General features: G+C 40.1%; 2 protein-coding genes across 3 annotated transcripts; one reads left to right on the forward strand and one right to left on the reverse strand.

Annotated features, from left to right (window-relative positions):
* Window positions 1-491: 491 nt before the first annotated feature.
* On the forward strand, window positions 492-9,622 carry LOC121642422 (acidic amino acid decarboxylase GADL1-like). The gene is made up of 16 exons (XM_041989161.1): window positions 492-603; window positions 1,727-1,765; window positions 2,673-2,818; window positions 2,913-3,039; window positions 4,075-4,165; window positions 4,250-4,359; window positions 4,465-4,580; window positions 5,065-5,144; window positions 5,282-5,336; window positions 5,431-5,547; window positions 5,638-5,702; window positions 5,804-5,885; window positions 8,172-8,371; window positions 8,623-8,674; window positions 8,776-8,865; window positions 8,948-9,622. The coding sequence occupies exons 1-16, from the start codon at window positions 573-575 to the stop codon at window positions 9,119-9,121; spliced, it is 1,575 nt and encodes a 524-aa protein (XP_041845095.1). The 5' UTR covers window positions 492-572; the 3' UTR covers window positions 9,122-9,622.
* Window positions 9,623-28,944: 19,322 nt separating this feature from the next.
* Window positions 28,945-73,520, reverse strand: tgfbr2b (transforming growth factor beta receptor 2b). 2 transcript variants are annotated; one of them, XM_041989159.1, is made up of 10 exons: window positions 73,286-73,520; window positions 60,369-60,510; window positions 57,055-57,254; window positions 44,713-45,002; window positions 44,377-44,625; window positions 44,179-44,292; window positions 43,628-43,765; window positions 39,319-39,460; window positions 31,920-32,047; window positions 28,945-30,107 (listed from the first exon to the last, which is right to left on the reverse strand). In XM_041989159.1, the coding sequence occupies exons 1-10, from the start codon at window positions 73,407-73,409 to the stop codon at window positions 29,847-29,849; spliced, it is 1,788 nt and encodes a 595-aa protein (XP_041845093.1). In that variant the 5' UTR covers window positions 73,410-73,520; the 3' UTR covers window positions 28,945-29,846. The 2 variants fall into 2 exon arrangements, with proteins under 2 accessions (XP_041845093.1, XP_041845094.1); XM_041989160.1 differs by having other exon boundaries at window positions 57,064-57,254; window positions 73,286-73,519.
* Window positions 73,521-101,578: the final 28,058 nt, after the last annotated feature.

The following is a 101,578-nucleotide window of genomic DNA, read 5'->3' on the forward strand; positions in this document are numbered from 1 at the left end:
AAGGGCACTTTGGAGTCAAAGGGCTAAAGGGGCCGGAGCACCTGCCCCTTTAGCCCCCACCTCTGCACGTGCCTGCAGCTCAGGTTACATTAAGTTCATCAGGTTTCTAATGAGCAGAGTCGCATAACTCAAAACTAATTTACAAACTGTAAAAAACAGCTGACATTCAGCTCCACAGACACATGCACATTATACATGTTATTACTCCTCGTTGCCGTTGCCATGACAAATAACTTGAATCTGCTGAAGTGAAATTAATTTGGTGTTTTAATGAAGTGATTTTCAATAAAAAAAAAAAAGGAGTAACAGTTGTGTGCGCACAGAAATCAGAAAAGAAAGAAATAAAAAGTAAAGAACATTATTGTATGAGGAGAGGTTCGGCCTCTTGTTGTCGAAGAGCATTATCGGAATTTTTTTCCGTGCTGAGACACGTTTGAGCTGAAGTGGAAATTTACTGGAATTGAGTCTGTGGCTGGTGGACGCATGACCGAGGCGTCAGTAGCAGGCAGTGAGATGTATAAATACAGGGATCCCACATAACTCATCACTCACTTACAGACACATCACAGAAAATGGCAGCAAGCACGGAAAAACGCCTCATAGGTAAGAATACGGAAATAATTTCTTTTAGTTTTGCATGTTTTTGAGCGCAGTAAACTTCCAAATTAATAATCTGTAATTGGGGAACATTTCAACATCATACTGACTCCTAAATGATCTAAATTCAATAATAAATATTACCAACCAGCTCGAGGAAAACAGATGTGATTATTAATGGACCAACAAACTTATTGATTGGTATCCAGAACCCTAAAAATTCACTGTGTCTCATATTATCCATCACAGGGTGGTTCGGATCTTCTTATTTTCACCCGATCAGAAACTCGTGGTAATCAAATTATTCTCTCTCACTTCATGATATAATCACTAATTCTGAAAAAATATTCTGAAAAAATATTTGACTGCCGCTAAACGTGGAAAAATGCGAATTTATCAGAGGATGTGGACGTTTTCTGGTTAAAACTACAACAACAACAACAACAACAATAATAATAATAATAATAATAATAATAATAATAATAATAATAATAATAATACCACAAAATGCATGGAGGAAGCCTGGGACCCTCAAAAATATGACTACTGCCCAAGCCCCACTACTACTGTCCGCAGCTCCTTTAGTCAGAAACAGAGACGGAAAATTCCAAACATCAAGTGTTTGTTGTTTGGACGCTCACAGCACACAAACAAACAATGCTGCTGTCCACGGTGCTGAACACACCGCAGCGGATCACCTGCGTCGTTTGGAAGATTTAATATATATAAAGAAAAAGAAAAAAAAAGGGGTGGATAAACACACAATGCGACAAATTAATACGGTTTTATTTACGAACATCAGGAACCTTATTGAAAAATAAAGAAAGTGGACTATTTTCAGGGCTTCCCTTTAAGCCTCGGCTGCATGTGTTCAGGGAGCTCCTCTTTCTTTCAGGCGAGCCGCTCTGAGCCCTGAAACCAGTCTGAACTTGACTTCTGATGTTAGCGAACCTCCAGGCTTCTGCATCTCTCTGCTGCGAGAACTAGTTTAACTGGCATACATAGAAGAGTTTTAATCGAGTTTTTGCGTCTTACCATTTCATTTAAATGATTCTGTGATATACTTGTTTTTTGTTTTTCTAAACATGTTTCTCCATCCATTTTTTAATACCTTCTTATTCCATTGCAGGCTCATGGGGGAACTGGAGTCTGTCCCAGCAGCTACTAGGTGAGACGCACAAGAATAGACAATTCATCCAGGGCCTATTTATTGATTCATTTATTTTAAAATCAAGCTATTTCAAGTCATTTCAAGCACACTTTGGGGACCCCTGGTGGTATGGGGGGGCACCAGCGACTGCTTATGCCTTGGGCCGGTGTTCTGTCAGTTTAGCACATTGTCAGATCAGCATAGGCATAGTGCAAACTGACGACTGCACCTAACCCTTACCTTAACCTTAACCTTAACCCCATGCACATTAATGTAATGTATGCTACTCTGATGCATATGCTAAAATGACAGAACACCGGCTCCAGACCTTGTGTTTCCCAAATTGAATCAGGATTTATTTGAGGTTTTAAAAACAATTCAGAAATCAAATTTTGCTTAAAAACTCTAATAAATATGATCTCTAATTCAAGTCTAAACAATCAAGACAACATAAAATGTATGGTTAATGTGTTAGAGCCATTCTTAGACATATTTGAGGGACTCTTCCAGCAGCCTTCTGTGGTGCTCCTTATGGTTTTTTTTTTTTTCCTCTCGTTTTGTAAAGTTTACGGTGAAGATCAAATCATTTAATCAAAACCTTTAATCCTATAACCCTGTTCATGTCATATTTAATAGGCAGACTCAGAACGCTGAAATGTGTGGACTAACTGCTTTACTGCTGGTAGAGAGGGTGGACACTCGTAGCTTTAAGTTGCATTGCTGCAAGATGCGTATCACACCGTAATGTGGACAAAAATAATACTGAGCTCTTAAGAAACCGAATGAGTCCAAATCTGGTAAAAACTTTAGTCTTTAGTCTGGGCGATTTTGTATATGAGGTAACTTAGCTTTTTGTGGAAAATGTGACATTTTTTTTAAGTAACTGGGGTAAGAGTTTATAGTATTTTTTTCATGTTTGAAACAGAGGAGAATCTAAAACAGAGCCCTGTGAAACATCCAGAAAAATGTTCTCCGGTTGTCATGGACAATGGTGCAGCCAACTTCATCCAGCAGGCCATGGCGATTATTTTAGAGGATGGAGTTAAAAAGGCAACTGATGTCAGAGAAAAGGTAAAACATGGCTTCTTTACTCTTGCATTACAAGTAAGACAAAGTTACATTTTCTAAAGACTTTGACAGTGAGATGCTCGTCCCTGCCGTGCAGGTTTGTGAGTGGCGGTCTCCTGAGCAGCTGAAAATGCTGCTGGATCTGGAACTGAGAGATGAAGGAGAGTCTGAGCCTGAGGTCCTACAGCGATGCAGAGATGCCATCAAATACAGCGTCAAGACCGGTGGGTGCAACTTTTAATGAAAGCAGATTAAAATGCAAAGGCATCAGCTATAGCTAGTAGGACTAGCTGAGCAAACTGTTGCACACGAGTATGGAGGTTTTTTTAATGAAGCATGGCTCCATCATTTATGGACCAAATTCCACAGACAGTCACGTAAACTCGTCCAACCGTGACGTTGTCGAGCTGTTGGGCTGTGACACGGCAGTTTTTACACTGCAAGAGGACAATCAGACATTTTGTAGGGGGTTAGTGAGATTTTACATCTTTTATAATGATAAACAAACATCTCTTTGCTGCTATTTTAGTTACTTTGAGTGTTTTCAAAGCTGATCAGAGATGGTGATAAGACTCTCTTGGAACTATTTTGTTTCTTTGTTTAGATGTTCTTTATTGTTTTACGACTCTGCAGTTGTTTATTGTTATTTATTTTCTACCTTTATGTGATTTAGTTATTTGTAATTTAACTCTAGGTTGCCTCTTTTTGAGGCTGTGAAACCTTGTAGTGTTTGGTAAAAGTTTTGCATTTGCTTGTACACATTTAATTTTTACCATTTTTGTTTTCTTTTTTTTCAGTAACTGTGCATGTGCACTCTTATCAAACTCTCAGCTCTCATCAAACTTGTTTAAATCTCTGCAGTTTCTACGCATTTCTTTGTTGTTACTTTAAGGTCACTTTTTTTATTTATGAATGTGTTTTTTTATCACTTGCAGTGATTTTAAGTGATTATGAGGCCCAGGATCTACAGGTTATACACTTACAACCTTTGGAACATGAAATTGTACTTTTGCAAATTAAAATCAGAAGCAATAACAGAAAGACTGTTTTTCATTAATACATAGGGTTTTTCCAGATGTTGCAGCCTTGCGTTTCAAACATCAACACATAATATTGTTGATGAATCTGACAGTAAAAGTTATGTAGTGTTATCTTTAAATCGTGGGGAAAAATTAATGCATGAGGCCACATGAATATTTCAGGAGTCTGACATGAATCTGACTACCAGCTGCTGTAATTCATCTATGTTGTATTTCCAGGCCATCCTAGGTTCTTCAACCAGCTGTATGCTGGGATGGAGCCCAACTCCATGGTGGCGAGCTTCATCACGGAGGCCATCAAAACAAGTCTGTGAGTAGCATTAGTTGTAGTAACAGTTCAATTTTTTGTCTGCATTATGCTGATATAGGGTTGCTTCTGTGTGGATTTCATCAGGTATACGTATGAAGTGGCTCCGGTCTTCACCCTGATAGAGGATGTTGTGCTGAGGAAGATGATAGAGATTATTGGATGGGAAGAAGGAGGAGATGGCATCTTCAATGCAGGTACAATAAAATAAAGATTCTGGTTTCTATGAAAGTAGTAAATAATTTTCCTCATTGTTGACATTTCAACAATAAGGAGTCTTCACTTGTGTGTTTTTCTTTAAGGTGGCTCAATGTCCAACATGTATGCTGTGAACTTGGCCAGGTACCATCATTATCCCAACATCAAAGAGCTCGGTCACTCTGCAGCTCCTCGACTGGTCATCTTCACGTCACAGGAGGTCAGTTGTTCACTGCACAAGGTTCCACTGCAAAATCTACTAAATTCAGTTTAGTTCTATTCGTATAGCTTCACCGCAACGGCCATCTCAAGTCCCTTTTACATATAGAGTCCAGTTCATTGTAGTCCAATTATAATACAATTAAAACAAATCCATTAGTCCAAATTATAACAACTGTTCATATAAGTCAATTCATAAAGAATTATTACCTAGGTGAGGAAGCATAACTAAATGGATGGCTAAGGATTTTAAGGCTAATCTTAAGATAGAGAGGGTATCTGCTTCCTGAAGCCAAACTGGGAAGCCAAACAGTCTTGAAGGTTTGTTCCTTCTCTCCAAGCAGAATATTGTTTTCCAGACCAGAAATAAGGGTCATGATGAAGGATAAATGTGCAGTCAGACTCGACTCTTATTAAACACAAAGATCAGACCGACTGTGAGAATATATGCTGTAGTTAATGAAAGATTGTTTGATCGCTTTCAGGGTCATTACTCCATTTCCAAATCAGCAGCTTTACTGGGAATCGGTACAAAGAATGTTCTGGTGGTGCCGTCTGATAAGAGGTAAACTACTATGTACAAGTTATAACTCTATCCTTAGTAGTCCAGGTTTAAAATTAGGGCCACTCCAGTGGTGAATACAGTTCATTTATATACTATTTTACCCCGAACTGAATGCTGAATTATTTTGTGTTAATTAGTGGAAAGATGATCCCTTCTGTTCTTGAGGAGAAAATCCAGTCAGCAAAAAGTGAGGTGAGAAATTATATTTGGTTCCAGGTTTCTGCTATTGTGATATAATAATCAGAATTTTCCAGAAAAATGGCTTGAATTGCGTGTTTGTGTTCAGGGTGCAGTTCCCTTCATAGTAAACGCGACAGCAGGAACCACAGTACTTGGAGCTTTTGATCCCATCGAGGATATTGCAGACATATGTGAGAAGCACAACATGTGGCTTCATGTGGACGTGAGTTCAATAATTAATCACTTCACCAATTCACCAGAAACAGATCTCACCATCAGCATACATCATCAATATTTCCTCTTCTGTCTCCAGGCGTGTTGGGGAGGAGCAGCTCTCGTGTCTAAGAAGCATAGACATTTGTTAAAGGGGATCCAGAGGTAAGCAGGGTGATCAACGATCATGGTGACTGGAGTAAAGCATAATGCTGCATGTTTCCAGTGATAGTAAACTCTCTGCTGCGTTTCCTCTCTCTGATAAGAGCCAACTCTGTTGCCTGGAACCCTCACAAGATGCTGATGGCATGTCTGCAGTGCTCAGCTTTCCTGGTCAGAGACAAAACGGTAAGAAAAGCTCACTCCCTACATCACAGAGAACAGCAACTTCCAAACTCCAGCAAACCTTCTCAGACCTGAATGAGTCCTCTGCTATGTCTCATTAGCTGGGAACAATATCCTTATTTGAATATCAGGGAAAGGTTATGAGCCCAAAAACCAAACAAACAAACAAAAAAATAAATAAACACAATAATTAAACAGAATTTTCTCCCACTAAAGCACATTTGACATGTCTGAATTTTCTTTCAGTTCTTATTTACATCAACATGTCTTGATGTAAGTCTGTTAACACCACATTAACACACCACAGAGCTCATCCAATGCCCAGAAATTTTCCAAAGGCTAATTGGTGTATAAGCCTTACACATGCAAAAGAGGTGATGCTGCCATGTGCAGTATAAGGAATTTATTTATTTGTTTATTTATTTACTTATGCGACCTGCAAAATTAGACTTAAAACTCAGACTTTATAGCGTATCATGGACTCTTTGTTTAAGCTGATTTCTTTGGTTGTATGGCTGTCTTATTTTAAATTACTGTGCAATATGTCGTTGCATGTGTGTTTTCTAAGTCAACCAGATTAAAAAACATCCTAAAAGAAAAAGAAAACCCACATAATTGTCTCCTTATTGGTTTAACGTGTTAAACCCTGGTCATACTTTTAAAAAAAATGCTTAAAAAACCCCAAAATAACAGCTTCTGTTTCCACCACATCAGAGCCAAACATGTAGCTGTATCAGATCCTAGCGGTATTGGGTTGACCACCTTTCTATCAGAACTTTTAACACAATCTTTCGCATCTGACCGCGCAACATTTCTCCCAGTTGTTTTTATACAAGTGCATAATGTCCTACGTTGAACCCACAATGGCCTTTGCATTGAATTTAGCTCACTTGAAGTGGATGAGACCTACGATTTTAGGCACAGCAGGGTTACTTTCTCTAATCCACATCAGGGTTTAGTTGTGCATTCACACCGCCCCAAATGAACTGGACAGTTCAAGCAAATGAAGTAGGATTCACATCAGAAGGGCTGGTGTGAATGGTGCTGTTGGGCCAACTTTAAATTAACCCTGGTACAGCATCACATGTAAAACAATTAGTTCGAATGCACATTCTCCCTTTGGTATGGACCAAGGAAGCAAACCTCTGGTCTGCTTGAAACCAGAGGAATTGGTTTACTTGCAAGTGAACCCTGGTGTGGTCCATTTACAGTGTGAAAGCAGACAGACCAGAGCCAAAGTGAGGAGGTGACATAAAGCAACATGCTGGGTAGCTTGCTGCCTCTCCTGCTGCTCATACTGGACAGACTCTGGTGAAAAACACATTGGGTTTGAACAGCAAAGTAAAAAATAAAAACACCAAAATTGCCTAAATTTGTTGTTGTGTTGTGACATGTTCAAATCTCTTTTAATAAAGTTATGTAATTACGTATTGAACAAGAGAGACAAAGTAATACAGACCAGAGGTTTATCCTGGGAGTCTGAGAGCAAAAACAAATCCAGGCCAGAGCACTGGACATATTTTATAGATTTAAAAGATAAACACAGAGTCTTTACAAAAGCAGAAAGTTTGTATATTACAGAAATAAAGGTAGTTAAAGAGCAGAGTCTCCCGCCTCTCTGCTCTTTTCAGAAGAATCAGAAAAAGCCTTAGACTACAGAACATATTTAAATAAGGCTCTGATTGTCCAGCCCTGCACTGATGACAAACATGGTCTCATTCAATCCCACAAACGCAATAAAAAAACAAACAAAAAAAAACTTTTTCCCAATATGCCAAAAGAGTTCTGACTGTAAATCTGTCCATCATGAAAACACACAACGGATCATTGTATTTCATCCAGCGTCTGCAGGTAAACATGTCAGCTGGAATGAAGATGTCATATTCAGGTTTCTTTGTGCGAGCGCAGCACACAGCTGTGATGCCTTTAACACAAACACCTTCAGAGGACGACACGTAGCCCCTTGTCAAGGGTTTGAAAACTGTGCCATAACTGTGCTTTATGTACAAACTGGTTAACTTAACGCTGTTGCTGTTGTCTTAACTTACTTATTATAAGGGCAGATGGCAGAAAACAGAATCCAGACTCACAGATCCAGACCGACTGCTTTCCATTTTTTCCAGTGTTTTTTTTTTTCTTTTTTCTACTGTGGCTTACGTAAAACATTACAATCTTTTTAGTTTTTTTATCTCCTGTTTTTATTTTTACATCATTTGAAGGCAACAAGTGTGTTAATAAAGGTAGATGAATCAAACTTTTAAATGAATTTCTGCTGTTCTGCTTCCTCAGAGTCTCCTGCAGCGCTGCCACTCTGCTCGGGCCTCCTACCTCTTCCAGCAGGATAAGTTCTACGACACGAGCTATGACACCGGGGACAAGTCGATCCAGTGCAGCAGGAAGCCAGATGCCTTCAAGTTCTGGCTCATGTGGAAGGCTTTGGGAACCAGAGAACTGGAGCAGAGGGTGGACAGAGCCTTGGCCATGGCCAGGTCAGTCTGAGGAGACAGCTGTTAAACCCCAGAGAAGATGGCAAACTTAGTTAAAGTTGTTTAGGCTACTGATGCTGATGGATACTGAGGAGGCTGTCCTTGCTGGCTTGGTCCTGCTTCTGAAGGTTTTCCTTCCTGTTAAAAGGGAGTTTTTCTTCTCCACTGTCACCTCGTACAGCTCAGGATGGAGCGATTGAATTGAAGATTGTGGTTTGTCATCATTCTGACTATCAGTGTTCTTTTATTAACAGGTATCTTGCTCAAGAAATAAAACAAAGGGAAGGTTTCCGGCTGTTGATGGAGGTAACATCATCCTCATCCTGCCTTCTTCATAACAAGAGATAAAAATGTATTTAATGGACTTTAAATTGATCTGAAATGATGTGTTTTCCTCTCCTCTACAGCCTGAATATGCAAACATTTGTTTCTGGTACATCCCACCAAGTCTAAGAAATCTTCCAGATGGGCCTGAGTTCTGGAAAAAGCTGCATGCTGTAAGTTATTGACTATTAAAGAAAGATATGTCCAACCTGAATTAGATGAAGCAGGTATAGTGTATCTTCTGTCTGCCGGCAGGTCGCCCCTGTTGTCAAAGAGCGCATGATGAAGGCTGGCAGCATGATGGTGGGCTACCAGCCTCATGGGGACAAGTCCAACTTCTTCAGAATGGTCATCATCAACCCTCAGGTCAGCCGGCAGGACATGGTCTTTGTCCTGGATGAGATACACAACCTGGGGAAGGACTTGTGAGGAATCATATGAGCAGCTTCAAGAATATGTGATAAAGATGAAAGATTTCCTCCCCCAACCATCATTCCCTTTTTACTCTGTGGCATTCTTATGATGTTATTGAGTTTTTCTTTTTTATTTGGTGGGGGTGAGGAGTTAAACTTTGGCTCTGATTTACAGCATATGTGCTCATAATTTCCCATCATTCACTTGTCTTGAATGACACACTGCACCTTATTTGAAATGTTTTAAAATCTGTGAAATGTACAAGTGGCTGCATATATGACCAAGAGGAAAAACTGACCACATAATTCCTCTGAAAGTATTTGTGGATAATATTAGAGGAGAATCTGAAAATTGGGAAGTGATTTGCAGAATATTTTGAGAAAGATGTTTGCAATGTGCAGTGAAACATTCTGACACTGCAGTGATTTATCTCAAAAAATGTAAAAAAAAAAACACAAAACAAAACTGATTCATATTGTTTTTGTTGAAATATCTTTTTATACCCCATGAATAAAAGCAAAACCCCCTGGTTCAGGTGAGACATGCGTGTGTTTTATTGAAGACATTAATTGTTGTCATGGATATAAGTTACACAGTGACTATTAAGTATGTTTCCCAGCAACAGCAGAGGTTACAATCAGATCAATGTTGATCGGAACCCAGCAGGTCCAGAAAAACCTGTTATGCTCAGTCTCTCAACCAGTCATAACACGCATGTTCATCCAGCAGTCTACATCTTATACATGACAGCAACTTTAAGTGTGTTTTCTTTTCCTGCATAAGTAAAGAAGTGAAGCAGAAGAAAGAAGGTGAGTGAGTTGATTTAATTTGTTTGTTTAGAATGACAATTCCTATATAACCCTTGTTAAAATAAAGAGTTTGTACACTGTGTAAAATATAAATAAAAACAAAATTCAATTAACAAATCTCATCGAACCATATTTTATTGCCGCTAGGACATAAACAACACATCAGATGATGAAACTGAGACATTTTTTACTACTTCATGGAAAATATGAGCTGATAGTGAATCTGATGGCAGCAACACGTCTGTAAAAAGTAGTTTCAGGGTGATGTTAACATCGTGTAGCATCCCCTCTTCTTTTAACAACTATATGTAAACATCTGGGAAGTGAGGAGACCAGTTGCTGGAGTTTTAGGAGAGGAATGTTGTCCCATTCTGGTCTGATGCAGGATTCTAGCTGCTCTACAGTTCTGGACCTTGGTTGCTGGGTTTCTGCTTCCATGATGCTCCAGATGTTGTTGTACTGGTGAAAGGTCTGAACTGCAGGCAGGCCAGTTCAGCAGCCAGACTCTTCTCCTGTGAAGTCATGCTGCTGTGATGGATGAAGGATGTGGTTCAGCATTGTCTTGCTGAAATCTGCAAGGCCTTCCCTGAAAGAGACGTTGTCTGGATGGGAGCAGATGTTGCTCTAAAGCCTCCATGTACTTTGGAAGCTGCCCATGCACTAATGCAACCCCATACCATCAGAGATACTCCTTTTATACCCAGTCATGACCTGTTACCAGTTAACATAATTAATTGTGAAATGTTTCTCCAGTTGTTTTCATTTGTGCAAATGACTTTTCCAGCTCCTCCTTTTGTTGCTTCTGTTCCAACTTTTTACAGATGTGCTGCTGCCATCAGACTTAACATTTTCCATCAAATGGGAAAAAGTCTCAGTTTCAACATCTGATATGTTATCTGATTGGGAATAAAATATGGGTTTATGAAATTTGGAAATCATTGCATCCTGTTTTATGTACATTTTGCACAAAATTCCAACGTTTTGGAATTAAGGTTAATTAATAATTAATGAATTAATTTTGACTGTGGAGAAAGAAGATGAAGTTCCCCCAGAACTAAATGGATGTAAACTTAATTATTTTTGTGACAAAGTTACTCCTACCGCCTGGTTTTGATCCTTCAGTCCCTGTCACCTGCTCTGCTGTCTTTAATCAATTTGAGCCTGTGACTCTGTGCTTTTTAGATGAGATTGTTTGTCTTTTGAATCCCTCAGGTTCTTTAAACAATGCCACCCCTCCTCGACGTCTTAAAGAGGTCTTCCCAACTGTAGGCCCATCTGTTCTCACTGTCATCAACGGCAGTCTGGCTTCTGGTATAGTCCCAAGAAATTTTAAATGTGGTAGTTCAACCACTGTTCGGAAAACTTTATCTAGAGCCCTCTGTCTGTACAAATTACAGACTCATTTTGAAACTGCCTTTTCTCTTAAAAGTGCTGAAAAGATAGTGTATACTTAAATACTGGCCTTTCTGAAGAAGCACAATATTCTAGAGATGTTTCAGTCAAGTTTTAGGTCTCAACATAGGACAGGATCAGCTGTTCTGAGAGTTTAATGATATTTTATTAGCTACTGACTCTGGGAACTGCGCTGTTCTTTTTCTTCTTAATTTATCTGCAGCTTTTGATACTGTAGATGATGAAATTTTGATAGATCATCTTGGGCATTGGGTGGGTATTAAAGGCACAGCTCTACAGTGGTTTACGTCCTACCTTGCTGATAGAACATTTTGTGTCAGCCTTGGTGAAGCTGTGTCCTCTTCTGCCGCCTTCCTATATGGGGTCCCACAAGGTTCAGTTTTAGGCCTTCTACTCTTTTCTCTATACCTGCTCCCACTAGGTTCCATACTCAGAAAACCCAGTATTTCATTTCATTGTTATGCAGATGATAGCCAGCTTTATATGCCCTTAAAAATGTACAACCCTTCACTGCTTCAGTGTCTCCATGACATAAAAGCATGGATGGCCTGTAACTTTTTAAATTTCAATGAAGACAAAACTGAAGTTATGGTTTTTGGTGGTACAACTGGGTCCTGTCAAGCAGGATTCTGTCTGCTTGACAGTCAGGTACAGGCAATCGTAAAGTCAAGCTTTTTTTCACTTATCTTTTATCACGTTATCCATGACTTTATAACCACTCGGACTACTGTAATGGATTGTATTTGGGGGTTTCTATTGCTCATCTTTAAATGGTACAAAATGCTGCTGAACATCTTTTAACTGGCACATGTAAACATGAACACGTTTCTCAGGTTTTACCGTCACTTCACTGGCTGCCTGTTCATTTTAGAATCTACTTTAAAATAATTTTGTTTGATTTTAAATCTCTCCATGGTCTTGCATGAGCTCCTTCACCCTTACCCACCATCACGCTCTTTAAGATCAGTTGGTCGACTGCTCTTGATGGTGCCGAGAACAAAGCGTAAGCTCTGAGGAGATCCGGCCTTTGCTGCCTCTGGTCCCAGATTATGAAACGATCTGTCTCTGCATGCCAAACAGGCCTGCCCGTGGCCTGATTTTAAGTCTCTTCCGAAACTCACATTTTTTCATTGGCTTTTTTACACTCTTGAGATTTTGACATTCTGTTTCTGTTTATATATTTTAACTTGTCTTATTTATTTGATTTTATTGTTTTGACTAATTTTATTCTTTGTGCTTTCAGGCTTCTGTACAGCACTTTGGTCCACTGTGGTTGTTTTTAAAGGGCTTTATCAATAAAGTTGGATTGGATTATAATTTATAAATATATTTATAATATATTATAAAAATTTATAAATTATAATTATTTATGATCAATAATAATAATTGTTATTGTTATATATTGTTATTAATTTATCAGAAATTAATCACACAGATGAACTGATAATTTCAAAGTAAAGTCTGACGCTTTGCTCTGCTTCGTCCACCAGGGAGCAGACATGTTCTTTTTTTCAGCAAACCACTCATCAGGGGAAAACCACTGTGAATAATGGCTTTCTTTCCATGCAGACAGCAGTAAAATTATGCCATGGCAGGAATAGGTTCAGTATTTACATCCTAAAACAGGATGTAAAACATTTAAACATGTCTTTATATGTCTTTACATTTCTTTACAGCGTTTACCCAGAGTGGAAAATGAAGCCTTGACCCCATAAACACTGTCTGTGCCAAGCAGGTGCATCACAACTGGAAAATTTCTGCAGAAATACTGATTGTGGGAGACCAGCGGTTCCAGTCTGGTGATTTCTGTGCAGAAAGAGGCCTCTAGAATATACACAAAACACCCCACTGCTACCAAGGCCTATAAAAGAATGGAACAGAGGTCAGGAGTTAATTCTAGACACAGGGTGTTTGGCCTTGATGAGTCATTGATGCCAGTACTCCAAAGGAAGACTTCCATAAGGAAAGAACAGGACAAACTAAGAAGGAAGGAGGGGAACAAGAGAGGAAGAAGAGAGCAATGAACTGTAGAGTTTAGACAAAATACATGTTTTGTTCATTTTCTTAATTGAAAGTGACACAAAGGCAGATTAAGACATCTGTAGCACTCAACAAGAACAGTTTAACAGTACAGTTAATTTTAGTGTTTGTGTTTGTATACTTTCAACACCTTCAGAAATAAGCAATTTTCAGTTTAAACGACATGTAACTATGTGATATTTCATATGGCACTATAATCTAAATAATGTTATTGTGTTCTGTTGGGGGGGGGGCTTTCCATTCATCCAACAACCTTTGTATTAAAAACATTGGCTGAAGGGTTTTTTCATGATTGATCACATAAAAAATAGACAAAAATCTAGACCTTAAAGGGGCAAAAAGTTTCACCGCACAGTTTTGTGTTGCACACTGCCTGTACACCAAATCAAACAGTCTCATGAGCCACGCATATTTAATAGAGTTTCTGAGCTGAATCCAGAGAGTAGTTTTATCCATGAGCAGGATCCAGGAATCACGGTGGTTTGCAGCTGACAGAACGGATGGCAGGCAGAGCGTTGTGTGGAGCTGGCTTGAGCTGGAGATGGGAGTGAATCAGAGCAGGAGGGAAACAATCCAGGAGGTTGGTGTGGTAGGCAGAGCTGACAGAATCCGGAGAACCAGGAATCTAGACACAAGACAGGGTTATGAGACATGGGTTGGATAAAGGTAGAGAACTAGAGAGGCCACGATATACCAGTTAAGTAACTGGACGATCCGGCGAGGAACGAAGAAAGGCCCGGTGTTTAAGTATTGTGGTGGTTGATTGGTGGATGAGGTCCTGGTGTGAAGATCAGCCCTGGTGAGGTGATTGCTGCTGTTGTAATTCTCCTGGCTGGGAACAGACGTGACGCACAAAACAGACAGAGGGAGCCAGACGCACACACTAGGGCAATCCAGGAAAACACACACAGGGGAGACAGAGAGGAACCCTTATAGAGTCTGCTGGACGATGTCCCACAATGCACTGGGCTCCTCTCTGCTCGCTCGACTCTCCACGTATAAATATCTGAAATTGTTGTTGTCGTTAATTTGCCTTTTTCTTTTTTAGCAGGTACCTCCGGCTCAGATTTATGGTGCATTTTTCCTCTGTTCTGTCCTCAGGTACATTATTATTATGGACAGATGTGCTGTTATGAAGCACCACTTCCACTGCTGTTATATGACCAGTTGTCTGCAGGAAAATCAAATTTTAATTATAAAGCACTTTTCATACATAAATAGCACAAAGTGCTTTACATAATAAAATGCACATAAAAACTATGTTTGCAAACAGAAAAGAATATAAAACAGCAATTAAAAAGCCACACCTATCAGATATCATTCTGTTAAACTACTACAAGCCCTGTGTTTTATTTGAGACCACCACACCTCATTCCCTCTCTCTCTCTCTCTCTCTCTCTCTCTCTCTCTCTCTCTCTCTCTCTCTCTCTCTCTCTCTCGCTCTCTCTCTCTCACACACACTGATCCTGTTTCAATTCCAAAGAAGTAAACCATATCAGAGACTGTAATCAGGCTACAGAAAACAGAGGTGGCAGATATTAGATGAAAATACTAACATTGATTTTTGCTGCAGTGGAATGTTTACCGGAGTTTAGAAATGCTTAATTTTCTTCATTTCATTTGCTTAGCTAAAGTGACCTTTACCAATCCTTATTTTTCTTTTGTTTTTGAACAAATATTTATAAACCATCAAATCTAAGACATTGCTTTATTTGCAACCTCTGACTTATCCATGTAAAAAAGGAAAGAGAAAGTCTTTTTCCTGACATGGTTTTGTCTGCTGGGTTTTGTTTTGCAGTTTTGCTCAGAAGGAGACACTTGTGTGTCTGACAGCAAGGTTATTTTCTTAAACACTGAGCTTCCTCCATTTATGCCAAAACTGCCTGTCCTTACCCCACCATGCCTGTTTTACATAGTCAACAGTGTAAATTCCAAACTCCATGCTTGTTTTGATCAAATCTTCATCCAACAATTTCAAAACTCATGATAACTGGAAGACCTCTCCCACAAGTCTTGTCTTGTATCAACTGCCCCTTAATGAATAAATACACATGCAGGATTCCAGTCAGGAATTTGCAGCCACCACAGCTCAAAAGCAGATATTTCCAAATAGATACCAATAACATCCATCTGCAGGAAGCATATTGGTTGTTGGTCATGGGCTGCACGAGGAAAGTACCAATGAGTTTGTATGTTTGGGGGGAACAGACTCCAAGAAGGACCAGGAAGTTTGTTAATAAGGGTCCTGTTCAGACCAGGGTTTAACTGGTGTCCTTGATGACCCATTCACTCATGGACAGTTTTAAATTGTGATTCCATAGGTGGTCTGGAAAACTTTTGTTCCACTTAACATTACTGTTTGCACACCACATCTCCAGGTTGTACTTTGTGGCTGCCAGCTATCATAAAAATATGAGATGAGCTTTATTCTGTTCTTCTTGTTGATCCTTTGGTTCTCATTCAAAGAAGACAAAAGTAATCTGTGACAAGGGAGAGCTTTGAGGTAGTCAAATTAAGGTTTGAAAATAGTTAAAAATATCTTTACTGTGATAAATTTCCTATCAAGTTAACTTTAAAAGATCATGCAGCTTGTACATTATATTGTCTCTGAGGACTAGACCCAACCTGTCTGAGTTGGTTAAACACCCCAAATTCTGAAAATGACACATTTCTTAAATATTTTTTGTCAGTTTCTGCAGAAATACAAACCAAACCAACTGAAAACAAAGTGCTAAAGCTGTGGGTCTGCCTTTTTAGTCTCCAGAATTGCCTTTTAAGGTACTTAAATAATCCAATCTCCATTTTGTACTCCTCAATGCTGAGCTTTAATGTTACACAACAGAGCTGAGTGTTGTTGTGTGTTGTAGCGAGAGAGGAATGTATTGTTATGCAAGGCACACACAGCCCACGGATGTATTACAGAGAGTAAATTTGCTTTTTATTTGTGAACATCTGTTGAGCCATTTTTCAGCCTTATTAGGAAACTGGTTCAAAATGAAAACTGCAGGTTTTAAATACGCATTTTAACTTTGCAACCTTAAAATTCCAAGCTCCTAACTTGTTTGATGGCATAATGATATCTATTAATTACATTTCTGGAGCTGTCTATGCCCAGCAGCATCCAGAAGCTGAGAAACCATCACACTTCACAACTTTTGCTTCTGGAAAGCGCCATGTCAGATGCTTGGAAGCTGATATCAACACACTGACTGATTTGAACGTGCACAGTGACTAATTTAGCAAGGAAACGTAAGAAGATATTATCGGAGAAAGACAGAAAAAGAAAGACAGAAAGAAAGAGACAGAGCAAGATTGTGACAAAGTGGATGAGTCCACACCATTACTGTTTCACATAATTTCAACAGTCATGACGTAACCATTCCTGTTTGTTCTGATTTTGACAATGTTGGCTTCATCTTAGCTCAGTGGTCAGCAGACACCAACTATTCCGGGTTTGTGTTTTGCTTTCTATTTGAGTACGGCAAATATACATAAACATCTCAGACCAGTATTAATATATTTAGTTCTGTGTATTTGATTAAAACTGTTTTATTTGTTAAATATTTATCATGTGTACCAGCGAAAGGAGGAAAAGCACATCACTTCCTGTATTTATAAGGTTTTTCCTGATTAATGATGTCACTGGAGGAGATCAAGTATGGGGGAATATTGATTGCTGTTAATGTAGCTGGGTGCATATATGATTAATTTTGTTTTGATTTCAGCCATGTTTAGTTGACATGTTGCACACTTGAAAAAAAATAAAAATAAAATCACAGAAAAAAGTTAACTGTTAAGTTACATTATGTTCCTTTACTTTTTCCCTTATTTTGTTGCAACATGCACCTTGTAAAATAAATACTTTCCATTATGGAAGACCTCTTCCGACTGCCGTTTTCTCCTTCACTTTTTGCTAGTTTTATCGAACCCGTAGCTGCTGCCATAAGACAAAACAAAGAAATTAAAGGAATCCATACCAAAAATATAAAACATAAGAAAAGTCTTTATGCAGATGATGTATTATTTTTCCTCCAGAACTCACCAACATCTCTCCCCCAGCCAATCACACTCATTAACACCATCCATCCATCCATCCATCCATCCATGCATCCATCCATCCATCCATCCATCCATCCATCCATCCATTGTCTGCCGCTTATCCAGAGTCGGGTCGCGGGGAGCTGCCAAAGCAAGGAAACCCAGACTTCCCTTGCCACATTCACCAGCTCATCCAGGGGATCCCGAGGTGTTCCCAAGCCAGCCAAGAGATGTAGTCCATCCAGCATGTCCTGGGTCTTACCCGGGGCCTCTTTCCGGTGGGAAATGCCTGGAACACCTCACCAGGGAGGTATCCTGACCAGATGCCCGAGCCACCTCATCTGGCTCCTCTCGATGCGGAGGAGCAGCAACTCAACTCTGAGCCCCTCCTTGATCACAGAGCTTCTCACCCTATCTCTAAGGGAGAGCCCGGCCACCCTGCGGAGAAAACTCATTTAGGTCGCTTGTATTTGCGATCTTGTTCTTTCAGTCACTACCCACAGCTTGTGACCATAGGTGAGGGTAGGAACATTGATCGACTGGTAAATCGAGAGCTTTGCCTTTGGCTCAGCTCCCTCTTCCACACAACAGACCAATGCAGAGTCTGCATCACTGAGGACACTGCCTGTCGATCTCCTGCTCCATCCTTTTTCACTCCACTTGGGGTTGGCCCTCATTGCCGACCCAGAGAAGGCACTCCATTCTTTTCTGGCTGAGGACAATGGTCTTGGATTTGGAGGTGGTGATTCTCATCCCAGCTGCTTCACACTCGGCTGCGAATCGCTCCAGTGAGAGCTGAAGATCATGGCCCGATGAAGCCAACAGAACTACATCATCCACGAAAAGCAGAGACCCAATCCTGAGGCCACCAAACCGAATCACCTCAACACCTCAGCTGCACCTAGAAATTCTGTCTATAAAAGTTATGAACAGAATTGGTGAGAAAGGGCACCCTTGCGGAGTCCAACCCTCACCGGAAACAATTCTGATTTACTGCCGGCAATGCGGACCAAGCTTTGCCACTGGTCGTACAGGGACCGGACAGCTCGTACAAGGGGGTCCGGCACTTCATACTCCCGGAGTACCCCCCACAGGAGTCCCCGGGGGACACGGTCGAACGCCTTCTCCAAGTCCACAAAGCACATGTAGACTGGTTGAGCGAACTCCCATGCCCCCTTCAAGACCCGGAGGACAGTGTAGAGCTGGTCCACTTTTCCACAACCGGGACGAAAACCACACTACTCCTCCCCAATCCGAGGTTTGACTATCCGATGGACCCTCCTCTCCAGCACCCCTGAATAGCCCTTACTGGGGAGGCTGAGGAGTGTGATCCCCCTGTAGTTGGAGCACACCGTCCAGTCTCCCTTTTTATAGAGGGGGACCACCACCCCAGTCTGCCAGTTCAGGGGAACTGTCCCAGATGTCCACGCGATGCTGCAGCTGCATGTCAGCCATTAAGGAAGGCCTTAAGGAACTCTGGACGGACCTCATCCACCCCCGGAGCCCTGCCACTGAGGAGCTTTTTAACCAGCTCAGCGACCTCAGCCCTAGAGATGGGAGAGCCAACACCAGGGTCCCCAGACTCTGCTTAGTCATCGGAAGACGTGTTAATGGGATTGAGAAGGTCTTCGAAGTATTCCCTCCACCACCTCACAACGTTCCGAGTCGAGGTCAGCTGTCTCCCATCCCCACTGTACACAGTGTTGATGGAGCACTGCTTTCCCCTCCTGAGCTGCCGGATGGTGGACCAGAATCTCCTCGAAGCCATCTGGATATCATTCTCCATAGCATCTCCAAACTCCTACCATGCCCATGTTTTTGCCTTAGCGACCGCTGAAGCTGGGTTCCGCTTAGCCTGCCGATACACATCAGCTGCCTCTGGAGTCCCACAGGCCAAAAAGGTCTGATAGGACTCCTTCTTCAGCTTGACGGCATCCCTTACTGCTGGTGTCCACCAATGAGTTTGGGGGTTAAACCCAACAACAGGTACCGACGACCTTGCAGGAGAAGGGGTGTTGAAACTCTTTCTGACAGGGGACTCCGCTAGACATTCCCAACAGACCCTCCCATGAGCCAACGCACCACCAGGTGGTGATCAGTTGACAGCTCTGCCCCTCTCTTCACCCGAGTGTGTAAGAGATGTGTCCACAAGTCCGACGATATGACTACAAAGTCGATCATCGAACTGTAGCCTAGAATGTCCTGGTGCCAAGTGCACATGTTGAAAATCTTATACCTTAACTTAATCTTATGCGGTCCTTAACTCTAGATGCCTCTATAATGAAAAACTATAGACCTGTCTCTAACCTCGCTTTTATTTCCAACATTATTGAGAAAGCTGTATTTCAACAGCTTAATGACTTTTTAAATGAAAGTGGAAATCTTGATAAATTTCAGTCCAGCTTCCGACTTCATCACAGCACTGAAACAGCTCTGGTCAAAGTGTTAAATGACATTAGGTTGAATACTGATTCTGGTCAAGTATCAGTTCTGGTTCTGTTGGATCCCAGTGCTGCGTTTGATTCTGTAGATCAAAGAATCCTGTTGCACAGGCTAGAAAACTGGGCTGGACTTTCTGGAGCGGTTCTTAACTGGTTCAGGTCCTATTTAGAAGGCCGGAATTATTTTGTTACGGTCGGCAGTTATGAATCTGAGTGGTCATGACTTGTGAAGTCCCCCAGGGGTCAGTCCTTGGACCTCTTCTGTTCAACTTGTATCTGCTCCCTTTGAGTCAGATATTACAGAACTATAGCATTAATTATCAAAGTTATGCTGATGATACACAACTTTATGTGTCTCTGTCACCAGATGACTGCAGTCCAATAGACTTATTGTGTCAGTGTCTGGAGCAAATAAACACCTGGATGAAGGATAATGTTCTACAATAAAATGAAGACAAAACTGAGTTTATTCTGTTTGGTAGCAAAGAGAAGAGGGTCAGCATTGGCAAACACCTGGAGACTCAGGCTCTTAAAATCACTGACCAAGTTCGTAACCTTGGAGTGTTAATATACTCAGACCTGAGTTTCAGTAGCTACATCAAAGCTGTCACTAAGACAGCTTTTTACCAGCTCAGAAACATCAACAGAATTAAAAGTTTAGTCTCCCAGAAAGACCAAGAGAAACTCATCCATGCATTCATCGCTAGTAGGCTGGATTACTGTAATGGTAATCCTGTAATGTAACAGGACTTCCTCAAAAGAGCACTAAACAACTGCAGCACATCCAAAACGCTGCTGCTAGAGTTTTAACCAGGACTAAGAGATCTGAACACATCACACCAGTTTTGAAATCTTTACACAGAATAGATTTTAAAACCCTTCTGATTGTTTACAAATCCTAGAATGGTTTAGGCCCAGAATACATCTGTGATATGTTCAGAAAATATAAACCTAGCAGAGCTCTTAGATCCAAAGACTCTGGTCAACTAGTCCAGACCAGAGTCCAGACTAAACATAGAGAAGCAGCATTTAGCTGTTATGCTGCAAACAAGTGGAACAGACTGCCAGTGGAGACTTTCACCAAATGTAGACATTTTTAAATCCAGGTTAAAAACATTTCTTTTCTCATGCGCCTATGCATGAAATCTGCATGTTAACTTTTTTTTTTTAAACTTATCTTGCTTTTAATCATTTTAATGTAATTTATTATTTTGTTGTGATTATGTGTTGATGCCTTTTACTATTTCTAAATATCTGCAATAGATTTGTTTTATGTAAAGCACTTTGAATTGTCCTGTACATGAAATGTGCTATACAAATAAACTGCCTTGCCTTGCCATGCCTTGCCTGAACAAGGTGTTCGTTACGGACAATAAATGACGAGCACAGAAGTCTAACAACAAAACACCACTCGGATTTAAATCAGGGGGGCCATTCCTCCCAATCACGCCCCTCCAAGTCTCGCTGTCATTGCCCATGTGAGCATTGAAATCCCCCAGCAGAACGGGGGAGTCCCCGGAAGGAGTGCTCTCCAACACCCCCTCCAAGAACTCCAAAAAGGGTGGGTACTCTGAACTGCCATTTGGTGCATAAGCACAAACAACAGTCAGGACCCATTGCCCCACCTTAAGGCGGAGAGAGGCTATCCTTTCGTCCACCGTGGTAAACCCCAACAAATAGGCACCAAGTCGGGGGACAATGTGCATATCCACATCTGCTCAGTGCCTTTGACCAGGAGCAAAACTAGAATGGAAGAGGGTCCAGCCCCTCTCAAAGACAGTGGTTCCAGAGCTCAAGCTGTGCGTCGAGGTGAGGCCAACTATATCTAGCCAGAACCGCTCAAACTCATGCACCAGCTCAGGCTCCTGACATTCCACATCCCTAGAGCTAGTGTCTGCAGTCGAGGATCAGACCGCCAGGGTCCCCGTCTCTGGCAACCACCCAGCTCACACTGCACCTGACCCCTATGGCCCCTCCTGCAGGTGGTGAGCCCACAGGAGGGGGAGCCCATGTCACCCTTTCGCACTGATCCCATCCGAACCCCATGGGCAAAGGCTTGGCCACCAAGCGCTTGCCTCCGTGCCCCACCTCCAGGCCTGGCTCCAGTGGGGGGCCTCGGTGACTCACGTCCGGACAAGGGCAACCTGGGTCCATGATTTGTCATCATCATAGGGGTGTTTTGAGCTGCGCTTTGTCTGGTCCCTCTCCTAGACACCTTTTGCCATGGGTGACCCTACCAGGGGCATGAAGACCCTGACAACATAGCCACTAGGATCTTCAGGACATGCAAACTCCTCCACCACGGTAAGGTGGTGGCTCAGGGAGGAGACTCATTAACACATTCTCATCAATATCTGACTACTCTATTAACTGGTCTAAGACTATAGTCATGTCCATCAACTGTGACTTACAAAACACACCCAATACTACAATACAGTCCGGAAACATTAGATATTTAGGCATCAACATTTCTCCCAGATCATGAGAACTAACAAAGCTAAATTATGTCCAGCTACTTAAAACAAAAGAGGACAATCTCTCATGGTGGAGGCGCATACCCATATCACTCATGGGGACGGTTACCACAATTAAAATTATGGTTCTATCTAAAGTCAACTACCTGTTTTCAGCGATACCCTCTAAACCATTCTCCAGTTGGTTTAAGACAGTGGACTCATATAAATTTCTATGCAAAAACAAGCCATCATGAATCAGTCTAAAAAGTCCCTTTGCAAAGCTACCTATTCAAGTTGAGTGAGTTGACCAACTTTTCCCACTTTCAGCAGCAGTGCTGGAACAACTCAAGTCAAGTTGTGTTAGGCTGTGATCTCCCCATTCTTACCTAGTTGACAGCCAAGAATTCTTATCAAGCTGAAGCTGATGAAAGTTTGATAGCTATCACTAGGTCCAAGGCTAAGCAGGCTAACTCAGTGGGATGGGGAGGAGCTGACGTTTGCCATTGAGGATGTGTCTATGGCTGAGTACTGCACACAAAAGCAGGAGACAAAGACAGGAAAGAGGGAGGGGTACTAAGGTACTAAGTACTTTTCTTTGGAGTTCATTAGTGATATTGTTGGCCTGCAGAGAGAAGATCCCACATTGAAACCTTTGCTTGATTAACGTGCACCAGAAACAACTCAATTGAAGGGAGAGATGAAGTGTTTGGTCAAAGGAAACATGCTTCATCGCCATAGCCAGATTGGTGATCAGCTTGTCATTCCTCAGAGTTTGAGGCCCACAATTCTGAAAGTGAGCCATTCTATGTGTAACCGAGCCCAATGGCTTAGGACCCATGTGAATGTATAGCTGCAGATGGTGGTCAAAGAGAGACAGAGACTAAAAAAATTAAGTTTAACCAAATTTATTTACAACAACCAAATATATAGACAGGCAACACTATTAAAATCAATAAAAGAATGAGTTTCATTCTAAAAAAATTTATGCAAAGAAAAAAAGAACTATTAGGACAAGGTGCTCACCAAATTAGCAAATGCCAGGGGGGCTGACCGGCCGCGGGTGCACGCGGTGAGAGGCCGCAGTTGTCTATGGAACAGAGTACTCACTACGCTCCGTGTAAGACACATACACATCCACAGCAAACAATAGGACAACAAAAGCATGCAAAATAAGTGAGGGGTGTGCAAAAATACCACGTCACGCAAGGAGTGATGGGGCTGAAGTGAGAGACTCTATCACCAAAACCCTCCACCTTCCCGGGCGGCCACGCTCGGACCAGACCCTGCGGCAAAAAGGAGCACAATATTAAAATAATATCATAGTGTTTTAAAGGAGAGAAGGGCTCTAAAAATAAAAGAAGACTAAGTGAAAAAAATAAATGCAGCATACAGCGCTAGGTGCTAGACCTACAAAAAAAAAACACAACGTAACATAAATTGAACCAAAAATAGACCCAAATAGAAACAGCAGTGGCCTACGGCTTCTAAAGAAGAAACAAAAATGCTGTTAATAACCAAAGCACAGAAACACTCTCAAATATATTGAAACTACTAAATAAAGAAATATATAATACCTAAAAAACAAATAAAACTCGGCGTGGTCCTTCCACCAGTAGACACCACCCAAGCGGCAACAGAGGCTGTATCAGACAGCGACAAAAAAAACGTAAATGACATTAGCACAGCTGATATACATGAGCATGTAGACAGAAAAAAACAGAAACCTACCAGGTTAACAGCAGCAACAATGACAAAGCCGACAAAATGAAGCAGCAGGAGCACAGCTTACCTGTACCGGGTTATTGCGGAGCTTAAATGCTACGGTGCGTTAATGGGGAATGCGGAAGTACAACGGGGAAGCAGGGGCTCAGCCTCGTACGGTGGCTGGCAGAGGACAAACAACTGCTGGCCACATATGCCTTGGGCAGGACATTTAGACCAAACGAAAACATTTTCTAGAATGGTTGCCCGGTTTTATTGGCCCTGTCAGTATGCTAATACAGTTAAATATTGTCAAGCTTATCCACAGTGCTAGTTAACAGCTCCAGGCAAGAAAGGAGATAGAGCTCCTCTAACATGTCCGTCAATGATACTCTTCTCCCATATTTCTATGGATATTGTCAGCCCATTAGAAAAGAGCAGGTTAGATATATCATTGTAGTCTGTAATTATGCTACAAGACACTTTGAAGTCTTTCTTTTGAAGAAGATAAAAGCTTGTCAGGTTGTTAACTGGCTTATCCAGTTGTTCTCAAGAGTTGGGATCCCAAAAGAAATCATTACTGACGGAGTATGGCAAGTGCAAGACAATTAAGGATTGTTTTAACTTAGGGTGACAACGCTAACTAGAGGGGGCAAGCTGCCCTCTGGTAACCTTCAAGAAAAGAAAAAGATCACAGGTTCTAATAATGCACCTGAACAGAGGGAGTCACAAATAAAACCATATTTTCCTAAACAAATAAACTGACAAATCACTTCCAAATATAACCAAGACACAATGGCTGGGTTTTCACTTGGAAATACAATCCTGGAAACAAAAAGGGTTAATGCATGCAACAAAAGCAAACTAAGAAAAAAAATCCTTTAAAAGAAAAACCAGGCTGCATCCACAGGTGACAATCAAACCTTACCACACTGCACTTGGATATTATTGGGGTGGACAGTCAGTGTAATAAAAGGAGGGGGCCGATGCCATTTGCCGACGGATCAGGACAACTGTAGGGCAGGGTCCAAACTCCTATCTGCCACACATCTGCTATACAGATGATCCGGGACAGAACAGCAGTGTGTCCTTCAGCACCAGAGTGTGATGCACCAATGAAATTGCCCTGTGTTCGGCTTGATCAGCCACTATGGTTCAAGTGGCTGACCTGCAAAAGGTGAAGCCACTTGCGTCAGGTAACTCCAACCTGATCGCAGTGATCAGCGGTCCACCATGATGCAAAAAAGTTGGAGCCAGTGTGAGCATCTAAAGACCACCAAAATCTGGCAGGGGTGAAAGGGGTGTGGTACAATCAGCTGAACTGCTCAACCACTGCCACCACAGCAGCTAAAAATCGGCCACAGGGACACCCAGGAAGTGTGAATGCACCCTGACTGGCGAGCACCTGCCCAAATATACTGGGTTTCAGCCCCATCCCCACAGTCAGCGCTGATGGATCGCACCTGGTATGTGCAACTGAGGAGTAGGAGGTGTAGCGAATTCCAGCTTCTTCAAAATAAAGACTGAAACTTTTTGTTTAATCCTGACTGAATTAAACATTTGATAGATCTTCCTCCTCACAAACAGGACATTTTCTCCCCCTAGCAAAAGTGGGGGTCTGACGGGTAAAACCCAGGAAGCTATATGAAAGATCTTTCTGAAATTTAATCTTCTGCAACCACAAATCTGTCAGGATTTGCCTTACAACGAACTACAAATTTTATTGATTTCAGATGGAACTCATCACCAGGACCTCCGTCCTTCAAAACTTGTGTTTTTCTTCAACTGATAAACAAACCCCTTCCTACAGGTTTCAACTCCTAATGGAGACCAGGACACCGGGAAACATACCAGAGTGTTGTGTTTGCACATTCCAAAGGGTAATAAAATAATTTAAGGTTTTCAGCCTATTTCTGTTATCTGAGCTAACCACCAAAGTTTGTTCAAAAAAATGGTCCCACATCCTTCCGTGGAGAAAGAGTGTGAGTCTGTCTTCGACGTCCCCTGGAGTTGTACCTGAATCTTCTTCAGAAATGGCTTCTTTATTTTAGAGGTCCTAGAGACACTTCTTCGAAACGCTAGAGAGAGAGAGATGAGGCACGAAGAATTAAGTTTGCCGTGATGTAAGAACATCATGAGATACCAAGTCTGGGCCCGCATCCAGTATGCATAATCTATTTTGCTTCTTCTTTTGGACTGATTAACTCCGTTTTTCAGTTGAAGCTTCTATTTTTAGTTATGTTCTTATCTTTTGAATTTTTTACATTGATTCAAAATTTTAAACTTTAATTTGGATAACTGGTTAACTCAGACTGACAAGGGCTTCAGAACCAGTTCTACAGAGTTTTCCTCTTCGGACTGATCCAAAGCTGGACTCTTGATCTTGTTCCATACCACCGCAAGTCACTGTCCACTATCTGCGACACCACCAATACAGCGGCAAAACAAGACCGCCCCAGCAGACAGAGCCTTCAGACCCAAGTCTACGAACCATCACGTGGGACAAATCTCTTTTCTTCCTGGAAGCTGCAAGTCGGAGCTATCACCTACTCAGGCCTCCCCTGGAGCTGAGAGTCACCACAACGGTCATAAGTTGCCTCTGGTCTGAACAGAACTGGACTGGTCCTGCCGGGTCCGCCTCTGCTTTTCTGCCAAGGAACTGTTGGTCATCTGACAGTGATCTTAGTAGATTTTACATCTTAGTTAAACCTCCAGCTTAAACAGATGAGTTTAATTTTTCTTTTCTTTTTAGGATTCAGAGATCCTTTTTATTAGTTCTTGAACATTAGCTTAATTTACACCACAGGTTAATTAACTTTTGTTTAATTTCTTACACACATTTTATTCATTTTGACACATTACATTGGCCTTGAAATAAGCATCTGGTTTGAACACTATATTCTGCATTTCACAATGTTTGATTCATTTTCCCATTCAAAGTCCTCTGTAAATATTTCCTTTGACATTTATGCATTAATTAGACTAGTAATAAATATTTCATATTTATCCTAAACTGGTCTGATTTGTGAATCTCCTCCTTTGAGTCCTGTTATGGGTCCTTTCAAATTAAGAATTCCCATTATTAGCATCTAGAAACTGATTGATTGATGACTGATTTGATTTGACTAGCTTGAATTAATTAATTTAGTACTCTAATGGTGTCCACACGGCCATTAGGTTTGTATCAAAGCTCTAGTGTGGTGGTGCTCCGTCAGATTTAATGATTAATTTAAGGATTTTATGTAATTATTAAAATTAATAATTTTATTAAGCATTTTTAATGTTTAATGACGCTGAATCATTACAGAGGGGACAAGGGAGGTACTAACTTCACTTCAAAACTGCTGAAAGAAATATGCGTACAACCTGATTGGTGTAAAGACCAGTCCTCACTCTCTACAAATGGGTGGTCGTGTTGAGAGGTTTAACAAGATAATGAAATCCATGCTGGGGAGGTTTGTGAATGATTCAGGGCCTGACTGGGACCAGTGGCTTCTATTCTTGCTTTTTGCCTTCATAAAAGTTCCACAATGATTCACTGGGTTTTCACCTTTTCAGTTGTGGTATTGACATTCAGTTAGAGGTCTCATGGACATTTTGCAAGAGGTTTGGAAGAGTCCCATGCCACAACAGAGGTGCAGTGAACTTATGTTCTGAAAATGAGGGACAAATTAGAAGAGTTTCAAGAACTTGATAATAGGAATCTGGCCCAGGTACAAAGCCACAGAAGCAAGCCTCAAAAAGGAGAGTTTTTCAGGAAAGTCTGAAAGTCTTGTTGCTGTTACCCACTTCTGAAAGCAGTTTTCTTGCTAAGTGGCAGGGGCTATAAAAGATCGTGAGGAAAAACGGCACTATTCTACTATTCTTCAGTCATTTGGCAGATGCTTTTCTCCAAACTTGTGCTGCCAGACTGCTAGAAAAAATGTCAAGTTTTCCATGTAAACATTTTAATGAATGGATCGATCAACCACAGCAAGGCACGTGTTGTTGGGCTTGCTCTATTGAGGATGAGGAAGGTCAGGACCGGTTCTTCCCTACTTCAGCTGATGTGTTTCCCGACATTAGTCATTTAACTCCAGACAACAATCAGGAACTTCAAAATCGTAAGATTAAAAAAACATTGAACATCACATAACTTTGCATTCTCCAGAGCAGAAACCAATCAGAGACACTACATGCTCCATTCCAGCTAAACTTTTTTTCTGATTTAAAGCAGGAAGTAGAGAAGATACTAAGTTCTGGAATCACTGAACCTTCTAATAGTGTGTGGTGTAGTCCTGTAGTGTTACCTCCAAAGAAAGATGATCCAAACCTGAGATTCTGTGTCAGCTTTTCAAAAATGAACACTGTGGCATATTTTGATCCCTATCCAATGCCAAAGGCTAATAAGTTGATTGATTAATTGGGAAATGCTAACTTCCTCATGGCCCTTTGTAAACTACAACTATCAGGGTGCCAAACGGCCTGTACAGATTCACAGTGATGCTCTTTGGTTTGCATGCAGCACCTGCAGCGTTTCAAAGTGTTGAGAGGAGCAGAGCATACATCGATGACATCGTCATCCTCGGCCAGAAATGGGAGGAACATGTGTGACATATATATATACATATATATATATACATATATATATATATATATACACTTTTGGTTGGGCAGTTTATTTCATACATACTGTATCTTTGACCTCTGACCCAAATTCATTTATTTTGCCTCTTCAAGAATGTTGGAAGTAAGTGAAGCACAAACATTTCCGTTGGTTCTTCTTTAGACTTTGAACCTATCCTTTTTCTACTTTTCTATGAGAAGAGACACCAGATACCTAATTCTGAATGAGAGTATGAGGATCTAATCCTGCAAATGAGTTTTAAGATTGCATCTTATGTAACTCTGTCCAAAATATCATGCAGATTTCTTGGAATAAAGAATAAGTGAGAGCAGCATCAGTATACAGAAATATCTTTAATTCATAAAAGATTTACAATATCTTACATATGACACATACTGTATTGTAAGGCAAGGTAAAACATATTTGGCAAACGGCTTATTGATACAGACAAAACAAACACTTTAAAGATATACATCCCTATGAAGTTTTTTTTTTTTTATCTCTGTGTCCAACAAGCACTTTAGTAGGATTACTTTCCCTTTTTGGCTGATTTATTTCATATGTACACTGACTGTCCATATGTACAATGTGCTTATCTGGCAAAAAAAAAAGTTAACGTGTGGGAGAATACAAACAACATAAGCATCAATTATCTCATACATACACAAACACACACACACACACACACACACACACACACACACACACTCATATTCTAAATAACCTGCTGGTAAGGATGGAGTCTGCTGCATAGTTAGTGTTAAGGTAACTTATTTGCTTAACCTTGAAGACACAGAGGCACTTGTTAGATTCATGTTATAATACAGAAACATGGAAATAAGGCATCTGTAACAGATAATTTTGTCATATTAAAGTGCAAATCCAACATCTTTAGTTTGACACATATTGCATTATTTATTTCTCATGCAGAGACCTTTTGGTTTAGAGGAAAACGCTGACTGATTCTGCAAATCTGTAGAAGTTTCCAGTTCATTTTGGAATTTTTGCTTTTGAGCTGATTATAACTTTTAGTTACATGTTGAAAGTGGCATGACCCAGACTTTATTTTTGCTGGGCATCAATTAAGATATGATGTGTTACTGACACTTGCAATTGGCTCAAAGTCTGGCAAGAGCTCAGCTCTTCAACATTACCATACTTAATCCCATCAAATCAGAATAAACATGCCTGCAGGGAGGCATTTGCTGCGAGTCCACAAAGACATAGAGCTTCCCCTCACTTCTTGTCACTCACAGAACAGTCAACAGCGATGATGTTCTGTATCTCACTTATTTTCACCTCCTGCTCTGGGATCTCCACAGTGATTGGGATCTTCAGCTCCTCTAGGATCTTCTCTGCTGAGGAGCTGCGGCTTGACAGTTTGTCCACCTCATCCTCAAATTCAGAGATGCGTTCGAGGACACAGTGGGCGGTAAGCCGGGCCTCCGGGTCATGGTCCCAGCATTCCTTGATGGTGGCACAGATCACCGCCACACCCTGCGGAGGGAGAAGAAACCAGAGATTTTATTGGGGTATTACAGCTTACATCATCTAGAGTTCACAGTTTCCGTTTAGGATCACTTTATAAATGTCAGCGGTTTAATAATAAACTAAATATTTCTATTATATTGCATTTATTTAACAGACACTTTTTTTTCAAAATAACTCATAAGTGTCAGACACTTCGTGGACAGTGTGGAATTCATTGTCTTGCAGCCCAATATTCGGCTAAAGCTGCTTAGTGTGGTCCATGCACTTTAAGTAACACAAACATAATTTACTGAACTTAAACCTCTGGACTTCTGACTTATTTTGATGAAACACTGACATTAATTATGTACATTCCTGGTGCTTTACTTGCCCTGCGATGTCTTGAGGCCACACTAAACATCTCCAACCCAAAACATCATGTTACAGCTGCATTTTGCTTGTGCTAGCAACTGGTTATCAACATACTGGCCGTTTTGGATGCACACCATGTCTGATTAAGGGAAGAACCGACAGGGGACATTATTGGATGAAGTGAGGAAAAGAAAGAAGGAAAGTAGCAGAGCAAGAAATAAAACAAGGGTCAACATCAGACTGACCTTTTCTGAGCTAAGAGTAGACTGGATGCAAGACAGATGCTGAATTAAAGGCAGATATAGGGTGCTTTGGTGCAAAAATCACACAGCCTCGTGAAAACTGGACAATAGAAGATAGAAAAACACTGCCTGGTCTGATGAGTCTCCATTTTAGATTCATATTCAGATGGCAGAGTCAGAATTTGGTGGAAAAAACATGAAAAGTGTGAATCCATCCTGCCTTGGATCAACAGTTCAGACTACTGGTACTGTATGAGTGGCACACTTTTGGCCCCTTTGTACCAACTGAACATTGTTTAAAGCCTACCTTAGTATTGTTGCTGACCATGTCCATCACTTTATGACCACAGTGTAGCATCTTCTGATGCTACTTCCAGCAGGATAATGCATCATGTCACAAAGCTCAGATCATCTCCACCTGCTTTCTAGAACATGACGATGAGTTCACTGGACTCCAACGACCTCCACAGCCACCAGATCTCAGTCCAGTAGTGCAGCTTTGGGATGTGGTGGAACGGGAGATTCTCATCATGGATGCAGCCGACAAACCTGCAGCAACTGTTTGATGCTGTCATGTTGATATGGAGCAAAACCTCTGAGGAAGGTTTCCACCACCTTGTTCAATCTATGCCACTGAGAATTAAAAATGCACTATAGAACCTTTGCAATTTTCCCATCGACGTGCCACCTATCGTTTGCTAATTTTGCATCCATCTTGTATCTTACCTATACTCTGAGCTCTTTCTAGCTAACAAAAGAAACATGAACAAAATTATTTGCTAAATCAGTCGCGGTGCACATTCAAAACAGCCGCTACATTTATATCTGTATGCTAGCGTGTGAAGCGAAACTCAGCTGCTATGTCATGTAGCGTCCTGGATAAAAAAGTTGTAAAGTGCAGCTTCTCAGCCTCGGGTGCTGCTGGGGAGTGACGGCTCCAGAAATGCAGTGATAAATGTCACTTTCCATCAAATAGTCCAGAACACGGAGTTTTAAGGTCGGAAAGTTGCGTAATGTGTCTTTAAGGCAGTTCCGAGGGAAAAAGGGGCTCCAACCCAGTAGTAGCAAGGTGGACCTGATAAGGTGTTTGTTGCCTGTACAATCTACACCCAGGCATGCAAGTAAAATGACATTTCATTGAATTTATAACCCCACACTACATATATGACAATATATCTTGAATCTATTGAATGTAAAATAAAGAAACATTTATTTGATTACTGACCTGATGCTTTAGCCAGCTGTCGGGGATCTCAGGTCTCCCTCTGTCTCTCAGTACGTTGTCCTTCATGCTCTCCACACAGGGGTGCTCTCGCACTTTAGACCCAAATGCTGGTTCATAGTCTTTCACCTCTGAAAAACACAAGCAGCCCAGAAATGCCCACAGGGTTGAAGGTTAAAAAAAAGCCCATCAAACCACATTAACTGTTGATCAAATGATGCAAATGAATAACATACTTTGGATGGTGATAACAATAAAGAAAAGATGTGTATAATAGGTGGCCAGTTGAATTGGTGCAATTATAAGAAGCATAATGGTACAATGTAATTTCATCCTAAAAGTACTGAGTTGTTAGTTCCACCTGAACTTTATAAACTGGCACTAACAATGCTGACAAGCAGGATATAAAATGTTTATTCCCACCATAACAGGAAAAAAAATCTTGCTAAAACCAACATTTCCACTTCCACTGGCGAGCATTTCAGTCCAACCGCAGACTGCAGAGCACCAAACTCACAGTCTTAATTTTTTCTGTTGTGTGTTGAAAAATTAGACAGGCCTTTAAAAAAAAGCTTGAAACTGAAACCATGAAAAATTTAAAACAAAGTCATGGGACTGAGTCCAGGCATCATGAAACCAGACTCACAACAGCTGCAGCCTTTCCTCAGCACTGAAGCAAAGACTCCCAGGACTTTAGAATTGAATTCAATTATTGTTTTAAATCAATCCCCAAAGGGAAATCATAAGTTTGTTGTCGTGCTGCAATCCTAAGTAGACAAATCATGTACTCTAATTCACCCCATCACCACCACAGAAGCTCTCTGTGAATATTTTTGGTGAACCATGATCCATGCTTGCTTGGGAACACTAAGACAGATTTAAGTTTTTCTTGTATTTTGGAAAAGGTTGCAACTTTTCTTTAAAACTGATTTTGTGAACGCAATCAGTAACATGTGAGGTAAACTAAAGGCCTTTCTAAACAAAAAAAAAAAACAAAAAACAAAAAAAAAGGGAAAGTGTTAATGACTATCAATCTCTTGTCAAATGACTCTGCAACTCTGTAGTTTTTAATCAGCTCCAGATTACAGAACTGATGGAAACACAGTTCATGAATGCACACACTAATTTTCACAGAACATGCTGCAGTCACGACACAAAAAATGGAGCCAACTCACTTTTTCTTTACAAAAGCAAGTCCTGTCTGATCATAACATCTCACTTGGACGCTCTGAAACTTACAGAAGCGACTGATGGACAAAAGGAAATGAGAAACCCTGATGTTTGCCTCTCTCTTAGACACAGTTAAATTAGCTTGTTTTACCAGGTGTGCCTGCTTTTAAAAACTTGTTTAAACACGTTTCTTTTTAAGAAATGCACAACACGTTAAAAATCATAACTGAGCATCAGCAGTGCAGTTACGTTCAAAACCAAGACTCTAATAACTAACTTCTAATTTCAAAATTTATGCCTGGAACATACTGTGTTGTCTTTGAGCATTATATCATGTATATTGCTAACATGAATGAAGGTCCATTTGCTCCTCCAAGCTCCAAACAATCTGCAGAAGACTCATAAAGAATAAGTTAGCTTAATTACCTAGCTAGTTAACAGTCATTTTAGCTTGGTAGCTAACCTATGACATCATCAATGTCATATTAATATAGTGACAGGACATAAATCTTAAACATGAGTCAAGCAAGTCAGGAGATTAACAAACACTCATGTCATCAGTATTGTATCGTAAAATGTAGGAGCTACATAAATGTTGGATTTCCTCTGTGTCTCTTTGCTGCTGTGTCCTCAAATCCAGGAAGTAGGGAGGCTGGAGCAGAGCTTTCAGTCAGGAAGTCGAAGGCCTGGATTTGGGACTCTGTGCAGAAAAGCTGACTCTACAGGTCCGCACTTCCTGTTTTGACATGTGGAACTTCCCTCGTTTTGAGCATTTTAAAACGAGGTCCAGCCCATTCCCCTGGAGGTTATTTATGCCAGAGCTGGCATTGTCCTCAGGTCTCTGCGATTTAGATCTCCTGCTGTGTTGCTGGTATAAATACCACACATTTTCCTGGAGTGCAGGCAGCTGAAACAGAGCGCAGCAAGAGAGCAGACCTAAACTGAGAAAGTTGAAAACAGAAATAAAAAGAGGTGGGCCACGTTTTAAACATCACGACAGAGTAGCAAAAGGTCTAATTCCGTGCTCCATTGCTAATTCGGCTCCTATTCTTGTCCTCATGTTTCTATGAGACCTAAAGACTTTCTCTACAGTCTACACAAGTTGCAGTCTGCTTTCCTTCGCTGGACATTTCAAAGCTATGAGAAGAATTTCATCCGTGGTTTGAGAACAGATTCGCAAGAGACTGCAACTAGAGTCTCAGTCTCACTTTCCCTTTGCTGTCTGGGGCCAGCAGTTAAAATCCTAGTATATTCAATCCAAGGGGCGGAAAGCGGTTTACAACAGTTTCCTTTTCAGATTATCTGTCTGAAACCTTTGTGGCCTGGAGGTTAGCAAAAAACCCTCTAGCTGCCTGCACTGTCTGGGATCTACTATCTTCAGACAAACACAGCGTCATGTTTGCAGTTCAACAGACCTTCGATTCTTAAGAGAGGTATAACATGAAAACACATCACAGTAAATGAAACTGCATAAACTCACTGAAACCAAATCTCTCTCCATTCAAACAAAGCGTCCAGAGAAAGTTGTGGTCTGAATTCCTGTGGCAGGTTTGTGGGCTACACATTAGGGCCCTGTAAAGTTAAATGTCAGTACAGTCAGAGAGTTTTTGATGACGGCTTTGAAAAGTCAAAGAAAGGATGGATGACATCCTTTTGCCTGAAAGCAAGGGAATTTGACTACATTCAAATACAGATCTGAAACTTAAAAGAAACTTCTCTGAATAAATAATCTAATTATGTTTATATATGTATTTTCTATTTTTTGTGTTTCATCATACCAAAGTTTAAGAACCGTAATTTCAATTCTCTGTTTGTCCTTTACATGCTGCAGAATTGACAATAAAGCTGACTTTGAGTTTGATTAAAATCTGGTGTGATTAACAATATATATGACCCTTAATACGTGTATGAACTATATCAGTGCCACTGTTCCCATACTTGCCGACAGACAGTGTAGCATCGTATAATCAGCTGACAGTTTAGTAGATGCATCACAAATCACAATTTCTTTCACGATACAGTTTTGAGGCAGTTCGACTGGCTTCAGCATCTAGTGATTGATATCAGATGAAATCGCGTGATTTAACCCAATAACTTCCATTCATATCTAATAACAAAAATCAACTAAAATAACAAAATATAATCTAATTTAATTAGTCAGTTTAAGCTAAAGATCAGTGCTGTTCCAAAATGCTGGCAGATGAAGGGTGATAAAGGTGAATGGGGTACAGCTTTTACATTTCTTGGATATTATAATGCATCCTCTAAGCAGACCAAACAGCAAGTGTCACATGGCAGATTACTCATTACGGCGTTTTGCTTTATGGCATCACATCACATGTCAGAAACTGGATATGAACACATTGTCTGTTTTGGAAGTAGACCATGGCTGATTCAGCAAAAAGCCCAGGAGGACATTATTGGAGGAATTGAGAAAAATAAAGAGAGAAAGTGACCAAAAAGTGAGACAAGTCAACATTGGACTGACTTTTACTGGCTGGAAAGAGCTCAGAGAAGAGATAGGATGTAAGATGGATGTTGAATTAACCTTTTATAAAGGGGCACTACAGTGAGAAAATCTTTCTTAATTTGAATTCAAACTCAATAAAAGAGTTAAGTGTATAGTTTGAACTGGAGTTAGATAAAACCATCCCCTACTGGTTTTTGTACTACCTTTTTAAAGTCTTGAGTTCATCATTTTGATCATTCCTGTAAAGGAAGATCACTGGTGAGTGGCAACTATTCATATTCACTGAAAAAAAAGCCTTAGTATTTATTGCTATACTCTAAATGGCACTATTATCTGTTAAACTCAATGTGAAATTAGCTACTGAAAGCCTAAATTCATTAAAGAGACATTTAGTGTGTTTTCAGATCAACTGCGAATAAAACTTCTGAATGAACAGGGTCATCCCCTGCTGGCAGTTAGATGGCAATGATGAGGTTTAAGGCATTGGGGCAAAACCCTCCACCCATCACTGACAGTATCTTTCTGTGGACTATAAGGCTTTTTGGATAGCACAGTGTGAACTCTTAACCATTCTCCATTTACACTGCATACCCTAAGCTCAGATAGAACATGCATTCTCTGCCACGCCTTGCAGGCTAATTCAGGATATGTAAATATAATGCCCGGAGACACATTGAGAATGTATTATAACTGTCAACAACAACAATGCCAACACAGGATAGTATTTCCACCATTCTGACCAGGTTGTTGCGGTGCAGACGAAGCTCAAACACACACACACACACACACACACACACACACACACACACACACACACACACACACACACACACACACACACACGCCTGGTTTGTCTTGACTTAGAGAACTCTCCATTAACACAGTGTATTCCCTAGCTCCTTATCTTATCTTAACCTTGACCAAAACAAAAAAAGGCTAATGCTAATTCTTACTATAATCTAATTCTAATTCTAAAACCAAGTCCCTATAAGTTGGTCGTCCCTATAATATAGGAAAAAAAAAGTTCACTTATCACATCCACACACAAACAAGTCTAGATTGACTTGAGGAAGAACATAAAAAAAACATAGACACAAGTAAGGACATGACCATCTCATTTCTCAGACTGTTAAGAAAAGGTGACTCCTCAGAGGGATTGAGGCAGACTGCAGACTCCATCTCTTCTCTCTGGAGAATAAAGTCAAAACAAGCAGATATCTGCATGCATACACTTCTATCTTTGGAAGATCTTGTTTGAGATTTCACTTCTAAGAAATAACATTTGCTAAAGTAGAAACAACAACTAGACTGAAAACATTCCTCTTTTCCTGTCAGGAGATAGCTTTGCAACTAGACAGGACAAAAATTCACAATTTATTTAGTGAAATAAAAAGACATCTCCATTTAGTGGTTACCTCTGTCATCTAATTCTGTGTATGGTTCTAATAAGATCTAGCACCTCTAACTACATCTGGTGGTGAAGAAAGTACCTTAGCTCAGAAATGCCTTTTTTGCTGTTTGTCAACCTTGACATTCACTGGGTTGAAAGTAGGTACCTCCCAAATCTCACAGTGGCCATCATTCTGTTCTAGAGCGATTTGTTACCCAGCTAAAGGATTTTGAGCATCTTGGGGGTCTTGATTACCCTTTAAGTAAGTAGGTCTAATCAAAATTAAGCTGCTGAGGTGAAAAAATATCAGTTTTCATTCCTTGTCTTAAAGAATCACAATGTTTGTCTCTGATTTACAGACACACACGAGCACAGCCAGCTAAAACTGTAAGTGTTTAACAGCACTGCAACGCTCTCTCCCTGATTTTCTGCCCAAAGAAGGACAAGAGATCAGCTCAGATTGTGTCTCTCACACATCAGACATTCCTAAGATTCCTGCTGCAGACCTGAAGCTGAAGTTGAGGTGCAGTCTGACAAAAGAGATCATCAGCTTCCCTAGCTGACACACTAACCCTCATCCAATGCATAACAAGAAACAGACCAAAATCTTTACTATTTAGCTCACACAGTCCAATAAGTTCATGTTCTTTACAACCACTACTGGTTCTGCAAGTTCCTTTTAGTACAATCACATGACAGGTGCATATCTTTCAGAAAAGATTACCTGAAAATGTTTGAAGCATCTTCCATTTGAATTGGTCATTCATAGTGCCATGATCTATTGGAGACAGTCTTTGGCCCTGACTTTGGGCATGCCAGCGCAACATAGGTATAAACATTTCTGCTACTGAAAGCCTAATTTCTGCTCTACGTTAAACATGCATGTGGACAGAGCCAGGGTCATACAACACAAGGTAAGAGGACTGTGTTTAAGGCTACGTCCACAAGAGCACGAGTATTTCCTAGATTTCCCTCTCAAAAATCACATCCACATGGCGTCATTCACAAAAACATTTGTCAAGACGATTGTACTGTTGTAATGAGCACGCACAACCAATAGATGGCAATTAAGCCATAATCTTCATGTTTTCTATTAGTTATTCTGTTAAGTTTCTTTTTCAGTCTTTAGTCAGATTTGATATTCGGTTTTATTGTAAATAATTGAACATGCAGTTGAATTTAAAATTATGTTAAAGACAACATGTAGAACATGATTTTACCAGCTAAACATTAGACGTCTGCTGGACGTGCACATCACATCTATATTGTGTCTGTCGGTCCATGACCAATTCTGGTCGTCTGCAGGACATGAAAAACAGGTCTTCTGTTTTGACGTCTAACCATGACCCCACTTAGACGTCAATATGCAGTTTAACATGTGAAGGTCAGACTCGGTAACTTTTTGGAGGTCATATGTACGTCTAACACAGGTGCAGGAAAATGACATGAATGCCGCGTTTTATAATCTTAAACTTGTTATCAACACCATTAATTGATTAAAAATTATTTAATTGCTTTTTTTCATTGAGAACATGATATTTTATTTTACATTGTCACTTTTTTCTGTACTGCTTTATGTTGGGATTTCGGACTGCAGGTTGTGGTAACCATCTGGCTTCAACTGACATCAATATGCTCTGCACCCTCTTTTTAAAGACAGTCTGCGCCACAGTCTTATGCTATTTTGTTTCCACAACCAGGCCCCCGGCTGAAGTTTAATATGTGCGAAACTAGCGCTGAGTGCAGCACTTATTCATAACTCAACCAGAGCCTTCTGAACTCAACCAGTCAACGCAGGTCGGTCACTGTTTCCAACTTGGTGACTTTGTCAGTGTATTTAGTGAGTTTTCAGACCCCTCTAGCAACTTTAAAAAAAAATCCAAAAATACTTACTTTTATAAAGCTGTAACTCCATTACTAACAATTACTTACTCTTTTGGGTGAAGTAACAAATAAGTATAATGAATTACTAACTATACTTACTATAATTAAAGTAACATTCCTGCTGATGAATCCAATACATTTACATAGCAGTGTCATGTTGTGGGCTTAACGACACATATTGTGATACAAGCCAAACAGATTGTGATACACACCGGTTATTACATAAATGGCACAGTTAGATTATCCAGGAATCTTCTTCCTAAAACATTATTTTCACTGCTGAGAAACTGAGTTTTCATTTGAACAAAAGGCAAGACGCACTGAAAAGTCTATTTCATGTAAGAACTAGATAACTTTTCATTATGCAATAAAAACAAAGACTCTTCATGGTGACATTATTTACAAGTCTCTTACATGACATGTTTTCAGCAGCCTAAAATAAGCAATACGTGTGTTTGTGGCGTGTGTGTACGTGTGCACAGGCTGACCTCCAATGGCTTCACATCTCGATGTCATTTCCCACAAAACCAGGGCCATGGAGTAAATGTCGGTCTGTTTGAAGGACTCAATGTTCTTCAGGTTCAGTCGGGCCTCCAACACCTCTGGGGCCATGTAACGTGCAGTACCCACCTACAAAAACAGAGGCAGGAGAAAAGGCTCACACACAAGCACACACAGATAATAATCGTGATAGATAAGACATTAACAAGAAACGAGGAGATGATGTGCACTACAAGACTGTGGTGACAAGTTTCCTGCTTTTCTTATTGATGTGTTAAATGTGCAGAAACAAATAAACGTTTGATACTTTCACTGAACTCTACGTGTTAACATGATGCTATAAGCTCAAACGTCTGAGTTTTCCACATGCAAAATTAAGGAAAAGTTATTTTATTAACCCTTTTAATGCCCGCTTTGCTGTGTGATGGAGCTACTTTTATCACAAACATTTTTAAAAAAAAAAAAAAAAAAAAAAAAAAAAGAAAAAAGAAAGAAACATTGATTATTGTCAAAACTAAAAGAAAATATGCAAATAAGCTCTTTTCTTTAAAAGGTTAAAAATCAAAGCCCTCATCAGGACAACTAAGGAGCCTGGATGCAGTGCAAGTAAGGGAAGATATTTTTGCTTGACTCAGTAATAAATAGGTTAAAAGTAGATGCAGCTGCTCTCCACCAACATTTTTTATACCAGAAAAGTTTGATCTAATAAAAGCATCATTTCACCTCCTTTAACAATTTTTATCAAATAGTTTATAGCTTGCACAACTCTAAATCTACCAAAATACCTTTAAAACAGTTTGGAACAGGCCTGCTTGTTCTGCAAGTTACTGACGTTATATCTGCAGCACACATTCTGCAGCAAAGAATCACCAGAGTACATCAACACACACACCAGCTGAGGTTATGGCTAAAGCTGGGAATTTCCAGGTTCCAGTAGTGAGTGGAACACTGAGTGACAGCCAAGAATAAGAGTTTGGACATGTGGGTGGATAAAATGATCACAAATGAACAGAAGTGCTTCATTATGAAGAAACAAACCAAACAGCAGCAGGTGAACATGTGCAGGAAGGAAGAGGAGTGCATTCTATTTTTTTTTTTTTAATAATTCTAGATTTTGTGATGTTTGTGTGTGCTGCACTCCACAAGTATGCATGTTTCAACAGGGCCTCTCCAGTTCCTTGATAAGCAGATTTCTCCTATCAGCAAAACAAGGCCTGTCCCATCTAAGACTTTGTTAGAAAAAGACTAAACAAACACAGCATGGTCATACCTCACCAAAATCAAAACCAAAGCCGCTTTGATGGAAATTTCACAACACCTCTTCACATGTCTTTCAAATCCGATCTGCCACACTTGAGTGGGTTTCTTGTATGAAGGTACAGATGATGCAAGTAGATCTGAGGCTGATGCGCCTCTGAGCCAGCTAGGGAGGTCCTAACAACTGCTAAAACACAAATTCTGAAATATGCTCTCATTTTCTCACATATTTCAACACTAAACCCATAATTCAAACTGCTTTCACGAAACCTCTGACAGTTGCTGCAAAAATAAACTATCACCTCAAAACAGCTTTATCTGTGCTCAGAACCAAACACTGTTTTCAATTCATGCTCTGAGTATGTTGAAATGTAGAACACTACTGAGCAGTGAGTAGACATTACACAGAAAAATGCAAAACACAGTGCTCAGAGGCGGTAGAAATAAGCTTTAATGTTCGGCAGAATGGCGTACGCACGAAATTATAGTAACACAGACTAAAAATAAATACTCTAAAAGATATATATATTTATAACATGGTCTGGGTGAATACTCGATTCTGATTGGCTGGAGGGTGTCCATTAAAACGTGATAATGGACACCTATGAAAGAAGTTCCAGCCAAAAAGACTTATTGTTGTAAATTATTGCGCTGACTAAACGGTAGTTGGTAACCGTGGCAACAGAAACTTAGATGCCGGGCTGGAGATGCTCCAGATCATGTCTGTGACGCGCATTACTGTGAAAGCAGCTTGCAGGCTTATTGGGCTCCTTCAGTCCAGAAGAGACGAGAATGGAGCAACAATTTGTCATCCCGTAACGTCCCAACCAGCAGTGGTCAGGGTCCACAAACGTTAAATCTCCGTACTTCAAACACCACTACGGACATGCCAGGGTCTTTATGAGATGTCGCGATCAACGGTAATGTTGCATTTAATTTTAAATAGGTCGTTGCCTGTCTTTCTGTCTTGATTACCTTATGTCGTGGGTTGGTGTTGGTAAGGAGAAAAAAGCAATAATTTCTATACAAAAAAGAAATGCAAAAAAATGCATAAAAAAAATGCAAAAATGCATAAAATGCAGCTTGACAGGTGGATTCCCATAAAAATGACATTTTATTTAAACAATTTCTTTTAAAACAATTAAAGATAAAATATAAAAACTGACAATTTCTCAAAACAACTCTATATGCCGGGGTTTAGATCGTACGGACGGCCGATGAACTGGAGGAACTGACGGAAATCCAAGCAGAGACAAAACAGCAACCTCTCATGCACAGTATAGCGTAGGGCACGCTACTTCACATGTCTAAAACAAGAGGAAAACACACCAATCATATGATGCAAATTAATGTCCCGCTCCATCTGACGAGCGAAAGCAGTCTTACCAGTACATCCCAAAATGGGGAGGGAGAGAGAAGAGACCAGGAATACCGTGACAGGTCCCAATGAGCTGCCCCACCACCAAACTCAGTCACAACCCAGCAGTGCACCACAAAGGTGAAACAGCCCGTCATGCGGCTTTCCGCACAGCTGCAACAATCACACCGCAACGCTGCAAAGAAACATGCGGGTGTAAATACCCAAGGACCGCCACAGCCCCAGCGGAGAAGGAAAGAGATTATGGCACTTAAGATCGCAGGCGAGGTAATGTTGACACTTTGGCACGCTAACTACACAACTGTCAGCGTACAGCATATACTAAAAGGACAAACACTTGCCCGGATATAAAGACGCTCTACTCCGCTCCGCAATCACTGCCATATTCGCTACACCTTGCGCCTTCAATGAGGGAGCGAGGAGATTGGAGTAAAAAAAACCTACTCCACCACACTTACTTACATACTTGATACAGAGTGAATGGTGGATAACATTATAAAAACGATTTGGGATAGACTTACTTGCTTGATACACATTTAATGATCAGAGTGAATGGTGGATAATATTTCATTTCGATAAAAACAATTTAGAAAACTATCTGTGGAGTTTGACTGTTTGAAACAAAATGTCGCATCATCCTCTGGATACACACAAGCTGTAAGAGCTTCACCCGCCCTCTGAAATGTTTGTGTCACGTAACATAACCGCGGCCGACCGAGCTGCAGGCTCTGTGTCAGAGCCGGTTACCTTGGCAACGCGTTACAACGAAATAGTCCACTCAGCCGCTTCTTGTGAAAAACGTATGATTTTAACGGTAAAAACCAACATTAACACATTAATAATTTCTTTAATATTTTTTTCTTTTGTAAGTGACCATGGTATAAGCAGGATAATGCTCTTCTAGGTGTCCATTATCATAAACTAATGGACAGTTTATTAATTTATGATAATGGACACCTCGTCGGGCATTATCCCTTACTTATTACCGCAGCCATTAGCCTGAACAAGTGGCATTTTTACTCGCAATACTGTGAGCTTATTTTGCTCTGAATAGCTCTTTAATTTACTGAACCCACTGAGACGTGCAAATACTTTAGGCCTCTGCTAGAAAATGACATGCCATTAATAAAATGAGTATACATCTGCAACCACAAGGTCTGTTTAAATAATTTTGTAGTCATAATAAAGGAAATGCTTGTGAAATTTGTTAAGATGTGTAAATATTGATATATGTGTTACTGGCCAAGAATAAATGAAGATGGCACATAGCAAAAAATAAAAAAAGAAGACTATGATAAACCTCTATCAGATCAATATGTGAACATTCTCTCTGAAAAAGACAAGTCTGATATAGTAAAGCAGAACTAAATTAGAAAGAGTTTAGTACAGAAATTTCAAGCAAAGTCTCCAAAAATGGCACGATTTGGCACCATCTGTTCTCAAAGTTTCCAGTTGGGAGACTTAAAAGTTTAAATAATGTTTAATTAAGTAGAGATTTTGCTAATAAATAATTATTTTAACAGTGTTTTTTTTTTTTTATTTTTATCACATTTATTCAGCTTTCATAGTGCCTTGATTAGCCACAAGGAACAGTTCCGTTTTATATAAAATAATAAATGATAAAAATAAAATGAATGTTGAGACAGATAATCTGGACTTACTTGTCCACTATTGGCCAGATCATCCACTGATAGGCAGCTGTCCAGACAGAGAGCCAGACCAAAGTCACACACACAGCAGGTCAGGTCGTTCTTCACCAGGATGTTGGAGCTCTTCAGGTCACGATGGACGATGGGAACCTTCAGGTGCAAGAGTTTAAGGCAAAATTTATGATTTCATCCATCAAAGCAGAGAATAAATTTGTAAAAGATCAAGCAGAAACTATATGGGTTGAGTTAATAAAGAGTTTATCACCCAGTATTAATTGGGTTAGTGACACAACATGTTATAAAATAGAAATGATTTTCATTGAATTTGCAGTATATTCTGTAAATATGATGACATATTGATGGCCTATTAGTTTTTCATTACTATAAGCAACATTATAAGTGAAAAGAAACTATTTCAACTCACTTAAAATATTTATGTTTTCCTGCAGCATCAACCTTGCAAATCATCTTTAATATATATTTCTGATATGCCTCTTTTATTGGAAGACATTTGTCACCAAAGAAGGTGAAATATTCAGTGGAAGAAAGGCTGGACATCCTACCTTTGGGCGTCCACAGGGTAGGTGGTCGCTGTGGAGGTGTGAGACACCCATGGCTAGAGAGCTGCTCAACAACTGCAGTTCCTCCCAACTGATCACGTGTCGTGTCAGGTACTCCTGTGGTGTAGAGGTATAATGAGCTGAAAGTTATTTACAATATGAATTCTCTGATAACAGGAAAGCAGTTCATGATGCCCTCACCTGAAGGTTTCCTCTGGGGTGGAATGCAGTTATGAGCCAGTACTGTTTCTCCACCTTCCTCTCCTCAGCTGTCAGGAAGTGGAGGATGTTCTCATGTCTGAGCTCTGTGTTAGAGAAGATGTCCTTCTCGTTTTTCCAGGAAGCATACTCCTCATAGGGGAAAATCTTCACAGCCACCGTTTCAAACTGATGCGAGGTTGTCTGCTTTAGTTTGGCCTTGTACACCTGAGCAAAGCGTCCCTTTCCGACCTGCAACATGACCAGATGATAGATAATTTGTGTTAAAAACAGAGTAGCTCCTTAGAACAACTCTGACATAATAATATTCATGCCTACCAGCAGATCGAGCTCTATAGGCAGTGGCTCGTTGTTATGGTTCAGGTTGTTGGCGTGAGTCGAGCTGCTGTCCGACCCATTGTCATCCACCATAATGGCACAGGCGTCACTGCAGTCCAGCCCACTGGCTATTGGCTTGCACTTCTTAATGCCGCTCTCCCATTCTTGATTGAGCTGGTGTCGCCGATGCCTTCGACACCAGAAGAACATTCCAACAACTATAATCCCCATCACCAGCAGGGGCAGCATGCTGATCAGGATCACAGACACCAGAGGAGATGGATCCACAACTGGGACAATGACAGAAATACAAACATGAAAAGCTATTAGAAGTTGAACCGCGTAACACTAAAAATCTTTACTAATGGTACATGTAACATTTATGGGCTAAGTAATCTGTTAAAGCAACAACATTTTGACACATTGGTGACTTACAGGAATCCCTATAATATCATTTGAGCCCCTAAAAAGTCAAATTTTTGTTACAGTATGTTGCCAAAACAATTTATATATTTCCACAGTGGTTTTTTTTTATAACGGGGAGGCTGGACGCACCCGAAAGTGACTCCTTTTCTAGAGTCTAAAGCTTGTTGAACATGAAAATTTGGGGGTTTAATGAAATTACAAAAACAAATCGTTGAATCACTGCTATTTGTCAGAAGCCGCATCACATAAAACTATGGGAGTGCCTATAGAGTTTCAGTGTGCAATAAGAATCAATATCAAGCGACATGGAACGATGTATTCAACAAAATAACGCTGAGTGGGGGGAACAACTAAAATGTCATAACTTTCAGTTACTTCTTGATTTGGCCAGATCCAGAGCGGGTACTGCAGCACTTTAGAAGATGGATTTCTCTGAATAGCTGATTTAATGTGAAATTAACCACCACTGACAGCAGCAGAAAACCACACCACTCCTGTCAGCTAAGAACAGCAAACTGAGGCTACAATCCACACAGACTCAACAACACTGGACAATAGAAGATGGAAAAACATTGGTGGCCTGATTAATCTCATTTCAGCTCCACATTCAGATGGCAGGCTCAGAAATAGGAGGAAACATCATGAAAACATGAATCAGTGGTTTAGCTGTTGCTGGTGGTGTAATGGTGTGGGGGATGTTTTCTTGTCATACTTTGGGCCTCTTAGTACCACATGGCCTGGTTTAACCACCACAGCCTACCTCAGTATTGTTGCTGACAATGTCCATTCCTTTATGACCACAGTGGAGCATCTTCTGATGCTACTTCCAGCAGGATAATGCACCATGTCACAAAGCTCAGATCATCTCCACCTGCTTTCTAGAACATGACCATGAGTTCACTGGACTCCAGCGGCCTCCACAGCCACCAGATCTCAGTCCAGTAGATCAGCTTTGGGATGTGGTGGAACGGGAGATTCTCATCACGGATGTGCAGCAACATGTCCATATAGAGCAAAATCTCTGAGGAATGTTTGCAACACCTTGTTGAATCTTTGACACCAAGAATTAAGACATTTCTGAAGCAAAAAGGGGGTCCAACCTGGTAGTAGCAAGGTGGACCCAGTCAGATTTCTGTCTTTAAAGTGTACAGAAAAGCACCAGAGGAGATTATTTAGCCATGACTATCACCAGTCAGTTACCACCAGCCCAACAGAAACCAGTGCAAATGTGGAAGAAGGTTAGCACATTCAACAACAGTGTATTCAAAGTGTAAGGACAGCATCTCCCTTTTTAAGAGCTAAACTTCTTGTGGGTAGAACATCACATCATACCCCGTCAAATGGCTTTACTGGGAGCAGCTGCAGGAAATGCAAAATTGTTCAGAGGAAATAACACATTATGTTGATTAGTGTTTTCTGTTTTTGTATAAATATAAACTGGAACATCTTTTTCTTGTTGTTGGTTATCTCAGAAACTGTCAGGGTGCTATAAGGTGAAAAATGCACAAAATGTCTGAAGATTTAACTATTTAAAACTATGTGATTAGGTGCCTCATTAACATTACTGTAACATCTTCTGAGAGGACCAACAACACAGCATTTCAGAAAGGTTAATAAAAGCAACGGTTGTGATATAAAGACAGCTTCCAGGTCCATGCTGCCATATTTCCTTCCAGTACTTCTACAATACCAGTCCAACACAACAAAGTCCACTGCAAGGAAGCCATTCTTTAACCCTGTGCTATGAAAACATTTTTCCCCACTTCACAGCGTAATATAAATCCTGCAATAATGTACATAAAGTACATTTATACATATCAGCATGCATGTTTATATTTGTGATCCCAGAAAAGAACTGCCTCTATGAACTTAGTCAATATATCTGCAGTGGATGCTACCAACAAAGTTAGCATTTAAAGCCTCATGAGCTAGAGCAATAACTCCACCCTTTGACTCTTACTGGTAGCCAACCCTCAGAGCTGCAGCGGCGGAGAGAGAACAGTTGAAAGTCTGTTTGCTTCAGCTTGGCCTGGTCTGGTCTGGGCTGCGCCGGCTGGGCATCTTTTCAAAGAGTGTCTCACTCAGTCTCTCAGGGAAATGTTACCCGTCTGAACAAAACTACCATATTGGCTGCATGGAGATAAACCAAGGACTGACCAGTGAAAAACTTGTACCATCTTACATCTATTTTGCAGGAAGATTTTCCAACCGCATGGTGCCACGAAGGCTCAAACAAAAATATTTTCCAATAAGATAAAAATGGAATCGAACGATCAGTTTATTATATGTAATTGCAATGTCACGCAAATGTAAACCTTATTAAATATTTTAAAATTGCAGATCATCATTATTATTTTTTCACACAATAAAAAAAAGTGTTTTTCTGTGAGCATTACTAAAGATTACCCAGCAGTTTAATTTGGTTTATTTATAAAGTGGAAATTATATGACATCTCAAGGTATACCATGAACAACTATATGTTTTAATCTCTGCAATATAAAAAAAATCTAAAACTCTGAGCTCAATACATAAAAAATCCCAAATAACCTAAATATGCATGTCTTGTAAGCAATTTGCTTTGTTAATTACACACTTGTGTTTCTAAGTGAGATAAGTGTAACCTAAATATCAGGCCTCTTGGGGCATGAGGTATCTTTTTTTCTAGTTGGAAAAGCGCAGGAATCTAATTAATTATTACCACTTTTGAGATTTAATTCATTTACTCCTATAGTGTTCAACGTCTGAGCTACAGAGGCCTCCAAAGTAATCAATACCAGCCAACCAGACTGAGCTACCACCACATGTCCTCTTTAGGTGGGTCTGCAGTAGCTTAATCATTAACCTGGAATCCAGTTCTCCTATGATCTATAACTAAACATCAATTGAGCCAAAACTCTTTAAATTCATGCTAAAGAGCTGGTTCAAAAGAGTTAGCTCCAACTACAGTAGCAGGTAGTTGGATGTACTAATGGTTATTGTGAATATTCTTTTTAGTTTAGCTAACTAGAGAACAGTGAATTTGAACAGTCTCCTATTGTTGTCTTGGATTATGCCACTTGCAAAGATCCATTGAAACAAAAAGAACATAAGATTACTCTTCCTTTGGTTTATTTGAGACCAGAATAGTACACAAGTGCTAAGGATATTTGTCAAGCTACCGCTAAGCTAACCTGTGTAATAGCATGTTAGATTATAGTTGTGGCTGGTTTGAACTGCAGTGCCAAGATATCTGTTATCCAATCTCATTAAAGACTTGATTCACAAGGTTTTAACTGTCTTATCAGCAAGCTTTACTACTCCCGTCACTTCAAATAAATCTAAAACAGTTGGATAAAGAACATCCTCTGTTTGTGTGGCAGTCGATTTGCAAGAGGACAGAGCCATAAATCTTTCTGAGATTGCTCTGGGCAAATCCACAAATGCAATGAATCAAAAGCATTAAACACAACTCCCCCCCCACACACACACACACATGCACACACTTTAAGGACAACTTCAGAGGTCCATCTGCAAAATGTGTTGCAAAAAAGACTGCCAGACATCCAGACTCAATGTCTCTGTATATGAAAGTTTTTTTAAGGCTTTTAAGATTGTTTGGAAGTTTTTTTGGGTTCTAAATTTAATTCCTTGCTGTCTTGCTGCCACGTTGAGTGTGTAAGTGTAAGTGCAGTTTAAGTGTGAGTAGTTGAGATATAAACGCAGCCAATCATTCTGTGCCAGTATAAACTGGTTGTGGGATTAATGTGGCCTTTTCCAATCAGCATGCCAGAGTGTTTTCTTAAGCTTTCCTCAGAGAGACTTGACGCATAAACTCAGACAAATTGAAAGATCCTCACTTCAGACAATCACTACTGTGTTACTTTTTAAAATATGTAAATGCTAGGATTTTGAATCCTGCCATCTCTGACTCATACTCTTTATCCTCAAACCAGTTGTTAGTTGCAGGCTGGATGTTTAAGAGGAACATTTTGCCTTGGAAAATGTCAGAGCCAGAAATGATTTCATGGTTGAAACAGGTGATGGGTGAATAGATGCAAGCTATTTTAAACAGGCTTTTAAATGACCGATTTAGTGCCAGTTTATTCATCAGTTCATATGTTTGCCTTTTCTTAAATGTTTTAAAAAGATTAGTTTCTATTGGTTCTCCTTTAACATTTAGAATATAGTTGTCTCAATCAACAGATACAAGCATAATGGATATTATTACAAGTGTGGGGTGAAGTGATACATTCGTATATGTAGCACTTATGTGCTGATGGGATGCTGTTTGACTGGCCCAATAACTAATCCTCTAGCTCTTTGAAATTCTAAAAAAAAAAAAATCAAATCCTTCTGTCTCTGTCTGTACAGCAATAATTCAGCCTGAATTCTGCTGGTTTATTGCTAAATTCTTATTACCAACACTTAAAATGACTGTCATGGAGAAGTAGTCATCTATTTTTATTAACCCAGATGCCCTGCAGATTCAGGTCTCTCTCATATTTTCATTTAGTTTTATTTGTCTCTTCATTTTGATTCATAACTGAGAGTTCACTGTTTTGGTTCTCTCTCAGGACTCTCATCATGGTTTGGTTAATCCCCCTGGGACAAACATGTGTAAACAGGAAATCAGAATTAAAGAAAGGAACAAATATATAAATGGAATTATAAAAAGCACACAATATTTACAGTCCCATGGCTCTTAAAATACATGCAGTGAAAAGGGGCTGCCCCAAGTTGTTTATTGTGGTATAGGAATATTCAGTCAAAGTCAACTGACTGGAAATATACCACAACAGCATCCAACCACCATTAAATCAATCCTTTTTGACTGGGTGGTGGCTGAATAGGCCTGTGCTTAAATGATGACAAAATAAAAAACTAAAGGTAGTGGAGTGTGGCCAGTTGTACAGATATAAGGATGAGATCTTTCTCTTAATTTGTAAATTCCACAGCTGAGACCTATGCTGTAAATTGACCTTTCATAAGTAGTGTATGCAATGCAGTTATGAACCAGTATTTGGATATTTTTGCTCTTGGAATCCTCTAAACCTCTAAAATCCTTTTATGAACACAAACTGTATTACAAAATTGTTTACATATTCTAAAAGCAAGTTGCATTTTTATATACTGTCGATAAATAAAGCATCCACGTGTGACCCCACGTGATGCGTTATGTTAGTGTACTAACTCTTTAATGTGACTGCAACAAAATTTACTTTTTTAGCTGTTAAATCATTTCCTAATCCAGTTATATAATCTAATATGTATTCTAATTATTACATATAGTCAGCATTACTATACTGGTAACCAGAGTTAAGACCAAAACAGAAAAAGGAAAATAGATATTGGACTGGCAGGTGGCTGGTAAAATAATTCATGGCTACATCCAACTGCAACCTTAGACGGTGAAAAGGTTTAATAAAGTTTATTTAGCCTTAAATGAAATAATGCAGCTTTAATATAACCAGTAATATGTTTAGCAGGCTGTTGTAGCTTCATTAAGTACTTCTACTGAAAAGTCTGCATCATGACAGCTTTTTGTTCAGTATATTAACATAATAAATAAAGTGACATCACCTTTCCAATTGGATGTTGAACCCAACTAAAAGTATATAAATAACTTGCTTTCATCCAGGCTGGTATCATATTATGGCATCGTGTGGAGGAATCCAGCCACAGATAGGCTGGTAACACTTGCCAGAAGTGAATGTCATGCTCACTATTTACTTGTTATGGTAACAACACAGTCTTTACAACCCAGACTGCTTCATAAACATCCTATTAAATCTCTCCAGCTCAACATCACATTCCTCCAATATCTCTTTAGTACTTTGTTTCTTTATCTAGTCCCTCTTCTACTTCTTTTATGCATCTGAAGGAAGGTCTGCAGGAGCCATCTCCCTATAAAGCAGTCCGTTGCGTTACTGAATGACTGATGTACTCAGTGATGAGTAGTCCAGACTCCATGACTGACTGTAAAAATATGAACAAAAAATCCCATCTTGGAACAAATCCGTTTTTATAGTTCTTCTCTATCTCTTCCTCTTTGTGGTCTGAATTAAGAAGTTGATCTAATTATTTTTCCCCAGTTCTCATCTTTTGTTCTCCTTATTTGTCATTTAAATAGAAACATCCCACTTGCATTAAAAATTCCTTTTTCATGCCACGAGGAAGATGATATTCATCATGAGCAAAGCCAAAATAACTCATGAAATGACTTGGAAGAGTTTAGGCAACATCTGTGTGGAAAAAAAAACCAAAAAACAAAAACAACAGCAACAACAACAAAAAAAAGAACCCCCCAAAAAAACGCTGACTATAGGAGTGGAATAAAAGAAAAATCTGAAAGTCAGAAATAAATCGGCTCTACCTTCATCTCTTCATAACAGGCCTGCAAACATAGAGCTGATTTTCACAAGAACACATCTGAAACACAGCAGTAAAACAGATTAGTTACTGTGACAAGACAGTATTTACTATCTGCCTCCCTTCCTGCTGCAGCCAGATCACAAGGTTCGAAACACATGTAACCAGTGGTGTCTGAAAGGAGGGATGAGTCCTCTCTGAATAATCAGAAACAACTGCTGGTTCAGAGATGATGAGATGTTCTGGTCTCTTAGACGATGAGAGATTATCTCTGACCATTACCTCAGACGTTGCTACTTGTGTACATAATGGAGCATAAAAGGGCCTTAAGTGATAATATTTATTCGCAAAATTGACAATAATCTCATTATAGATGGTAATTTTATAAATGATCATGATGAAATCTTTTATTAATAGAGTTGTAAAGCTTATTTTGGTGTCATGTCAACCCCATTAGCTCTGTATGATGGATTAGCTGGGCTTAAGCCTGGTGGAAACATCTCTTAAATGGAGATGGCTAAGCATCCTGCTTTAATCAGCTTTAACAAAAAAGCAAAAGAAATATAGTCATCTTATCTGTCAAACATCACACTTTCCCCTGTCTGATTAACTTCACTCAGGTTACCAATTCAATTCTCCATCTATCACCATACATGTCAGACTCTCACCGCTGAGAATCAGTATGGGGGGACTCTCTGAAGCAATAAAACACATGTCACATACAAACACTATTGCAAGCACGTCCCAGGAATGTAATGCAGGGGAAGAACAATGTGAGGCATTTGTGGAGGAACAGGCTGGGGCAGCAGTCCAACAGCCAAACAAGCACTTCCTGCTGCATGTGTCTTCTATAGGCGGAAGGAACCACAACCCTTACCCTCAGGGGTCCAGAGAGTTTAGACTGACAGAATAGACACATAGATTTTGATTTACACCAACTGCTGCTCACATCCTGGACAGAACTATCGAACTAGATAATTTAAGTTTGAATAGGTCCACAGATCTCCATGCTTCATACATATTTATCTATATTTATATTATTCTTACTTGTTTAGAAAATTGTTTGTGAATGTGCCGGTCCTGGTTATGCAGCCTAGTAAAAGTGATGATTCACAGCCCAGGGCCTTTTTATTAAGGCATAATATTTTGATGTTTTTTAAAAGAAGCTTAAGACCTACCTTTTTAGCTAAGCTTTTAACTAAATTTTATTTGATCTTAATTTATTTTACACTATTTTATTTCACGTAATTTGATTTTCGTTTTATTTAACTGTATTCCTTTCATTCATTCATTCATTCTGCTGCTCAGTCTGGGGGCTGTTACCGCAATGATCACCCTTGTCTGGGTGGCTGGAACCCTGCACTGAAGCCTTATGGCTGGGGTTTAGAGACAGAAATCAGGGAGTCATGTTTTTGCAGAATGGGGGGGCTGCTTTGCTTGTGTGTATACATTTGGTTGCGTGCAACTGTGTGAAAGATTTTAATGAATGTTTTTATTAACTGTTATGTAATTTATTTTGACAGCAGCACTGTTTGTTGTGTGCTGTGACCGTCCATACAACGGCCACCTATGTTTCTTTTTGTGGTTGTCAAAAGAAATTTCTGCCCCTGTTTCTATTTAAACAAGCTGCATGCAGTGGTTAGCTGAAGGTTTTTGGCAGTAACCATATTGCTACATGCACTAATATGTGTATGTGTGCACACGACTTGCAAAGTCGTGATGCACGACTGAAAATGAGAGTCCCCCCCTAAGCCCCGGTGTAATCCGAGCCCTTGTTAAATGGCTGATAAGTCATGTGATATATGTTTTAGGTCAGCTGTAAAAAGGAGCATATGAATGGGGGGGAATAAATGGTTCCAAGATAACTTTTGCACCCGACAGGCATGTAATGAACCTCATGTTCTATATAAATCTCATTCTCTTCAATTTAATGTTGTTATTGAAGAACCCACATAATGAACCCAACAGTTCACTGGATGACCTGTTTACATTCACATTGTAAGCAAACCACACTAGGGTTTAATTGCAACTGAACCAAGTTCCCTGGTTTTTAATGTTCCAAAAGTCACTTATTTGGTCCACACCAGAGTGCAAGTGAGCATTCACGCGACTCCAAACGGATCATACTATCCATGGAAGCGGACCAGGGTTTGTTTAATCCTGTAGCAAACAGTGCCAGTGTAAAAGCGCCCTTAGTGATAAAAAGCATCTGCTGGTGTTTTGGGGATGTATGAAGACTAATAGCTAAAGGATCAACCCACCTAATTAATTTTCTGACTGTACTTCAATCTTATTTGGACCTGACGACATAAAGAAAATGACAGTGAAGGTCACACCAATCTCCAGAATCAGATAAAAGAACTATATTTTTGGTGAAAAACAGGCATTCCTCTAAACACTGTTCACAGTAGATGGGCTGAAAGCTTTAACCAAGTTAAGTCTGATTTCCATTCACAAACATTATTTGAGTGTAAAGGGTTAACAATGAAGGAAGTACACATCTGAATCAGTGTGCAAGCCAACTCTCAGCACAGAGAACATAAAGCTGATGTCACGCCATGTAGAATTCAGGGCAACTGTTCACATGTCTGGAACATACGGTCATAATTACTGGGTGTTTGCAAACATACATGCCAAAGAAACATCAGAACCTATTACAGACAACAGTAACAATGTACACTATATTGCCAAAAGTATTGAGATATCTGCATTTAATGACATCCCTTTTTTAATCCATAAGGTTTAATATAGTGTTGGCCCACCCTATGCAGCTGTAATGGCTTCAGCTCTTCTGGGAAGGCTTTCCACAAGGTTCAGGAGGGTGCTTATGGGAATTTCTAACCATTCCTCCAGAGTCAGGTACTGATGTTGAACAAACAGGCCTGGCTCAGAGTCTCAGCTCTAATTCATCCAAAGGTCAGGACAGTCAGTCAAGTTCCTCCACACCAAACTCATTCATCCATCTCTTCATGGATTTTTGTTGGAACACCTGAATCTAATCATTTGGAGAGGCGTCCCAAATTATACACTTGTCAATATAGTGTTATATCTTAATGGTCAGACATGAAGCACCAGGGAAGGAGAAGCTAAATTCATGCAGGAAGGTGGTTGGGTAGTGTTAGGGAATTCAATGATACTGTCATGTAGTTGTGAAACTTTAGAAGTGGTCATCGAAAACTGTAAATGATTGAATAACGAGACTGTTAAACGACAAGTTTGATTACAAATGTTTGCTGTTTCCATGTTTGATATTTTAAGTTTGGATTGATGCTACTGCAACATGTAAAGGACAAAGCGTATTATTTTGGGGTACTAAGTCTCACTACAAACACAGTAAATGAAGCTCCCTAGTTTTGTTTTTGTTGGGTGGAGTCTTGAAAAGAGGTGTGATTCATCGCTTGGCCATCCTTCTGCACATCGGCTGCAGCTTGTGTGTGAAATGCTTTAAACTTGTAGTTCAGTCAGAGGGATGGGAACAAGAAAAGTCTAATCTGTTGTAATAACACTGTAACTTAGGAAGAATTAAATCGAGATTACCTCACCACAGAGGTGTTGTGCGTCTATTGGGCCTGTTCACCATGTGTTGGAGATGTTTCTGATTTGAGTTATACACAGACAGGAAACCATATGTCTGAGCTCTCCAGTGTGGCTGGCCTACACAACCACACACACACACACATTTGGAGGCTAAGACAGAGACCTTGTTATTCCTCTCAGTGCTGTTAGAGTTACCCAGAACCCAGCTGCACGTCTATTACCACAATGAGGATTCCCCCAAAACGTTGTTTACACATCATTGAAACACTATTTCCATTTCCTGTTTGTGATAACGGGGACTTCTTTATTAATTCCACAATCCAGCAGCAATAAAAAAAAACCCTGAAAAAATTATGAGCCACAGAAACACCAGTCTGTGTGGTTCCGATATAGGTGTCACACAGAATTTCCATGTCAGAGGTTTAAAGGAAGGACAAAGAAAGTGGAGGAGGAAGAAGAGGGTGAGATGAAGACAGTACAAAGGATTGGTGAGTTACTATTATAAATAAAAAAATTACAGATAAAAAGAACTAATATATTTACAGTGAAATATGAGGAAGAAGAGCAGATGTTCTGCTCCAGTTGAGTTTACAGTTGGTACCAGATATGTAGCAACAGCTGTGTAAACATCGCCCCGCTTATCTTTTCCTTAACGGTTAGGATGGTTTGTATGTTTGCTTGTGAAGTGGAATACAACCCAGAGAGAAAAGACACATTTTATCAAAGAATGAAGCCACTTTCGTATCAACAAATAATAGCAAAAGTTGCTGAAAATACTTGAGTTTCAAGTTTTAATTTTACACTGAAAACAGTAACCGCACACCTGCTGCTCCATTATGAATGTGCTATTGTATCTATAGCAGTATAAGCAAGCTTATAAGTTTAAAAAAAAAACGTTTTTATTGTAAGAAGTTTTAAAAATCTTTAGTAGGAATGAATATCCTTGTGGTCTGTGGTGAAACACCACAGATAAGAGCATGTATTCATGTTCATTTTACCCTTTGAGGCCTGTGCTTATTTTCTAGGTCTACATTTCATACCCATAATGAAATGAGTATATCTCTGCAACCACAAGATCTATTTGAATACTGTTGGAGTCACAGTAAAGGATACACTTGTGAGTTTTGTTAATATGTGTAAATATCAATATGTGTTTTACTGGTGAGGAATAAATAAAAATGGCACACAGCATAAATAAAAGAAAATCTGGATGGCCTAAACAAAACTCTCAGGGTAAATATAAATATCTCTTTGAAATGATGCAACTGTAGTACTAAATACAATATGATATATATCTGCAAAGGCCAACTCTGAAAAAAGTGAAGCAGAACAAAACTAGAAAGGTTTTAGTTCAGGCGAGGTCTCTGAAACGGCCATTTTGGCACAGTTTGGCACTAGAACCCCCAACTGGGGATCTTTGGATTTTAAAAGGTTAAAAGTAATTGCAGTTTTTAGTCTTTTAAGCCTGCACAGCTTTTAAAAAAGCTTAAAAAATAGACACATTTAATCACCATTATCAAATAATAAAACAGGACTATGTTGTTAAGACACCTGTTTAAAAAAACAAGACTGAAAGTGTATTTCAGAGTAGCAATAGTGTTTAGAAATAATTTTTTTTGCTGACCAGTACCATCTGCATGCATGTGCATGGTATCATTGTTGGCATATTGTATGCTCTGTTGAGTAGGGGATAGAAATGTAAGTTTTATTGGATTTATTGCAATTTACTCAAGCATATTAACATTTTTTTACACCGGAAATACATTCTTTAAGGTCTTTTCGATGTCCCAAGATGCCAAGAACATGAATATGAACCTGCATTGGTTGGGCATATCTTTATATGTATTTTTTCTGAGAACATGCCCATTGATTAATAGATTAAAAGGCACTTATTTAGTTTTCTTTAATATAGCAACTGAATGACAATCATATTGTTGTCCACTGTATTAATACATCATATTGTGATCACACTTGTAATTAAAACCTCTATTAAGAATGTACATGAGAGCATGTTGATTTTATGTACTCACTGTACTCACGGGGGGAGAAGATCAGGTTTTCATTACACACTTCATTTGAGCACGAGCAGAAGTATGCCATCCCAGTTGTTGAGTTCCTCTCCTTCATTACACAAGTGGAGCTGTTGTAGTCATCTAGCATAACACCGTACAGTGGTGTGAACGGGTTGTGGCACAGAGTTTCAATTGTGAAGCCTGTTTCATTCTTTCTCCTGAAAGACAAGACAGAGTTGAGTAGAACATCAACATTTTAACAATGTGTTCCATAAAGTGTATCTACACACACTGGCCACTTTATCAGGTCCACCAGTTCAACTGCTTGTTAACGTTAACACAAGTAGTTAATCAACCAATCGTATGGCAGCAACTTAACACATTTAGTCATGTAGACATGGTTAAGTTGACTAACTGAAGTCCAAACTGAGCATCAGAATGAGGAACAAAATGAATTTAAGTGACTTTAAACGTGGCATGGTTGTTGGTCTGAGTATTTACTGGGATTTTCACACACAACCATCTCTAGGGTTTTCAGAGAATGAAGAGAAAATATCCAGTGAGCAGCAGTTGTCTGGACCAGAATGTCTTGTTGATGTCAGAGGTCAGAGGAGAATGGGCAGACTGGTTGGAGATGATAGAAAGGAAACAGGAATTCCAATAAGCACTGTTTCAAACCAAGTTATGCATAATAGCATCTCTGAACACTAGGTCTGAATGATGTAGGACAGAAATCCAATTACATTTTTTCTAACCAATATTGATCAATATTGGTTTGCAATCTAGTAATGTATTTTCTATTTGAGATGAAGGATTATCACCAGACTACATCTAACTATGAGCTGCTCTATATTCTAATAAAGACACAAAGTAGACATATGAACAGTTTCACTTACCAGTTGCAGCTAAGGTTTCCTGTAAAACAGGTTTCTAATTGTCCTTGTAGTAAAAACTAAACAGTCTGATGTTATTTATCTGATTTACACCACAGCGCCTCATTTATTATTAAATGATTTCTGTACTGCAACCAGCACAGTTTCAAGCCAATGCCACACGCACAGGCACATGCGTGACATGCTGGTGCACACACTCCAACCAGCAGAGAATGCCTATTTGACAATATAAAGACCTGAAAAATTAGACAGAAATCCTGATTTCTTTTTTAACTCTTCCTGGGAGAAGAAGATGGAAACACTGAAGAAATTAAGCCTTTATAAGGTTGTTCCGCTGCTGAGATGCAGTTGAACAAGCTGAATCTATCGCCTTTATAGTAGGGGTGGGCTGGGTAGGGGGCCTTGGGCCCTGGTGTCCAGGGGCTGCCCCTCTTCCAGGTGGGGGTTGACCTGTGGTTGGGGGTTCTTGGTTGACTCGGCTGTGCATCTGCAGGACGAGTTGGTGCGCACCCTGGTGTCTGGTTGGTATTCTGGGGCCTGGGGCTCAAACAAATGGGGTGGGAGTGTAAGGGGACGGAAAACAGAAGGGTGGATTGGGATTGGGTATGGTGAGCAGAGTCAGGGTTGGGTAGGGGTGGTGGTGGGGGTACTGTTTGGGTAGGTGGAACTACCTGTTTGCTGTCTTCCCTGAGTTGAGTCACTCCCCAGAGGGGTGGGGTCTTCTCACGCTCCTATTTCCCAGGCACCGCCTTAGGGTGAGGTGGGGGGATGGATTGATCTATTTATTGGGTGCCTTAGTTGGCTGTATCGCTGGGAGGCTGCTGGTCCTAGTTGTACCCAAAGTTGCTGCTGCACTTTGTGTGGCCTGCTGCTCTTCTGCCGGCCCGGGACGCCTTCTGGGGTTGGTGGCTGGGGGAAGTAGGGGTTGGGTGTGCACTATCCTGTGTGTTAATGTGGGTGTCTGCTTGTGTGCACAGGGTTTGGTGGTGGTGGTGGTGGGGTGTTAATGCCCTGGTCTCCAGGATGCCTGACTTGGGCATCAGGGTGGGTGCTGGCCAGCGTTGGGTGGCTGTCTGGGGTACCTGGTTCTGGAGTATTGGGGGTGGGTTACTCTTGGGCTCCTGGGGCCATGTACTCTGTCTGTCTCTCAGGGGCCAGCGCCTAGGGTGGTCAGTGGCGGCCATCCCTGGCTTGTGCTCTGTGGCTGCAGGGAGCTCTGGCTGGGGCCTTCCTCTGCCACCCTCTGAGTGAATGCGTGGTCATCCCGGTAGCAGGTTGGCTGCTGGTCTCCTGAGTCCCGGGGCTCCCTGGGATTGCTCTGATCTTTGTGGTGGCCCAGTTTCATTTGTACAGTCACTGATCACTATTCATTCCTGTTATTTACTAACCTGCATGCTGATGCAGTCACTGTGTCGTGGTGTGGGTTTAATCACCAACAACTACAGTTATGTTTATGTTTTCCTTTGTGTCACTGATGTTTCTGTTGTTGTGATTGTTTTTTTTTTTTTTTACAACTTGTCTTTTTACAGGTGCTTCTGATGATTGTCAGTTTTGTTTTCTTCTTTTCTTTCCCCTCCTTTTAACAACATTGAGGCATGGATCTATTCTGCCTTGTATCAATGATTCAGGCTACTGGTGGTGTAATGGTGTGGGGGATATTGAATATGATTTATTGGAATTAGAAACCTTTATTGTCATTTTCTAGACAATGAAAAAACTATTTACTATTCTCTTGCTCAGCAGTTACATATAAGAATAGTGCAAATCAAATAAATTCAATAAACAGTAGACAATAAATTGATAAAATACAATCCTAATAAAAGATAAAATCATGTTAATGTATAAAAAAACTTGACAAAATATACATACAAACTATTCACCTGCGCTTGCTGAAATTAAGGAGCATAGTGACTCTTCTGTTAGAGATGTTCTATGGAGGTGGTTGTACCCACCTCACTGACTGTGGATAAAAGCTGTTGTGCAGTTAGTGTGTGATGTCTGTGATTTGTATCTCCTTCTAGAGGGAAGGCGGATAAACAGTTTGTGTCCACGGTATGTGGATTCTGTGCAGATACAGCTGGCCTTCTTCGACCAACCAGAGTCAACCAGCATAGATTTCAGACAGGGGGGTTAAAGTGATCCTAGTCATCCCAGTCACCTTTTCTACTGTCCATACCATCTGCTGTATGGTCTTCCTGTCTGCTGCTGTGCTGCTTTTAAACCACACAGTGCAGCAGAAAAACAGGAGACTCTCTGTGGTTACCACGCACCATGTCACAAAGCTCAGATCATCTCCAGCTGCTTTTTGAACGTGACAATGAGTTAACTGGATTCAACCCAGTACTAGCAAGGTGGACCTGATAAAGTGGCTGAAGAGTGTAGTTGTCTATTAAATCAGATAAAAGCGATGAAGCCAGTTTATGTGTCTTGGGTACCTACCAGATAGAGACACAGACCTCAGTGTTCTTCGCGCAGATGGAGTTGATGGAACAGCTGGTCATGCAGGTTCCTGTACCGCTGCAGTTCGAAGTCTCCACATCACAGAACTTACAGAGACGACTGGACTGGAAGAAGGGTAAACCTGCAGATCATACACACACAAGATATCCATCAACTTAGCTTGATGTTGCTGTTCCACAGAAATTTCTTCTGTGTTTTAGTACAAACATGACCGATATTTCTATACTGTAAGAAACAGTTGGATGGTCATGAAATTTGTGCAGATTTGTGTTCATCCTCGGATAGAACATAATTGTTTTGTGAGATATTTAACCTTTCCTCTGAGTCACCATCAGTCTCAAAATATCCTCAACAAACCACAAAATTTAATGAGCGTATTAATAATATCAGTGCTCACACTTTGGTGAACCTCCCATTTGGGACTTTCCAAGATGCCCCAAAGCAGCAGTTCTGAGATGTACCGCTAACAAGTCTACATCTGAATGTTGTAAAGGTCAGAGGTTCAGACGTGTGTGCGATCACATCCGAGATGTTACATCCTTTTTGAAAGACTCAGCAGAAAATAAGGTCAATCCACATTTCCCATGTAGATATGCACCAATGGTAGAAGGTTAGGATTCTCAAAGTGTTTACAGATGAAAGAATGGAAAATATTAAAATGTTTGATTATTAAATGTCTGTTCATTGAAAGAAATATGGGGTGGATCTCATGGAACAATAGGAATAGAATAATGAAGACAAAAAGTTTATGCTGCACAGATATTATATTATGAATGGAAAGAAAAATATTTAATTAATCCCAGAAAGAAACTGCAATGTTCTAGTGTTGTAGTAGGGTATGAATGTTCAGCATTTAACTAGACACTTACAAAGGTAATCACCATCATCTTAAACAACTTACTGAAACAAAAACTAACTTCAGTGGTGGGTATACCACAAAATAAAATATCAGTGTGTCAGTAACTTGTCATTAATTAGGTGTTGTCTTGGTCTGATGATGTTAAAATGAACAGGATGATGAAAAGGGCTGTTTAGATACGAGCTGTCACTGAGCCAGAACAATTCGTAGTCTACTCATGTTTCAGACACTTCTTTTGGGTTCTTTTGAAGTTTAATACCATTAATGAAATGGAAAAAAATACAGGCATTTAATGGGATATGAAATAAGTAGTACATTAAATGTAGGGTAGGACATGTTTTCCAGGAGCATTTTTACTACATTGCTTAAAATCCCCTTCACAACCTGGTTGCAGCCAATTAATTAAACGCAAAAATAAAAAAGATTTGTCACCTGTGGAATGGACAGGGCAGAAAAAAAACACCATCCAATCATTTTAACCGGCCCATTCTAAACGATTGGTTGGTGGTATGTCTATCAAACTCAACTGCCATTTGTCCCTCAACCCCTCTGTGTGTGCCCCTCCTCGTGCATGAATCATGCTCTCAGGGGCTTGGAGCACTTGCAGAGGTAACTAGGGATGCACCGATATGAAAATTTTGGCCGATACCGATATCCGATATTAATATTGTTGTTATGGCCGATAACCGATATTTACCGATGTCGATATATATATTTTGTTTTAAAAGATTTAAGCTTATCAAATTCTGTACAAAGTGAAAATAAGGCAAACATTAGTGGTGTTAGCTTCCCACCATTGTTTGTGAAGTTCTGGATGGCAGTTTTTCAGATGACATATCAAATTTGTGGTGCTAAACGAGTTCACACAGCATCCTCCTCGAATTACTTCGACTTTGCAGATATTGCATACTGCTTTTCGAGTACCTTCTTTCTACATTGTAAAAATGACCACACAGCTGAAATTGCTTCTTGCTTCAGTTACATCCCACAATGTAGTGCTGCATCGCTGTCACTTGTCCAAACATGGCTGCATGGCCAAACCTTCCGACACATATACACAATCAGCAATTATATGAAAATAAATATCGGCTGTTAATATCGGCCCAGTTTTGCTTATCGGACCGATACCGATATGTTAAAAAATGACTAATATTGGCCGATACCGATATTAATGCCGATATATCGTACATCCCTACAAAATACGGTACGCATTTAAATGTACGGGACATTGTGGGGGAATCTATATCAAGTGGGAAAAGAAAAACAGTTTTAGAAAAAGGTACTTCCAGGGAAAAAGCTAAAGGAGAGCAGAGCAAGAGCAGAGTGATAGCGAACCCATGCTAAGTGCTCATGAACCCTGGAGAACAAGCACTGCGCGTTTCTGTGCTTTGGAGGCGTGGCTTCGGGGGAACTGTGACAACAATACATACTGAAAAGAATAATTTGGCCTTGTTGCGATTTTCAAATGTGTCCTCTTTTCTGGTAACGTGATCCTACTCTTACGTGACTTACCGAGGGTCGGCAACATCTTAGTGTATATACACACAACTGGTTTCTTATGTTGTCTACATCCAAAATCAGCTTCTCTTGCCAAGATAATGTCAAGTTCAGATGTTTTCATTCACCAGTGTGGATTACATTCACCTGTAAAGTAACTTCTCACATCAGCAGCTAACACTAAGACTGCTGGCTCTCATATTAGCAGCTAATGCTAACGAGCACTGCCATGTTCCACAACAAGAAATGATGTCACCACACACATATGCACTTTGAGGACAGAATACAAGCGCCAGAAAACGCATCAACCTGCTGAAAATCAGACAAAAATATGAGTTTTCTAAATTCTCTCAAGGAGGTGGAGATGGAAGCATGTTGCTCCAGTGAGGAGCAGATGAGTATTTCTCCTGCGCCGGTGTTTACTCCAATAGTGTCCCGGTCGTCAAGGGAATGCGCACAGCTGAACAAACTGAATCTTTGTCATTCTAGGAATTTCAGAGTTGTATTATGGCTTAAAATTGATCTAATAGTCTTTGTAGGTTTTATTAACATCAACACGTTATCTGAAATCTGAACTTTAAGAATATTTAGAGCGATGCCACTGAATGAAACGCTTTCATCAGGACATTTAAAAAGTTTTACTTTTTCTGTCCTGAGTGAGTTTTTTCTGGCTGTGAATCTGGGGAAACACTATTATTATGGTATTTCAGAAATGCGTGTAGATGTGTCTGTATTACAGTAATCTGATTACTCCCAGATAACTGTTTTTGATTGTCACGTAAATGCATGCAGTGTTTTATAAAAATAGTTATCTGAGAATGTTATTAATATTCAAGAAAAGTAGGTGGTGTTACACAAATAGCTGCAAATTAATCAATATCGAATTGAATTTAATCTAAATTGAATCTACATAGGCTGTTGTGAATCGAATTGATTCAGGAAATTAATGACGATACCCAGCCCTATATATGACCCTGATAAATTTAAGAATGACAGCTGTCAGACATGTTCAGACTCATATCCTAGTTTGTGTAATACAGACCTGATTAAAATCTCCAGCTCTGATGTTTAAACCAGTTAGGATTCCTGCTCCGGTTAGAAAGTGGCTCATTCAAACAGCTACACACCATAGCTTTCTGAATGTATTCAGGTTGGTTCCATTAACAACTATAAATAAGGACAAACTACTAACAGAGAAACCCTTCTGAGCAGTACTTTGTTATGTATTTTAATTTTACCAGCAGGAGTAAATAAAGTGAAAATTAGCACCTTGATATTGATCATAGCAATGCACTAATCTGTATTTTTTATATTTATCTACTCACATCTCAGAGTTTATTTCTTTTTCTGTTATCGTAGTGACTAGCATAGCAGTTCATAGAGAAAAAAGTTTTTTTATTATTATTATTAGTTTTACTTTTCTTATGATATGAATTTACCTCATACAATAAACACTAGTTTAAACTGCCTAGACAATGTTGGGAAGGTGGTGCAGGAAGAAACAGTTTGAAGGGGGGACATTTTTCACTGCTGCACCACTAAACCTGCAGCAGAGCAGCTTTGTTATTAAAGATGTTGAGCGGTAAAAATGGATGGAGAAAGTTTAAAAAGTAAAGCTGTAGCAGATGTTGAAGTTGAACATGAAGACAGAGGAAAAAAGAAGCTGTGTCCATTGTCTAGAGATACTTTGGTTTTAAAAGGTCGGACATGGACCAAACAACTAGTTACTGAAGATGATGCACAGATAAAGTTGTTGCCAGAGGCAGCAACAGGAGCAATTTGCAACATTTGGAGTACAAAAAATGTCTGAAACTATGATCAGCTCCCTCCGCCTTCTTAGGTAAAACCGAAAAAGCTGAAGGACACTGGAGTCAGACGTTATTTGTAAACGTGTTAGTTAGAAGAACTGACCACAACTAAAAAAAAAAAAAGCAAGAAGCAGATGGAAATAACCAAAACCATCACAATCCACACAGCCAAAGACCTGGTTCTAAAAAGTTCTGTAGAAAAAAAAGATTCAAGACTGTAATCAAGATACTGTGGACATTAAAGTGTTTTTTTTTTTTTGTTTTTTTTTTTGTACAATGTACAGTTCTCCTGACAATAGTCTATTGTTAGCTAATCTACTGCAGTAATTCTTCTGTAAATCAGTGGAAAATGGGATTAACACCCGGTCAAACATGACAAAATAAATGCAGTCAAATACCATGAAATAAGTATAATTTAGAAAAATATCATCATATTTAATTGTCTTTATACCTCCAGGCTGTAACAGGGTTTGCTTTAAAACTTTAGCAAACTACTAACTCTGGGTTAGGTTTAGGGTTAGAGATCTAATCCCACCATCTGTCTGATCTCCTCATTCTTTGTCTGCTCACTTTTTATGTGTCCTCCTCTGTTCTCTTTTCCTTCCACCCGTTTTACTTAAAAAAAGACTGAATTCATAACCAAAATTAAATTCCACATCTCATTTTCAGAGTGATAATTCGGCTAGTTCCTGGTAAAATGATCATATTATACCACTAGCTAATTCTGTTAATTTCATGTCAGAAAGGCTTGAAGGAAAAGCTGTGGCAGAAAAAAAAACACCCTAAATGTTCCCATTTACTTACTTTTCCAGATTTTTTATTAAAATAGCAGCCCTGCTGAACTGCTGAGTGGAGCGAGCAGATTTACACCCTGAAGTTTCAGCAGCTTGTGTCAGATCACAAAGTTAAAGGACGTCTGTGCATGAAGGTCTGTTGTGTTATGCAGGTCATTGTTTCAGCTGCCAAACTGCCTCAAAAGTGTAATTTATTATTCTTGCAGCATTTTTCTTATTCCAGCTCAATATGATATGAAAACACAAGTGACCTCAGTGCGTCACAGCAAAGTGGAGGAGGAAAGCGTGGAGTGTCATTAACTGTACGCTTGATGGTTCCTGAAGGGGCTATAATTGAAATGAGAGATCTCTTTGTGCTCCTGCTGCCAAAAAAAAAAAATCATGCTACAGTGACCAGTTTCCATCTGGCAGCCAGACCAATGAATAACCTCAATAAAGACCAACTTATAAGAGAATGGGGAAAGTCAAAACAAATTACTGCATTAAGAAAAAAATAGACTGCAATAAAGACTCATCAGGTTCCAAGAAATAACAAAAAAATCTTTGTGACAAAAATTTTTTTTATTTTTTTTTTGTTTGTTTTGTTTTTTTCTGTGCGTGTGCAAAACTTTTGATAATGATATACACTCAGTGGTGACAGGAACCCAAATAACTACTGGTTCCAACCAAGGTATGCAGAATAACATCTCTGAACACACAACATGTCCAGCTATAAAGCAGAAGACCACACCGGGTGCCACTCCAGTCAGCTAAGAACAGGAAACAGAGGATACAATTCACACAGAATAATTGGGAACAGAAAAAAGTTTCCTGTTCTGATGACATTCAGATGCTAGGCTCAGAATTTGGTGGAAACATGAAGCATGGATCCATCCTGCCTTGTATTAACGGGTCAGGCTGCTGCTGGTGTTGGGGTTATTTTCTTGTCCCACTTAGGGTCCCTAAACACCAGAGTGGCCTGGTTTAACCACCACAGCCTACATGAGTACTGTTGCCAACCATGTCCATCCCTTTATGACCACAGTGTACCTATAGGCGAAAATCCTGGGGGGGGAGAATCATGACTTAGATGCTCAGATTGACAGAGTTCTAATTTCTGTTAAAGTCAAAGATCAGTTTTTGTGCTCCTAAACACAAAGTAGGAAGAACCCAGTGAAAACAAGGCATTGTGATAAAAATGGCCATAAGAAAGGAATTTAATGATTATGAAAATGTTTCATAATGGTTTCATTAGGCAAAGTCAGCTGAGCAGAGAGAGCCAACTTTAGTTTACACAGACAGATGGATAAGATTGCATGTAGTCAATAAATGTTAAATGGATGGTTAAAACATTTTATTTATAGACGTACAGTTACAAGTTATAATTTACACGTATAAGGGCTGTGCATTTTTAACCTAACATGCATGTGTTACATTGTTGATATTGCTGGTTGAACATAGAAAAACCTGTAAACATGTAGTAGTATATGGACTAATTCTAGAGCATCTATTATTAGTTTTAATAACATTTTTAACATCTTTAGGGCTAAACCCTGCAAGGCAAGTTGCAAAGAAGCAGGAGAGAGAGGGAGAGCATTTTTTTACATTGCTGATGCCCTCTCCCGTTAGATGTGACGTTCATGAACGAATCCATTTTGTTGAACGGCTCTTTTAAATGCACGATGGGAACCGAGTCACAGCTATGAGCCGTTCATTTGTGAGCCATTCTTTTTATATACAAATTTTCCACACTACCTATAGAAGTCTGATGTCCAACACGCTCCATTCATGTGAAGCATCTATGGGCAGAGAGTAGCTGCTACAAGCTGGCCTTATACATATAGGGAGGCGCCACGTTACCTAAGGCCATTCTACACCATTAGAGAGAAACTCACAGTTGGCAGTGGCTTGCTCCTCCATAGATAGTGACTCATCATTCCACACTCTAGGAAGACCATGTTCTGGTCCACCATCTACTGTGATATGGAAAGAGAGTTTCCAGGTGTGCCCCATGTAATGCTCTCAAGCCACACTAACATAAGGAGCCCCTTGCATGACATCTCTGACCTACCGTGGTCCCTCACAGCTGCAGATGTTTTTGAGTGGGAGGGGAAGGAGCATCTGGCGCTTGTTGACTCTTATCTGGCTGGATTGAAATAGCACAACGTATGCCACACTAATAGCCAAGTTTAAGCGCCACTTTTGCCACTCATGGGGTGCCACAGCAACTCATGACAGATAATGCTGCTTACTTCACAAGTAGGGAGTTCCAGGAATTTGCTCGTAAGTGGGACTTCTGTCATGTCACCAGCAGTCCCCTGCACCCTTAGTCCAATGGGATCGCTGCGTGGGCTGTGCACTCAGCAAAGCACCTGCTAGAGAAATGTACACGAGATGGCCCTGACACAGGCAAGACTGAGAAGAAAAGCCTACTATGACAAATCAGCTAGACCGCTGGTTCCACTGCTAGCTGGGCAGACAGTGAGGCTGCAGACACGGAGAGGACATGGCAGGCTGGCAACAGTGCTAGGAACAGCACCACAACCCAACAGTTACCAGATCAGGGCTGGAGATGCCACGTATGTCAGAAACAGACGGCACCTACTCCAGACGTCTGAGACATATACTGTATCTGCGACTCCACAGCAAAGGACCCACTTGCTGCTGCTGCAATCGCACCTCCACTAAGCCCACAACATGACACTGTGGGACCAGACGTTTCACAGGGACGACGGCCTGTGAGTCTGACTCACTCAGAGAGAGCTTCCAGACTCAGCTCTCTCTAGGGGGATGTAGACTGTATTGACAGTTTTTATAGTTATGGCTACAGCGTGATGATGTCAGCAGGCACAGGGGATGCCATGTACATAGTCAGCTGTAGGTTGTGTTTGGTTTTGATGGCTAATAAAGCTAACAAGTGGGGCACTGTGGATGTCTGCAACCTCCCTCATTCATGCACACCTACAATGTGTACTGTCTTCTTTTATGGTCCTATGAAGGCGTTAGCTACTTATTCTAAACGGTGCTCTAGCACCTATCAAACAAAGCCTGTACAGCAGCTTTAAGGCTCACTTCACACACAAGTTGTTTTTCCATTCATATATATATTGTCTATATAACTAAATCATATAACTAAATCAGCTATAGAAAGCAATGATTTGTAAATCTTATAAATTTATATTTTATTCCCAGTAGAACATAAACAACACATCAGATGTGTCAACTGAGACATTTTATCCTTTCATGGAAAATATGAAAATATGAGCTGATCTGATGGCAGCAACACGTCTGTAAAAAGTAGTTCCAGGGTGATGTTCAGCATGTGTAGCATCCTCTCTTCTTTTAAGAGATGAATGTTGTCCCATTCTGGTCTGATGCAGGATTCTAGCTGCTCTACAGTCCTGGACCTTGGTTGCTGGATTTCTGCTTCCATGATGCTCCAGATGTTGTGTACTGGTGAAAGGTCTGGACTGCAGGCAGACCAGTTCAGCAGCTGGACTCTTCTACTGTGAAGCCATGCTGCTGTGATGGATGCAGGATGTGGTTCCGCATCGTCTTGCTGAAACCTGCAAGGCCTTCCCTGAAAGAGACGTTGTCTGGATGGGAGCAGATGTTGCTCTAAAGCCTCCATGTACTTTTCAGCATTGATTGAACTTCACAGATGTGGAAGCTGCCCACGCCATAGACACTAATGCAGCCCCATCCCATCAGAAGTCCATACACTGAGAATCATGTCTGGATTTAATGCAGTGTTGCCTGAGGGCCCTGAGATAGCCAGCATCCAGTTTTGACCCTGTCCCATGCACACAGAGATTCCTCCTGATTCGCTCAATTTTTTGGGATCTTCAAAGTTTTCACAAATTTACATTGAGGGATGTTTTTTCTGAAATTATGCCACAATGAACCTCTGTTCATCTTTACAGCTGAGAGACTCTACTTCTCTGAAATGCTCCTTTTATACCCAGTCATGTTACTGAACTGTTGCCAATTAACCTGATTAGTTGTCAACTGTTTTTGGTGTGTACCACTTATTTTTCCATCCTTTCATTTTTCCTGTTCCAACGTTTTACACGTGTTGCTGTCATGAAATTCAAAATGAGCTAATATTCTCAATGAAATGGTAAATGTCTCGGACTCGACATCTAGTATGTTGATTATCTTGTATTTGCATTAAAATATGGGTTTGATGAAATTTGCAAATTACCCATTACCCATCATTTTGGGAGTTGGTTTTGCAGTAATTTCATGCAAAAGAACTTCATTTATCCAGTAATCTTGAACGACCACTAATGCTTTATAGCATCTGGTTTTTCTTTTGTGGTAAAAGCTTGAGCAAACATGTTATCCAGCTGGACTATTTCAAAAACTGAAATATTCATGCTATAAAATTGAGTTATCCACAATTACTTATCAGAGAATGTCATCTTGTATTTGTTTCAGAGATTTCTTTAAGAAAATATGTTGTTTTTTCTTTAAAAATTAGAATATTATAAATATGTCTAAAATCATAATCCTATATTAATCAAATAACAATAACTTTAAGTATGACTACATAAATGCTAACACAAGTTTACTTTTCTGGATCTACAGATACAGATACTTCCTCCTGTGTACATTCCCTTCACTTTACTTTTCTAACACACTGAGGATATGAGCTCACAGCTTCAGGGGTCCTCCCTGACAGCAGTTAAACAGGATAAACTGCAACGATCTGGTCAGACCTACAGATTTTTATGAAATTTATGCACCAATTGGTTTTTACCAAATCACCCTTTGGTTGTGGTTGTGTGTGATTTGATTATATAACAGAGGCAAACCTGATCAAACACATCCATTGGGATTAAATCTTTCTGGATTAAGTTTTCTCATGATTTATTGTCTTTTTTGTTTTGTTTTTTTAAAGATTTGAAACCATGTTATTTTTTCAGGGTCTTGAGTAGAAGATTTAAATGTACTTGTCCACTTGTACGATGGTTTAATGAGCACACATTCCAGTGAGAAGCACTTGGTCCAAATCTAAGCCTATAAAACCTATTACAGATTTCATAATGGACACTTTTCTGGTCCTGAGCAGCACTGACAATAAAATAAAAAATAAAAAAAGTGAAAATATCTGAGTGAAAATATGAGCCATTCTTCTTTTTGGTCCAGTCCTGTTACTGAAATGAGCGAAGACAACTGGCAAGAGGCCGCTCAGGGCTACATAACTGTCACAGCAGGCGGCTCAGCTCTCCCAGTCTGCTCCTGAAAGTTATCCTCCCACCTCTTTCAGTCCACCTCTCCCTCTTTACTTGGCTCTAATCCTCTCATTCCTCTCTTTCTTGATCTTCCTCCCCTGTAATTCTCCCTCTGCTCTCCCTCCACTTTCATCCCTTCTTCCCTTTGACCCAAACTATCCAGCGAAGCGAATTGAGGGTGGGAAGTCGACTTATATGGGAAACAAAATATCAAAGGGAGACACCTCAGAGAGGTTAAAGAAGTGGGTGACCTCTTCTTTTCGCTCCTCTTTTCTCTTCTTTCTATATTCTGAAGCCCAGTAAAGTCAGTGTAAACGCAGCAGATTTGCAGGATTGCACAGTTGCCCACACACACCAACAGTAAAGATGTTTTCTTCCTGTGTCTGAAGACTCAAACTGCATGAATCAAATTCAATAACGTGGACATGAATCATAAAACCTGACCTCTACCTTCAAGATAAAACACTTCTCCAGTCACCTTCAGCATCACCAGTTTGGCTGATAACTAGTCTGGAAAGCTGCTCTGATACTGAAAGAGTGATGGGCAGCATCCTGTGGCCTGAGGCGCTCTAGAAAAGCATGTGTCAGTTTGAGTTGGTGGAGAGAATAAGGGCGGTGGAAGTTTATGGTATCTTGTGCCCATTTGTGACACATAATGCCTCAGGACTGCACAATCATTCTGGTATGTGGGATTTCCAGGTTTCCAAATGGCCCTGCTATTAAGGCAGGAACAAGCGGTACAGAGAGGGAACAAGCAAGGGAGAAATCAAGTCACGTAATAATTTTTCAAAACTCCATTTTTTCAGTAAAACAGCCTTCAGAATCATTAAGATATATTAAAAATAGACTAAATATAAAATGCCATTCACTGTAAACATGATGTAGCTTCCACAGACAGCTGGAGCGTGCGAGGATAAATTCCTAAACCTTAAAGGGGCATTCCTGCAACGTTGCATGTTTACTTGGGGAAGATTTGGGAACTTACAGGAAGTTCAGTCCAAAGTAAATTCACAGAAGTGGAGATTGTTGACTGCACTGAAGTTGATGAAATGCCTAAAGTGCAATTCCACTGTTTTATTAGAGCTTGACCACATTAGATCAGGTCCTGATCAAGAACTGCAACACTTGCTGGACTGCAGAGTTCTACCCAGCTTGTAGATTCATTAAAACACAGTTTCTTATTTGGGAAATCTTTAATCTATTAGTGCAAACATGCAAATAAGGCTTATTTCAAAGAGGCCTCTAAACCACTTTAGCCCAGGTTGTGGTTGTGTTTACCCACAATGCCATTAGCTTTGTAGTCCACTTCCTGCATTTGGTTCTCCTGAAGTGGACCGAGAACTACATTTGCAGGCAGTCCACAGTTTAGTTTGTTGATCTGCATCAGTTTCATTGCTCATTCACACCTCCCCAAAGAAAGCAGACTTTCTCAGCAAATGGACTAGGATTCGATTAGAAGGATCTGGACTGAAATATTTTACCCTGAATGTAGTCATTAAAACACAGTTTCTGATTTGTAAAACTGTTTGTGAAAATGCAAATGAGGCTAATTTTAATTAATCAACATGTGTAGAATATATGTCCAAGTGTTGCAGGTTTTTTTCTTTAATCAATGTGATGTTATTGAAAACATTTTTTATTTTGTCACAAATCAGAAATATTTTGTTATAATAAATCAACATGCTGTGGGAAATATTTCAGTCCAGATTTCAGTATGAAAGTTTTTAATTGGGACTTGGGCTAATGTGGTCTAGAGCAGGGATCCCCAACTCCGGTCCTCAAGGCTCACTGTCCTGACGACTTTGGATGTCTCCCTGCTTCAACACACCTGACTCAAATTAATGGCTGAAAAGCAGATTTGTTCAGAGCTTGTCAGAGATCAGTTTAATTTGAATCAGGTATGTTGCAGCAGGGAAACATCTAAGACCTGCAGGATAGTGGGCCTCGAGGACCAGGGCTGAGAAACACTGGTCTAGTCAATGTAGTTTTTAAGCAGGACCTGATCTTAAATCCCCTAAAGAACAGTGGAATCGCCCTTTCAGCGATTACAAATCGGAAGCTAACTTCAGCTTAGTCCCTTTAACTATCTGAACTACACGAGTTGTCTTTTAAGTTTCCTCCCTCTTTGTTTGCTGTCAACACTTTATTCTTGTTCCTGTCCCAGAATAAACTGCTCTTCATGTTACTCATGAACACCTCCTACAACTCGTGTAGGAGCTTCTGAAAGTTACTCGGAAAGAAACTTTATTAAGCTCAGCAAGAAGATGCAGTACGAGGAAGGGGGTGTATTATGATCAATCATCGTTCCCAACGACATCTGCCCTTATAGAAACAAAAACTTATGTCAGCTTTGTTCATCTTCTCTGCATACAATATGTCATTGGGCCAAATTTGGGCAGTTTGCTACTCTGAGAGAGCTGCAGCTATTTTGCAAAAAGAAATGTTGTCCGATCATAAATAAAACAAAGTACAGAAAACATTGCCATGCACTTTGTGTACAAACACGTGTGCGGTCAGCAGCATATCTGCAGGCGTGGATCATCCTGGTGGATGAGTCACCTGTTGCGCCCGGCTGTTTGTGCGCTAACGTGCTGGAGAATAACATTCCCAGACCCGTTATATGAGGAAGAGTTCTAGCTCTGGTTGACTTTGGCGAGGAGGGCGGGCGAGCTCGTGTCAGTCAGCAAGTAGATAGTTTGTATAAAAAGAAGTTTGAACTCACCACTCGCAGCACCGAACTCCAGCAGCACCGAAAAGAAAATGCCAGATAGAAGAAGTCCCCGAACAGATGAAGAGCAGCACGTGCGAGACTGCATGTTTCCTTGTGATCCCAACACGATTCTCATTCACCTCGAAAGTAAAGACAGAAAATCCAGAGAAGGCAGCGGGGTTTAGTTTGGTGTGTCCGCTGTGCTGCGCGCTCCTCTCTGCTCAACAGCTGGAGAGTCACTGCTAAACCATTCACACACACACACACACACACATGCACACGCGCACACACACTGCTCTGACAGGAAGCTAGAGGAGGGAGGGTGAACGCGCTCTCTCTCTAACTCTCTGTTTGTGTGCTTGGGGTGTGTGTGAGCGCTACTAACAGCCCAAATACTGGAAGTCGGAACAGTAAACATCGTTTTAAAACATTCATAAACCGGCTTCAGTGAGAAGTTGCCAAGCAGCTTTCTGGAACATCACAGTATCTCTACTGAGCTGCTGAGAGGCCAAACACTGACAGCACAGAGAGGCTGAAAAATTCTCATCTCAGAAAATACTACAAATCATGCAGAAACGAAAATGACTACATTTAGAAGATAATGCTTAGACATATAGAGTGAAGTTTCTCAATTACATCAGATGTATTTCAATTCAATTTAGCTTTATTTGTATTGTGCTAATTCATCATTAGTCAAATTTCTCTCTCTTGCAGAATTTTATCTTTTAAAGATAGTTCCACGTTTCTGGAATACCCTACCAACAATAATGAGCTGTCACAATGATTGGAACAGTCAGTTATGTAATAATTGGTTAATATTGAAAGTAATATTAGTTCCCCTTTTTAATTAATTTTTAGATTAGCTCATGCTTAGCTCATGTTTTTGTCTTTGCATGCATAAAAATTAAAAAAATCATTTCAAAAATTGCTGAAGAAACAATAAAATGCATCTTGTCTTTCATTTAATCCTCCTTCCTGAGCTGCAAGAGGAGACAATGTAGAGGGTAAAAGCACTTCTAAAGCAAGGTCGTATGACCTTCCAACCCTGTGTTTCTGACTCGTTTTGACTCCAAACATTCATTATGTCCGTTCTCTGGAGTCATTGCTGCATTTCCCGATGCTGAAGAACCACACTTCACAACTTTTTTCTTCCAGCCGGGGGCATCGCGGGACAGCCACATTTTGCTTTACTGCATCACTTCCCAACAATTTGATAAACTGGTACACTGGTAAGTACTGAAAACTGGTGGACTATGAAATAACGGTTACTGGAATACTGGGACATGTGTGTGCACGTGTGATCGCTGGGATTACCGGCTGACAAGTGGCAGAGCTGGTAGTTACTTCGGCTTGCTTTCATCAAGCTCAGTGACAGAGTGGAAATAATGCCAACCCAGTCTGTCTGCATATGTGACATGGCGAGTTTTGACATGTTGCTCTCAACTGACACTGAAACTGAGCTGTACTCTCTTTAGTATAACAGAACCCCCCACGCCCCCATCCCCCTCCCAGTGGTGACCAGTCTTTACCAGTCTCTCTGGAGTCCAGCTCATTTAAAAAAGGTCAGGACTCTGTGGGCTGTTTGGTTTTTTTTGCATCATGACAGCTGCTTTAAAGTAGGTTGTATACAATGAATTTAGCTTAATTTATAAACTAATTCTTTATTAATTAAAGGATCAGAAGGGGACTGCTGTTTATATCCTAGGGCTTGTTTAATGTTAAAATAACACCCAGTACTTTGTTATTTTGTGCATTGCTGTTATTTATCATGTAATTCCATAAAATGTTTTATATGTTCAGTAACTTCTTTGTCTGTCTGCATTTGATCTACACCTGTAGTCACTTTAAAGTGACAGATGCTGATGACGTGTTTCCTTATACGCACACACACACACACACACACACACACACACACACACACACACACACACACACACACACACACAAAGTTTATAAGACGTCAACACTCCTGCTTTCTGCTTGGAAAGTGAAACAAACACCAAGTTTGTTCATGAAAACATTTACGGTCATGATTCATCTACAGCAGCCTGACTGATAGAAAGTGTAGAGAGGATTATTTACAAGAAAAAAGACAAACAACTTTTTCCGATGTCCCCCACGTGAAGTGAGAGGCTTTCTGATAAGCATAATGTGTCTTTGTTCTGCTTATTACACAGCAACTGACATATTTAAAACCACTTACAACTGCATACAAAAGGGTCATCACATATTATAGATGATTTATATTGTAATCACTTGTCACCTCAGCAACCTGCACAACAAGCAGTGGAGACTGTTTCCTACTTTTCTGAACATGTTCATGAGGCACATGTGCTTCCAAAAAGAGACAGACAATATACTCACTGCTCACTTTATTAGGTCCACATGTTATAACAAAAATAGTTAATCATCTTGCTGAAGTTAAAACTGATCATCAGAATGAGGAAGAAAGGAGATTTAAGTGATTTTGAACGTGACATGGTTGTTGGTCTGAGTATTTACTGGAATTTTCACACACAGGGTTTACAGAGAACGGTCTGAAGAAGAAAGAAAAAAAAATCCAGTCAGCAGTTGTCTGGACCATCCAACCACACCGCCTTCCTTTTTTTTAAGAAGTTTTGGCTCTAATGTGTAAAGCACTCATACAGATTCCGAGGAAAGAGGTGGACTTATCTCATGCTGCTTGTAAGAGCGGTAAGTTACAGGAATGATGAGTGTATGAAAAGTGGCTAAGTAACTGTTGTTTGACACACCCTAGGCCAGGGGTGTCCAGCTCTGGTCCTCGAGGACCACAATCCTGCAGGTTTTCAATGTTTCCCTGCTCCAGCACATCTGATTCAAATAATGAGTCATTATGCAGAACTTCATATGCATTATAATAAATCAGAAGTGTCTTCAACTTAGAAACTAAACCACAAAAGCTGCCTTAAAATTGTGAGTAAACTTAACTTTCAGATTAGCACGGTTTCAACTCGAGTTTTACGAGCTGATTAACTATTGGCTATGTGTTCTGTTAACTTGTTGCTATGATTTATAACAACTTACTTTGTCAATCTGAAAGAACTTAACTCATTATGTTAGACTAATGAAGAACTCCACGCTGTTACATTTCACAATTTCAATTCAAGATAACCTCATCTACATCCGTACAAGCCGAGTTATATTACCCTGTTTGACTCGATGGGAAACTGTGTCCAAACTCCTATCTGGTGGTACAACTAAACTTTTTATCTATATTTACACAAACTCCTGCCACTATCAGTTAGATGTTTGAACACAAGTTCCCATTAAACTCAATTACAAAATATGTCCGTGGTAGTGTATATGACTCACCTGCACGTTGGAGACTGTGGGGGATGTGTTTTCCTTCACTGTCCTTCTCACTCATGGTACCAACTTTAAAGTTCAAACAAAACAAAACTTTCCAACATTGTCTAAATATAAAGAAAACACATAAACAAAAGCAAATAATTTAAATTTCTACTGAATCTGCATCTCCCATGAGCCTTTGTTGTCCAGGTATTTTTGAAAGTAGTTTTGAAAGTAGCCCCTGCAAGCTTCAACTTAACAATGTTTGTTCAATCAATAATGACAACCTGAACAACAAACAAGACAACTTACAACAATAAGGTAAACATCTGAAAACACCTTAAGTTTTGTATGCAATGCTCATTATATAAAGTGGAGTTAAAGTAATAAAATAAGTCCATATAACCTAATGGAGCTGTCCTTTTTTACAGTGCGCTGTTGGCTCTATTTAATTTCAGTCAAGTGTGTTGGAGTAGGGAAACATTGAAAACCTTTAGGACAGCAGCCCCAGAGAACCGACATGGGACAACGCTGTTAATGTGAATTATAGACACAACAGTGGCCGTAATCCTTCATCAGTTATAAGTATTTAATATTTTAGTGCTTACTGATACAAAAGCTCACACAACAAATCATTGTATTAACTGTAAACCTAAACAAAGTAAAAGCAGGAGGACGATCATGATGCAACAGTGTGTGTGTGTTAACTCACACACAGACACACAGTCCAGCAGACTCCAGTGTGGAATGCTGAGAACAGCTGTGGACACGATTGAAAGAATTTACACTGAAACTTTACCTCCCTCTCTTTCTCTCTCTCTCTCTCTCTCACACACACACACACACACACACACACACACACACACACACACACACACACACACACACACACACGCACACATACACCTCATTCTGTGCAAATATGAAAGAAACAAAAATATCCAGTGATTTTTATCATCAAGTCACTTAATTTCAAACTTAAAGTTGTAATAACTTGTTTTAAAAAGAAATACAATTTGCAGGAAAAAAAATGATTCAATTATGTCTCAGTATGTAACTCAGATGCTGGGAGAAAAAATATTTTTCAGGTGTTTCATATATTTCAAGGTAAAGCAGAGAAAGTTAACTGTGAGAAGCTTCCTGTTTAGCAGCTTTAGAAATAAACACCACACAGCTCTTCTAGTTCCAGCAGAGTCTCATGTCTGCTTCACCACTGCTGGGAAACGTGAAGGGAGCTAACCCTGAAGCTACTGGCAGGTATTATTCTAGGCATCACCTCACCTCCATCTCTTAACCTCGGTGTGGAAGCAGCAAGTTTTGCAGCTGTTTTCTTTCACAGATTTTGGAGGCAACAGATCAGAGCAGCACGGTTACTAAACCCTCAGAGTAATGTTGCGTTTCTGGAGTAAGAAGCAAAAATATCCAGTGATTTTTATCATCAAGTCACTTAATTTCAAGTCACAGAAAGATGACATAAAAAACTGGTTTTGCTGAATCTGAATGCTCCTGTGACCGTGGTGTTTAGTTCACCTAGCGTAGCAGCCGCCCTTTAAACACAGCCAGCCCGGGTTCAATCCCGAAAGCTTCCTGACCCACTTTCTCATCTACCTGCTGAACAATAAGACACTAGAACCCACACAATGTTAAAAATTGAACACAGTAAACATCATGGTAATGTCACGACTAACTGACTAATAGACTAAACGGTTGTGAAAGCCCTGACTTATCAATTTTAAAATTCATCTGAAATGCCCATCCCTAATATAAACCAATTCATAAAAATAACTACCTTGCTAAAGAAACCAACGGGTTGCATCAGATATTCACGTTGATTCAATTCTCCATCCTGAGCTGCACAAGGAGACAGTAGACAGAAAAACTCCCTTTAACAGTAAAAAAAACCTCCATCAGAACCAGAACCAGGAAGGACTGTCATCTGCCTTGACCAGGAGGAGCAGGAGAGGACAGGAAAGAGCATCACAACTCTAAGCCAGGGGTACCTGCTGAGAAAGAAAAAGAGAAACACACATCAATAACAATTATAATGTCAGATACGTGGAGAGTAAAGCGAGCAGAGAGGAGCCCAGTGCATGGGACATTCCCCAGCAGCCTCGGCCTGTGGCAGCAGAGTCACCAAGTCTTGGGTCACCAAGACAGACCTAACTATAAGATTAATAAAAAAAATTAAAGCCTGATCTTAAAGATAGAGAGGGTGTCTGCTTCCTGAAGCCAAACTGGGAGCTGGTTCCACAGAGAGGGTCTGATTACTTGATGCTTCTGCTTCCAGTTCTACATTTAGAACCTCTAGGAACCACAAGTTAACCTGCAGTCTGAGAGTGAACTGCTCTGTTGGGAAAATCTGGAACTCTGAGATCTTTAAGATCCAAGGGAGTTTGGTCAATAAGAGTTATATGTGAGAAGAATTTTAACAGGGAGCCAATGAAGAGAAGATAAAACTGGAAAAATACTGATTGATCTCCAGAATGACCTGCAGAGCTGCTGGCTGAAACGTGGAAGAACAGCTGTGACAGAAACCATCAAGTGGAGCAAAATGACACAGTATCAGAGCTGAAGTAATGCAAATGTTGTTGGAACATGGTACAATTATTCTTACAAAGTATGATAAGGAGGAAAGAGTTCAGGGAAGTCATAGTCAGAATTGATGCTATAGATCAGGGCTACTCAATTCGGTCCTACGAGGGCCGCAATCCAGCAGGTTTTCCATGTATCCCTGCTTCAACACACCTGACTCAAATTAATTAGTCATTGTTCAGAACTTGATTGGCTGTTAGATCCATTTAATTTGAGTCAGGTGTGTTGAAGCAGGGATACATGGAAAACCTGCTGGATTGCGGCCCTCGTAGGACCGAATTGAATAGCTCTGTTCTAGATTCTGACAATTACCAATTAAAGGTGCAAACAGCTTTGTTTCCAAGCTCACTGTGATCTTTAGGAAACTAAACTTATCTTGTGACAAGGGAGGTGGTTTGCTCCAGAATTCTTGAGATGATAAGAAAAATAAACATATGACATGATAACAAGTTCATGAATTTCAAAATAAGGTAAAAATTCATTTATCTCAAGATAATGGCTTGTAATGGTAAATAATCCCTTGTGCACCGTGGTTAGTCATCATTTACCTTTGAGTGTACTGGCTGTATAAACTAAAGCTCTGCAGATGGAATAAGAGATGTAATGTCTCACCTACAGCACTTTACTAAAAACTACAGATACAAATAAACATAAAATCAAACATATGGGCTCAATGTTCACAACTTGTAGGGGTTTCATTCATGATATTACAGAAGCTTGTGACTCAGCAGTTGTTGGTAGGAAATCCTTCAGCACATAACCAGCAACATGTTTATTTTCCTCAGAGGGACATGCTCATACATCTCACATCATCCCAAGGTGTGGCCCTCTGCCAACAACAAGACAAACAGGGCCGTTAAGAGGGAATTTATCTGTTCAAATTAGAAGAAAACAGTGAGAAGTAATTATATTCAGCTTAATTTCTTTATGTTTTCCTCAACTTAGAGGGATCTCATAATTAAACTACTTTCAGCAGCATTGCATGAAAGACTCATACACACACTCTCAATCTCACACACAGACAAACACATAGTGAAACCTGCCACTCTGTTTTCTATATGTTCCAAGACTATTGGTGTGACATGTGTGGTTACAGAAATGGGGAAGTACACAAGCAAGTCTGCACACACACACACACACACACACACACACACACACACACACACACGTACATGAAAGCAGCCGTTTGCAATGTGCTGTTGTTCAGCAGTCTGAAGGACAGCTAATATTGCAGCATGTGGGTCTGTGCTGATATATTTTCAAGTGTCAAGTGGACTAACCTGCAGAAGTGGAGGTGAGTGTTGTTGTTGACAGCAGCATCTTCTGCACGTACAGTTGTTTACTCACAGTAAACTCACAGTTAACTGGAAAACGTTTAGAAGGGCAGAAATGACTTAGGAAGAAAAGCTGTTATCTTTCAGTGATGAAGTCAGTTGGTGGTTAATCCTGGACTTCCCCAGTCCACATGCTGAAGTTTCTATGGGCAAAGCGCTTAAATCCCTGTTCTCTCATTCATCAGTATATGATAGAAAAAAACACTATGTACGTACAATTGTTTAGGACAAATATCTAATCACATGGCACCAACTCAACTAATGGTGAAGACGACTTGCTGAAGTTCAAACTGAGCATCAGAAGGAGGAAGAACGAGGATTTAAGTGACTTTGAATGTGGCATGGTTATTGGTGTTTCAGAAACTGATGACCTACTGGAATTTTTACACACAACCATCTCTAGGGTTTACAGAGAATGGTCTGAAGAAAAGAAAATATCCAGTGAGCAGCAGGTGTCTGGACCAGAATGTCTGGTTGATGTCAGAGGTTAGAGGAGAATGGACAGACTGGTTGGAGATGATAGAAAGGCAACAGGAAGTCAGATTAGCACTGGTTCCAACCAAAGTCTGCAGAACAGCATCTCTGAACACACAACACGTCCAACCTTGAAGCAGATGGGCTACAGCAGCAGAAGACCACACCGGGTGCCTCCTGTTAGCTAAGAACAGGAAACTGAGGCTACAATTCACACACACTCACCAACACTGGACAATAGAAGATGGAGAAACGTTGCTGGTCTGATGAGTCTCCATTTTAGCTCCACATTCAGATGCTAGGCTCAGAATTTGGTGGAAATAACATGAAAGCATGAATCCATCCTACCATGTTTAAACAGTTCAGGCTGCTGGTGGTGTAATGGTGTGGGGGGGATATTTTCTTGGTCCACTTTGGACCCCCTAATATCGGTGTGGCCTGGTTAAACCACCACAGTATTGTTGCTGATCATGTCCATCCCTTTATGACCACAGTGGAGCATCTTCTGATGCTACTTCCAGCAGGATAATGCACCATGTCACAAAGCGCAGATCATCTCCAGCTGCTTTCTAGAACATGAAAATGAGTTCACTGGACTTCAACGGCCTCCACAGTCACCAGATCTCAGTTCATTAGAACAACTTTGAGATGTGGTGGAACAGGCGATTCTCATCATGGATGTGCGGCAACTGTGTGATGCTGTCATGTCAATATGGAGCAAAACCTCAGAGTAATGTTTCCAGCACCTTGTTGAATCTATGACACCAAGAATTAAGGCAGTTCTGAAGGAAAAGGGAGTCCAGCTTGGTAATAGGAAGGTAGGGCTTATTAAAATCAGTGAGTGTAGACTGAGTAGTATGAATGTGCCCTGTAGTAGTGTATCTTACAAATGGTCTGCTTAGCCAAAATACGTAGGAGCTCTAACAATGGACCTTTATTGCTTTCAGCTGACATTCACATCATTGCTGGCTTTTCTTTATTCCCTCATGCTTTGCCTCTCTGTCCATTGTCCATACTAATGTTTGGAGTCAGAAAGGAATCGCTCTACATAGGAATACAGAGGTAATTAATTACACACTGGCTTTAGTGGAAACTCAAGACCTTTTCATCATATCCTCACTCAACACTTCTTAATGCTCTGGGAAGCACCCTCCACCCTTGGCCCTAATTCCTCTCCCACCTAGCAGTATCCTCCACCCAGAAGTGGCGAGGAAGGAGCATTGTTCAGAGAAACAACTCCAGAAAAGTTGAGAAACACAGTTTCATAGGAATGTATTTTCCACTGTTAGATTTGTAATATTTTTGGTGATTGTTTACTAAATGGTTCATTCATTTGCATAATTATGCAGTCAAGTTCACGTGCCCATAAAAGCAATATTTTCTGACCTAATTTTACTTCTGCAGCTAACGTTAAAGGAAAAAGCTATAAAGTTTAAAACTGTTAATGAGTTCAAACTTTAGGAAGCTTGTATGTGTTTGGAGTTAAAGATGAATTTTCTCACATTTAAGCTAAGGTTTGACACATTTCTAAATTTATTGGTCCTTATTTCAACTCCAGAACTTTTGCATCTACTGAACAACTGCTTTTTCCTTTAAGCCCTTATCAAGGTTAATTAACAAGCAATATCATGCCAATGTTTCTAATAATTTTTTTAACTTGTATGCCCAATTGAAGAGCTGTGTCCACATTCTTGGCACACAGTCAGATTTATTCATGGTGTGTGTTAGACTCTACTAAGACTCCCCCTTGTCACCAGTCCTGTTTATGGTGCATGGACAGGATCTCAAGGTGTAGTTGGGGAGAGGAAGCTCAGAGTTACATCTCAACTTTTTGCAAATGATGTTCTGTGGTTCAGACCAAGATCTTCAACACGTACTGGTCGGTTTGCAGCTGAGTGTGTAGCCTTTGAGATAAAGTTCAGCTTCTCAAAAGTACCCATTCACACAGGATAGTCAGAGGGACTCGGTTCGAATGGATGGGAAATCCTCAAAAATTCTGTTCCTTCATTTGGTTTGGTTTGCTTTAACTATACATTTTACTCAAATGGACAAATCCGCCTGGACAATGTCACACAGTAACAACTACTGCTCACTAAGGGATGATATTCCCCTGAAACGACCACTGACAAAGAAGTAATAACAAGACAATCCGACTCATTGACAGGAACAAATTTTCAGCAAGTGCAAGCTTCTTTCCCCATATGGATGGCGTGACAATTCAGCAGAGCTGGAGGAGGAACAGACCTCCACATGACACCACTTCATGAAAGCACCACTCACTCCAAAGGCTGCTAGAGGTTGAGATGCATAATGACAACCATCCTCAGCTAGTAAGCCACTGTCCTTTTGTTGTTCTGTATCTATAGTCAGAACCAGTGAGTGGTCGACTTTGAAAAAAACTGTTACCTTACCTTAAAATAACTGTTTTCATGAATTAATAAATATGTTAATGTGATAATAAAACTTGCCCAGTCCTAGTTATAACATGCTCCATGTGTGAACGACATGTGAAGCGTACCGTTTTGTCTGGTCAAGGGTGTCTCCCTCCTAAATCCTCAGATAAGGGGAAGAAAATGGATAGATGGAGTGCTCATTGCTTTATAGAATAAATTTGATTTGGTGGAAAGAACAAGAAAATGCTCTAAAATGTCCATGCAAGTGTAACTTATCATTTTATGGCAAGTGATGCTGGACGACGTTGCTTTCTTAGAGCCATGATGCTAATAGTGAAAACTCCCTCTACATTAAGCAACATAAGCATTGACCTTAAATGTGTTCAGATGTCAGAAAAATAGATTCATATAGTAAAGTTTGAAATGTTATTCTTCATATTATGTGGTCTTAAGTTGGTGGTCTCTTAAATAACTGATCCTGAAAGCCAAATAAAGGTTATTCACTGGCTCATATCAGCACAGATTAGCAAGTCATACCATTTCTGGCTGAAGACAGACTGAGGATCAAATCTGAAATCTACCACCGATGTATGTGTATAATCCCATTAAAAACATATGAGTCCTTCTCAAACAAAGTTTGAGTATTAATAGTGTGGCCCTGAGATGACACAGTATCCAAGAAACATACAGAGGAAGCTGTGATACAGAAAGGGCATCTTACAGAATGTGTTATTAGGTCTGGACAGACATCGGGTCAGAGGCAGGAAAAGTCCTTAGAAATAACTCACTCAGTGGACAAAGCAGGTTGACACAAGGTAGGATCCGCTGTCTGGGAGAAGTGGAAGTGGAAATGTGAAGTGTATCAGGGTCAGTCCTATCACTGAGACCATGTTGCCATTGCTACAAAACAGTGTTGCCATGTTTGGGTAGGTGGTATGTGAACAAAGGCCAAGAAAATGAACACAAGCTGATAATGACCAATGAGAAACCTGCATGGATCAAAGCTCAAGGATGTCACCACAGTCTTTCTACCCTGTTATTTCACTGAAAAAATAAATGAGAGAAAAAAAAAGGTAAGAAGTTAGCTATCTGTCGCTGGGGGGTTTATACATTTTTTATTGCAGAGAAAGAATTTATATATAGCAGAACGTTCGGTTATCAGACTCCTCTATGTGAAACCAGCTCCCAGTCTGGCTTCAGGAAACAGACAACCTCTCTACCTTTTAGATTAGATTTTAAACTTCTTTAAACCAATCTGACTTGGAAACATACTCTGTGAAAATAGATCATTTTCTTCTTGTTCTCAAGGTGACCCTGGTTCAGGCCTTCTTGGAGTTCTTGGAGATTGGTCTTGACACATCAGCTGAACAAAACTTTCCTCTAACAGAATAATTGTGCAATTGGAAATGTGAAGTGGGCGTGGTTAATGCAGAAAAGTGTGAAAGTTGTCATTTCCACTTTTCTGCTGATGTGAAAGGTTCAACAAGGTTGAACGGATAGTTTGAAGGAATAGCTGGTCGAGGTGGTGAAGAAGTATGAAAATCTTTACAACACGTGGCAGATAAAGACACGGAGGCCACCGAATGCCCTGCCATGGACAAACTATCTCTCATGAAGTATGAAATAACTGGGTCAAAGCAAACTTTTTCCTTGTTTTTGTACATCAAGACCAAGACCAAAGTTGCTTTCCACACCCAAAGAAAGATAATATTTGTTTCTACGTCATACTGTATGGACGTGTTTCTAAATATACTGACATTGGTTGTCCATGGGGGAGTAGGTTCTTCTATCCAGGAACCATGCTTCCTGCATCTGATGCTCAGTATTTCCTGTGAAATGTTGATAACATTCATTTCAGAAAGAGCTGCAGCAGTTTTTCTAAACACAGCCGTCACTTAGAAGAGAAGAAGATTCAGATTAAGGAGAAATTCTGAAGAATTCAAAAGTTATACAAAAAGCATTTGATGCAGTTCAGTAACACTACTAAACCTGCAATGCATTTTACCTAAATATAAGTAAAAAATAAAATAATAAACTGCTTTTTTTTAGTGAGAGTGAATTTTTCTGGACAGCAGCCTTTTTCCACAAACCCACAAAAACAACCCAGAGACCATCTTGAGTTTATCTTTTTGTTTCTGATAAAATCCTTTTGGGATTAAAGCTATTTAGCAATAATTACTGGGAAACAGGAACTGATGTGTGTACATCGGGATGTTTCTAAGCTTTCTGAGACTGCAAACCTGTACTCGTGTGTAGTGAATCAACTGGAAAGTTTGTTTAAGACTCAACCATAGATCTTCCACATTTAATCCAAATGCCACCAGCTTACATCTTTTCATGACTTGCTGAAGTTCAAACTGAGCATCAGAATGAAGAAGAAAAGGGATTTAAGTGGCTTTGAACGTGGCATGGTTGTTGGTCTGAGTATTTCAGAAACTGCTGATCTACTGGAATTTACACACACAACCATCTCTAGGGTTTATAGAGCATGTACCCATTTTCTGATGCTACTTCCAGCAGGATAATGCACCATGTCACAAAGCTCAGATCATCTCCACCTGCTTTCTAGAACATGACAACGAGTTCACTGGACTCCAACGGCCTCCACAGCCACCACATTTCAATCCAACAGAGCAGCTTTGGGATGTGGTGGAACGGGAGATTCTCATCGTGGATGCAGCAACTGTGTGATGCTGCCATGTCAATATGGAGAAAAACCTCTGAGTAATGTTTCCAACACCTTGTTGAATCTGTGACACCAAGAATTAAGGCAGTTCTGAAAGAAAAGGGGTTCTAACCTGGTACTAGCATAGGTGGACCTGATAAAGTGGCCAGCGAGTGAGAAATCCATGTCCAAGTCCTGCCTATAAGAAGTTCTGACTGGGATGATTCTGCTTAACCAAACCAACACCATCAGCCATTAATTATTTCAGCCCAGGAGTTGTTCTGAATTGTTTTAGCAAGGGCGAGTCCAGATCAGCTTCTACTGCATTTAAATGGAAATAAGTTGACAAAGAACCTGATTATGGCTTCATCTGGTCATCTGCAGGAGTATTGGCATTCAGCAATAAATCAAACAACAAGGAAACATTTCCTCAAAACTTTTCATCCATGGGAACCTCTGTTGTTATTCTGTGTCCAGCCCCATTAAATGTTAATCCATAATGATTTATAGTAGCTTGTGTTGTCTCTGTAACAGATGTGGGAGGCCAGGGGTAATCCGAGAAAGGGAAAAAATAACAGCTGATAAGAGTGGGTGGAGGAGCATGTGGTGTGTGTTCTCCATGCATATGTGTGTGTGTGAGTGTATGTGTCAGTGTAGAAGACAAGCAATTGTCCAGCCCCCAAAGGAATGGAATGTGCTTCCGTGTATTGCTCTGCCCATGCCATCAACTTACTCTCAAGAATACAAGCACACAGTACTCACTGCATTGCCATCAATTAAGAGGACTTTACCCTATCCTACAACTCCCCAGTAATTGGGATGCTAAATAAAAATAAATAAATAAAGACTGAATGCAATGATTTGCAAATCTCATAAATCCACATTTATGAGAACGTAAACAACATATAAGATGCTGAAACCAAGATATTTTACCACTTGAAGCCATGCTGCTGTGATGGATGCAGGATGTGGTTCAGCATCGTCTTGCTGAAACCTGCAAGGTCTTCCCTGAAAGAAACGTTGTCTGGATGGGAGCAGATGTTGCTCTAAAACCTCCATGTACTTTTCAGCATTGATGGAGCTTTACAGATGTGGAAGCTGCCCAACCCATAGGCACTAATGCAGCCCCATCCCATCAGAGATGCAGCTTTTCACCTGTCCACTGATAACAAGCTGGATGCTCCCTCTCCTCTTTAGTCTGCAGGACACGGCCTCCATGCTTTCCACAAACTATTTCACATCTTCATCCATCTGACCACAGAAAAGTTTTCCACTTTGCCCGTGATTTGTTTTAGATTTGATGTGGTCTTGTTTTCTTTCTTCCTGACAGATTGCTGTTAATCATCTTGTTTCTATGAACTTAGACCCAGTTAATAAAAGTTCTGCTCTAACAGACAATTTTAATTGAGCTTTGGTCCAGAGAGTATGGTGGTGCATCCTGTTCACATCTGGCTTCTTCTTTGCATGATGGAGCTTTAACCTGCCTTTGTGGATTTTTAGGGTGAACTGTGTTCACAGACAGTGGTTTCTGGAAGTCTTCCTGAGTCCATGCAGTGGTTTCCAGTAGAGAATCATGTCTGATTCTAATGTGGTGCTGCCTGAAGGCCCTAAAATCATGCAGATCCAGGTTTGCTCTCCAACCTTGTCCGATGCGAACAGAGATTCCTACTGATTCTCTGAATCTTGTGATGATATTATACACTGTAGATGCTGGGATCTTCAAAGTCTTCACAATTTTACATTGAGGAATATTTTTCTGATATCATTCCACAATTTTCAGACAGAGTTGGTCAGATTGGTGAACCTCTGTCAATCTTTATATCTGATTGGCTCTTCCTCTCTTAAATGCTCCTTTTATGACCAGTCACGTTACATGACCCTTTTAAGTAAGACTACAGATGCAGTCGAAACATGTCAAGAAAACAAAAAACAGTTTCTCATCTGCCTGACAAGAAAGAAAACAGAGACATGTTACTGACCTGTTGTCAAACGATGGATGGATGGATGGATGGATGGATGGATGGATGGATGGATGGATGGATGGATGCTTAGATAGATACGCCTACAAGAGGAAAAATACAAGCACACACTGCTACCTGCTGCAGAGCTGTAACCGGTAGACTGACAGATGACATCCAGACAAACTTTAGGAGACTAAATTAAAGCCACAGTTTGCTCATATTTGTCAAAAGGACAAAAAACAAACAAAATAACAACAGTAAATAATTAAAAATTAAACATACAGCAAAGGAAAAACCTTATTTGACATCTTTTCTTTTTGAATGACCTTTGTCTTCATCATTACTTATTTTTGGTTTTCCTTTCACTGACACAGGAAAGGCAGACATCAGCGACTGGGCCCAGATCAAGCTGCAAGGAGGGAGGAGGAGGCAGAGCCTTTCTGGGTGGAGACACTCTCAACAAACACAAATAAACAGAAGGTCAAGTGTTGAGATGCAAACTGAAAAAGCATGAAATTTAATGGACTGAAATTACTTAGAAACATGTAAGCCTGTCAGAACAGTTTTCACACACTTCAGGGACGAGGACGATGATTGAGTACAAAGGGGAGGGGGGCATAAATGGGTTCAGATGTATGCCCCATGATAAGCAGGAACCATCCCTGTAGCAATGGCCTAGTCAGACCCCTGCACCATCTTTCTCTGTGACGAAGCAGAACTCTGCAGAGTTGGCTGTAGAAGATTTCCTTCAGGAAAACTCTGGTCCTCTGGCCGTCTTCCTCAACCTGTTGGAAGTGGAGAGGACAGGACAGAGGGGTCAACATCACCATAACTCCAAGACAGGAATACCCGATGAGAAAGAAAAAGATAAACACAAATTAATGACAGCATGACATATTTAAGTCTAATCTTAGACAGGATGTCTGCTTCCTGAATCCAATCCCAAATGTTACAAACTCTTTTCTAGATCCCAAAACAGTCCTTGATAAAATCTTCTTCAGCACTTTAGAGAGAACTGGAAGGAGGTAAATATCCCTAAAAGCACAATATATCAATATACTGTGTAGTTATTCTGGGACAGATTGCAGGAACATCCTAAACAAGACACACTGCAGCTGTTATAAAAATTTCTTCATCAGTTCCAGTTTCTACGTCAGTTCCAGGATGGCTGGGAGGGTGTGTAAAATGTAAAGAAAACAGAATGCAATGATTTACAAAGCTCATAAACCCATATTTTACGCCCAGCGGAACATAAACAACACTGGTAATTTTTACCATTTGATGGAAAATATTAGCTCATTTTGAAGTTGATGGCAGCAACTCATCTTTGGCAGTTTTACATCCGTCATCACACAGACCTCAACCTTTTCCCATCAAGAGTATGAACTGCCCAAAAGAAACTACTGTCTTTACCAGTTTGGTCGTGGTGAAGTGCTACCTTCAGCTTGATGGGATGTCAGGTTGTATAAACAGTATACGTACATGTACATATCTATGTCCTGCATATACATTTGGTTGAGGAAGCTGAAATATAAAACATGTGTCAGGCTATGAAAGTACAGCAACACAACTTGTAAAATGCTTCCTCTCATTCCTGAAGCTGGCGAGACATAAGCACCCTGTGCTCATCTGGCAAAGCCATCTTACACACACACACACACACACACACACACACACACACACACACACACATAAACACACATTGCAGGACATCTGCTCAAACGCTCACTCAACATGGTAGTAAATGGAAATCAAGAGATGTGCTCTGAGTAATATTATAGTAGAAGGAAAGAAAGAAATATGTTTATTTAGGTCTGTATCTGAAGGACTGAAAATGAAAGAATCTAAAAATGAAGTGCAGAACAAATGAAGAATGCTCTATGTGCAGGTCAGTAACAGATATGCAGTCTGTATGTGCGGCATGTTGCAGGTTTTATGCTATTGTAAGGAGCTGCAGAGAGGTCCAGCTCATCAGTCAGCAAAACTTGATCTGTAAGCGGTGCCGCCCTGAGATTTCCCCACTACCTCTGCTAATCTGCTGCCTGACCTCTCAGCCAGAACAAAACTCCTGAGAACGGAGCGAGAGGAAGGAAAATGCCTCAGTTTCAGCTTTTTTTTACATTCTTTCTACTGTTTACTTGTTTTGAGTCTGCTTTTAATTATTCCCACTCTTGGTTATCAGAGGACGTTTGCCACACAGTTACTGACCAGAAGAGACCAGATACAACATGAATCCATCCTGTTTTCCTTCTTTTTCTTTTAGCTGAGTCACTTCCAGTCCTCTGGACATCTCGATTGTTGCTCTTTGAGTTTTTAAAGAAGATGCTAAGAAGATGCATAAAACACCTTTTTACAGTTTCTAATTATATTACCAGATAAATGTGAAGTTACAAGAAATTTTATGTCAGATGTTTGCTTTTTATATTAGAGTTATAAGATATCCCCACAACAACTCTAATTAAATGTAGAAGAAGGACTGGAAATAATAATATACAAAAACTCATGAACATTATTCTGCTCAAAAAGATCAGAACTAGCAATGTGTTTGTTTCCTTGGCCTCTCTGCCTCCCTTCTTTTCTACCTTCAGATTATTTCTCTGTTCTTCACTAATTCATGGTCTGGTTTTTGAAACAGGCTGAAAAAGTTATTTCTAATCACAGCTGATTATTGAGGTTTCATACTAGTAGCAGTAGTTGTAGGAGAAGAACCAGTCATGTAGGGATTTGGCTTTTTTTAGTCTCACCTGTTAATGCTGGGATAGGCTCCAGCTTACCCACGACCCTTAATGGACTAAGAGGTTCAGAAAATGAATGAATGAATGAATGAATAGTCAAGAATCAGCCTATGTGTTTTTTAAATTTTTGTTTAAAAGTGTATTATTTAATGTTAATGTTTATTGTTTTTCATTTTAATAACTAAATTTAAAGAGAAAAAAGTTGTGTTACATTTTAAAAGCCATTTATGTCCACAAGGTCTTCTTTTAAGCATGAAATTTTCACTTTTTTCCCCAGGTCCACATGAATATAAAAACAACTTTATATGTTTTCTAAAAGATAAAAATCTGATTTTATTTATTTATTTAGCCTTAAAATGAATTAAAACCATAAAGGAACACAGTGTGAAAATGTTCTGTTGTTTACGGGCCAAAATCGATATCTGCATGTACAGTATCTCACATAAGTGAGTACACCCTTCACATTTTTGCAAATATTTTAGTATATAATTTCATGAGATAACACTATAGAAATTAAACTTTGTTATTGTTACGTTTCCCCCTTGCTAGGGACAAGGTAAAGGTAACAAATAACAAATGTCCGGAGTCCGGAGATTTGTAAAAGGAATAACAAGTTTATTTCGGCACAAAATAAATAAAACAGTAACAGTGAGATTTACAAAATTCCTCGGGATCTTTAAAGACAACAGAAAGGATTCCTATTAAAGAAAAAGCCAGCAATATATATATATATATAAATAAACTAGTAAACAAAAGGTGTCCTTTTTCCAGGTGTAAAAATCTCTACAATAATCAGAAACAAAAAGTCCTCCCGATAAAGTCGAGGAATATCTAGAAACCTACAACTAAGATAACAAATAAACAAAAGGAACCAACCTAAATAACTCAAAAATGCGTCTCCTAATGAGAACGTCAATTTCTAAACAGGTTAACACAAATCAAAACTCCGCCACAACACAAGCGGTTAAACTTATTAACAGAGAGAGTCTTTTCACCAAAACCAAGAACGTAATCTGAAAAGCTCATCACAATCAAATCCACTATTAACTATATTTTCACCAACCAAATTCTTCACTTAATCACAAACAAAGCCACCCTGGCGCACTGGTGTCAAACAACCACACAGCCGCCCCGACAGGTTGTTCCTGCGCAGCTTTTATAGCAAAGGACGTCTTCCGGGTCGTCGTCGTTACTTTGTCCGGGCACATAGCCGTCCAATCTGGACATCAGAGAGAGGGACGTGGCCTTGGAGCATTAGCCAATCCTCGCCTGGCGCTGGCACAGCAGATTTCCATCGCTCTCACAGGTGTACAGGCCTGGGGCCGTAACAGTTATACAGAATATCAAACTATGGAAACTAAACTTTGATATTCTGTATATTAAAGTTTCTTTCTATAGTGTTGTCTCATGAAAAGACTAAAATAACTAAATTAAACTAAAATATTTGCAAAAATGTGAGGGGTGTACTCACTTACATGAGATACTGTATATAAGTGTTTTCACTGGTGTATTAAGACCCAAGCTAATGATCTGACACATTCTCGTAAACAAAGACTTTTAGATTTGTTGACATGTGTGACGGGTAAGCCAGTAGGGCAGCACCGTGATGATCTGCCATCTTGAAACTACAGCCACCGATTCCAGCGCTAGCTGGCAGCAGTTCTTACACAACGTCCTTTTAAAAATAAAAACTAAAATCTCAACCTTTGGTTTTATTTATCGATTAAAAAGAACGCCCAGACGAAGCATGTCAGCGCAGCTATGGGCACCACAGTGGGCGTGGCTCAGGTAGTGGAACAGGTTGTAGAATGGGTGGTCTGAGGTTCTAGGGGCTGGACTAAGGTTTGTGCCTTATTCCAGACCTTTAGACACTAATTAGCTGTTTGTTTGTCACCTGGCCCTAGAGGAGGGTCTTTGAAATAGTAGTAGAGCATTTTGATCATGAGTGAGTAATTGTAAATAAAAATATTGATTACTAAATATAATTTTAAGTTGAACAATTATTTCGTACAAAAATAAATCAAGTTTTCCTGGTTTTGTTTATAAATAAGAAAATTAAGCACATGGCTCTCGATGTTTCACAAGTTGAAGTTTCATGATCCCGCAGAAAGGTGGTGATTCAGATGCAGGTGCCATCAATTTGTCCATTTTAATTTACAAAGTTAGTTTTGACCTTTGAATGTCACCGTCCTTCACTGTCATGGTGCCAACTTTAACACAACAATCAAGCAACACTGAGTCAACCTTTTACCCAGGCAAAATCTGCATTTCACAGACTTGTTTTTGTCCTTTTCACCCCCCAAAACTAAAAATAAAGCTGATATTATTAATCAAATGACAGAGCTTGACGCAACAAAATGCCATGACTGTGTAGAAACTAAACATTTCTGAAAGCTTTCTGATTGAATTGTTTCAGTGAGTAATCAGGGTAGCACAGACACTAAGAAAATTATAATATCCAGCTTTTTATAAGAGGTTTTTGCTTCATGTTTAGCAAAATGATTAAAAAAGGAGTACAAGGTAGGATAAAACACACCAATTACTTTATTTTTCTCTTTGAAAATAGATGTTGTTTTTCTGTGTTGCTCAGTGTTTTAGTTCCACAGTGAAGCAACGAGCCCTTTGCTGCATGAAAAAGTCATTTCTGTTTGTTAATGAATATAAAGTTTGTTTGAGCTGTGATAATAACCATGTTACATGTAATGAAATAAAGGCTTTGCAATCAGTGTCTGGCCTAGAATGAATGTCATCACCTACATGGAAAGAAACATAATCTTTTTTTAATATAATTTTTATTTACCCCATCTTTTTAATTGTAATAAAGAGTATCTTTTAGAAATTATAAACACATACAAGAAAAAGAAAAAAGCAACAAACAAAATTTTAATAAGCAGTAAAATACATTTTAAAAATGAAAGAAATTAGAAGGATATACACACAGACCTGATTTTTAAATGAAATGATTAAGGACTTAACGTTAGAAGGGTGTTCACTATCAATTTAATCTGTTATGTCATCATACTTCGACATTCATGTCATGCAGTGTGTCTGTGGTAGGTCTGCCAAGCTGCTGCTGCGGAAAGGCCCTCCCAACAGGAAAGGGAACATGGATTTCCTTGGCTATGGGTAGTGTATGCTTTGAGTGGATCATCTGCTTATGATTAAACACAAGAGGCTGGAAATCCATTTAGAGCCAAAGACGGTGTCAACAATAATCAGTCTGGGTCAATTTCTTTAGAAATCCTACCAGAGGAAATGGGTGGTATTAAAATAATTTTCTTTATCAAACAGCTTGCAGTCACCTGTAATTTTGTTCTTATGTGTTTATCTTTAGTTTCCACTGGGCTGTGAGGGTACTGATACATTTATTTTCAGTATGTATTAAGAGGAAGTTATCCTATTTTCAGTCATAACCCTGACTTCTTGGTCCAGTATTAAGCCTTGTTCACAGATGTTAGTCATGGAGAACAATTAGTCATTTTTCATTCTTTGTCAGGCAAACTTATAATGTCTAACAAATAATCATTTCAAACACTAAAAGACAAAAACAGTTACAACTAATTAATTAAAATTCAATCAAATTCATAATGCGGCATACTAAAGTGTTTAGCTGACCTTCGCATAATATTGTACAGACTTAAAAAACACAAACAATAACTTTAATGTCACAAATTCTATACAAATGCAATGAGGTAAAATGATCACAAACAGATTATTATTATTATTATTATTATTATTACATGGATGATGATGAATTGTGATAATGAAAAACTTTTAAAGAACACATTTTGTCTCTTGTTGCATCAATATATTATTGTAAAGTAATTAAAGTGAACAGAAAGGAGCAGAGTCAGGTGGAAAGGCAGGGTCACAGGTTAGGCCTTATGGCCCATTTATGCTCCCTTTATGCATGCAAAAAGGAACATCTGTTTCTAACGCCACTGCCTTCATACTTCATGTGTCCCTTATGTTATTTTCGTCCCAGTTGTGGAACAGTGGACCAGCTCTACGCCCTCTTCAGGGTCTTGGAGGGGGCATGGGAGCTTGCTCAACCAGTCTACATGTGCTTTGTGGTCTTGGAGAAAGTGTATGGGAGTATGGAGTGCTCCTTGTACGACTGGTGTCAGAGCTTGGTCTGCATTGCCAGCAGTAAATCAGAATCGTTTCCAGTGAGGGTTGGACTCCGCCAAGGCTGCCCTTTGTTGTTTTCTTTATTCTTGTCTTCAGGATTTTCAGGACAGGTCTGAAATCAGGGCCCTGTGATTCAGAACAGAAAAAGCAGATTAAAACCCTGCCTCTAACTAGGAGTAGCTACAACCAGTTTATTTAATCTGATTCAGACCTGGTGAATTAAATATGTCTCAAAGAAAATTAATCCACTGAAATAATCTCCACACATCCAAAACTATCAAACTCAAAGCTAACTTTCCTGCCTCAGCCATCGTTTCTTCAGCTGGCCTGCTGTTCGTGAAAGGAGCCAGGCTGGACTCTACCACTGTAGGCTACTCTACCTGCTGTCATCATAGTGCAGCATCTAAGGGTGTTCCTTTAATTACAGATATTATTATTCATTTAGCTCATTTACAGTGTGTGCTGGACTCTGCTAAGGCTGCTTATTGTCAATGATCCTGTTTGTGGTTTTCATGGACAAGATCTCAAGGTACAGTCGGGCATTGGAGGGTGTCAAGGGGCCTCAGGTTTTCATCTCTGCTTTTAATGGATGATGTGGTTCTGTTAGCCTCTTCAAGCCATGATCTTCAGCTTGCAGTGGATTGGTTTACAGCTGAGTTGAAATTTGGTTACCATGAGGTGACAGTTCTTAAAAGAAGAAGTGTGGAGTGTTCCCTCCAGGTTGGTGAAGAGTCTCTGCCTCAAGTGGAGCAGTTTAAGTATCTCATGGTCTTTTATGTAAGGAAGTGATGCAGGAGGGTTGGTGCTTAATTGGCAGTAATGTGGGTATTGGACCAGCCTGTTTTACTGAGGAGGGAGCCGATCTGTAAAGGAAAGCTTTTGATTTACAGGCATTTTTCAGTTCAACCCTCACTATATTTGGGAACTGACTGAGATCAGGGATAGAAGCAGCTAAAATCTGGAGGATGACAGGGCTCAGCCTTAGGGATAGGGAGAGTAGTTTGACCATCTAGGAGGTACTTGGAGTAGAGATGCTGCTCTGCTTCAGAAAGAGTCAACTAAGGAGGTATGGGCATTTGCAAGGATTATTTGTACCTCTTGGCTTGGGAACACCCTTAGGAGGACCTGGATCAGGAGGAACTGGAATCAGGATCAGGAGAAGTCACAGGGGAGAGGTGTCTGGGTTTCCCTCCTGAGCCTGTTGCCTCCATGACTCAATCTCAGATAAGCAGAATAAGAAAAAAGATTAATAAATGGATGGCTGAATGGATGGATAGTTAAGATTCATATAATCTTTCCTCTTTCACTGTACAGTAAAAGCAACCTTTTTGCTGCTATCAAATTCAAGATTAACTAATATTTAAATATCAATAAATATAATATAATATAATATAATATAATATAATATAATATAATATAATATAATATAATATAATATAATATAATATAATATAATATAATATAACATAATATAATATAATATAATACAATATCACTGAATCTGAAAATCTGAAATGCTGTGAGTGGTTCACCTCAGTTGTCATCCTGGGGACTTGAACCTAGGTCTTCCAGACCCAAGCCCACCTCTGTAACAATCTGTGATTTTCTTTTCATTGACATGTTTACATATTTATATATCTACTCATTTACATGTGCCTAACAACATACAGATAACAGAGGACCTACATTTAATCGCAGGGGTCTGGAAGTGAAACAGAATTTTTCATGTTATGACTAGAGTGAATTTTTAAGATCTAGAAGTTATTTTTAAATGTACATCCGTGTACATTTCCACATGTGTGTCGTAATCCTGTCAACCTGAAATGATTCACCTGATAATACAAATTGAAGCCAGATCTAATAAGTAAGAAATATAAAAGATAGAACAAGTTATCCTCCTTTTTAAAAGATGAAGATAGCAGCATGACCACCACACCACACGAGGCCCAGCATCTCTTCCAGCTTCCAGCTTCCAGCTCCTCTCCGGTCTGTTCGTACAAAACAGCTTTACTTTAACATCCTACACCCGGCAGGAACTATTGGACATTGGATTACGCCACCCTGACAATGTTATCACCAGTCTTCGACTCACTCCTGAGATCTCCAGAACACTGGAGGCTGTGCACTTTATCCGGCCGGGTCGAAGTACTCACAGGCGGCGTCAAGACCATAAACAAAGGCCTGGGAAGTGTGGAGGGCTAAGGGTTAGGCCAAGGCTAACACAACATTGGCTCTCTTTACCCAGCATTTTCCTTGCTAATGTGCGGTCATTAGTAAACAAAATGGATGGGGTACAACTCAGCATCCCCCACAGCAAGTGACTTATGGACTGTAATGTCATTATCTTCACAGAAACATGGCTACACAGCAGAGTACCAGACAACGTAATCGAGCTTGCCAGTCACCACACACTCCGGGCAGGCAGAATAGCAGATGACTCCAGTATAACCAGAGGCGGGGGACTGTGCATCTATATCAACAATGCTTGGTGTACGGACTCTGTCATTGTTAGGAGACACTGCTCAGCAAACCTTGAGTTTCTCATGGTTAAGTGTAGACTTTTCAGTCTGCCACTGCAGTTCACTTCCACCATTATAAGAGCAGCCTACATCCCCTGGATGTCATTGCCAAGGACGCATTAAAAAAACTTTACACAGCCATAAGCAAACAACAGAATGCGCATTCAGAGGCTGCAGTAATAGTTGCGGGTGACTTTAATCACTCAAATTTGAAGACTGTGCTCCCCAAATTCCATCAGCATGTTTCCTGCAATACAAGATGACACAAAACCCTGGATCATGTTCACAGAAACATCATAGGAGTCTACCTCGCGACCCCCCCTCCCCCACCAGGGACAGTCAGACCACCTCTCTCGGTTTCTCAAGTATTCCGCACTCTATGCCTGCTTCAACGGGTGAAGCCATAAGTGAAAACCATCAAAGTTTGGCCATTAGGGACAGATTCTGTACTTCAGGACAGGTTCCAACACACAGACTGGAGTATGTTTGCTTCTCAGGGTACCTGTTGCTCTCACACTGTCATGGTTCATGGAGTGGTTCATGATTCTTGTGTTTGGTTTTTGTCTGTTTTGGTTTGTTATGCCTCAATCTTGGTTTATTAGTTCTGGGCTTTTGTCATGTTTAGTTTCCGTTATGTTCATGCTTTAGGTTTTTGTCATTTTATGTTCATGTTTAGTTCAGTTTTCCTGTTTTCCCTCATGTGCTCAGTTTTCTGCTCCTGGCTCGTTATTTCACCTGGTTTGATTTCTCATTCACTTCACCTGCTCCTAATTACTCCCTCTGTTTACAAATACCCCATGGTTTTCAGTTTGCTTTGTCAGATCCTTATGTAGGTCATCCCCTGTAATGTGTGTTTCCCTGTTCCTGAGTTTTTGGGAAAATAAACCCTTTTACCTGCACCAATTCTGCCTCCTGCCTGATCCGCCTGCGTTTGGGTCCTCTCCCCCACCAACACACAACACACACAGATATTGACACCTACACTTCTTCTCTTACAACATGTTACAACATGGAAGCAGATCACTACATACCCAAATCAGAAGCCATGGATGAACAAGGAAGTGTGGCTCCTGCTGAAGACCCGCAACATAGCCTTCAGATTAGGTGATTCACAGGCCTGCAGCACATCCAAGGCAAACCTGAGAAGGGGCATTTTCAAGGCTAAGCACTTCTACAAATGGAAGGTATTGTTCGATGAAATCGTGATCTTGTATTTAAACAAAATTACTTACAAAAAAAAACATTATATGCAAAAATTATATGCACTGCCTCTAGCACTACATGACAGCACCTGGGTCCAACTGGACTCAAAGCGGTCTGACTACCACTTAATGATGACGTCCCATCTTGTTTGCATTCTTGTTTGTGTTGTTCTTACTCTCAAATGTAAGTCGCTTTGGATAAATACGTCTGCTAAATGACTGAAGAATAGAATAGAATAGAATTGAATAGAATAGAACAGAATAGAACACTTTTTCAATTCCGACCCCGACACATGTGGCAGGGCATTCAGGCCATCAGTGACTCCAAGCCCAACAACTCCACCCCGATATCCACAGATGTCTCTTTCCTGAATGCACTAAATCTCGTTTATGCTCGCTTTGACAGGGTCAACAGGGAGACCGAACCCAGAACCCCTGTAGACGACCAGCCCCTCTCACGTTTGTCCTTGTTCATGCCGTCAGGTGGACACGGGGAGCCATAATTTGTGTTTATATATTTCTTCGGACTTTGTGTACCTGGTCTTTTTAAATGTTTGTTGTTTTAACTGTGTTTGGGAGTCATAGAAATGATTTTGCTGAGCTGTTAGCTGAGATTCTGGACTTTCTGTGGATACTACACATTTATAGTTACATCTACACACCTGACATTACTCCTGTAAAACCGGATGTTAACCCCTTAACTCCCGGTATCGGAGGCTGCAGGTGCAAGAGGTGAAGCTAAACAGTCAGCCTTAAGCTAGCCTTGGTGTTGGGTTGGCGTGGCTGACGGTGGTTTTGTCTGGGGCGGTCTGGCCCCGTCAGGTTCCTGGGCGGGGCTCTGCTGGGGGGAATGGGTGGCCCTCATTGCGAAGGCGCTGCGGCACCCAGCACCCGCTGGGCCTGCTCACCGTCCCCCTGGGCTGCCCGGTGCCCCTGCCCCATCGAGCCGGGGGGCTCCAGTATGGGGGCCCCTCTGCTCTGGTATGAGTGGGCTGCTGCTCTGTCTGCTTTGGCTGTCCTGGGCTTGGTGCTCTGTGGACCTGCTGGGCCTTTGGGGCCTTGAGCTCCCCCCGTCCCCCACTGATGCTTCGGGGTGCGGCGTGATCACGGCCCCCTTGCAAGCACACATTTCATCCTCATTGCATGGCCACACACTTACATTCACACGTGCATGCTCTCAAACGTGCTCGTCTCTCCATCTGCTTCTGACTAAATGTTGTTGATATTTGTGTGTTAGTACGTTTCTCTGCAGGTACGTTTGATGACTACTGTACTTTTTCATATCATCATTATCGTATTTTCTTTATGTATCATGTAGTAATGTGGTAGTTTATATTGTTTTTGTTTTTTTTTTTGTTTTTTTGTGATGCGTTTTAGGCAGCCTAGACAACTGTTATTTATACATAAACAAACTAGAGTCTGGAGATCAGCCAGGGGAGTCAGGACTGGGAAGGGGTAAGTAGGGAAAGTCCATCAGTATGGAAACGAGGTCCGACGAGGAATGAGTAGGGAGCTGGAGTATTTGATTACAGGTGTGATTGGTTAGTATTTTGGAGATTGGCTGCAATGATGCATGGCAGGAGTGGGTGTGTTCGTGGCAGAGCCAGGTGTGGGTGTAACATCCAGAGAGCCACTTGCAGCTCCAGAGCCGCAGGTTGCATACCCTGATTTAGTGTTTGAAAACCAAACTTTCCTACATTTTCTTCATATAGCAGTTGGCCTTCTTTTAAAGGAAAGGGACATTTTGCTTGTAACAGTGTGATTAATCGTGATTAATCGCAACATTTTATGTGATTAATCGTGATGGAAAAATTTTAATCTTTGCCCAGCACTAATATAGTTATACACAAACTGTGAATCTTGCACTGGCTGCTGTTGCACTTCTAATTAGATGCCAAAGAACATTTAGTTACCTTGTACCTGTATATGTGGAATGACATTAAAGTTGAATCTAATCTAATCTAAAATTTTTCTCATGTACCTCCAGGAGTGTCTCAAACTATCCCAAGAGACACTTGTGATATCCATTTGAATAACAGTGCCTTATGTCAATAATGCGCCCAGTAAAGATAGTCCCTGTAGTCCAGATGACCAGCACCTCATCCGCCTCATCTGCAGCGAGCCGTGCAGTTGTCAGAGGCTTAGTGGAGATCAAACGTTCACTTTAACCAAAAAAGACAAACCAAAGCTGAATTAGCCTTGTGTACACAACCATCAGCTGACTGCTTTCCAGCAGAAAGACAGGGTGGATTAAGACAATCCTCTTCTCTTCTCTTGTTTAAGTTAAGAATTTCAGCCCACTCCTTCATTGCAATATTTTTATTGTCTCTGAAAGGTGAAATTTTATCAACTTTATCAACCAAGAAACAGATGACCAGTTGCCTTTATTCAGGGATTTTAACATTGTTGTTCAACCAGTGCTCCTTAACAATCAGGCCACGAAGCATCCATCAAGGGGCCTTAAGTGGTCCTGCTAAAAACACACAAACCAGACAAAGAAAAAAAAGCTGGCACACTGTGTAAAATTTAAATAAAAACAGAATGCAATGACTTGCACATCTCATAAACCTATATTTTATGCCAAATAAAACATAAACAACATATCAGGTGTTAAAACTGAAACATATTTTCCATTTCATGGAAAATATAAGTTTATTGTGAATTCACTGGCAGCAACACATTTTTAAAAGATGTGTGATGTGTTTAGAAGGAGCATTCAAGAGAGGCAGAGCCTCTCAGATGTAAATAGGTGGATGATTACAAGTGTCTAAAATTGTGGAACAAAGTCAGAAAAGTTTCCTAAATATGAATTTGTAAAGAATTTGAATATCCCATCATCAGCAGTGCATAATATTAAAATGTCTAGAGAACCAGGAGAAATCTCTGTGCATTGGGGACAAGGCTGAAGGTCAAAACTAGATGCTCATAATCTCTGGGCCTTCGGGCAGCACTAAATTTAAACAGTGCATGATTCTCTTCTGGAAATCACT

The sequence above is a fragment of the Melanotaenia boesemani genome, chromosome 6, assembly GCF_017639745.1.
Source record: "Melanotaenia boesemani isolate fMelBoe1 chromosome 6, fMelBoe1.pri, whole genome shotgun sequence".
NCBI lineage: Eukaryota > Metazoa > Chordata > Actinopteri > Atheriniformes > Melanotaeniidae > Melanotaenia > Melanotaenia boesemani.

What these genes read in the sequence shown, in the direction of transcription:
- LOC121642422 (XM_041989161.1), top strand. Translation starts at nt 573, where the DNA reads ATGGCAGCAAGCACGGAAAAACGCCTCATAG. An exon ending in TCTGTCCCAGCAGCTACTAG is followed by an intron (nt 1,766 to 2,672) that starts GTGAGACGCACA and finishes TGTTTGAAACAG; the next exon opens with AGGAGAATCTAAAACAGAGC. An exon ending in AGATGGCATCTTCAATGCAG is followed by an intron (nt 4,360 to 4,464) that starts GTACAATAAAAT and finishes TTTTTCTTTAAG; the next exon opens with GTGGCTCAATGTCCAACATG.
- tgfbr2b (XM_041989159.1), bottom strand. Translation starts at nt 73,409, where the DNA reads ATGAGAATCGTGTTGGGATCACAAGGAAACATGCAGTCTCGCACGTGC. An exon ending in CTTCTCCCCCCGTGAGTACA is followed by an intron (nt 45,003 to 57,054) that starts GTGAGTACATAA and finishes TCATTGTCCCAG; the next exon opens with TTGTGGATCCATCTCCTCTG. An exon ending in TACCCTGTGGACGCCCAAAG is followed by an intron (nt 43,766 to 44,178) that starts GTAGGATGTCCA and finishes TTGCACCTGAAG; the next exon opens with GTTCCCATCGTCCATCGTGA.